Source organism: Rhineura floridana, chromosome 2 (genome assembly GCF_030035675.1).
Source record: "Rhineura floridana isolate rRhiFlo1 chromosome 2, rRhiFlo1.hap2, whole genome shotgun sequence".
NCBI classification, from domain to species: domain Eukaryota; kingdom Metazoa; phylum Chordata; class Lepidosauria; order Squamata; family Rhineuridae; genus Rhineura; species Rhineura floridana.
This window is the reverse complement of record NC_084481.1, coordinates 162,112,839-162,237,548: the sequence shown is the minus strand read 5'-3', so window position 1 is coordinate 162,237,548 and position 124,710 is coordinate 162,112,839. Positions and strand designations below refer to the sequence as shown.

The window sequence follows — 124,710 nt, the reverse complement described above, 5'->3', positions numbered from 1 at the left end:
AAGATGTCATAATGCTGTATACAAGTCTATAGTATTGCCACATAGACCACTGGACTGCGGCCTGCTGTACCTTTACGGAATATCAGGAATATATATCCATTTAAAGTAGCAAAGAGTCTTGTGACACTTTGAAGGTCAAAACATTTGCTATGGCATAAGCTTTCACAGACTGCCACAGGCTAGCATAACTACCCCTCTAGAGATTTCAATTGGGCTTTCCTGGGATATCTTGGAAGAGTTATATGAAGAAAGGAACAGGATGGGGCTACAGACTTCTACACATTACAGTCACTCTGTAAATGTCACGTCCCATAATTCATTGCAAGAAGTGATAGCAATTAAAGTGATGAAAAAAGGTACACATTGATAGCATAGAGAGGCTCATTTCAGAATTGTAAAAGGTATGAAGATCAACACACCCTCCTTAAATAAGAAGCCACAACAAAAATTAACTATAGTTTAGGGAAGAGGCTGAGGGGAGGACGACATATGTAACATGTACGCTAACAACTATAATCCCAGACAGGTCTTTTATTGATATAGGTGAATTTGTGCATATGGTAAATAGCTGCTAGTGCCATTCACTGATCAAGTCTGCCTCATTACCAAGGCCATTGCCTGAGGCTGTCCTCCAGGTGCCCCCACATTCTGGAGTATGGGTGGGCCTTTTCAATTGGGTCACCCCAATTCTGGAATACCCTCCCAAGGGGCATTTCCCTGGCACTGCTGTTGCTATAAGTTTGACACAAAGCAAAGACTTTTGCTGTCATGGCCCCCAGGTTTTAAAAATCTTTAATGTCACTCGCTGTAAAGCTTTTAGCTGACTTGTATATATTGATTGCAGAGTGTGATATTTTTCTAGTTACCTGTATGGTTTTTAAAAATCTTTTGATAGGTGCCCTGACAGCATGTGCTAAAATATAAATTTAATACATTAAAAGTAGTCCCTCATCTGTCAGTGCTCGCTAAGACACCCCCCTACCACATAAATAAAACTACAAGTATTTTTATTGTTTATACTCTGCATTTCAACCACGATTAGTTCCCAAAGTGTCTTACAAGGCAAACCACTCACAAGATAGGATGGCTGCTATGAGAACAGGTGTATGTCTGTATGGTAGGAAATAGGAGGAGGAGTGATGTAGCTCACTATTCCAGTTTCAGATTCTTCTTCCTTGTGTTTCCTGCTTGGCTAGACCTTTCTGTCCAGTCCTCTCCCTCTGCAGCTGATGAAACCACTTGGGCTAACACTGTATCAATGTTTAGTAAGATGTAATTTAAAAAATGTGAAAATCTTCAATATTGTTCTGCTGTGTTATGCTTCTTCCAGGTGTCTGATAGTAGCCACTATTAGACAAGATACTGGGCCAAAATCAGCCTGGTCATCTCATAGGCACCTGTATACTAAAGGAGGGACAGTAAAAACAGCATTCCACCATTATAATGCTGGGACATTGACCTTTGTAAAATCCATATCCTTTTTGGGGTACAACAATAGAACTGAACACATTATTCCAAGTGTGGCTGCACAACAGATTTGTAGAATGGCATTATGATATTGGTAGTTTTATTTTAATCTCTTCCCTAATGATCCCTAACATGAATTTGATTTATTTACAGCTGCCACACACTGAGTTGACCTTTTCATCAAGCTATCCACCACAACCCTGAAATCTCTTTCCTGCCCAGTCACTATCGGTTTGGACCCCATAAACATTTATGTGAAGTTAGGATGTTTTGCCCCAATGAATGTCACTTTACACTTGGCACACATTGAATCGCATTCGCCATTTATATGAAGGTCTGTATAGACCTGCCCAAGCACTCCCATTGGTATCTGGATGGCTACTATGAGAACAGGATGCTAGACTAGATGGACCTTTGATCTGATCCAGCAGGACTCTTCTTGTTCTCTAACATTTGTACCACAGAACCAGCAAACATGCTCCCCTGTAGTCTCCAATATTGTATTTTAGCCCCCATCATGTTCCTCTGCAGAGAACACTGATATTGCATGGACCAAAGCCTCAACATTCAATCAGAATGTTAAAATCATGTATCTTAACCAAATTCTACAGCTTAAGGCAAGCTATGTCAGACCACACTCTAAGCAATGTTCAGCAACTTAATTCAAGTGTTTGTGTTCTAATGCAGAGGGGAGAGCAAGAGGGTGCTGTGAGCCCCCACTTAAAATTTCCCTGCCTTTTCATGCAGTAATGAATTTGTAAGCATCTCAGGTGTAAAAACCAAGGATGTTTTGAACCTAGAATCTAGTCCAACATTTTAGGGTTCCAGTAAGCATTAATGTTTCTAAGATCACTCTTGACTTTTCAGGCATGTATGTGCACACACATAGGGAATCTCAGCTTGAGTAGTGTGTGAATTTGTTTAATTCTTGCCTTTCCCTCTCAGAAAAGACCTAGCAGGAGGTCTTTTCCTTATCTCTCTCAGTGAATAAAGTGGATACACAGGCTAGTTCCTGAACCCTCTGATTGAGGTCCCTCTAAACCTCAGTGTCAAAATACAAAATATTTCCTTTCACAGCTCGGTTCTCAGCCATCTAAATTCTCACCTGTGCCCATCCACTCCCCACCAAAATGGAAAGAACAATCTGTTTTAAGCTATCACAAAGAAGTATGGGTATGCAAAAGACTGGAAAATCCAAAACAGGGCTGTTTTAGACAGATTTGGGACTTATCAGAGCTGAAATGGGATCTCCCTGAAGCAGCCTGAACTTAAGTGGGGATGTCAACTGTTTTGGACTGCTTTGGTTATTCAGATGTTTTAAAAGCTGTCTCCAAAACTGGAAATATTTCTCCTCAAACTTGCCATAATAAGGAAAATGCCATGGTCTAAGAGGAAATGGTTTTAGCTGGATTGTGAAGCCACAGAGCTTTGGAGAAGGGACAATGGAGTAATATATCACCTTGCTATTGACTGTTTTGTGTTGTTTGCGAATTATGCTTTCTTGGAAAATGTTGGATATTCAAGTCATCTGCCTCTCTCACAAAGGCCCACACATCCACTCCCATCATATCAGCTTTGCAGTCAGGTCCTGTGACGTTTGATGCCAACTGAGCAGAACACAAGCCTGCACCTGATTGTTTTTTTCATTCATCATAATAAAATTATTATGAACCCCTTTTAGTTCTCTCCTCCCAATCAACTTTAAAAGGGGCTCAGTACAAAAAGCCCTGGACCAATTTGTCTGTAATTTGGCAAGTTTGTTACCTAGAGACACCTTTCTCATGTAGGGCATTTTCATATAAATTGCCCACAAAGCAAGTGGGGAAAAGGGTTTTTTTTAATCACCCCAAAATATAAAGGTTGCCCTTATAGGAAAATCACTGCAGCTATCCTTCTGAAATTTGGCAGGATTTGTCCCCTCAAAAAGGTCTACCCATGCCTGCATATGTCATCCAATTCTGCCAAAAAGTAAAAAAGTTAGATTGTTCCTTTTTGGGGGGGGGGGAATCCAAATGTCAAAGAACCCTTGCCTTATTTGTAATTTTGTAGATGTTATCCAATCAGGACTTAATGTACCAGCACATTTCATCCAATTCTGTTGAAAGCAAAAAAAGTTTCCCCATAAGTAAATTGGAAAGGCATAAAAAATATTTTTCTGAATTGAGATTCAGACCCCAGCCAAATCCGATAGCTTCTGAAGCATTTAATCTTCTCTTTTCCAAAGCAGATGTTTGTTGTTGATTCTGACTCCTACCAAGTAGGAATGCAGAGAAGACACACCAGATTTGACCTATCATTCCGGGCCTGCTTCCAAACTCCATGATCATGTGGAATAACACCCGCTAGTATTCTAACCTAAGGAGTGTTAGGTTCCACACCATTTTAAATGGCGGGCCAAGGATACCAAACATCAAGTTGTATGCATCCTATACCCTCTAAATCTTGCATTAATTCTTTTTTTGAAAGTCATCATATCTCCATTCTTTAACTTGTATGGAGGTGAGGGATTAGAGGGGACTTAAATGACTTTGAAAAAGATTAAAAGATAGTGAAGAAAAGATGCAGGCAGGCAGTACAACAGATCCCATGTTTGTATGTGCCATGTTGGCCATTTAAAATTGCTTATCCATACAAACTTTTGTTTTAGTACACAAAAGATCCTGAGTAACAGAGCAATCCAAACCTTCCTTATATTGGGGAAGTGTGGCATTTGTCTTTTGAGTAGAAATGTCCTTCTGTACAGCTCTGCTGGCTGATGTCAGCTCTACACTGCAGCAGCAGTGTCAGGGGGGGCTGGAAATTCCTGGGTCTTTGGCAGGGAAGGGAAGTCCTTAGCCAGCAGTCGGGTTGTAAATTTGCCAGGCCTATCCGAAGCGTACTTGCCGAGTCAGAAGTCCAGAAGCGAGGTCAGTGGAGGTCCGGGATCAATTGCCAAGGAGGTCAGTCAAAGAGATGCTGCAGGGAAACTAGGTCTACACAAAGCCATGCCTGACGTTGCAGTCAGCAATAAGCTGCAGCCAAGGTGTGCCTTATAAAGAGCAGGATGGACAGCAGGTGTGAGCCCTCAGCGTTTGGGCCTTAAGGAGACAGGCCTGCCTCTCTTCTGCCTGACCTTCTGCTGTCTACGTTCTGCAGGTGAGGGGGGAGTATCCTGTTCACTGTCTGTGTCTGGCTGCAGGGCCTCTGCTGTCCCTGGGGTGCTCTGCAGCTGAGGGGCAGAAGGAGCTGGATTCTCAGGAGGCTCCTCCGTGTCTCCTGCTGCTCATGGGTCTGCTGCTGTTACTCCCGAGTCGTCCTCATCTGAGGAGTCCTCTGACGGGGCCATGACAGCTGAGCTGGCTGCTGTACATGCAGAGGGGTGGCCCACTGGCAACTTCCTTGCCGCTGAGAGCAAGTGGTAAGTCCAGAAATGGGGCATCCTGGTGGGGGTGGGGCAAGTGAGCCTTGCATTTGCTGGATCTTGAGCTGGTCTCACACCTGTTGAGTGACAGCATCAAACCCAGTGCAGATCCAATCCTGCACCAGTTTGACAACTGAGTCCTATTGTTATTGTTCCCCACTTCTGCTGCAGCTGCAGAGAATGAACAGAGGTAGAGATGCAGTGGTGGCTACATTGTTCTCTAGAGCACTGGTGGCAGCGAGGACTTTTGATTGCACCTTAAGTTAAAATAAAACGGGAAGCCAGCAGCAGACTGCTAACGGTGAGTCTGGGGGGTTGCCAGGACAAGGACCTAGTGGCTTCCTTGACTGTTCAGTCTTCAGTAGGAGCAAACATTGTTGGATTTCGCTTTCCAAATTGATGGGCTTTCTGTTCTATGAATTTGATACAATGGCCATTATTCAGCTGCATGGTTTCAGGAAGGGAACAGGATCACATCAAAATACTTCTTGTATTCCAACAGACAGAAAACCCAAACAATTCACTTCAAAAGATTCTTTTTTAATTTAGAAATGCAGTTATATACATAGAACAATTGAAATTAAATTAAACTTTGTACAAATATTAAAATACTATCTTCACACCCACTGCAGTGTACAGGATATCAGAAAAAAAATATAAAATAAAGCAAAATAAAAATTGATTGACATCCTGCACAGCATTAATTATGGTATTTTTAAATCCCACATATATACGAGTACCATTCTGCAAATAATTTCATAGTGGTGCAACTCAGATTACAAACAAATAAAACCCACTGAAGGACAAACAAGACCCACTGAAGGCAACCAGGTTCTCCCTGTGTGTTTGCATCTCCAACTACCTGCAGCCTGCCCACTGGGTAACAACGTGTGCAACCATTTGTTCTGACAGGACATTTGGTCTGAACTGTGTGAGCTTCCATGTAAAAGCAAATGCAACAGTGATATTTCCAGTAGAAATGGACAACCATTCTCAGCAGAAGCCAGTATCTCAAAATATACATAAATACAGAAATGTTCATCATTGAACAGACATCTCCTCTGGTGCAAGCATTAAAATCTTAATAAAGTGACAGAGGTGGTCAACTCCAAAAGCAATTAAAAATCTAGAAAACAATCCTAGGACTGAGGCATAAAAAAAAGAGAGATTCATAGCATAACACCACCTAATATGAATCAAGCCAATGAAAGGTTTCTTACCAAAAAAAAGCATACTCCACCGTTGTGTCTATGTACACACTATGCTACTATAAAAATGGTAGTAGAGTGAAACAAAGGACTGATTCACATTTTAACATGGGAGTCGTAACTGCTGTGTGTACGTGTTGTAGATGAAGTGTATACTGTAAAGCAGGGTGGGAAACTCAGCCCCAGCCAGCATGGATAAAGATCAGGGATGACCACAGGTTTCCCCCTTCCAGGAATAAAGCGCGAAGGAAACGCACGTCACCAGCATGTTATCAGTGTTTACAGGCACTACACAGTGGTCACCACATAGACATGTAAAGTGTGAGTTATCTTAACTCATGGTCAATTTTCAATATTTCTGAACAATGTGTAAATGCTTTATTGGTGCACTGTATCTGGAAACTATGATAGGGTTGTAATATTATGTATCCAGTGGAAGAGATCTGTTTCAGAAAGACCGATTATCCTGTCTGAAAGCACAGTAGTAAGACTACAATCAGTGCCTTTTCCATAGACCAGCTTTTGCCAAACTGGTGCCCTCTAGATGTTTTGAACTACAACTCCCAGCAGATCCCAGCCAGCTGGGGTTGATGGGAGCTGCAGTCCAAAACATCTGGAGGGCACCAGGCTGGCAAAGGTTGGTACACTCTTTCTCACAAGGATTAAGTATAATATCACCATCAGTTATACATGTGCTTTTTCTCTAGTGCAGGTAACACAAGCATCTTTGATTTTGGAAATGCTGTTTCTATGCACCACAGTAGTTAACTATTGTGGTATTTACTCTTGTATTTGGTACACCTTACATGAGTATGGATCCTCATGGCAAAATTCCCTGGCAGCCACTATGATATCCCCAAAAAATATCTCACTAAGAAAGTAGTAAAGATTAAGCATAGACTGTACAGTGAAGCCTTTTTAATCTCCATTCGGAACTGGGCCACATGCCTAAAAATGCTGCAAAGAACTATCATACAAAAAGCTCCACTGTGGGAAATGGACCTAGAAAGGAGTTTAGCATAGGCAGCCTGCACCTGAGGGTCAAACTACCTTCAGTTCCCTTACATTCACTGTCCTATATATTTTTTCCAATCTTTAGGGTGCATTAAAACCTACTGTATTCATGTCATTAAAATGCATTAACTGTAAAAATGAAAAACAAAACAAACTTGTCCTCAAATGAACCTCTTCCTTCACCTCCTTGTTCTCACTTTATATGAAAGTAAGTTTCAAAGCTAAGGACTTGAGAGACCTGATAGTACAATCCTACACATATCTACTTAGAAGTAAGCCCCACTGGGTTCAGTGGGAATTACTCCGAGGTAAATGTTTATAGGATTGCAGCATAAAAGAGCAATGTAGTAATCTATTTGCTCCAATTTACATGGCCTCTCAAGTTTCAGATTTTCCTGCAAGGGGAGTGACACCATAGCAAGGACACCCAGGCTTCCTGCAAATGCCAGGCATTTGGGTCATCAGTGGTTACTGGGCATCGTCATACCTCAAAGAGATTCTCTTACCTCCTGCCCTCTCTGGAAGTACTTAAATGTTTTAGGAGACACTTGCTACACTGGTAATACACAAAAGAAAAACAGAATACGTAAGGGCAATTCTTTACCAAGAGGTAGCTTACCACTGTGCATCTAATCACCGAAGAAGTGCTGCATTTCAGTTAAACAAATGTAATCTTACTTTTAGCATAAGGTGTGTGGGAGAATAAAAGAAGCGCCATTGCTCAATAAGAGTATATACTGTATGCAGGAGGTCTCATGTTCAATTTCTCAGATTTTCATAAACACACCTGCATGTACTAGAGCTAGGAAACACCTCTGCCAGTTACAGCAGACACTTCTGAGCTCGCATATACTGAGTTAGGCAGCTTCATACGATCAACCAATATTCTAAATAAATAGAGGGTGACATGCATGGGAACCACTCATTAAACAAAAGGGTTACGTTCCAGCATTTAAAGGGCAAGGTCAGCCTGCACAATCAAATTCCAGAGAAGGCCTATATTTTTCAAAAGCAGGCAAACACAACCTTGATGGGTTTTATTCTTTCGAGGCACAAAGTGTGCCCTTGCAGCATCTGGCTTTCTGCATATAAGACTGGAAGAAGGTAGTTGAATTAGTTGAATTATTAGGCACCTGACAGCCACACAGTGTTGGGCCTGTGGTTGTTTCAACTGAATAACCTTTTTGACACATTTTTTAAAAACAGAAGACTGTCTTCATTTCCCCTCTAAGCATTAGAACAGATGCCCCAATCATTACACACAATAGCTATTGCTATTATTGCCTTCCATGAATTTGTATTTAAGAACTTGAGAATATAAAATCTTAAGAAAATAAAAGGAAGAAACCTTCATTCATAGCCTGAAGTGCATAATGTTTGTATTTCTATTCCTCAAAATTCTAGTTTTATTGAAGAGGAGAACTCCTCTGTTTGTTTCCCAAATGCACAAGACACAACCATAAAGTTCTATAGTGTCTCCTCATTTAGATTACACAGGTGATATAGCCATTCCAGAGTTAGGACTCAAGTTGAAATTAAGTGATTCTTCAAATACCTGCACAAAGCTAAAGTTGGTTAGCACTTTAAAAATAATAAAGCACAAAGATTTATGAACCATCCACAGGTGAATGAGGGACAGAAATTGTGTTATTACTTCATCCCATCTTTTTATATAAATAAAAAAGAGACCAGTTCTTTGGGCTAGGTGCCACCTAAAATTTCAGCACACTTCCATACTGTCCAAAACATTTAGCACTAGTACTGTTGCTGTGTCCCAAGGTGACAGACATAGCCACAGCTAAAATTTTCTGCATGAATTGTGCTTCCTAATTGCTGGTATAACCCCTGGGGTGATCAGTCCCCAAATATATCAGGCAGAGAAGTGTGTGTGTGTTCATGTATAAAGAACAGAGGAACCTGGTGCCCAGATCTTTTGAACTACAACTCCCATCAGCACCAGCCAACCCGGCTATCTGGGGTGGTGCTGATGGGAACTGTAGCCTTAAACATCTGAGGGCACCAGGTCAAAGGCTGATCTAGGCACTACATTAAAAAGAGCACCCTCTGAACTAGGCGAGAGCCTGTTCTATAACTGGGGGTCTCAAAGAAAGCCAGGATATCCCAAGGTTAGGGCCATATGTGTATTCAGGCATCAAAGCAATCCAAATTTCTGTGGCCTGTATACATTATTTAAAGCAGGAGACTGGCATCTATTGGCTTACTCTGTGAAATTTAGTCTGCTTCTGCCAATCAGGATGAGATATAAAGAGTTGTGCAGAACCCTGAAGTCCTGAGGCTTTATTGTCTCTTTTGCTCAGTTTTAAGCTGTTAATTTAAATTAAATTAGTTTGTGTTTGTGTGCTGTTTTATACAGTGTTGTACAGACAGACTGTTAAATGATGTTTTCTTATTGTCATTACAATTTTAGTTTTTATGTTCTTTTAATTGTTGTTGCTAGCTTGATATGTTGTAAGCTACTCTGATCACAATCTTGTGAAAAAGCAACATACAAATAGATAGATGATGAAAAGTTGAAAGATGATTTCACTCAGACACATCACCCACAGATCTGCAAGGCAATTTTCACAAAGTAGCTAAACAGGTACCTTACTGAGAATTAAAATTGCAACCTGTTATCTGAATGCTTAAGTCAGTACCAAATTGTGTGCTTTTGTATGGAATGCAATGCCTATCTGAAACCAGAGGACATGCGTAGTTGCCCAGGGAAACAAACACTGTCCTCCATTCAGATTTTGATGCTTGCAAGTCAGGGGAAAAGGCAAAGTGCTGACAGCTCCAGATTGCCACAGCTGCCCCCCTTCTGCCAATCAATGCATTGTTATGAGGCAGAAAACAGTGCTGACCTCTACCACTTCCATTTTTTAGAAATGCTTCCCTATATTAAAGCACGCTGTGCTTTTATGCGGACATGCCCTTCATGTTTTCCCATATTTTGATCACCCTGACTTTAAGACTGGGGCAAGTATGAGAACGGTAGGCTATCCTGCCTTTGTTGTAAGAAACTTTGGGAAAGGTTACAGAACTTTTCAATTTAGGCAGGCTCTATTCCAGATTAGCCTCAAAATTTGTACGTCCATAATGCCATCAAGAAACTGCATTGCTTTGACCACAGAGGGCTCAATAAACAAGAGCAAAAAGTATATTTATATCAGAGCTGCAGGAGGTAAGCAAACATATTCCCTGCATAGAAAGAAGCTTCCTAGTGGAAGCTGTGTGCAATTGGAGGTATGGGGAGGAAAAAGCAGGAGGGAGGGATCTTCAATGAGGATAAGACAGCAGCATGGCTCTTTCCTTTCCATTTTTTAAGGCAGACTATTACTGTAATTCATTCAAGGCAAATTGGGCATGCCAGTTTCAATAACCTAGACACTTGCTAATGGTGATCAATTTTCTAATGGCTAGTTTCTTCACAAGAGGAAGACAAAAGAAATGCAGGCTAAATACTAAAAGCCTTGGCATTGCTTTCACAAGGATGGGACCCAACAACAGCAACAAAAATAAAGTGGTGGTGCCATAATTGCTCTCTTATTAAAGTGGATCAAAGCAAAGGCATGACTGGGGTGATGAACCCTACTCAAGAAGCAGCACAATGCACACAGGCATCCTGACATCCTACAGCCATTCCAAAGTTAATGAGCTCAGCACATGGCAAGATAAAAGGCTTTGGATCAACAATGGTACAGCCATAGCTGACAGGCTGGCTCCTCTAGGAAGAGGGTAGTCATTCTCCATGTGCACTTGCCAATGCAAGTGCTTTTAAACTGGCCATGGACTAAGTGAATTGTTTAAAGCTGTTTGTCTCACGAGAATCCTAGACTTCAGCCCACACCAAGTTTAGAGAAATGTCATTGATGAACAAAAATGGAGGAAGAAAGATTTTTTTTTAAATGGAAGCTTGCAGAGGTACAGACACTTCATCCCACAAAGGGAAACAAACAAAAAAGCAAGTAACAGCCTAAGCTTGCCATTAAGGATTTTTTTTAAAAAAAGTCACAATTTCCTTTAACACAATCAACATTGCCTAATAAGTTCAAGTGCAGCTACATGTATATGATGTTGAAAACATTTGAGAGCTGCCGTATGTGTATGTCACTCCTACCAGACTCCCACCCCACTCCTCCTCACGGCACATCCACCGGAGTACTGACTTGCCTTCATAAGACAGTGAATAAATGGAAGGAAACTATCTGCACCCAGCAAAGCAAACTGTTTTTTGGCCCTGCTTTCTGAGCAGTAATCCAGAAGCTCGTAAGGCCCATGAGAAGCTGCAACAAGCCAGTGTGAGAAGGAGCAAGGCACAAGTAAATAGCAGCTGTCCAGAGACCACACTCAAACATCTTGCTGGGGAAGGGGAGAGGTAGGAGAAGCATAAGTCCATTAACATCACTGAAGCCCCCACCCTTAATGCAGATTGAATGGGAGGGGGGACGGCTGACACCCTGTACACCCCACTGATGCATCGAGGAGGTATCCTGGCAGCATCCTTTGGATCTTCAGCTAAAGGATGTATGTTTGGAGGTATTTGGGGCACAGTGCACAAGGATGGGGAAAGTCTGCACGGAGTTCATCATCCCACAGGAAGGAAAATGGAGAGAAAAGGCTAGACAAATGCAGCAAGCCTCATGCTTCTTTCAGCAATGGAATATCTGGGTTGGGAGAGAGGAATAGAAAAAAGACAAGTTAAACAAACCTTTCATGTTCACTTTTCATGTTCTAAATGCCACACATCACAGCCTTGATGTATATCTGGACTGTCCACAAAGCCCTTTCCATTTATCAAATTCTTTTTTGACCAAGTCAAGCTTCTATAAAAGTGAAACACTCTTTAAAACCTTCATCAGTCATGTTTTTGCAAGGACTTTCCCCTAGCAAAGCCCTAAAGTCTCTGACCTACTGAGGATTTTCTTGGGACAAGAGACTAACACAGATCCTTTTGTAGCCAGACTATGCAGTACTAAGCTGCTTTTTTCAGCGGGCTAGCAAACAATTGCAAAATAATCATACTACAAATTATCAACATTCCTCCCCATTCAAGATTCTGAACTTTTTGCCATCTACATTAAAATATGAACCCAAGTTCAACCGTTGGAACAAATTACCCACATTGACAACGCTTTACTAATTTGTTGCATTTTAGTCTGATTACAAGATAAGAACATATATTTGTTTTGACTTGTTTCAAATGAGGACTATTTTATTTGGGTCTCTTACAAAATTATTTAGTGGACACTAGGTTTAGAAGGTTAAGGACTATGACACACTTCTCTCTACTTATAAAGGGAAAACTAGAAGCTCTGGAATTTGTGGTACAATTGTGCCTTTGTCAGTTTTTATGACCACTGACTCCCCACCATTGTAGATCCATACTAGTAGTAACACCATTACTCAATCCATTAGTGGACTACCCTATTCCAGAATGTTGTTAGGGATTGTACATTGTGTGTGCATGTTGAAGAAGGGAACAAGGTCCTCGTACCTTTATCTGTACATGGCATTACTCCTTGTATATGTTCCACTGAAGGAATAAAAGACACTTTGGAAATATTAGGACGTATGAACTTTAAGAATTCCAACTAACAGAAGCAAGACTTATGTTTCAATTTCTTACCATCAGTGTACTCTTCTGAGGAAGCAAGTGACAGAAGGCTTTGTACATCACTGTTTTCCGAGTCTGGAGCTTCTTTATGCCCAGGTCTACTACAAGATGTGCCAGCTACCCACGAGGACGTGGTAGCCTGATGCACTAGAACAGCCTCTGAGTGTTGAGAGCTGCCAGCTTCACACAGTCCAGAGTGTCCAGGGACTTCATCCTCCCCAGTAAAGCAGTTATGACCCACTTGGTCTGGTGGCAGCTGCTGCATCTCCCTTGCTCCACTTTGCCCAGCTCCCTCCGAAAGGACAATCTGTACCCGTGAATCCGAAGGAGGTATGCAGTTCCCAGCACTGCCATAGACAGCTTCTTCATAGGATGGCAAAGCTACCTGAACTCCATCCACCACGATGGAAACTTGGTCCCCGGAAACACCTTGATCACGTCTGTGTTTAGATTTCAGAGAAATAATACACATTATGTTCTAGCTTAATGAAGCATACAAAAGCATTTTACACAGCACTGTATTGGCAGAGCTCCTAGATTCTGTGCTTCTCGAGATATTTTCCCAGTACAATTTATACTTGAAATCAGCCAGCACAATTGGACTTCAACACTTCTACTCACCATAGCAAGCAAAAGGCATCATTCCTGGCCTTGGAGCTTCAGGGATGGGCAGGGATTGTCCCAGCTATTGTGTGGAAATCTAATTCCCATCCCAATTCCAACTGTGGGAGTTAGGCTGGGTGGTTTAGAGAGGGTAAATGCTGGAGCCAGAAAGGGAAGGAAGTGGCTTCCTTGCCTGTCATGGCATCCAGAGCACCTCTGACGTGGGGTGGCCAGACTCCATGCCTCTCTTTCCATGTGGAAAAGGGAAATATAAACAAAATACTTACAGCTTTTCCTCCTAAGACTTCAAAGCACTTTACATCTCAACAATCCTTACAAGCATGTAAGGTAGGCAGTATTGCCCTTATACAGCTATGACATTAACTTTCTGGGCTGGTATCATAATATTGCTAGGCTTCTATGAACCAACCATTTCCCTCTAGGGGTAGAACAATGGTCTACCTCCTACCTACCAGCAAATCTTGGCAGGATAAACTGGGTCTCAAAACATAATTTTGCTATGTGATACTTTTCAACCAGAAATGCTTGGGACTGAACCCTACATCCAGGTTAAGAGACTGAGAATATTGTGATTAAGCACAGCTTGTGTCAGACTATGGCAGGAGTGAGAATTCTCAGAATTTCCAGACAACTGTCTGGGCTTCCTCCCACCACAAACCCACATCAAGGCTTGAGAATTGAGTAGGATTTCTAATGCTCAATTGAAGCAAGGACATCAGCTTCTGAGACACTGAAATTTGGTAGTTATCTCACGCTATGTCAGAATTACTAGGAAAAGCCCAAAATCTGGAGAACTAGAGAGAGCTCTTTACTTTGGGGAAATGGGCCTGAACTCTTCTGGAACCCAACAGTGAAAGCCCACTCGCTCCCTGCCCTTCATCACCTATAACTTGTTTTTTCCTTGCCCTACTGAGTCACATGGCTTGGCTTCAGCAACAGTTTACTCCCTTGTTCTGGCCAGCCAGGAAAAATGAGCACACATTGCCTCCTTCCTGCTCTGGTGGCTCCTATGCTTGCCCCCATAACTAAGTTCTTTTCCAGCACTTTCTAAGATAAAAATAGCCTAAGGGAGGGTACCCCAACCCAGTGCTCTCCCATTTTACTCCTGATGCATTTTGATGGGCAGTATTCAGCCGATCAGGACCAGGATTCAGCTTTTGGTTGCTTTGGAAACAGAGACCAAGACAGTGTGTAGGATGCCCCCAGCCAATCCAGTGGTAGAATTTCATGACTGACAGTTTGATTCACTTGAGTTACCACTGGAATGCAGGCAAGCAGAGCAAGCAGCAGTGACTTGCCACGTGGAGAGCTCACAGCTAGCTCTATAGCAGCCCTCTTGCCTTGGTTAGCCATTATTATAATTACTACTACTACTACCCTGGAAGTACTTCTTCCCACAATGCAGTTAAATTCCACAGTTAAACTATGGCATTTCCTACCACAAGATACAGTGATGGTCACCTCTAAGTACTGGCTTTAAAAGGGGATTAGACAAATTCATGAAGGATTAAGTCAATGACTACTAATCATGTCTATCTATTATCCTTCCCCCTCCCCTTTCTGTGGGGCTTGGGATTGTAGGCGGCAAAGGGGAAAGGGGGTTTGAACTTTGAATGTACTAATAGAAAAACCTCATGTCTACTTTGAAAAGAGGCTGCTGCCCTAGCAGAGGCAGTGGAGGGGGGCTGCCTTTGCCAATGCGACTGTGCTTGTGTCAATTGAAACAAGCAGAGGAGGAGAAAGCAGACTTTATTTTAAACTAAAATGTATACTGATGTCATACCTGTCTACACAGAAGCAAGTACCCCAATGTTTGGTGGGGCTTACTCCCAGAAAAATATGCACAGGGTTGGAGTCCCAAAGAGAAAATAAAAAAGCTTTTCTTTCCCTCTGCTGTTTTTCTTTTTTCCCTCTCCCTTACATCCTCCTTTAAAAAACAAAAAAGATGTATGTTGCTCATTCCCTGTGAAAAGACTGCAAGCTCTGCCATGTGCTTTCTTACTGGGGCATGAAGGGTTAATAGTGAGAGGGCTCCCAGGAACATCTATTGTACTGTCCATTTTAATTACAAAAAAAAAGGAACCATGTATGTATATCTATATCTAATGCTGAAAGAACTGTGGAGTCCCTGTAGTTTTTTGTTAAGCTTTGTTGCAAATTGGCTTTCAGTAGTAACAGGCCATTTTTCTCTGAGATTTAAGTGCAACTAGGTGGCCTGGTAGATATCAGCACAGCTCTGTGTTTGCTTTGAGTTAAGAAGTTCTTCCTGATGGGTTTATAAAAACACAGCTAACATCACCACTTTCCCTGCTTTTGCAAATGATTTGTTGAGTTTTACATCTGCGAAATGGGTATTCCTGGTTTCTGAGGCTTACTAGTTTGCCCCCCATCCCTGAAATGGGTGCTCTATTTCACAGCCACCACTGCAGAGAACAGCACACTTTAAACAATGCACATATGGCTGCTCCTTTTGGGTAGGGTCATTATCCAAGAGAGTAGAAAAGGAAAGAGGCAATGCGTCTAAAGGTCTATATGGTTTGAACGGAAGCTTCAGATCTGTTTACATGTAAAATTGGAAAATGTAAAAGTAGAGCAGCAGATAGGACAGGACTGCCACAGGAATTAGTCATGAAGAAACAAAGCCGGTCCTGTTACTGCAGGCCACATCACCCACATATATTGCAAAAAGAGCACCACAGATGTTTCTGGTGCTCTACTCAATGAATACATTTCTGTGTTGTGTGATTGCTGCCTTGAGTTCACTATTTTGTTTGAGTTCACTATCTTGCTAAGAGGCAGACTTCTTTTTCCCCACCACCAAATCTCTCACCAGTTCAGATATTGGGTGTAGAAAGGACAATTATGCCCCCTATACTGCATCTGAGAACCTTGCTGTTGGTTTAAATACATAAACTCTCAAAAGAACATGTTTTTCCTCCATCTCATTGCATAATACATTCTATGTGAAATAGCCAAAAGATTTGACCCAGAACCCACACATTAATGCCTGTATTACAGGAATAGCTAGTTTACTGCTGCCACATTTCCTTTCAAATAGCCGCTTCAGCAGAGACTGGGAAGCCTCTATACTAAGCCCTCTCTTATCCTTCTAAGAGAACACCAAAGGGCAGCTTCCACACAGCAAGTGCATCACCACCATCATTTGAGCATGAGCAGCCCTAACCTTAGAACTACGTAAGTGCAGACGTTTCCTGGCAGCTGCATGGCAATACCTACCCACAGCTCCAAGGGTGGGAGGAAGAGTAGGGGCCATTTGGTTATTGTGTTAGTGAGGCAGCTAGAGCACCTCAGCTGCACAGAGGTCAGGCCAGCAAGCTCCCCACCCTCCTTTTCCTGCAGGGAAAGGTGAGAAGGCTTTGTTGGCTGTGCAGTGGCCAAACCAGCAAGGGGAGGTGTAGAAGCCTGGCAACCACAGCTTTTAGCAGTCTATTGTGGACCCCTGCTAAAGTTCATCAGTAAAAGCCGTGTCTAAAGAATGCTTCCCCAAGAACTACCAAGGTTGAATACAGATGGAGAGACTGCAGTTGTTAGGACAACTTGCATAACTTGAAATCCATCAAGCCCAGTGCAGTCTTCACAGCCCTTATTTTGCAATTCCCTGGAGGCAATAAAAACAGGGGGCTCATCCAGCCCTTGTCAGCTGTTAGGTTGTATTACTGTTCAGCCTTAGTTGTTGCAGACCTGCTGCAGGAATGTAAATGTAAATACACTGCCTGCCAGAACTAAACTTATAGAAGAGATCCACAAGAGTGAAGAATAAGACCAAAAGGGGAAAAAAGATGAGAGCAGAAAAAGATGGCACCACTATAGGACAACAGAAGCAGCAAGAGAAATGGCAGATCTTTTCTAAGCATTTACATGCATAAAATCAGCCCTCCAGTTGAAGGTCATCCCCATAAACTCCCAAGAAGCTCACCTGCTGTGATGAAAGGACTTCAGCTTTGGCTGCAGCAAAACAAACAACACAACTAGAAGAAGGATGAGAGCTACAGAGCTTGCTGTGGAAGCCACTACAGACAGGGTGGGCACTCCCACACTTGGAGGAGAACCTTTATCTGTAATGCAAAATCAAAATATTTTTTTAAATAGCTTCTTAGGAAGTAGCTTTTTTCCATAACAAAATCAGACTCCTAATGAACTGGGCTGGGAAAGAAAGCAAACGTACAAGGATGCTCCTGTCTTCACATGGCCAGCTCTGTCCTCAAGTCAGTGCCATATGGAATTGTCCTGGAATGAGGCCTGTCCCAAATGCATTCAACCACACACAGGAACAGGACTTAATTTGGTTGTCAAGTGACACTCATTCCAACATGATTTCCAGACAACCTTCACCACATTGGCAACCAAGGCCCTTTTCCTGTGTTGAGCCTATTTGGTCACATGAATGCTAGCTAACCCTACAGTTAAGTACACGTGCACCTCTCCTCTGAATTGTATTTTATATTAAGGCACACAAGGAGTTTAATTTTTCTTGTTGTCTATGTCTGGGTGACTGAGTCACCATCTCATGCACTTGGAACGTATTGGTGAAATGTTTTGTGAAAGTTATAGCAGTCTCCAGGAATCCTGAAAACTGAGACTGCTGCATCTTATCTGATTAATGCATTTTTCCTCTTGCAGCTGGGGGAGGGGGGAGCATCAACCCTTCCCAAATCCACCTCAAGCATCTTTAAAATATGCATGAATTCCAGCACATCATCTAGATTGCAGGGAATTCCTCCTTTCCATAAAATTTTATTCAATTACACACACTCCTCTTTCCCTCTGCTCCCATGTCTCACGGTCAATTAAATGACAAACATATTCCTGCAGACTTCTTGGCTTTTTATCCTGGGAAAGGAATTCCTATCCAACTGGTAAAAACACAACTGTCAAGTTACTTTGGAAAAGTTCTTTTATTTTTGAGACAGGCAGGACTAGGCAGAGAACAGCTTGTGCTGCAGCAGGGTACAATCAAGCAGCATCAACATTTGCCCCCTCTCCCACAGTTTGGCCTTGCTTGCTGAGGTTGAATGGAGCTGAAATCCAACATCTGGAGGGCACCAAGTTGGGGAAGGCTCCTCTATATAGATATACGATCCACTTAAAAAAAACCATCAGGGGAAAACACTGAATTACACATGAAACTATTTTACCAACTGAAACCAATGCAATAGCTGTTCCTGGAACTCTGGGAAGTGTGTGTTAGTATGCACGTGGGTGTGTTTTGGGTAGGGAGGGAAACAGGATTTTTGGCAGATTTTCTGTATCTCACCAAATTAAACTTCAGGAAATACATAAATACAAATTTGTAGTGATAATGTGCCCTTAGATAAGATTAACCCAATGCATTTTCTGAGGTCTAGACAGATGCTGGTTTATACACCAGTAAGTGCAAAGTGCTGGATGATCACAACAAAATGAAAGTGAGAATATTCACAGGGAGGCATAACTAACCTTGGCTGAGCCTGCAGGTAATCTCCATTTCTGGATTCCACTTTCCATTCTTGCAGGTCAAATATTTGTAGTCTCCCTTCAGCAAATAGCCTTCCTCACATAAATACTCTATGACACTGTCAGATGTCAATGGATCTTTGCAGGGGGATGGATGGCATATGTATCCTCCATTCTCAGGTTCGGGTGGCGGTGGACAGACTGAAAAGGAGAGTAAAAACAGCAGTTATGATAACTGCACAAGGGAACAGAGAAAACAAACAGGATATAACAGAAGAGCCAACAGGAAATAAGCTGGATACCTTTTACCAGCTTATTTCTTATAAATGTTATTAAGAAATACCGCACAGAACTCTTCTGCATTGCAAAAGTTAGTAAAAAAACATTGCAAGGCAATTTGTGTACTCTTCCCCTCTTGGCCACGGGATACCTTTTACCAGCTTATTTCTTATAAATGTTATTAAGAAATATCGCACAGAACTCTTCTGCATTGCAAAAGTTAGTAAAAAAACATTGCAAGGCAATTTGTGTACTCTTCCCCTCTTGGCCACGGGAGGAGCATAAGTAATGGATGGTGGCCCACTAGCACTCTGCTGCTGCCACAGGCACCATTTTCTCCACATCTGCTGCTTCTCAGTTGGCAAGCTCAACAGCCAGGCAGCATCTCTTGAGGTCCTCCAGTTACTGACTCCTAATCTACAGTCACTGCTTCTGGTCGTCACTACAATAATCTCAACATTGCAATTCCACTGCTTTGTTCCAATTACTCTATTTCCATTTTCAAAGCACCGAGAAGACAGGGGAAAAAGAAATTGTTGACAGCTGTCACGAGGCCAGGAGGTGGTAGAGGTAGACCAACATGGCACAGAAAGAAAGGAGGGAGATTCAAGGCACAAAAAGGTCTTAGCCCATGTACTCATTTCACTGTCCAATAGTACAGGCCCCTAAGCTGCCAGTCAATTTAATGTGCATCATTCAAAATACAGGGCCGTTAAGGCAGCAGAAGTCTACTGTGCAAAATATAGGCATCACTTCATCTCTCTCTTCACTGAAGGCAACAGATTTCTATTAACAAATCAGCATAAAGCAGATTTTGGTGTTGGTCAAAAGAATCCAGGCTTTCCCCCAAGAAATGAAGCTTAGTATTTAGCCTCAAAAAGGCTAGCCTCAAATAATGATTTAGCCAAAGCCAACCAGCATGTTTCCAGTCTTATTAAAGATTTCAACACGTTGCAGCTGTTTTCATAGATACATGTACACAGACAGTAAAAAGTTATGTGGGGAGATTTTCAGTAGAAAATATGGCCAGTAGGGAAAGGGTTAAGCCAAGCCCACTTGGTTGCTGCTCTGAATTTTCATTTAGAAAAACATACCAGGGCTTTGTTGCATGCAGTGTTTGGTCTACCCCTCAGAGAGCTTCCCTGAATGGTACAACTATTTTTTTTGACAATAGCATAACGTATACCATAGCTGATCAAAGGTTTCCTTAGAGTCCAAACAGGATTTTATTTTATTGATACAGAGACAGAAACAAGAACAGTGATGGCAACAGTTCATAAAACTGGCTTAAACCTGGATGACCAGGTGATGACTGAGTGCCTTTGGTCAGCTTGAGGCAGGAGTGCCAGCTGCACCTGCTCTTGAGGTCAGATTTGGCCAAATTAACACATACCTTAATTACATGCAGGTTGGATTTTTGCAACTCATTCTACATTGGAAAGTGTATGGAAGATTCAGTTAATCCAGCATGCAAGGATGTTGGTGGGCGCATACTCTTGTGATCATGTTACACCAATATTGCAACAGCTGCACTGGTTACCAATCTGCCTCTGAGTACCATTGAAAGTATTGGTGATTATCAAAGCCTGAAATGGCTCAGGTCCAAGATAACTCGCCATATTGTCATATTTGAGTGAGAGGGGGAGAATCTCAGTAGCTGCACTTAGATTATGGAAGATCTTGCTTCATGAAATACAGGGGGGCAGTTACTAAAGCTTTGTGTATGTGGCAGATAATTTTTTTGCTTCGTTTAAATTGCTGATCTTATCTCCTTGGTTGATTGTTTCATATTGTTTTTATGGAATTTAAATTTATTTATTATTATATTAATTAAAATATTTCTATCCCACCCTTCTGCCCTACAATAAAGCACTCAGGGTTTTGTTGTTGTTACGTGCCTTCAAGTCAATTATGACTTATGGTGACCCTATGAATCAGCGACCTCCAAGAGCATCTGTCATGAACCACCCTGCTCAGATCTTGTAACTTCAGGTCTGTGGCTTCCTTTATGGAATCAATCCATCTCTTGTTTAGCCTTCCTCTTTTTCTACTCCCTGCTGTTTTCCCACCATTATTGTCTTTTCTAGTGACTCATGTCTTCTCATGATGTGTCCAAAGTATGATTACCTCAGTTTCATCATTTTAGCTTCTAGTGACAGTTCTGGTTTAATTTGTTCTAACAGCCAATTATTTGTCTTTTTCGCAGTCCATGGTAGTTGCAAAGCTCTCCTCCAACACCACATTTCAAATGAGTTGATTTTTCTCTTATCAGCTTTTTTCACTGTCCAACTTTCACATCCATATATAGAGATTGGAAATACCATGGTCTGAATGATCCTGACTTTAGTGTTCAGTGATACATCTTTGCATTTGAGGACCTTTTCTAGTTCTCTCATAGCTGCCCTCTCCAGTCCTAGCCTTCTTCTGATTTCTTGACTATTGTTTCCATTTCGGTTAATGACTGTGCCGAGGGATAATCCTCGACAAGTTCAATGTCCTCACTGTCAACTTTAAAGTTACATAAATCTTCTGTTGTCATTACTTTAGTCTTTTTGACGTTCAGCTGTAGTACTGCTTTTGTGCTTTCCTCTAACTTTCATCAGCATTCGCTTCAAATCATTACTGGTTTGTGCTAGTAGTATGGTATCTGCATATCTTAAATTACTGATATTTCTCCCTCCAATTTTCACACCTCCTTCATCTTGGTCTAATCTCGCTTTCTGTATGATATGTTCTGCGTACAGATTAAACAAATAGGGTGATAAAATACACCCCTGTCTCGCACCCTTTCTGATTGGGAACCAGTCGGTTTCTCCATATTCTGTCCTTACAGTAGCCTCTTGTGCAGAATATAGTTGTACATCAGGACAATCAGATGCTGCGGCTCCCCCATTTCTTTTAAAGCATTCCATAGTTTTTCATGATCTACACAGTCAAAGGCTTTGCTGTAATCTATAAAGCACAGGGTGATTTTCTCCTGAAATTCCTTGCTCTGTTCCATTATCCAACGTATGTTTGCGATATGATCTCTGGTGCCTCTTCCCTTTCTAAATCCAGCTTAGACATCTGGCATTTCTTGGTCCATATATGGTAAGAGCCTTTGTTGTAGAATCTTGAGCATTACTTTACTTACATGGGATATTAAGGCAATAGTTCGATAATTACTGCATTCCCTGGGATCCTCTTTCTTTGGAATTAGGATGTATATTGAACGCTTCCAGTCTGTGGGCCATTGTTTAGCTTTCCATAGTTCTTGATTTTTTTTGTCAAAATTTGGACAGATTCAGTCTCAGTAGCTTGTAGCAGCTCTATTGCTTTGCCATCTATTCCTGGTGATTTGTTTCTTCCAAGTATTTTAAGAGCAGCTTTTACCTCACATTCTAAAATTTCTGGTTCTTCATCATACGGTTCCTCCATGAATGAATCTGTCATCCTGGCATCTCTTTTATAGAGTTCTTCAGTGTATTGCTTCCATCTTCCTTTTATTTCATCTCGGTCAATCAGTGTGTTCCCCTGTTGAGTATTCAACATCTCTACTCTTGGTTTAAATTTCCCTTTCATTTCTCTAATCTTTTGGAACACGGCTCTTGTTCTTCCCTTTCTGTTGTCCTCTTCTATTTCTATACAATAACCATTGTAATAGTACTCTTTGTCTCTACGTACTAGTCACTGCATTGTTGCATTTAGGGTTTTGACTGTGTTTCTATCTCCTTTTGCTTTTGCTTTCCTTCTTTCTTTAACCATTTTAAGAATTTCTTCTGCAGTCATCCATTGAGGTCCTTCTTTTTAACTAGAGGTATTGTCTTTTTGCATTCTTCCCTGATAATGTTTCTGACTTCACTCCATAGTTCTTCTGGTTCTCTGTCAACTAAGTTGAAAGCCTCAACCCTGTTCCTTATTTGCTCTTTATATTCTTCTTGGAGGTTTTTTTAATTGTATTTTGGCATTATGATTGCTTTGTTGTTCTTCTCTAGTTTTACTCTGATTTTTGATATGACTATTTCATGATCTGTACCACAGTCTGCTCCTGGTCTTATTTTCGCAGAAAGTATGGAACTTTAATAACCACCAACTAAAAGTCTAATAACAACGTATTTATACTTACAATGGAACTATCACACTATTGATGACTTTTAGAAAACTTTTTTAGGACAGAACAACAAGCTTTAGATGCATCTGTGCAATAAAGATCACGAACACATTACCTATTATCAGTGTCAGGTATTTCACTCTTCAGAAGTGCAGATGTAAGCTTCTCATATCGTTTGTCTCAAAAGAAATCCAATCTCAAATAAATAAAAGTGGTATGTAGTCTTCTTTCTAGTTTTCCCTCACTATTACCCTTGTAAATGTGCCCATTAAAGTAACCTGGGACTGGAGTGGGGGCTAGAAAACAGATGGTGCAACTCCACGAGCCAGAGGGAGCCCCAGCTGACGAAGCGTCAAGGCCCCAGCTGACAAAGCGTCAAGGCAAGTTAAGCAGCAGAGTGAAAAGAGGGTAAGTAGCTCCCATTTATTCCATTATTTAATTGAATTAAAACAGCTCAGAGCAATAAGTAATAAGGGCAGCCTAAGGTCACCCTGAGCTAGGAGCCAAATCCTGAAAGAACCTATATCTTAGGAGACAGATCCTAGGACAAGGAAGCCTATAGAAAGCTAGTGTTCAACACCACCCTAGCAGGAAAGCTTCAGGGGACACTGTAAACAAGGCTAAATTCCAGTCGGAGAGAAGGGGAAAAAGGAAACTCCACCGATACATACAGGGAGAGAGTCAGCTCAGTCCTTGCTAAAAAGGGCAGCTTTAGCCTTCCTGAAACACAACCACAAGCTCTGTTTCCCTAGGTTAAAGAAAGGTCAGGCTGTTCTAGGTGGGAAAACAACAAACAAAAAAGACTTGCCTGCAAGTCGCAGCCCCTTGCTTAGATTAAAAGCAGCCAAAAGCTTAAACAGCCCCACCCCTCACTCAGGAAGGAAGCCTGCCTTCCTGCCTTCAAAGGAAGGAAGCCTGAGATAATACTAAAGAGTTAAGCCCCAGCTGATAGTTGAGCCATCAGCCTCAAGTAACATATCATTGGCTGGCAGCAGTAGCTGGGAGGAACCAGCCACACATATAAAGTCAGAGCACCCTAGCGAGGGAGCCTTCAGGGACGTTATAGCTGTGTCCCACTCCAACGATGATAGCTCTTCTGCTATCATGGAGAACGATGGTCTCGGGGAAGGAGAGCATCAAGCTGAGGAAGAGGGAAACGATCCCTTAGAAGGGACCCATTCCTTGGGGGATGAGCAGCTATCCTCTCGTGCCAAGGATATATCTCCAGGGGGTGGAGGGATCCTTGTAGTGGGTGATTCGATCATTAGGAACATAGATAGTGGGGTGTGTGATGGGCGTGTAGACTGCAAGGTGTTTTGCCTGCCTGGTGCGAAGGTTGCGTATATCGCCCGTTGTTTAGATAGTTTGGTAGACAGTGCTGGGGAGGAGTCAGTGGTCGTGGTGCACGTTGGCACCAACGACATGGGGAAATGCAGCCGTGAGGTCCTGGAAGCAAAATTTAGGTTGCTAGGTAGGATGCTGAAAGTAGGACCTCCAAGGTGGCTTTCTCTGAAATGCTACCGGTTCCACGCGCAGGACCAGCCAGACAGGCCCAGCTTTGCAGTCTCAATGCATGGATGAGACGATGGTGTCGGGTGGAAGGGTTTGGATTTGTTAGGCACTGGGGAACATTTTGGGACAAGCTGGGCCTGTACAAAAGGGACGGGCTCCACTTGAACCAGAATGGAACCAGACTGCTGATACTTAAAATTAAAAAGGTAGCAGAGCAGCTTTTAAACTGACTGAGGGGGGAAACCCGACAGCAGCTGAGAAAGGTCTGGATCAGAATAAACCTCCCCCCTGGGATAAAAACCAAAGAAATGATGAAATTTTAAAAGGGGTAGGCCTAGAAGTAGGCATTGTGAGAGCAGGAGCACAGGATATAAATTCAGAAGAGCAAAATTACCACAGGCCAAACCACAAGTGCCAAAGACACTTGAAGAGAGACACTGCTTACAAGTGCCTGTACGCTAATACTAGGAGCCTCCGAACCAAGATGGGAGAACTGGAGTGCTTGGTCTTAGAGGAGAGCATTGATATAGTGAGCATAATGGAGACCTGGTGGAATGGAGAAAACCAGTGGGATACGGTTATCCCTGGATATAAACTATATCGGAAGGACAGGGAAGGACGTATTGGTGGCAGAGTCGCTCTATATGTGAAAGAAGGCATTGAATCCAGCAAGCTCGAAACCCCAAAAGAGGCAGACTCCTCCACAGAATCGTTGTGGGTGGTGATACCATGACCCAGGAGGGACTTAATACCGGGAACGATCTATCGTCCCCCTGATCAAAATGCTCAGGGAGACCTTGAGATGAGATATGAAATTGAGGAAGCATCCAAACTAGGAAATGTGGTAGTAATGGGTGACTTCAACTACCACTGGCCACATATGTGTTCCAGTCATGACAAAGAAGCAAAGTTTCTAGATATTCTAAATGACTATTCCCTAGACCAGTTGGTCATGGAACAGACCAGACGGACGGCAACCCTGGACTTAATCCTCAGTGGGGACCGGGACCTGGTGCGAGATGTAAGTGTTGTTGAACAGATTGGGAGCAGTGACGACAGTGCTATTAAATTAAACATACATGTAAATAGGGCCAATTGCCAAGAAAATCCAACACGGTCACATTTGACTTCAAAAGAGGAAACTTCACAAAAATGAGGGGATTGGTAAAAAGAAAGCTGAAAAACAAAGTCCAGAGGGTCACATCACTCGAAAATGCTTGGAAGTTGTTTAAAAACCCTACATTAGAAGCTCAACTGGAGTGCATACCGCAGATCAGAAAAGGTACCGCCAGGGCCAAGAAGATGCCAGCATGGTTAACGAGCAAAGTCAAGGAAGCTCTTAGAGGCAAAAAGTCTGGGTAGGATCCTGTGGCTAGATAGACTAAAGAAAAAAGGAGCCCAAGAAGCGTGGGAGTTCATGAAGAACGTATTACAAAAAGCGCAATCGCAAACAATTCCAAAGAGGAAGAAAAATGGAAGACATCGGAAAAAGCCAATGTGGCTACACGGAAGACTGGTGGAGGAGGTAAAAGTAAAAAAGATCATGTATAAAGAATGGAAGGAAGGACGCATCACCAAGGAAGAGTACCAACGAGCGGCTCGGGCTTGCAGGAATAGCGTAAGGAAAGCTAAAACCCAGAATGAGCTGAGGCTGGCGAGGGAAGCGAGGAACAACAAAAAAGGGTTTTTCAGATATGTTCGAAGCAAGAGAAAGACCAAGGAAATGGTGGGACTGCTGCTCAATGAGGATGGCAAAATGTTGACAGATAACGAGGAAAAAGCAGAACTGCTCAACACCTATTTTGCCTCCGTTTTCTCCCAAAAAGGGAACAGTGTGCAACCTTGCATCGGTAGCAATCTCAGTAAGGGGTCGGGACTGCAGTTCGAGATTGATAAGGAGATAGTCAGGAAATACCTAGTTAACCTAAATGAGTTCAAATCACCAGGGCAAGAGTATTGAAGGAATTTGCGGATGTACTCTCGGAACCTCTTGCCATCATCTTTGAGAAATCCTGGAGAACGGGAGAGGTGCCGGAGGATTGGAGACGGGCAAACGTCGTCCCACTCTTTAAAAAGGGTAAAAAAGAAGATCCGGGGAATTACAGGCCGGTCAGTCTGATTTCAATACCGGGAAAGATATTAGAACGGATAATAAAAGAGTCCATTGGCAACTATCTAGATGACAATGCTGTGATTAGAAGGAGCCAGCATGGGTTTGTCAAGAAAAAATCCTGTCAAACTAATCTCATCTCTTTTTTTGATCGGGTCACTAGCTTAGTAGATGGCGGAAATGCTGTACATGTCATCTATCTAGATTTCAGCAAGGCGTTTGACAAAGTCCCCCACGACCTTTTGATTAGCAAACTCGTCAAATGCGGACTAGATGGAAATACTGTCAGGTGGATTCACAACTGGTTGGAAAACCGTACTCAAAGAGTGGTCGTCGGTGGCTCTGCTTCGGACTGGAAGGAGGTCTCAAGTGGAGTGCCACAGCGTTCTGTCCTGGGGCCGATACTCTTCAACATTTTTATCAATGACTTAGATGATGGGGTGGAGGGAAGCCTTATGAAGTTTGCGGATGATACGAAACTGGGAGGGATAGCTAACACAATGGAAGACAGGAATAAAATCCAAAGGGACCTGGATAGACTAGAAAATTGGTCTGAAATTAATAAAATGACATTCAATAAAGACAAATGCAGGATTCTGCATTTAGGCCACAAAAACAAAATGCACGGGTACAGGATGGGAAATACCTGGCTTAGCAGTAGTGCGTGTGAGAAGGACCTTGGAATTGTAGTGGATCACAAGTTGAGCATGACCCAGCAGTGTGATGCTGCGGCAAAAAAGGCAAATGCGGTTTTGGGCTGCATAAACAGAGCTATAGTTTCCAGGTCGAGGGAAGTAATAGTCCCACTATATTCTGCATTGGTCAGGCCTCATCTGGAATACTGCGTTCAGTTCTGGGCGCCTCATTTTAAGAAAGATATAGACAAGTTAGAGCGGGTTCAGAAGAGGGCGACGAGGATGATAGTCGGTATGGAGAACAAGACTTATGAGGAAAGGTTGAAGGAACTTGGCATGTTCAGTCTGGTGAAGAGAAGGCTGAGGGGTGATATGATTGCACTCTTTAAGTACCTGAAGGGCTGTCACATAGAGGAGGGTACAGATTTGTTCTCTGCTGCCCCAGAGGGTAGGACTAGGTCTAATGGTTTTAAGTTGCAGGAGTGTAGATTCAGATTGGATATTAGAAGGAACTTCTTGACAGTAAGGGCGGTTCGGCAATGGAACCGACTGCCTAGGGAGGTGGTGGGATCCCCTTCGCTGGATGTCTTCAAGCAGAGGCTGGACAGCTATCTGCGGGAGATGCTCTAGCTGTGGATTTCCTGCTGTGAGCAGGGAGTTGGACTCGATGGCCTACAAGGCCCCTTCCAACTCTATGATTCTATGATTCTATGTCTTCCTTCAGAAAATGGAAGTCTTGTCCGAATGAAGAAAATAAAAAAGAACACAAACTCTGGCAAAAGAAATGCAAGAAGACAATAAGGGATGCTAAAAAAGAATTTGAGGAGCACATTGCTAAGAACATAAAAACCAACAACAAAAAATTCTATAAATACATTCAAAGCAGGAGACCATCTAGGGAGGCGATTGGACCCTTGCATGATAAGGGAGTCAAAGGTGTACTAAAGAACGATAAGGAGATTGCAGAGAAGCTAAATGAATTTTTTGCATCTGTCTTCACAGTGGAAGATATAGGGCAGATCCCTGAACCTGAACTACCATTTGCAGGAAGGGATTCTGAGGAACTGAGACAAATAGTGGTAACGAGAGAGGAAGTTCTAGGCTTAATGGACAATATAAAAACTGACAAATCACCGGGCCCGGATGGCATCCACCCGAGAGTTCTCAAAGAACTCAAAGGTGAAATTGCTGATCTGCTAACTAAAATATGTAACTTAGGCACGGAGGAGGACCCGAGGGACGAGGACTGGAAAGTGGCAAATGTAACGCCAATATTCAAAAAGGGATCCAGAGGGGATCCCGGAAATTACAGGCCGGTTAGCTTAACTTCTGTCCCTGGAAAACTGGTAGAAAGTATGATTAAAGCTAGATTAACTAAGCACATAGAAGAACAAGCCTTGCTGAAGCAGAGCCAGCATGGCTTCTGCAAGGGAAAGTCCTGTCTCAGTAACCTATTAGAATTCTTTGAGAGTGTCAACAAGCATATAGATAGAGGTGATCCAGTGGACACAGTGTACTTAGACTTTCAAAAAGCATTTGACAAGGTACCTCACCAAAGACTTCTGAGGAAGCTTAGCAGTCATGGAATAAGAGGAGAGGTCCTCTTGTGGATAAGGAATTGGTTAAGAAGCAGAAAGCAGAGAGTAGGAATAAATGGACAGTTCTCCCAATGGAGGGCTGTAGAAAGTGGAGTCCCTCAAGGATCGGTATTGGGACCTGTACTTTTCAACTTGTTCATTAATGACCTAGAATTAGGAGTGAGCAGTGAAGTGGCCAAGTTTGCTGATGACACTAAATTGTTCAGGGTTGTTAAAACAAAAAGGGATTGCGAAGAGCTCCAAAAAGACCTCTCCAAACTGAGTGAATGGGCAGAAAAATGGCAAATGCAATTCAATATAAACAAGTGTAAAATTATGCATATTGGAGCAAAAAACCTTAATTTCACATATACGCTCATGGGGTCTGAACTGGCGGTGACCGACCAGGAGAGAGACCTCGGGGTTGTAGTGGACAGCACGATGAAAATGTTGACCCGGTGTGCGGCAGCTGTGAAAAAGGCAAATTCCATGCTAGCGATAATTAGGAAAGGTATTGAAAATAAAACAGCCGATATCATAATGCCGTTGTATAAATCTATGGTGCGGCCGCATTTGGAATACTGTGTACAGTTCTGGTCGCCTCATCTCAAAAAGGATATTCTAGAGTTGGAAAAGGTTCAGAGGAGGGCAACTGGAATGATCAAGGGGATGGAACGACTCCCTTATGAGGAAAGGTTGCAGCATTTGGGGCTTTTTAGTTTAGAGAAAAGGCGGGTCAGAGGAGACATGATAGAAGTGTATAAAATTATGCATGGCATTGAGAAAGTGGATAGAGAAAAGTTCTTCTCCCTCTCTCATAATACTAGAACTCGTGGACATTCAAAGAAGCTGAATGTTGGAAGATTCAGGACAGACAAAAGGAAGTACTTCTTTACTCAGCGCATAGTTAAACTATGGAATTTGCTCCCACAAGATGCAGTAATGGCCACCAGCTTGGATGGCTTTAAAAGAAGATTAGACAAATTCATGGAGGACGGGGCTATCAATGGCTACTAGTCGTGATGGCTGTGCTCTGCCACCCTAGTCAGAGGCAGCATGCTTCTGAAAACCAGTTGCCGGAAGCCTCAGGAGGGGAGAGTGTTCTTGCACTCGGGTCCTGCTTGCGGGCTTCCCCCAGGCACCTGGTTGGCCACTGTGAGAACAGGATGCTGGACTAGATGGGCCACTGGCCTGATCCAGCAGGCTCTTCTTATGTTTTTAAGACTGCAAGTTGTAAATTAGTGAGTTCTCATTTCATTTCCAACAACATATAAAATACTAGCTTGAGCTGAGGTTTAGCATAGGAATGCAAGATCAACAGCCCAAACCATGAACATGCTTACTTTTTCTTATATTCCTCCTCTTGCAATTAGTAGACATCTTCACTTTTCCTTAGGTATCACCAGCATGTTAGCAGATGGTTATTATGTCACAGAAGGAGTTTCTCCCCAAATTTGCCACAATAGTTAAGAGCTGATGAACCTCACACTATTTTGTAGAGAGCTATTCAAAAACCCATCTCTACATCTCACACACACTAAACACATAAACTATATATAAATGTACACATACATATGTATCACTGTCTCACACAAAGACAGTATAAGCATTTTAAAACAATTTTAGCGTACTTACTCCCATCCCATTTTTTTAAAAAAGACATGTATTTTAAGTAATTTTATTTTGAGCTTCTTTGAATTCACAGTACAAACAAACATACGTTTGCTGTTGCTGGTTTTCTTCATATTAAATCATTATTGGGAAATTACTGTTTCCTCGTCAAAGCTGCATTTTGAAAAGGAATCTACTTTTGTAAGCTAATGTTGACAAATGAGATCATGCTCAAGCAAAGTGATTTGCCTATGTAATCATAGCTGTACATTTATGTAATTAGACAAGCATTTATACAGTGTAAAATATGCCCAGTCATTTCAGATTTCCCAAAAGCTTTTTAATAAAAGATACCAAAAAGAGAAATAAAAACTAATCACAGTCTTATACCAATGCAGTCAACAGCTGGTGATTCACAAGCAGCACAGAGTTGAATTCTTAATTAACATGCAGCAACATTAGAAATACTGCATGCTCATTAACCCTCCACCATTAGCAGCAAACCAGGGAGGAAACCTGCCAGTACAGCTTTCTATTAAAAATACTGTCTTGTTGCATGTTCTAACTTTGCAGTTAAAACCACACTCATCAGTAGCTTCGAGATTTCAAGAAGCTAGATAATGTTGCATCAAATCTCTTCATGACCTTCATTTAAAATTTAATAGCTTAAAATTAGCCAATGATTATAGAATGTAGTAACTATATGTAAACCTCCTTGGGAGGACTGGAAAAACAGACATAGCCTGCTCCAAAACCACAAGTTGGTTCTGTATTAACAGAAAATCAGGTTGTTAACAGTATTACAGACCAGCAAAAGCAATACTTATGAGCCAGCTTTGGAGAATATTTGTTCCATATACAATCTGTTTGCTTATGTTGACAGATCTTCACAAACCTACATATCCCATAGCTTCTCATACATTTAACAGAGGAAATAGTGTGCTCTATTTTTAGGAGACTAAACATATCAACTCCATATTCTAATTTTCCCATTTTATTTCTAACCATAAAACAACTGCAACAGGGAAATTATACAGAAAAAAGCAACCAATTCCTGGAGTTAGCATAATTTGTTATAGTATTCCAGAAGTAAGCAAACGAAGGCTATTTATCATTAATCTGTCTTCCTTCAACAGGATGCAATAAAATGCAACGTTATACGTAGTCTAGTATATGTAGTATACTAGGTGCCTAATGGCTCTCCAAGTACATCTGTCACAATTAATACATTTGTGTCTACGTCTAGGACATCTAAAAGCTTCAGCACTGGAAGTCAAATTGTAGTTGAGAAGTCAGTAGCAGATATAATGAAGGCTTTAATTCCAAGAAGCTACACACTGGTATGGGCAGGAATGGTGCATTCAACTACAACTCAGAATTTTTCATGGCAGCAGCTCCCTGGTGAAGAGAGAAGCCATTCTGCTTTAAAATGTGTTTGCATCTTAGGGACAGCTGCTTTAAAAGCTTCAGAGAGTTCTATGGTTCATAGAACTAGATTAATATCCTGTTACCATATTAAAATACCAAGGATAGCACAACTGAAGAAGTTGGGTGTTAAAGAAAGAGGGCTCTGCACAGTTTTTCAGATATGAGAACCCCCAGTTAAATCCAATCTGAGTTATAATGAAAATACAAGTTTTTTGCTCTTATGTGACTCTTCAACATAGGCCTCTGGAGATGGTTCCTTACAACAAGGAAGAAGGTTCACTGTATCTGGTTCAGTAGAAAGAAATGCTCATGAGACACTTTCTGACACATTATGCATATCAAAAAGTTGTCACCCTAATCAAGAATTGGTGCTCAATCAAGGTAAGTATAATAATTTATAACTATGTTTTGCATTCCTCAGTTCATCCACTGAGGGATTCACTCAAATAAACCCTCTGCTTCTTCTGGTCCATGTACTACAAGGCTCCTTGTCTTTGTTTCCAGGAAGCATGAACCACAACAGGCTTGAATCAATCAGAAGCCCCATAACTGCAGAAAAAGGATGGCTGCCATTATACCTTTAGATCTCCACAAGCTTTGGCTATGTGCACAGTTCTGTCTGCACATGTAGATTTTATGGATTGCTGCCCACTTCATTACTGAAATCAAAAACAGTATCTGTGGGCAGTTCCATGTGTATTCAAAAACTGTCCAGTTCTCCACGGTATTTTCAACAAATGGCATATCGGTTTATAGACCTCTGTGTGGGACCCAGGAGAACCACTACTAATCTGAGTAGACAACACTGGGCTACAATGATGGGAAATGGTTTGAGTTGGTTTATGGCATTTTCATATGTTGAGTTAAATATCAAAATTTTAAAAGAAATGAATTTTTTCAAATAAATGCCAGAACTTAAAATGAGACCATCACTCTATCTAGGTTTCACCTATCATTCATTGAACTTCGCTATTATTTCAGGAAGGTCTTTTGTTCTACACAATCCATTTTCAACGTGTGTGTGTGTGTCCCACTGTTTCACTGGGAAACTCAGAGTTTACATAAAACCAAGGAACTAACTAATCTGAGAAATGCTTTGCTTTAATAATGCAAAAGCATCACATTATTTGGTCCCAACTCAAGAAACTGGGATGCACATATGTATACCCACAAAAACAGTTAGCTTTGACAGTTCTGGTTACTTGTTTGGGAGGACTGGAATACTGAACCTGGGTTATCCATCCCTACCTCACCTGCCCCACAACTGTAGCAAAGAAAAAACAGGGGTCTAGATTAAGTACCCCCATCCCCTCCAGATAACCAGTACTATTAAAACCAGTGGCACTGGTAAACTGCTGGGCACTGAACAAGATTGCAAACCAACATAATCAACTGTCCACATAGGCCTAAGTGTTGGCTGCAGAGATGAAACCACATGAATGGCATCTGCAGTACCCTTTGGAATAGTGTTCTTCAACTTTGAATCCTCAGATATTATTGGACTACTACTCCCATCATCCCCAGCCTATACTGGCTGTGGATGATGGGTATTGTAGTCCAAGAACATCTTGGGACCCAAGGTTGAAAAATACTGTGTTGGAATATACACCTTCTGTCAGCAAGAAAGGCCCAGGAAAAACCCCAGACAATTCAAGGAAAAAACCATTTTTATCCTAAGTTTTCTTGGTTTCCTCCCCGAACAAAAAAATTTTAAAAAAAAGAAAAACAAAAAATGTGGTTTGTTCTCCAATTTTTTAATATCCCCCCCCCGGACCTTCACATCTCTAGCCACCTCTCCCATGCACTCTCCCTTTACTAGATCAGAATGAAGATTCAGAACACATTCCTTTCACTAAAATACCAACAGGCCTTTAAGGTTAAAGAAAACAGAATAGCAGGCAATGTGCTGAATCAGTGTGAGGGAAAGAGGAACAACAGAAGCAAATGGAAGTGGACAGAAATTTCTTCAATAATTATTTGTGATGCTGGACAAAAACAATGCAGTAATCACTATGATTAAAAAACATTTTCAGAGGATTCAGTATTTTTCAAATTAGTTTATCTTGAACCAGAATATAGCACTCAGATGGGAACAAGTTTTTATATTTCACATTGGAACTGATTTATCAAACATGACAAATTAATTCCATTTTGATGCACATTTGTGCAGGTAAGATGCTTATTAGCTTGTACATATGTATATTTATTTATTAAATTTATATCCCATCTGTCCTCCCAGAAGGAGGGCAGCAAAGCTTAGTAGTTGTGTAAACAAATTATGTATATAAAATGCCAGACAAAATATGTTAATATGAAAAAGTTAAATGAACGTAATTGTGATTAATCAAATAGAGGTTTTTATTATATTAACAAAACGTTTCAGCTTCCGCCTTCATCAGCTGCCAACATACAAATGCTGTTACCAAGGTGGCAGTTATAGAGCTTTGAGGATGGAATGCTTAGAGGGGCTTCATTTGCCAAAGCTAAGTAGTGGTGGTACTGTCCTCCAGGTTCAGGCCATGTGGTGCCAATGTGTCCAGAGAGTAAATCCAAAAGTTCTCCCTTTTGGTCAATGCTGCTGGATCTGCTGGCATCTCTATCGCTGTAATGGAAAAATCTAGTAGACTGTGACCCTCAATGTTAAAATGCTTTGCAACTGGTTGCTCCACTTTTTTTGTCAAAATTGCCGACTTGTGGTTCCTGAAGCGCGTGCGTAGGTCAGCTGTGGTCTTTCCTATGTATTGGATATGACATCCTGGCCTTTTGCACTCGATGATGTAAACTATATTGCAGGACCTGCAGGTGATGTTCTGTTTGATGTAATATGTCCTGCCTGTCCTAGTGCTTGTACAAGTGGCTGTCTCCCTGAGGTACACACAGGTGATACAGCGTTTGGAGTGACAAGGATGAGACCCTGGATTGGTGATATGTGGCTTAAGCACAGCTCTCACCAACAGTCTGCGCAAATTAGGAGGTTGGCGAAATGCTATAACAGGAGGCCTGCTGATGGCTCTGGTAAGATGTTCAGAGTTTGCCAGCAATGGGTAGCTCTCCTTGATTGCTCGGTGGTAGTTAGGAGATGCTGGAAATCTACCACAAATGGAATCCGTTGCTCTCTGCTCTTTGACACCTCAGTATGATGAAGGAGGTTTTCTCTGGACAGAATGGAGGCTCGGTGGATGTTGCAACTGATAATATGTGGAGGATATCCTCTCAGAAGAAGGTGTTCTTTAAGTTCACTGATCCTTCTCTGGTATTTATCTTCAGTGTTGCAAATAAGTTTGATTCTCAGAGCTAAGCTATACACAAGGTTCTTCTTTATATGCCTAGGATGGCAGGATTTCCAGTTTAAATAGGTGTGGTTTAAATATCCCAGTTTAGGTTTAAATATCCCAGGGAATGCAGTAATTATCGAACCATTGCCTTAATATCCCATGCAAGTAAAGTAATGCTCAAGATTCGACAACAACGGCTTACCATATATGGAGTGAGAAATGCTGGATTTAGGAAAGGGAAGAGGCACCAGAGATCATATCGCAAACATAGGTTGGGTAATGGAACAGAGCAAGGAATTTCAGAAGAAAATCACCCTGTGCTTTATAGATTACAGCAAAGCCTTTGACTGTGTAGATTATGAAAAACTATGGAATGCTTTAAAAAAAATGGGGGTGGCACAGCATCTGATTATCCTGATGCGCAACCTATATTCTGCACAAGAGGCTACTGTAAGGATGGAATATGGAGAAACCGATTGGTTTCCAATCGGAAAGACGGGTGTATTTTATCACCCTATTTGTTTAATCTATACGCTGAACATATCACACGAAAAGCAGGATTGGACCAAGATGAAGGTGTGAAAATTGGAGGGAGAAATTTAAGATATGCGGATGATTCCATACTACTAGCAGAAACCAATAATGATTTGAAACAAATGCTGATGAAAGTTAAAGAGGAAAGCACAAAAGCAGTACTACAGCTGAACATCAAAAAGACTAAAGTAATGACAACAGAAGATTTATGTAACTTTAAAGTTGACAATGAGGACATTGAACTTGTTGAGGATTATCAATACCTCGGCACAGTCAACAGGCAGGGAGTTCCAAAGTGTAGGTGCTGCCACTAAATGAACAATTTTTTACAAGTGGAGAATGAGTATTATGTAGCACCTGTAACAAAGTCTGTTACCAAATTCTTCCAAGCTACACAGGAAGTGGACTAGATTGTGAAAGACCAACCCAAATTGTGTTTGCATTTTTACTAATTTGTAGGGCAGTACAATATCTCAGAGAGGAGGTCAGGTCTCCTGCTCCCCTGGTCCATTCACTATAGCTGCCCAATTTCCCTGCTTTTTGAAGTTTGATAGAAATATCTGTCGGTTATAGGTACGTTCTTAAACCGCAAGGGTTTTTTTGCCTAATAGTGAATACTTTTCTATATAACGGTGCTCTTAAGAGTATCAATTATTGTCATGAAATCAAAAGGTTTCTATGTGAACAGTTTAGTGTTTAGAAACTAGCTATTATGTCATTGTCTTGTCAATTTGATATAAAGGAAAAACCAACACAAAGGAAGATAACACTTATATTCTCTAGTACACTAACCTAATTGGCTAACTATCGGCCTCTCCAATGATCTTCTATATCAGATTATTCCAACAGTTATATCAATTATTGCTAAATTCCTTGGGCATTTTAAAAAAGGATAGTGATAGCTCCAATTGCAGACCCTTCAAATGTTAGGTTTGTGGTAACCTTCACTTTTAAAGCCTCTCCAAGTCTCACTTTTATTATCTGCTATGCATGTCAATCAGGGGTACAATAGCCACAAAGCAGCTTTTCAATTAGGAGGCAAACCGTCTACCTCTTAGATCCTGAGGGCTATGATAATTCCCCTTTTGAAATGCTAATGTCATTACAAGCATAGCACCAGAAGACAAGTGGCAGAGCCTGGATGACAAGTTGTGGCTGTGCCCTTATACAGATGGTTTAATCAGGGTCTTTTGTGAGTCATCTAACCTCCCACCCCCAACAGCCATCCCCCTCTGGGTAATGCAGAGCCTGTCAAGCAGCTGTGGTCAAGATAAATACGGTTTTGGTAACAAGTATGGGGAGCAGTGAAAAGGGTCTTTTAAGATGAAGAAAGTAAGTGTGCCAATAGTCTGCAGCATGAAGCTTCATTCTCAGCCATGCATACAACTTGCCTAAGGCTACCCTTACATTCACAGCTGATGCAACATTTGAACTGGAAGTTCAGCTCACACTCGAAGCCACTACATAATTGTTCTTCAGAAGTCTATTCTAAAACAAAGGCAGGACTTGGGAAGCATTTGAGCGTGCAACACCATGAAGGTGCTCACTGACACTTTCCTCAAAGTGAGGAACAGAAGAATATGGACTTTTTTGTTACAAGTCACGTCATGAAATATTACACTGGAGTGATTTCTGATATGCTTCAGTTTGCAAGCCTTTTTCCCTGAACAAACAACTAACAGGAAGCACATTTCCTAATTGATGAAATTGTTCAAATACACAGCAAGTTCCGGAGCTTTAGTTGACAACCTCAAAAACTGCCACCAGTAAACACTCTCATCAATCAACTCAGGTCTGCTGGAGGACAATATTTACACTGACATCAAGCAAAAACTGTTAATATGTTGCTGTTATTTTCAAAATGGTGTTGGAGATTGTGTTAAAAGAGGCTGAGCTACCGCCATAATACTATGTAAAAAGTTTGTCTTTATTAACAAGAAGCCATTTTCCTCCTACCTCCCATTTGTAGGGATTCTGAGAAATCTCTAAGAAGACCACACAAAGAGCTTCAAGCAGAGCCTTCAGTCAAGTGGAAACTAAGCTAGCATTTAAACAGGTAAAATAACACATTAATTGGCAGAGTACACTGCTGATCAAGCTACTGTATCCAGTGGATGAATATTCTAGTGTTCAAAAGTTGTTTCCATTCCACTACTTGTTCCTTGGCTGGACTTATGAGATGATCATCTTGCCAAAAGCAGAAGCAATAAACTGAAGATTCATATAAAGAACCCATTTTATCCAAGTTGACACTACAGCAATATTTGCTCTCTTCACACAAACTGCCACAGCAAGGGAGAGAAAAGGGCAAAGAGGGAGTAAACAACACTCAAAGAGTTAAGTAGAAACTGCTGAACATGGGTAATCTACCTACTGGTATTATTTCTAGCATTTTTGTGTGAAATTTTGTTAGAATTAACATCTTGTTTGGTTTCATAGATAACAAGTGTATGCCAGCGTGGGTGAATTCACACTTTACAGGTAGACAAGCTTCATCATCTTACGCCTGCTGGTGAATATAGGGGAAAATGTGGATATGCAGACATATATTTGAACACAGGCCAGTAAGTGTGGCAAGAATTCCCTACAATACAAAATATTTCCAGGAATTCATTTCATTCCCTGGGCACAGCATTCCCTAGGAAGCATGGTTGTGAACCATGGGGAAACTTGTCTTCCATGTGAAGTGTGAATCAGTGATGTGGTGCACTGGCAGGAATGTATGGATGTGGAAATTTCAAGTTCAAATTCCCACTTGCCTACAAAGAACACTGTGGCTTGGAGCATGCCATTATTACTCAGCCTCGCCCACCAGGGTTGTAAGGCTAATACATTGATCTTTGCTCCTTGGAAGGAATGAGAGTATACAAATACAGCAAAATGATGCCATGTCATCCCACACCAATGATGTCAATATAGACTGTTGCTCTTGAGCATCTCCTCCCCAATCCATACCCTTGCTCTATGCACTTTTGCCTAGAGATCCCAGTTGACTTTTTGCTAAGCTTCTTTCCTTCTGCAATCAGTAAGTTAGCTTCCCTTCTGTCTAAAAGTTGCCCAGAGCTCCAACCTACTGACTAAATCATAGGTCTGCAGGCCTGTAGAAGAGTATGCATTTGTACTGTCAGACTCTTCCACAAGAATAAAATAAAAAATCTGCCACACCAACACCTTTCACAGTTCTGGCCAAGATCATGTTTTTTATGGCTAATAATTTTGGGATAGTGTCCGGAGGAGAACAATTTGGGATATTCCAAGCCTTGTTGGATTTGAACATCTTTATAAATCTACATTATTATTAAACAAGTTTATAGACTGCTTCACAGCATACAGCCACTGAATCGGAGTACAAGATAAAAACAGAACATACACAAACAAGCTCTAAAATAATAAAATCAATTCAAACCCTAAATACAATAAAACCATCCATACAAACTCTGAAAACAAAACCGTTTCATCAGATATTGATAATTCTATAAATGAGTGGGAAACTCTTCCTAAACAAAAATGTCTTCAGTAAGCGACCAAACTTCATCACGCTAGGTGTCTGTCTGATTTTGGTTGGTAACTGATTCCAGAGAGTTGGGGCAGAAACAATACAATCTTGGTTTCTAGTACAGACTAAGCACATCTCTGGGGAATATGGTACTCTAGTATTGCCCCATCTGAGGAGCACACTTGCCAGGAAGGGATATAGAGGGTGAGGCAGTCCCTTAGACATCCTGGTCCCAACTTGTATAGGGTTTTAAATGCTAAAAACAAACCCTTGAACTGCACCCGGAAGCATTCAGCACCAACTGCACCTACCGGATAAACCCAAAGGAAGCTCCACATAGAGTGCACTGCAGTAATCCAGTCTTGAGGGTACCAAAGCCAAGATCACAGTGGCTAAGGTATCTCAGTCTAGGAATGACTGTAGCTGTCTTACCAACCAAAGCTGGTAAGAGGTACTCCTAGTCACTGAGGCCACCTGTGCCTTGAGTGACAAAGATGGATTCAGGAGCACTCCCAGACTATGTATCTGTTACTGAAGTGGGAGTCCAACGCAGTCCAGAACAGGCAACTGTCAATCTCCTGGAGGCAAGAACCACTCACCTACAGGGCTTCCATCCTGCCAGGGTTTAAACTCAGTTTACAGGCACTCATCCAGCCCACAACTGCAGCCAGACATGTTCTGTGCAGGTAATTCCTATAAGACACTAGTAAAATCATCCTATCTTCTTACAGAGTCAACTGTTTAAAATATGCAGAAAAACCAAATTCTTATTTTATCTATATAATATGTATATTACACCTGTATGACAATTTATATTATATTATTATAAGATCTGTATGACAATTTATACTGAAGTATTATCTAAGTGTATGCATTTTTAAATGCATTTTATCCTAAAATGGGCTTTTAAAATTCATTTTGGTACTTTTTTGAGCAGAGGACTGTATCACAAAATTAGGAGAAGTGCAAAATCTGAAGGATTGTGTCTCAATTCATGCATTAGTTGGGGAGGTACAAATTAGATTGCTTGCTTAAAAACGTGGACCAAACAAAATTCCCCTCCCATTCCTAATGCTCAGAACTATTTCAGACGTGGGATACAGGATTCTTCATTTTTGTGATTTCTGAACTGTTCAAATATTCAAAAACCCTTTTAAATGTAAATGGGCACCCATTTTTATGCAGAAACAGAAGCATATTCAGTGGCTTGCATTCTGAGTAATTAAAACATTGCCCATATTTTAAAATTATTGGATACCATCCATTGATTATGAACGTATAAACACCTTTGAGGAAGATATTTAAACCTAAATGTAGTCCCATGAACTGACCCCATCAGAACAAGGGAAAACCAAATGGTTATAACACAAAGGAAAGTGACTCCAACAAGAAACTTGAGAAGTAGAAGTGAGGGGTTCTTTCTAAAGCTCTGCTCTGCAGCCCTTTCTGCTGACTGCCTAAAAGTGGCAGTAGTGAGAAACCCTCCTTGGACCCAGATAACTTGAACAACTATAGACCTGTGGCGATCTACGTTGGGCTGCCCTTGAAGACAGTTCGGAAACTACAGTTAGTCCAGAATGCAGCGGCCAGATTGTTGACGCGGACAAGAAGGTCTGCTCATATTACACCCGTTCTGGCTTGTCTGCACTGGCTTCCTATTTGTTTCCGGGCTAAATTCAAAGTGCTGGTTTTGACCTATAAAGCCTTACACGGCATGGGACCGCAATACCTGGTGGAGCGCCTCTCCCAATATGAAACTACCTGTACACTGTGCTCAACATCTAAGGCCCTCCTCCGAGTACCATCCCATCGAGAAGCTCGGAGGGTGGTGACTAGAAATAGGGCCTTTTCGGTTGTGGCTCCCGAACTATGGAATGGTTTCTCCGATGAGGTGCGCCTGGCGCCGACGCTGCTATCTTTTCGGCGCCAGGTGAAAACCTTTTTATATTCCCAGGCATTTTAATGCATATTATTATATGTATTGTTGTATTTTGCTACTATTTGATTATTTTTGTTTACCTTTGTTGGTTTGATTCTATTGTTTTATTGTATTTATATATTCCTGATTGCTTTATTTTATGTACACCGCCCAGAAAGCCCTTGGGCTTAGGGCGGTATATAAATTAAATTAAATAAATAAATAAATAAATTCCACAGCAGACACTGGAACATGTCAACACTTGCAGCTACAAGAACACATCAGCATTCTAAATGAATATACCATTACAAGCACAAAAATCAGTCATTTGCTTGCCACATTAGTATAGGGTTCAACAAGAATAAAATTAGACAGCATCAACAGTTTAAGCCATTGCATTCTCTGTTGAATGGCTATAATACAGTGTCCCTTCTGCACCATAATGAGCAGTCAAAACTTCTAGAACACACAGTTCAATGCAACTTCAGGGACACCTCCTTAACTGCACCAGAGATATATAACAGGGCTGCTCAAGATAGCAATGGATGATGAACTCCTTCAAACTGAGCTTGGTGTGTATGTGCATCAGAATTCATCCATGCAAAGATCTGGGTCAGATCTTTAGTATGATTATAAGTATGCTGCCTTATGCCAGTTCAGACTATTTGTCCACATAGCACAGTACTGTCTACTCTGACCGAGAGCAGTTATTCAGGACCTTGGCAGAGGTCTTTGACTACTTGATCCTTTTAATGGGAGATCACCAGAAACTGAACCTAGGACCCTCTGCATACAAAGAATGTGCTGTACAACTGAGTCTTGTCCAATCGTGTGATCTATAAGATGGTTTGGTGTGGTGCAACATTATAAGCACTCACATGTGAGACAAGCTGGAAGCATAAGGTCATTGTTCATACAGTTATTCTTCCAAGATTTGTTTAATACCTGCTTGGCTCTTCTGCTCAAGGACCATCTATGATTATCTTTACTATTCAAAAAGGACACGTAAACACAAGCAGGGCTGCCAAGACACAGGTAAAAAGGGTCTGTTTCTCCTGGGCCCGGGGCTGCCAGGGACCCCAGATTCCTAACTTTCATTAAAAAAAGAGATCTGGGTCAAGAGACACCCACCAAAATGTCAATCACCCACACACTCTGCAACTTCTGTTAAATGAGCTAGTAGTTGGCTGCTCCAACCCCTGCCTTCTCAGGGTTTTAGTCAGGGGAAGTCAGAGTTGTGATTGAAGAGGCATCTGCTGACCTCTAGGAAACAGATAGAACCCCTTGCAAATCCTGAAAACAACTGCCTTTTCCTGCTTGTCTTTATAGCTTTCTAGCAGCCCACTTTTACATGCTTAGAATATATTTGTGTTTGTGTGTGTTGGCAAGTGTTTTCTTCCTTTTTCAACAAGCCTTTTAAGTTGAGACCTTATCCCAGTCAGTGTTGGAATTGCTTTTTATTATATATTTTTAACATGTTTTAAAAAACAGTATGTTTTTAACTTTTTTTTTCTTTTTTAAGATGTCTTCAAAGCTTTTTAAAAAAGCAGGTTAAAATATGTTAAATGAATACATCTTAAATAAAGACTCTGGATTCAAAATAACTGTTCATGTTTGTAATATTAGTATTCAAGCCTGGATTGCTGCAATGCACTCTGTGTGGGGCTCCCCTTGCACTTGAACCGGAAGCTGCAATTAGTGCAGAATGCTGCAGCCAGATTGCAGACAGGAATGAGAATCTGTCAGCGTATAACAACTCTGCTCAGAGGTCTGCACTGGTTACCAATTTGTTACTGGGCCAAGTTAAAGGTGTTACTACTGGTATATAAAGCCCCAAACAGCTTGGGACCAATTTACTTATGAGATCATTTTATCCCTTGTGTACCTACTCAGGCACTTCAGTCTGTGGAACAAGCTTTGTTACAGGTGCCACATAATACTCATTCGCCACTTGTAAAAAATTGTTCTTTTAGTAGCAGCACCTACTCTTTGGAACTCCCTGCCTATTGACATCAGGCATGTGTCTTTGCTTTATTCCTTTCGGCGCCTGCCTAAAATTTTTTTGTTTAGTCAAGCCTATCCAGACACACAGATTTTCATCTCTTTCATTTTGTTTAGTTAACAGCTGTTTGAATTGTTTTAAATATGTTTTAAATATTTGTTTTTAACTGTTTAATTTATAATTTTAATGTTTTTTGTAAACTGCTTAGAGGTCTTTATATTCAAGCAGTATATTTATTTATTAAATTTATATCCTGCCTTTCCTCCTAGGAGCCCAGGGTGTAAAACAAAAACACTAAAAATGCTCTAAAACATCTTAAAAACACAAGATTTTGAAACATATTAAAACAAAGCATCTTTAAAGGCATATTTTTTAAAAAAGCTTTAAAAACATCTAAAAAGTAATCCCAACATAGACACAGACTGGGATAAGGTCTCTACCTAAAAGACTCATTGAAAGAGGAAGGTCTTCCGTAAGTGCCAAAAAGATAAGAGATGGTGCCTGTCTAACATTTAAGAGGAGGGAATTCCAAAGGGTAGATGCCACAATACTAAAGGGACGCTTCCTGTGTTGTGCAGAATGGACCTCCTGATAAGATGGTATCTGCAGGAAGCCCACACCTGCAGAGCGCAGTAATCGACTGGGTATATAAGGGGTAAGATCAACTTTCAGGTATTCTGGTCCCAAGCTGTATAGGACTTTGTGCACCAAAATCAGAATCTTGAACTTGGTCCAGTAGCTAATGGGCAACCAGTGCAATTCTTTCTGCAGCAGGGTTAACAGGTTGGCAATACCCAGCCCCAGTGAGCAGTCACGCCACCACATATTACACCAACTGCAGCTTCTGGACCAACCTAAAAGGCAGTCCCACATAAAGTGCATTACAGTAGTCCAGCCTGGAGGTTACCAGTGCATGGACAACAGTGTCTTACCAGCCGAAGCTGATAAAAGACACTCCCATCCACTAAGGTCAGCTGGGCTTCTAACAACAAAGATGGATCCAGAAGCACCGCCAGACTACGAACCTGCTCTTTCAGAGGGAGTACAACCCCATCCAAAGCAGTCAATTGACCAATTATCCAAACTCGGAAACTACCAACCCACAGCGCCTCCGTCTTGCAAGGATTCTGACTCAGTTTATTGGCCCTCATCCAGCCCACCACTGAGTCCAGACACTGATCCAGGGCTTGCATGGCCTCTTGCAATTCAGATGTTACAGAGAAATACAGCTGGGTATAATCAGCACACTGCTGACACCTCACCCCAAATCTCCTGATGTCTGTTCCCAAGGGCTTCATATAGACATTAAACAGCATTGGGGACAAGTTGGCATCCTGTGGCACCCCACAGCACAACTGCCAGGGGGCTGAAAGACAATCACTCAATGCTATTCTCTGAAAACAACCCTGGAGGTAGGATCAGAACCACTGTAAAACAGTGCCTCCAATACCCATCTCACCAAGATGGCTCAGCAGGATACCAAGGTCAATAGTATCAAAAACTGCTAAGAGGTCAAGTAAGAATAACGGTGTCACATTCCCCTTGTCCTTCTCCAGATAAAGGTCATCCATCAGGGTGACCAAGGCCAATTCAGTCCATAACCAGGCCTCAACCCAGATTGGAAAGGGTCAGGATAATCTGTTTCATCCAAGAGTATTTGGACCACTGCACCACAACCTTCTCAATCACCTTCCCTAAAAAGGGGGTATTTGCAACTAGGCGAGACTTGTCATAAACCAATGGGTCCAAAGTGGGCTTTCTGAGAAGCAGTCAGATCACCACCTCTTTTGGGGTGGCTGGGACCACTCCCTCCTGCAAAGACGCGTTGACCACACCCTGGATCCACTTGGTCATACCTCCTTGGCAAGCTTTAATAAGCCAAGAAGGGCAAGGGTCGAGAGGACACGTTGCTGGCTGCATTGTCACAAGCACCTTGTCCAAGTCATCAGGTTGCATCAACTGAAACTGATCCCAAGAAGTTGCAGCAGCCACTGGACACCTTACTGGAGACTACAGTATATGTGGATGGGAGATCGAGATTGCTATGGAAGCGAGCAACTTTACCTGCAAAATGCCTTGCAAACAATTCACAGTGGGGCTCTGAAGGGTCTAAAACGCCATTTCCTGGTGTTGATGTCAACAGACCCCTGACAACATGAAAAGCTCCACTGGATGACTACTTGAGGATGTGATGGAGGCAGAGAAGTGGGCCTTCTTCGCTGCCCTCTCTGTCGCACAGTAGGCACAGTTATGTTTTACTCATGCCCAATCCCGCCTCACAGCATGTCTTTCACCACTTGTGCTCTAGTGCATACCACGCTCCACAATGCCAGAGCAAGGCAACATGTCTCATTGTTCCACAGCATGACAAAGTCTTCATTCAGGAATCCAGTGGATTCCATTAGTCTCCAGGGGTGGACCATCTTAATCTGTCCACCACCCCTCTAGGGGAGGATTGGAGCCGTAAGCCTAAACTTCACCAGGAATGGTCTGACCACAAAAATGGGGTGATATCCACCCCCCTATCTCCAAAACACCCCTTCCCCCATCTAGACCAAAACCCAAGTCAAGGGTATGCCCTGCCCTATGTGTTTGGCTGGTGACAACTTGAGACAACCCCATGGTTATCATGGAGGCCATTAAGTCCCAAGCCAGAACACTAGAGGCAGCCTCAGCAGAGACACTTAAAACACACAGGACTATCGTTCTGGGCTCCTCCAATATCATAGCCAAGATGGCCTCTGCCAACTCGGTCACAGAAGCTACTGGGCAGTAGGGTGGATGGTACATAAGAACATAAGAACATAAGAAGAGCCTGCTGGATCAGGCCAGTGGCCCATCTAGTCCAGCATCCTGTTCTCACAGTGGCCAACCAGGTGCCTGGGGGAAGCCCGCAAGCAGGACCCGAGTGCAAGAACACTCTCCCCTCCTGAGGCTTCCAGCAACTGGTTTTCAGAAGCATGCTGCCTCTGACTAGGGTGGCAGAGCACAGCCATCACAGCTAGTAGCCATTGATAGCCCTGTCCTCCATGAATTTGTCTAATCTTCTTTTAAAGCCATCCAAGCTGGTGGCCATTACTGCATCTTGTGGGGGGCCCTGGCCTCCTCGCCCTGCTGCCGAACTCACTCTGCTGCTTAACTCGCCTTGACGCTTCGTCAGCTGGGGCTCCCTCTAGCTCGTGGAGCAGTTTGAACATTAATGTACACCAGCAACAACCCTAGTTTAGTCTAGTGTAAACCAGGTGCAGGCCCTCATAGCCATCCCCAAGACAGAGTGGTTTCTTGGTGACAGAGATGGAAGTTCTGTAGACCACAACAACCCCTCCCCCCCCATCCTTGCAGCCTGTGCTGGTGTTGCACCGAGTATCCAAGTGGACAAAGCTGGGTCAGATCAACTCCTCCCAGCTCACCCACCCAGGTCTTGGTAATACACACCAAATCGGCACCCTCAACCATGATCAAATCATGGATGAGTGTGGTCTTCTTGTCTACCAATCTGGCGTTAAACAACGTTAAACAACGACACACATAGATCAGTGGGCACAGCAGATGAACAACCAGGAACACGTCCATGGGAAGTATAGATAGCCTTGCCCTTGTCTTCCATGGTAGCTCATCGCTTCCCCATGACTATGCCTCCCTCTACCCATATATATATTATACGTACATAAGCAGCAGTTCTGGCCAATAGATTGGGGGGAAGATGTAGGGGGCCCAATCTACATAGTGTGTACTTGACCCAGGAAATTCTGTTGGCATCCCTGCTTACAAGTTCCATTAAGAAATGAAGAATATACAGATTGCAAACCATATTCCAAAATCATATTCAAACAAATCTATTTCCCTTCTGCTTTAGGTCAATGGTCTTGATAAGCTTTCAAGTTCTAATCAGCACCTAATAAGTGGTGTGTTTAGCCAGAGGCGGATTCAATTAAGAGTGCTGATGTCACCAAGACATGGACCAGAGGGCTCTTTTGGCAATATTTGAAATCCTAAGCTTTGAACCCTGCTCCATATAATTTAGAACTATTATGTACAATTAAAGTTCATACTGCCATTAATTAGATAATTCCAAATGCTTCAGAATGTGTGTTCTATTACTTCATTTCTTATACAGATATCACTTGTGCAAATACTCTCAAACTAAAAATTTTCTTTCCTATAACGATACTTTTTATACTTCTATATAGTCACCTACTTGTCTGACCTAATATCTTTACCCATTTCAACCCCCAAAGTAAGGAATAACATGATGTAAGAGGCAAGCAGCCCATTTTTAAAATATGACACAGTAGGGCTGCTTCATGCAACATGCTCAGACACATTTCAAAACTATAGTGAAGAGCTCTAAGCAGGATCTTGAATGACTAATCTATATTCAGATGAGCAGTAATTACTGACTGATATTGAACAGCAATCATCTTGTTTACAGATATTTCAGCAACAAATTGAGAGTTTCAGGGATGAGACATTTCTGTCACTTATCCAATGAGTCAAGCATCTAATAGGTTTATGGTCAAAGAAGCTATGGTGAATTCAAATGTAAGGCTGCAAAATAAGGTTTCGCCAACAATTTATAAAATCAAGCCTCTCCCATTCTCTATCTAATAACACAGATTGTAATAGCTTAAAGTTCAGCTGTAATTTACTTGACATTCCCCACCTGGGGGGAGGCAGGAGCGAGAAGAGGGAAACAAATATTGCTCACATTTCATACCTGGATTGCAGTTATTGAGACTCTTCATTCCAGACTTCCGGGAAGGGTGACTTCGCTTGTGCCTGCTTTTGGGACGGGCTCCCGCCTCAAAAGAAGCTTATTCAGATATAAATCAGTCAGAACATTTTTTTTTTGACTGATGAAATTTCTCCCGGGCAGGGAGAAACGTAGAGATCAACCTCAAAAGCCTGTTTTTGTTGGGAGGACTGGATTTCATTAATTTATGAGATAAGGTCCAGCCAACAATGCCGGACGGACTTTCGAACAAGCTCTATCTGCTTAAGCGATACATTTATCTTTTCTTTAAAGAGAGAACGGACTAACAGGCAAGCACCCTTCTTTCTATTATTTTTTTTACTTGGTTTAAATTGTTGCAGCAAAAGGAGATTTGTCAGATTGATCGGCTTTGGACAGCTTCTGGGTGAGCTATAACTCTTCTCTGTTATCCACGAAATTAACAGCTTATCTCTGTTTCTGTCGCAAAAAGCTGTCCTGGAAGTGCATTCTAAAGATATACACAGAAGAGGGATTTCTATTCCTGATTTCTATTCCAAGGAATATTATATTGTCTGGGACTATTCTCTTTTTGGTCTATTTTATTTTGACGAATCTGCTTCTTCACGACGCCACTAACTGTTTTGATGCTGGGAACTAAATTTGTTTTGCATTCTTGAACATAGAGAGATAAGGCAGGTTGCTCTGTTTATACTGTGATGTCATCAAGCCTGGAATATTAACCCAATTGTTGCTGAAATAAGAAGTGGTTTTTCTTTATTTTTGTTTTGCTTTGTTTTTGTGGTTTTAAAAATGGCAATCAAGGAAGTGGCTGAGAATCTGGAAGTAATTATGTTTCAGAAAATAATGGATGAGATTGAGATAACGAAACAAACCCTGCGACAGGGTAGTAAGGAGCTGAAAATTGAACTGAGCAAAATGACGCAGGAGTTTAAAGAAATAGGGGATCCTGTGAGAGAGGAGAATGAGATCAGAGATGAGAAAAGAAAAAATAAAGGGAAGATACAAGCCCTGGAGATTGGAACAAATGTGGAATTGGAAAAAGATCTGGAGTTTATGGATTTTAGAAATAAAATCTACTGTTTGGAATTTAACGTTATCTCTGAAGAAATTAATGAAGATATTAGAGATAAAGTTATCAATGGCTTGGATAATCTTCTGGACTGGAATGATGTGATGGAGCTTGATATAGAGAAAATCTATGGAATTAACCGCAGCCATGTGACAATGGAAAAACTCTTAAGAGATGAGCCAGTGCATTTTGTAAAAAAGAAGAACACAGATATGACTTTACAACAGTATTTCAGCAACTTATTCAGAATGGATGGCAAGAAAATATTTGGGATAGAGGAAATTCCCATCAGACTCTTATTATATGACTATGGCTACAACAGCAAGATTATTATGGAATACTGATAATGGAAGATTGGACACTGAAATTACTGGACTTAACAGGACTATTGAAGATGGAAGATGGAACTAATAGGGATAATGGAATAATGGCTATTGAAATTATTGGACCTAACAGATTCTGATGAGATGGATTAATCGAAATATTTATTTGGACCATGGTTATGACAATAAGATTATTATAATTATTAACGAGATGGATTAATTGACATGTTTATTTGGAGAAAAATTGATAGATATATTTCTTAAAGAATTGAAACCTCTCTTTGACTTTTTGTGGAAAGAATAAAGTAATGTTTATGAGATTTGATGATTAATTAAGATAACTACTGGAGGAAAGTGATTTTATAATATGATTTAAGAGACAGGATTGTTATATATTGTAGACCTATAACTGATTTGATATGTGACAAATGGGAAGTCAACATTTTAATTTTTTTTGTTTAATCATTTTTGTTTTGTTTTGTTTTTTGTCTTTGAATGTTTTATGATTTTGTTTTCTATGTTTTATGAAAATTTGAATAAAAATTATTGTAAAAAAAAAAAAAGAGACTCTTCATTCCACATCCTCCCTCACATGCACATCTCCCTTTACACAGAGCCAGAAGCACAAGCCTGAAGCTCTTCTTTTGTCAACACCACATATTTAGCATTCTCCTAAGTTTTATTGCCCGCAGTGGACAGGAAGACTTGTATACTGCAGGGGTACACTCTGCCATGTCAGAGTTTTAGTTGCCTCTTGGAAATTGATGGTAGTCACCAGTTCTATCTAAAGTCTGCTCTGGGTTTTAATACTTCATTAAACTAGAAAGTATTAACATAAAACATTTCCTTTAAACATATAGGGTAAGCTGTCATTTAGACAACAGCAGCCGAAAGCAACTCTTTTAAACTCAGTGTAACTAATACCACACTCACAAGATTACACCCTTGTATCTGCATTACCCATCCAAACTAGCTACCTGTGCACCGTTCCACACTTCATGTGGAGGGATTAGAATATCCTACTATGCTTCCATCAAGACGCTTAAAGGATACGGAAGCTGCCTTAAGCCATTTTTGTGCCTTGAACCATCACAAAGGGGGCTATAAACCTAATGAAGTGAAGCAGAAAGAGCTTTACGTACATGAGTCCAATCCTTCCACCATGAGTGTACTGAAGATAACCAACAGAAAAAATATCCCATGACTGATCAAGGTAAGCAGCGATGTTGTGGTGCTCTTTGTCGATACCATTCCATGGCACATCTTTTAGACACCAATGTTTTTTATCTTTTTCCCCCTCCAATGTTTTAAGGATTTCTTGGCAGAGGTCAAGTCTACCTGAAAAACAAGAAAAAATAAACATAAGTTAATCATCTGAAGTGAAATCTCCAAATAAATACACTACTCGCTAAATTGAGTATTAGGTGTGAAATAAGATCCAAAAGTCTTTTGAAGAAAATCTAATCCAAAGACCAGGAGTACATAAATCAAGAAAACCTGTCTTGACTAGTATTCTGGCAGACTGTATATAAAAGCCAAGCACAACAAAAAAAAGTGTATGCTATGTGCACAAGATTTTTTTTTAAGATACAAATTACCCAGCAAACTGCCTCATCTGAAGATTTCACTCAAGAGACCTCAGGCAAACCAGTTTTACTAGACAGATGCATCTGTCTATAAAAAGGGAAGCTCACACAGAAATGACAGTCACACTAGACAGTTGTGATAAATAAACCCAAATCCTTCATTAGCCACCTGTAGGGAGAAAGAAATCACAAACCCCAAGAGAAAAAAAGTCAAAAGACATACACTACCTCAAAGGAACTGCCATACAAGAGGAAACCAGGCAGAAAAACAAGTTGGTGTGTGGAAACGTCAGACCTCTGAATTACAAAAGTGTGTGGCTATTTAAATTCAGGGAAGTGACATCACTCCTACCTATGGACTATTAAGAGTCAAGCCAATGGTGTATGTCACCTTCTATATTCAGAACTGAAGCCAAAAAATCCTGTCCTATGGCAAGGAGCTTCTGTGGGTTAATAATGTATTCAAATACAGACCAGAGCTGTTAAATCTATCATAACCACTCAGTCCCTAATCAATACAAAAACTTCCGGGAACTGGATTTCCAAAAATCTAAATAAAAAAGTTATAGCAATTGTCATAGATTAGGAGATATTTAGAAAATTTTGAGTATTTGGGCTTAAATGGAAATGATGAGGACAATTTCTATTTTACTGAAATTGCTGTTCTTTCAGTTCAGGCCTTTAATTTCAATCAAACATACAGAGGAAAACTCCCTCAGAACTACAGAGCTAATTGGAGTACATGCTACCTCAATGAAGATCTGGCCATACTCCCTCTGATTGCTAAGCAACACTTCCATCCATCTCCCTCTTGGCTAGCTGAGGTCAACACTAACAAAATTAACCCTTTAGTTACAAACTGAATGACTCCTGCTGTTGCACTTCCAACAAAAAAATTCAACACATCAGAACTTCGTTAAAAAAGATACTTCATGATAACAGCAAATATTTAATCTTTCAAAATACATAAGCAACACTTGGAACAGAATTCTGAACTTAATAACTGAAAACAATGAAAAAGCAGCTGGGAAGACAAACATCCCCTTAAAATAAGACTCTTTAGCCATAAGCTCTTCTTCTATAGCTCTTCTTGAATGATGCCAACCACAGACTAACAACAGAGTTGACCATCCAACCTCATGGGAAATGTAGTCAACCTTTACCGCTTAGTAAAAACCCCTCTGTTATTGCATATTAGGAAAGGGGGAGGGAATATTACACTACTTTTGTGTTAATACAGTTTATAAAAAACCCTGCTATGGATAAATTGGTTATCTGTATTTGTTCATTTACTCTGGGGTCAAAAAGAACCATATAGATAGAATTGTTATGACCATCTAAGTTTAAATCAGTGCCCATTCCAGGTTTATCTCCCTTTAATATAGATTTATCCATCAGGATTGGCATCAGCTATTGTCCAAGCTGGGGACCTGCTGGGGCCATGCACCAATGGGGGACGACGACCAGTGTCTCTACCATTATTCTTCCTACATATATTGGGCTCGGATGGAGAGAACTAAATGTGCAAATGCACAATGTCTTGGCTTGAAGCTTTTTGTTTTGCTTGATCGTATAACAAAAAAGAAACTGAATTTTAAAATTGTCACTTATGGATCTAACCTGTGAGAACTCACAGCCTATGAACAAAAATATCATAAAGCTATAAATACTCTTCCCCCAAGTTAACCAGTATTTGTATTGACTTTCCTTGTTAACTGATAAATTCAAGCAGTCACATGTAAAAAACTAATGCTGTAAATACTGAGCTATCAGGACAGTACTTTTGTCAAAAAATTTAGACCAAGTAAAACAGTACGAGCATTCATCTTCTCTAATAAAGGCTTATCAAATTCTTCAAGGAATATGCACTCAGATATGGAATAATACATCTAAATCTATGCTGTGTATTCATCTGGCGATGAAACCACACCTTTAAAGTTCAGTACCAGTGGTATCAACACCATTTGCCAATTAAATCAAAGTATCTGCTTGAGCTGAAGTACCCGATTCTCAATCCCATTCCAACTCACAGGGAATAACAGCGGGATATTGCTTTCCCCTACCTAGGCCAACAGTGGTCACTGTGGGGAATAAGCTGCTGAATTAGATGCGCCTTTGGTCTGATCCATCTGGGCTCTTCTTGTGTTCTTATAGTCACTATTACTGATTAAAAGTATGTGAGGCACTATACAGTACTTTCCAATACCTTTCCCACTAGAAGATTTGTGTTTATTTGTGCTCTGAATTAAGGAAGGGTTTTCACTGGTGTTTCACATCCTCTTGTGCTAGAAACCTCTCAGCAGAGTTCTTATGTGTTCCTGGCTAAGAATCTTCTCCATACTCCTTACTGTCTCACCTCAAGGCCTGCTCCAGCTGGACTATCACCTCCCTACTCCCCACCATAATTTATGGTCAACTGCCCTGTGAGGAGGATTCCAGGAGAGGGAGGAAGACAGGCAACAACCACCTCAGGGCCTACTATTGGTATACTTTTCCCTTGGCACCTTCACAGGGTGATTTACCTTAAACTGCCCTTGTGAAAGATTCCAGGAGAGAGGAGGGGCCTGCTCCAGCTAGACCTTCTCCTTCCCACACCCATGGAAAAAATGTAATTGAATGTTACTTGCAAGCTGCCTTGGTAGGACTTGCATCCTGAAAAGTGGGATACACTAGGGCCCCACTCACACGGCGGGTTACGTTCTGGACCCCCGCTGTAAAGCAAAAACTGCTGTAAAGCGGAACTCATTGAATAGAATGGTGTGCGATGCCCGAAAACCGCCGAAAAAGTGGAACAAGCGCCGTATGAGTGGGGCTTTAGTCTAATTGCATCTAATCGAGACTGCTGTATTAGTGAAGCGCTCTAAAGTGGGGCCCTCCGTGGCGCAGAGAGGTAAGCGGCGGTAACGCAGCTGAAGCTCTGCTCACGGACGGAGTTCGATTCCAACGGAAGGAGGAAGTCGAATCTCTGGTAAAAGAGGTCGAGGTCCACTCAGCCTTCCATCCATCCGTGGTCGGTAAAATGAGTACCCAGCATATGCTGGGGGGTAAAGAAAGCCCGGGGAAGGAACTGGCAATCCCACCCCATATAAACCGTCTGCCTAGTAAACGTCGCAAGACAGCACCCTAAGAGTCAGAAACAACTCGCACTGTAAGTGTGGGGACACCTTTAACTTTACTGTATACATAGTCATAACAAAACTGTAAGCATCTTCTTTTGCAGATCCCTCCCAAAGGTATTCCTTTTCCCACTGACTTCTCATGTGTTGTTCTCAGCAGCTCACATGGGCAGAACTCCCAGATTCCAAGCCAAAGAGCATGAGAAAGACACAGCATGCAGCAGAAACAGCATGAAGCAGACATGTTCTGGTGCTTTTAAGGACACAAGGCAAGGCAGACTATGCAGTCAGCCTGATTTGTTGCCTTCAGACTCTTTAAAAAGCATTCGGGAAAGCTTACTGTCCACTTTTAAATACATCTTTGTCACTGCAAGCCCAGGTAACTTCCATGGCATGAAGCACAGATTATCAACTTAGGTTGGTATGCCACCTTTACCGTTTCCTGAACAAGGATGGCTTGGCCACTGTGATTCATTAGCAACCACATATTTGAGACAGGAGGTTCACGATAACTCATGCACTTCATTTTAACTTGTCAGAATTCTTTACATAGGTATTTTTTAATATATTCTCTGTAACTTTTACAATCTACCTAATGCAAACAATAATTCAAAGGGCTAGAGCACATCATTTCCATGTCAGAAAAAGCATCATGTACTCAAACTCTCAAGGTAACTGAAATCTAGGGGGCAATTTTTCTTTGTCCAGAGCACCATGTACACATCACCTTGAAAGGATTTGTCCTAGGAGTTGCCAACATGGTGCCTTTGGATACAGTGGTATCCTTGAGGTCTGCCTGTGGCATCAATAAAGCCTCTGAGCCCTCCCAGTCACTGCCCCTTTGGTCATGAGGTGGTGAGGGTGGTTACCTTTTCCTTCCTGAAAAACTGCATAGAATTAAAGGAGGAAGGTGGAAGAGTTACACTCTCTCCGATTTCTTCTTTCAGCCCCAAATGCTTTTCAAGGCTCAGATTAATTCTACTGGTGGTGACTTTTACCAAGATCCCCTTGAAAAGCAAAGTGAGCCTGCATGCACATATTCTTTTTTTCTGTCAGGAGTGGGCTGATCTAGAGGAGAAGAGAGAGAAGTGATCAGAGTGTGTGGAGTCCATGTTACTTGCTCAAAAATCAAAATGTGCTCTAGGCCTAAAAAGGTTGGTGACCCCTGTCCTTAAAAGTAGTCAATAAATATTGTAGTAAAATACTAAACTTGGATTGTGCCAACTGTGTTAAATTACTTTTAATTAAAAAAGGAACTACTCTTAAGAGCAGAAACAACTCATCCCAAACAAGGTTACAAACAATAATCTTCCCATACTAAAATAGCCAAAGCCCTTTAAAAAAAAATCCTTTGTAAGTTAATGGGAGAAAGACTAGTTCAAAGTGTAGTCTGAAGAAATTCCATCTGCTTTTCTGAAGTTTATGTTCAACAGTTTTGATCAACTGAATTTAGTTCAAAGCTTTTTGAGAACACAGTTCTTTTAGAACATGCAATTAATTGTTAACCCTTTGAATTATATATGTAGATAATTTAAGAAATGTTTTTAAAAAATGTTTTTAGTGCTGTTTTGTTTTAATGCATTTTAAGATCTGTTTTTATGATGTTTTAAAGTGTTTTATCGCTTTGTTTGCCACCCTGGGCTCCTGCTGGGAGGAAGGGCAGGATACTAAATAAATAAATAAATAAGAAATGTCTTTGAAATAGCTGGATCTCTCCTCTCATAAGCTTACTCTATTTTTTAAAAAATCCTTGGTAAAGAGCTCCTACGGAAGACACCACCTCTGAGACTACTGGAAAGAGTTACAGAGGAAATTAAAAAAATGAAAGAACCAATGTAAAAGGATCTGAACTTGGGCCTAGAAGTAAAAGTTAAATATTCCAGCCTAGCCAGCATTCCTCATCCATCATGGGCACAAGTTCCTGGGGGCTGTAGCAAGGATGAATAGCTTAAGGATGGTAAAAGCCTTTGCACATTTATTTATTTATTTGCTTATTATATATATAATATCTAATGCTACTAGAAGCCAAGCAAGGACCAAATAATAGGCACAAGTTCCCAGAGGATGTTGGCATTGAAAAAATATTCTGCATTTGAATATGAAGGCAACAAAATCTGGCCATTAAGGTGAAAACATTTTGCCTCCTCCATCAGTATCCTAAAGATATTTGCTACCAAGGAAGGAAAGACAAAAAGAAAGGTGTTGACATACAACTTTACTTTGTGCCATTTGTAGGTAAAAAACATTCCTTCAACATGCCTTGGTGGACCTTTGTAAGGGCAAGATGGCTAAAAAAAGCTGGCCTTCCAATGATCGCTAAGCAACAACAGCCGAGTGGCAAGGGTTCTAGTCCCAGGACTTCCTGGATCTTTACATGGAGTGTCATTTTAATATTTATCACACAATACACAAAAGAAAGGCACAGTCTGAAGGCTGTTTTTATTGTTCTCTCCTTTATGTAGCCAGCAAGAGTTACTTTGAAACTGGTGCATTCATGAATGACAACTCCAGTCATTCCATCACTGTCTTTCAAAGCTGCAGGAGACCAACACATTCCTTTTTGTTTGCAAATACTGGTGCTTTTTACTCTCAAATGCATGTGAATGTGCCTCATTAAGCATCTATTGCTACTCAAGTTTTCCGTTACTCAATAACACATCTCATGGAATCATAGAACAGTTGAATTGGAAGGGGCCTATAAGGCCATCAAGTCCAACCCCCTGCTCAATGTAGGAATCCAAATTAAAGCACACCCAACCGGTGGCTGTCCAGCTGCCTCTTGAATGTCTTCAATGTTGGAGAGCCCACCACCTCCCTAGGTCATTGGTTCCGTTGTCATACTGCTCTGACAGGAAGTTCTCCCTGATGTTCAGTCAAAATCTGGCCTTCTGTAACTTGAGCCCATTATTCTGTGCCCTGCACTCTGGGATGATGGAGAAGAGATCCTGGCTCTCCTCTGTCTGACAACCTTTCAAGTACTTGAAGAGTGCTATCATATCTCCCCTCAGTCTTCTCTTGTCCAGGCTAAACATGCCCAGTTCTTTCAGGCTCTCCTTACAGGGTTTTGTTTCCAGTCCCCTGATCATCCTTGCTGCCCTCCTCTGAACCTGTTTCAATTGGTCTGCATCCTTCTTCAAGTACGGTGTCCAGAACTGGATGCAGTACTCAAGATGAGGCCTAACCAGTGCTGAATAGAGGGGAACTAGTACTTCACATGTTCTGAAAACTATATATCTGTTAATGCAGCCTAAAAGAGCATTTGTCTTTTTTGCAGCCACATCACGCTATTGGCTCACATTCAGCTTATGATCAGCAACAATTCCAAGATCCTTCTTCATGTAGTATTGCTGAGCCAAGTATCCCCCATCATTTAATTGTGCATTTGGCTTCTTTTACCTAGGTGTAGAACTTTGCACTTACTCCTGTTAAAGTTCATTCTGTTGTTTTCAGCCCAATGCTCCAGTCTATTAAGATCACTTTGAATTTTGTTTCTGTCTTTCAGGCTTTAAGCTATCCCTCCCAATTTTGTATCATCCACAAATCTGATAAGCATTCCCTGCACGTCTACATCCAAGTCATTAATAAAAATGTTGAAGAGCAGTGGGCACAGGACCAAGCCCTGTGGTACCCCGCTCGTTACATAGAATCACAAGAGTTGGAAGGGGCCTATAAGGCCATCGAGACCAACCCTCTGCTCAATGCAGGAATCTTCCCCTCAGTTTGAGAAGGAACCATTGATCATACTCTTGAGTATGATTCTGTAGCCAGCTGTGGATCCATCTGTTAGATGTTCCATCCAGCCCACATTTAGCCAACTTGCTAATCAGAGTATCATGGGGCACTTTGTGAAAAGCTTTGCTGAAATCAATATATTATGTCCACAGCATTCCCAGTTTCTTGATAGCAAATAACCTTGGTAGATGTACAATCATCATAACCATAAAGAGAAATCTACAGAAGCACCTTATGCATTCTGCTTTGCTGGGTAATGCTGGCCAAGGCTGTATTTTTTTTAAGAAAAGAAAGGGACTAGTCGAGTTAAAGTTAAGGCCCACAGACTTCCTACCTGCAGGCAATACAATTCTGCTGTATGGAGTCAAGGCAGGTCTAGGTTTGAAAAACCTGCAGGGAGCAATCTCAAGCTTCAAATGTTCAGCCACCAGCTGCATAAATCTAAGTAGCAGCTTAAAGGCAAATTCTACCTGGGCTGATTTCAAAGGCTAGGGTAGAACCCAGCTTTGATAATCAAGTCACAAGATAGGCTGTATTTAATTGCTTTAGACCTAAAGGGTTGATACTCCCATTCTCTCTCTCATTCTTCACCTCTCTCAACCCAAGGTGTTTGCAAAGTGTTCAGCAACTCCATTCCCCATAATTACTTACTACTTACTCTCACTCCTGCACAGCTTCTTTGTTTGCACTAATTCCCTTACGGAATGCATTCTACAAAAGGGAACTGCTTCCCAAAATCCAAGCACCTACCAGAAAGCACCCTTCTTTTGTAATGCTTCAAATCAGTTTCACTAGACATGAAGCTCTGGCCAAACATGTGCGCCCCAAGCGGTTTTTGTCACTCCTAAGCGAAGAGGAGCACAAGCCATAAAAGGAGAGGAAGAGGAGAGCAGCAGGAGACAAAGTTCAAAAGGTAAAAGCCCATCTTTAACAAGACCTCTAATCTACATTTGAAAGGAAAATGCAACAATTTTATGCTGGATTCCCCACCCTTCATCTGCTTAAAAGGATCACATTATACAGATTTTATAAAGCAAACCCCTGCAGACCATATTCTGTGGGAAATGTAATTGCCATGTCAGGGGGTGGAAGTTTTTTGAGTGAACACATGGATACTTAGGACAACAGCAGAAAGCTAGCTTGAAACAAACCTGAGTTTAGCTGTTAAAAGGAATGGGAAGGAACACACACAGAAAGTAGTAGTAGTAATAAAACTAAATAATGCCCCCCAACTTGGTCTTCTGTACAAAATATCAGGACACCTCCCCCCTCCCCCAAAGAAAACAATCCAAGCAAAAGTATGCAACCTAGGAAAAATCCTATCATCTTCATACATACTGAGCATCTGGGAAACTACCGAGTAAAACGCAGCAGCACATTCAATTGACACCCTTTGGAGGGGGCATTATGATACTTTAACTTTTGTTCTTTATTTACAGATTTTTTCCTTTTAATATAAAACACCATCTCCAAAAATGCACCAACTTAATCTCTACTGATTTCTACTGAAGAGACCAGAAGCACATGTTTAATTTTCCTAGGTGTCACTGGAGAGTTAAGCCTGTGCTTTAGACTATTCCTTTAGACTTTAGAAACAAATGGAACCTCAGAAGTGCTTTGACTCATTTTGGCCCTTTGTAGGCTAGTGACAGCTTCTATTTCCTTCCAAGTTTCTTTGGCAGGACTCATAATTGCCACAAACACTGCCATAGTTAACTGCAAAAATAAGGTACTGTATTTCATATAATTAAAAATAAATGCAAACACATGGATGTTTACTAGTTCTTTCAAACATGGACAGATATTCTTTGTTAAGCGCATCAGCAGTATTAGTTTCTTCAAGTTGTAATGTACCAAACTAGTACAAGAGAAGTTAAGCGGGAAGGGGAAACCATGAAGAATTTCTTGCAATGGCAAAGATAGGACTGCTTCCTAAGAGACAGCAAAAGCCTGGGTCCCACATTTCTACAACAGGTTGGCCACTCCTTTTCTGTAACATTTGAAGAGCATTCATGTGTCCTAGCATATAAAGGTGTGCAACTGTAGAAGCTCCCAGATTTATGATACCACATCATTTTCAAATGTTTAAAAGCTGTTCAAACACAGTCCACAGGTGACTGTCTCTTTCACTGTGCGTGAAGTGGCTTTTGGTATAATTAAAACAAGCTAGGTAGGTGAAGGGTTTTGTCACTAGGCCGCATTGTGACAAACACTTGTGTACATTTTGAGCAGTTAAAATATCTCCAAACCTACTCTTTACAAATGGCAGAATAACAACATTTTCAAAGATCGCACATAAGAATTTCTTCTGCAAAGCTGCTACCTTTTGTACCTTCATTAAAAAGTAAGCTTAAACTAACCACTTATTTTGAATACAGGAAAAAAACTCACCACAAATCCCAATTTAAATGTACTCCCTATATCTAGGGCCCTGTGATAGTTTCTTGATGAAATCCCCCTCTCCATGCCGCTATTTGCCCCCAAAGGTGCAGTTTCCTGCTAGCAGCACCTTCAAGGGTACAGCCAGGGAGTTAACGTTTTTCAAAACTGGCACAAGGGCCCCAATCAGGATCTGGAGCAAATTTTAGATTGTGGCCCCATGCTTGTTAACATGCACTTTGGCCCCACAGCAGATGTACAACAATCATTCCTGTACATCTAAGAGACATAAATGGCTATTTGCCTGGGCACTTGTGGAAAGTAAGAATTACCTCCAGACATTCCGGCAAAAAAACTTACAGGGAAGGGGATATGTTTCCCATACTTTCAGGCCAAAATGTCACACATGTGGTACTAATACAGATACATAAGGACAGGCAGGAGAGTCGCTTTTTGGACTTACTTGCTGGGCACTGTTATATTGAATGAATTAGTGGTATATAAATATTTTTATAAAATAATAAAGTTAAATTTGAGAGGCGTTTATCAAAACCGCCTTCTATTTTGAAACCCCTTTGAACTATATTTAATTGATTTTTATATTCTTCTTCCATCCAACTGGAAACCCAGAATGGGAGGAAGGGTGGGCTATAAATTTAATAAATAAAAAAGCCACCAACATAAATGAAATTAAAGCCATCATAAATCAATTTCACAAAACCATTTAAATTAAATTTGTAACATCATATAGTATCAGAAATGCAACCTTATAATATCATAGTCCTATCAGTACAACTATTGGGTTCCTGGCCACTTAATTCCCCAACATCTGGGTGAATAAGTAAGTCTTTAGATGGCTTCTGGAGGCCAGCAATAAAAGGGAACAATCATACTTCCCAAGGGAGAAGTTCCAAAGCCTGGGGGTCACCACTGAGAAGACCCCATTTTGTATAACCAGTTCCCAGATCCAAGAACCAACATGCCATAACTGGCCTTTATCCAGTCCATCACTGCCTCCAAATACCAGTCTACCACCTGCACCACCTCTCCTGATTCAGAGGGTATTGAGAGACACCTATATTATTTGCACAGTTTCTTTCAAGGAAGAAAACTGATTATCTATGACAAACTAAAGTTACTCGCTAAATTATTATTATTATTATTATTATTATTATTAATTGAATTTATATCCCACCTTTCCTCTTGAAGGAATGCAGGGTAGGTACTTTTAGGTGCTTGTTGCTAAGCTGGTTCTTAAAGTGGCACTATTTCATTCCTCTCCCAGATTTGAGGAGAATACAGTCACGAGAGACTATAGTCAGCATGGATTTTTAGCATTCCACAATGTTAAATTGAAAATACCCCCAATGCCATTCTGATGCTTCCCATAAGCTCCTTTCAAAACAAAACCTTACAAAACGTATAGTCCTGAACTCACAAATGCTTACTTAACAACCCTCTAAATTTTCATGGTGATACACAAAACAGAGAAAACAGAGAGTTCAAAGTGTAAAAAAAGAGGGGGGCAAACCCCAGACCCCTGTTGGACTTTTTTCTGTCAGAGTTCTCATAATCTGTTGAAATTCATTAAAAATCAGCCATACCCACAGAGTACCTGTAATCCTTTTACTGACCTTGCCCCATACTCTGACCTTCATCTCTGCAGTTTAAAAGTTAAAAAAATGCATGGCTGATTTTTAATTAATTTTAGAAATTTTGGCTTGAACTCAATGATAATGTCAGGCATGCTCAGTAAGAACCAACTATCAGTGTTCTAAAAGACAGACTCACAGCTGCTGGGCTTACCTAATCAGGGGGCCACACCCACACCAGACTTTGATTTCACATGAGACAGTCATGGCTTCCCCCAGAGAATCCTGGGAAGCATAGTTTCTGAAGTGTGCTGAAAGGAGATTCTTATTCCCCTGACAGAGCTCCATTGGCCAGAGTGATTTAACAGTCGGCCGCTCTGATTGAAACTCTGAGTGGAACAGGGCATCTCCTAGCAACTCTCAGCACCCTTCACTAACTACACTTCCCAGGATCCTATGGGAGAAGCCATGGCTGTCTAAAACGAAATAAAGGTCCTGTGTGGATGTGGCCAGGGACACCTTTGGTTTAAATTTGGGTGGGAGGCTACATGCACCTGCTGTAGAATAAAAAGCTGGGGAAAAGCCTGAAAAACAATGATACTGTTCACGTTTTTCTTTTGGAAAGAAAAGGGGCTTCCCCTCTGCCCAGTGCCCACCCACCCAATCTCCTCCCCCTCCCCTCCCTGCCCTCCTCCTCCCCCCTGGCCCCTCCCCCAGGTGAGTTTCACCTATCCTAAGCATGACTGCACAGGAGTAAATCCCACTGAACTCAAAAAGCATGCAAATGATCAAACCTGCCCTCCCCTCCTCCTATCCCCTCCCTCTCCCTCCCTTCACCCCTCCATTCCCCTCCCCCATCCCCTTCCAACCCCCTCCCTCCCCCTCCTCCTACCCCATGGTCAGTTTTACCTATCCTAGGACTATGACTTGGGAGACCAGGGTTCAAATCCTCACACAGCCATGAAGGTGACTGGGTGACCTTGGGCCAGTCACTGCCTCTCAGCCTCAGAGGAACGCAATGGTGAAACCACCTCTGAATACCGCTTACCATGAAAACCCTATTCATAGGGTCGCCATAAGTCGGAATTGACTTGAAGGCAGTCCATTTCATTTTCAAGCATGACTGCATGGGAGTAAATCCCACTGAACTCATTAAGTATGCAAATGATCAAACCTGCCATCACCTCCCTTTTGCCCCTTCCCTTCCCCTTCAAATCCCCTCCTTCCCCCTCCCACTCCTTCTGCTCCCCTCTCCCCCTTCTTCCTTCCCTCTACTCCCACATCCCCGTTCCTCTCCCATGGTCAGTTTTACCTATCCTAGCCATGACTGCACAGGAGTAAATCCCATTGGACTCAATAAGGCTGCAAATGATCAGACCTGCCTTTCCCCTCCTTCCCCTCTCCTCTCCCTTCCTCCTCCCTTCTTCCTCTCCTCCCCTGCCCTTTCCAGGCTTCCCTCCCCATGGTCAGTTTTACCTATCCTAAGCATGACCGCATGGGAGTAATTCTCACTGAACTCAATAAACATGCAAATGATCAAACCTAGCCTTCTCCTCCCCCTCCTCTACCCAACCCCTGTGGTCAGTTTCACCTATTCTAAGCATGATTGCAGGGGAGTAAATCCTACTGAACTCAATAAGCATGCAAATGATTGATCCATTCTCAGCAAACTTGGATAGCATCCTGTTTCTTACCTCCCAGACTAAAAAGGAGGCAAATTCACTAATAGGCAAAAAACCTTACAGTTTAAGAATGTACCTATAGCCCACAGATAATTCTATCAAACTTTAAAAAGCAGGGAAATTGGGCAGCTATAGTGAATGCACCAAGGGAGCAGGAGAGCTGACCTCATCTCCAAGATATTGTACTGCCCTACAAATTTGTAAAAATGCAAAGACAATTTGGGTTGGTCTTTCACAGTCCAATCCACTTCCTGTGGAGCTTGGAAGAATTTTTTTGTTGAACTGAAAACTGTAATTGGTGTAACCTAAATTTGTGAGTTTATTGTTCCCTTTGATTTGTAAGGTGGTTGTTGCCAAGTTACATCTGCCATAGTTACCTCCTGCTGCTAATATATTGTGTGCTTAACCTGAGGAATGATGATGTCTTTGGACAGTCCTTGCCTCTGAGCATATGGTGAGTGGTGGCAACACCTGCAGTCAGCCCAAATCACAGAAACAAGACATGTGCTGTGCTGATCTTGTTTTAGCAGGAAGGAAGCAACAATATTAAAACAGTTGATATAGTTTAGATAGTCACTTTAAATATGTTTGATTTACTTTGCAATTTTAGTGAAGTTTCCTATAGTAAATCATTCCCTTTTGCTTCTATTTCTGTGAATATGTGAACTACAGCAACACTTTGCAACACCAAAACAAAAATCTCCAAAAACAATTGTGGAATAATGGCACTGACTCTTCCGCAAGATAGTTTCCAATGAGCACGAGGAGTGTCTCAGTTTGCACAAGATAAAACAGTGAGAGGTGAAATATATTCTAGCAAAATTCTAGGTGTTCTCTATGTTTTTAATTGACCATGCCCACCTTGCCTTAAGTGGAGTAGTTTAAGCATAGCAGGCTGAAAACATGCATCTAGGGCAGGCCAAGTTTGATTTTCCAACAGCTAGAGTCATTGCTTAAGTAGCAACATATTGCAATCTGGCTGATTTTACATCAAACTGCAGTTTCAGATTCAACTGTTAATGCACCCAAAATAGAAATAGAGCATAACCTCCAGTTTGAAATAAAAAAGGCTATCTTCACCATCACATGACATCTACCAATAAAAAGGCTTTGAAATTAATAAAAATAAATTTGACATAGATTTCTACGATGAATAATGAGACAAATATAATTTTCTAGGTTAGATTCTCTGTGGAAACAGTAGTAACACAGAAAAGAAGCTAAGTAAGAACACCAACAAACTTACAAATATGTAATTCTCCATCTTTGGAGATGGCAGGTGGTATGACCACTCACCATATGCTCAGAGGCACGTGTTACCAAATTCTTCCAAGCTCCACAGGAAGTGGATTGGACTGTGAAAGACCAACCCAAATTGTGTTTGAATTTTTAAAAATTTGTAGGGCAGTACAATATCTCAGGTGAGAGCCAGTGTGGTGTAGTGGTTAAGATGCAGACTCCGACCTGGGACACCAGGGTTCGAATCCCCATATAGCCATGAAGCTCACTGGGTGAACTTGGGCCAGTCACTGCCTCTCAGCCTCAGAAGGAGGCAATGGTAAGCCCCCTCTGAATACCACTTACCATGAAAACCCTGTTCATTGGGTCGCCATAAGTTGGGATCGATTTGAAGGCAGTGTATTTCCATTTTCACAGTATCTCAGAAAGGAGATCAGGTCTCCTGCTCCCCTGGTGCATTCACTATAGCTGCCCAATTTCCTTGCTTTTTAAAGTTTGATAGAAATATCTGTTGGCTATAGGTACATTCTTAAACTGCGAGGTTTTTCGCCTATTAGTGAATTATCTTTTATTCCAAAGAAAAGCAATTTATATACTCTGCTGTTTGTCTCTTTCACACAGAAAAATTGTACTTAGGATTTCCCTATCATCAAGTATAGAATGACATGAAATTGATGTCTGGATTGTACAATCTTTTATATAATAATAGAAGTAAACTGCATCTGACTATTATTGTGTTCGTTTTTGTGCACATTCTGTAATTGGAGTTCTCAGTGAGGTGAAAATGGGGACCATGGCACTCTCAAACACCCCCAATAACACCTGCTAAGGCCCCTTTTTATTTTTAAATTGAAATTCTTTGGCTTTTGGGGGGGCTGTTTTGTTGGGGATATTGGGGGTATTGTCTGTTTTTTTCTGTTTTGTTTTGGTGTGTGTAGGTGGTTAGCCTATTGTTCTTTGGGAAGTCTCAACATCACCAACTTTTTTCCTGTGAAGTTAATATCTTGTGGTGCCTTCAACAATTTTAGCTTTTCTAATGGGTCCCCAGGCCAAAAAAAGGTTGAAGACCTCTGATCTATAACATGGTATTCTATGCTTGCTGAGTGCAGATTCTTTGATTGTTTATTCTCTGAACTTCCTGTATGGCTACTTCTTATATGCATTTTATTGTAACAACAGAGGCATGTCCAACAGTTGCTAGGCTTTTCACACAATTGCTTCTCAAAGCAATTGGTCAAAGGCAGCAGTCACTTTATAAACTAAAGTTCTACAGGCCAGGAAGAAGACACTGTGCACAGAAATAAAAGATGAACTTAGCAGAGATGCATCAAAACAAAAGAAGTTCACAACACTTTATTTCAGTGAGCTGGCATCCAACAGCAAACACACATTAGTACTCCGCATTAGCTTAGTAAGGAAACAGTTTTGGACAAGGATATGAAATATTATTCATAGTTGCTATAAGTCTCAAATAATTTTCAGCATCTGTTCAACCTTTGGGGCTCAGAACATTACCATTTTACTCCATTTGCTATTGTATTTACTTCTAGGAAGCGGTAAGCACACTTCTATATTAAAAACTGCAACCCCGTTAATTTTCTACATGCACGAATCTGCTCAGGGGGTAATTGCAGTTTTCCTCTACGTGGGAAGACATCAGCAACTTTTGAAGAATATTGTTTTGCCCTGCAAAAATGTCAGACTAAAACCAAGTATTTGAGATTGTAAGTATGCCCAAATGCAAGACATTGAATTTGCAAGCATCCAAAGATGTCTGGAGTACCCTTTGTTCACAACACTTAAATATTGTGTGAATGTAAGTAAGTGCATAATTGGCTCAAGGACATACCAGTTATTCAAGAAATCTACTATTTCAGAGAACAATGGTTCTTTTAGGCTCTGTGATTTTTTTCCTCAGTGTCAGTTATATGGGAGATGTTGTACCACATATCTGGATCTTTGCAAATATTTATCTAAAGCAGTGTACTGTATGTCAAGATTTTTCTTCTCAATTTAGAACAGGAGCACAAGATCAGCTCATCAGTACATACAAGACAGGCAGTGAGACTGGCAGAATGAAAAACCTCAATTTATTCTTAGATTCTTCTTCGTTTTCTCTCTGTGTCACTCTCTCTCACTCACACACACTCAGGCTCAAAAAGCAGTGAAAAGCAGTGTACAGAGGCTAGGTGCACTCATCACAAATGCTGAGCAAATTCAGCTTCGCATTAAATTGGCTCTGAACAGCAGCAGACAGCACACAAAAGAGAGGATATTCAGTTAAGATGATGACCGAGAAGCTAGGATCCAGTTACTGAATTCTTTGAAAAGAGAGACTTTATTTTCTACATGGTGAGCAGCTCCATTGCCCGTGAATTTTTGTATTATAAAATCTATACCAATAACTTGACACACAGCAACAATTGCTGCCTGAGTTACTGCTGACATCCCTCTGCAGACAGGACATGTAGGAACAAAAGAAGAGATCGGGCAGCAACAGCGAAAAGGACACAGAGTGAGAGAAACATCTGCTGGATTCACTAGAAATACCATATGGCCTGTGTCAGACACAGAGAGACTGCCTTAACTCATTTAGAGCAAATGTAATGTTTCTTTAGAAAGAAAGAAAAATCAGTTCCTTCCTCAACCCACAACCACCATATGATGTCATGATGTCTGAAAGTAGGCAAAGTAGCTACCAAAATATAAGCAATGCTGCTCAGAAGCAAGATTGTAGTATTTAAAAATATTTCTTTCTAACAAGACAGGCTCATTCTATTAGCTCCACGATGGGCAAACTAGTATGGGAATGACTGGCCAGACACATCCAGGAAGCCACTCTTCCGACCTCTGCGAAGTCTTTCAGCACTCAAAACAACAGTTCAGAGCAGGAATGTTACCAAACTTGGGCAGAATTTGAAACATCCAAGACTTCCCCCATTTTCTGAAATGAAGACATGCAGCCACAATTGTCATGTGACAAAGTAAGTTCTATGAGGATATAAGTTAGCCTACTCTTTGGGGAATAACAATAACCTACATCTGTGTTGGAATTGCTTTTTGAAATGTTTTTAAAGCTTTTAAAAAAAATGTTTTTAAAGATGTTTTGTTTTAACAAGTTTTTAGAGATGTTTTGTTTTAATATATTTTAAAGTCTTTATTAACAATGTTTTAGAGTGTTTGTTTGCTGCCCTGGATTCCTACTGGGAGGAAGAGTGGGAAATAAATTAATTAATTAAACAAACAAACAAACCACCATTTAAAGCACCTATCCTCAAAGGAAGCTTTGAGGGAGGGAGGCTTTTCTAAGGCACAAGCATACCCTGCTGCCCCACCACTCAAGTAATGTCCATCTTTGTGTATGCAATCTGGTTTTTCCTTAAGAAGTACTGTAGAGCAATGAGCTCCTCTCCCCTCCACCTGCACCTTGCCTTTCAACTTAGTATGACAGAAACTGTGAGCCTTAGTGCAGTTGTGCCAAGTGTATATAGCCTCTTTACAAGCTCCTAACTTGATGGGTTGATTGATGGCACAGGGGACCAATCAGTTTGTAGTTCATTGCCAACATTCCTTTGCGGTCCTTAAAGTATGCTAAGGGCCCATAAATCATCGGACCTGGCTTCATACATTCTCTTTTCACTACTAACTGTAACAAGTTTCTCTTTTCTTTTTTTCAGCCATCCATACAAATATTCAGTGCTGCTGTACTGAAACCTAATCGGCTGCATCACCAGCACAATCAGGTGTCATGCAGCTGTGCAGAATAAGCTGGAGACGACAAGAAATACAAAGCTATTTTTCCCTTTCAAATCAGACTGATTCCTAGAAGAATTCAGAGATCTGGGAGCTGTGCAGCCAAATCCAACAGCTTGAGTTTGCAGTTTTTTGCATCCAAAATCAGAACACCTTAATTTTTTTAAAGGAAAGTTGGATCACATACAGCTTGCTTGGGAAAAACAAGCGCTTACTAATGTAGGGTTACAGCAAACATGCAATTTTAAAAAAATGTATTAGGACTTTGATATGTTAGTCCTTTTACCATTTTACAGTGATTTGGATCCAACTAAGTTAGTTAAACTTAAGTTCAATAGAGTCCAATGGGAATCAATCAATGTAAGTAGCTGTCATGGCCCCGTCAGAGGACTCATCAGACAAGGATGACTCGGGAGTAACAGCAGCAGACCCAGAAGCAGCAGACCCAGAAGGAGAAATGGAGGAAACTCCTGAGAACCCAGCTCCTTCTCCCCTTCAACTGCAGAGCACCCCAGACACAGCTGAAGCCCTTCAGCCAGACGCAGACAGCGAACAGGATACTCCCCCCTCACCTGCAGAACGTAGACAACAGAAGGTCAGGCAGAAGAGAGGCAGGCCTGTCCACTTAAGGCCAAAACGCTGATGGCTCACACCTGCTGACAAACCTGCTCCTTAAAAGTCAAACCTTGGCTTCAGCTTGTTGCTGACTACAACGTCAGGCGTGACCACTGTGTGTCTTCCTATCCCCTGAACCTTGACTTGGACTGATCTCTCGGCAAACTAGACCCGGACCTTCACTGACGTCTCTTCTGGATTTCTGGCTTGGCACGTAAGCTTTGAACGGCCTCTGCCCTTATCTTGCTTCCTCCTTGCTAGCCTGGCAGATTTATAGCCAAGCTGCCGGCTGAGGACTTACGGCCTGGCAATTACCAAGGAATCTCCAGCCCTGCCTGCACCCCCACCGACACTGCTGTCTCAGTGAAGAGCTGACAGTAGCGACAAGTGTGCTTTGAGCTAAGTAATAGCAAAGCAGGGCTGTGGAGTCGGAGTTGTGGAGTCGGAAGCAATTTTGGGTGGAGTCGGAGTCAGTAGAAATGTAGTGACTCCGACTTCAAAATAAAATTAATATTTTAATATTAATATCAATATTTTAATGTTAATATTAAACACATTAATATACATTTGCCATTTATGAAGGAGTCGGAGTCAGACAGTAGAAAAATAGAGGAGTTGGAGTCGAAGGTTTGACATACCGACTCCACAGTCCTGTAGCAAGGTCTCTTCCTGTGTCTTTCTATATATTCCAGACAATCATACCTAATTAAATACACAAATATGCTCAATGGAAAGTGAAACAGAAAGCAAGAGTTCAATCTGGTGTAGACAGGCCAGTGCAAATATGTACCACTTTGAGTGACACAACAGTTACACCGTCCAGTCTTGTTCACACTACAGCACAACTACCACAGCATGTTCACAGGGCTTGCATCACTTTTGTAATCAACATTTAACAGGCTTTAATCACAAGCAGAACTACACATAAATTTATAGGAGTGCACCTGCAAGTTAGGATCACCGCATGATATTGCTGGATGGAATCCCTTCCGGCTGAAAGAGAGCCAAATATTGGAATGTTTGTTTGTGTAAAAAAAAAAATCACACAGAGCAGCAAACTAAAACCATCTTCTTGACAATACTAGTTTGAGTGCGATTATTCAAACGTTTTATCCTGCCCTCTCACATGCAGTCTGAAGTGGTGCCAGCCAGCAACACACACAATCACATGTGATGACCAGTATTATGTTTTGCCTCTTCCCATGACAGAAATGTTAACACTGGAATGCCACACATCTAATCAGGTGTCAGAAGCAAGTAGCTCTCCTGACAAACTTATGACTTGCCAGTTGCTATGGATTTATTTATTTATAGAATTTCTTACCTGAAAGTAATGAGAAGTGTCAGTGTCTTAAGCAGAAGCAGTTCACAGATCAACTGTTTTATCAACGTCAGACACTTGGGTACAGATTATGTAAAGATCACAAAATACTAGAAGGATATCTTTGACCTAATCATCGTTCTTCTCTTCTGAATATATACCCAGTTTTATACAGCCCGAGGTTACTTCCAAGATCAGAAAGGAAAACAAAACTGGAGGAAGTAAAAAAAGGATTACATCTTTTAATGGCAGAAGGCAGCTAATAAGGCTGGTGAATGTTTTATCAACATTTTATCAGCTTTCTTTTTAAGGGTTTCATAAACATCAGTGACATGCCACGTTTGCTTCCCTTTAATCAGTTTGATTTTCTTCTAAGCCCTTAATCTTGTTTCTCTGACCTCAACCCATAATTTCCAACTATACCTGTTGGACAGGCATCATGTTTCTAGACTACCCAAGTGAACTAGTCAAATATTGTTCTCTCTCATCTAGAGTCCCTAATTTGACTGTTCAAAATTCTCTTATTTATGCATACAGCAATTATGACTGTACAAATTTTCCCCAGTCATTCCCATGATGTAGTAAACCTCTGTCGTCCACCACGAGACCCCTCCTTACAACAGAAATCCCTGTCTTTTATACAAGGAAGATGTTACCGGCAATGGCAACCGAGTCAGAAATCCGCAAGGGACTATCAATTAAAACGTGGTTTCTTTTACCTCATGTCTCTAGGCCAATTCAAAGTGCTGATGTTGACTTATAAAATGCTGCACAGCCTAGAGGATCACCTCTTCCCATATATACCTGCTTGCTCTCTAAGATGGTCAATGAAGATCCTTCTTCAAGTGCTCCTCAAGTTCAGAGGATGGCTACAAGAGAGAGGGCTTTCCCTGGAGCTATGGAAAGTTCACCTAGTGCCAGCATTAATATATTACTGGCACCAGCCAAAGACTTTTGTTCACCTAGTCTTTTAAGGGTTTTTAACGTTATAATTTTGGTCTCTGTCCATGCGTTCAATGTGTGTTTTATGAGATTATCCGTATGCTTTTACTTCATCAAGTATATTTAGAGTTGCACTGTTGCTTCAGTTACTAGTTTTTAGTATTTGATTGTATTCTATGATTTAGTTGTTTTGTTTGCTCAGAGAATCCTATTATATAGAACTCATTAACAAAATATAGTTGTGGATACAGCACTTCCCTCCCAAGTTGACCTTCCAGATGGACAGGAGACTACCTCAGTAAGAAACAAAATACAAGACTGCAGAAACATAGCCAGTATTACTCTAACAGAAAGAATGCTGGGTTTGGACTTGATAGACATGGGTTCAAAATCCTGTTCAGCCATTAGATCAAGGTATCCTTGGGCAAGTCAGCCCAATCTACCTTAGAGCTGTCATGAAAACAGAAATGGGATAACTTCATGCGCAATTTCCTGAGTTTAAGAGGAAAGGCACGATACAAATGCAAATATTGCCTGGGTGCTTTCTATAGAGAAAACCTGTTGCCACTGCTCTCTCATCTTGCACGTTCTCTACAGAACAAATGTGAAATGTGAAACCCCACCTAGGTCTGCCACACATTAGAATCAAAAGAAAATGAAGTAACACTCATTGTGGCAACTGCAGAAAACACAGTTGAGAATCTGTAAAGCCCAAGTAACCAAAATCTCGTCAGCTTTTTATACTATTGACTATGGTATCCTCCTGGAGTAGCTCTGTGAGTCAGGTATATTGCCATATGGTGGTTCAGCTCCTACCTGCAGTGCCATTTCCAGAAAGTAGAACTGGAGACATTTGCTTGGCCCCCTGGTAATTACTTCACAATATAATGTTGTTCATGCTCTTTAACATCTATATGAAGCCATTAGGAGAGGTCACTTGGGGATTTGATGAAACTCAGCTTTATCTCTCTATTCCATCTGAATCAAGTGACGCAATTGGACCAATGTTTTGAAGTGGTAATGGAGTGGATGAGGGCCAGTAAACTGAAACTTAATTCTGACAAGACAGAAGCACTGACGATGCATGGTTCCCATGCCCACCCAGTTTGCAAACAGGCTGCTCAGGAGTGTTGCACCCCTCTTCAGAGGCAGTCCTCCCAGTAGGCCAAATAGACTGGTGTTGAGGGCCCCATGCTTGAAGGGGTCCTGCACCCTTGGAGTTTGACAGGGGGCAGTCACATTCAGGCTGGAAAAGGGGGGAGTCTTACACACTTTAAAAACGACCTATGGGTGGGGAAGCAATACACTCTGCAGCCCATTCCCCACCCAAAGCCACACAGTCCTCCCAAAAGAGACAAACATCCCTGGAGAAGCTCAGAAGTAGCTGCTTCCTGCTCAGGTGAGGTTCCATGGCAGCAGCAGCTGCTCTCTCATCTTGTCTAAAACTCATCCACAGTGAGCTGGAAGTACGGTCTCCATTGCTACTTTCCTCTCCTCCCAACTTGTGCCGGAGCTATGATTGATGCACCCCAGAGGCGGAGGCGCCGGCACTGCTGCGCTGAGCTGGTGAGTTGCCTTAAAGCTGCAGCATCACCCTCGCCTGTCCACTCTTGGGGGAGCGCAAACGTGAACCTGCAAACACACTAACACAGGATTCGTGTCATATCAGATATTCTGTTTATACCAGCTGTATTATACTGTCAGCTTTTAAAAAAATTCTATGCCAATAACAGATTTGGGATTCTCCCACTCTTGATCCACACATATACTTGCTAAGTATATGCCTTAATTTTTCTCTTCTCCAGATCATAACACAGTATTAAGGACACTAGGCAACCAGATCTAAAACCAGGAAGTCCACCACTAGTCTAATGCACATGCATCTAAACAAATATAATTTTAAGTGAACTAGACTCTTGCAGACCTAGAAATAACAGTCTTTGACAGTACCAGCATAAGAATTAGCTAATTAAGGGCAGTGAACACTGTATTCAGAAACAAACAGAGGGGACAGAACTAAGGAAAATAGTAATGTCATTCTGAAAATGTCATTAATTGCAGCTGGAATTAATACTAAAGGGCCAGAGATAAATAGACCAATGATGTAAAGCTCAACAGACTGACCTCTATGGATCATTAAATTGTTAGAGAGTAGCCTTTATGTTCTAGAAGACGAGAGGCATTCATTTCTTACAGTCATGTCCACCCAATGACCAGATGTTTAAGAGAAGAGTACACATAAACCAAGCCCGCTTAGAGAAAAATACTAGAGCTTTTGAGAAGGCCAACTTGACACCACTCAGATAACTGCTGTCTAGAAAAAAGTAGCACAGCAACATGAATATGGCATGCCTTGTTAATTGAGCTGGACAACTAAGCTGGCAAATAAGTATTGTGCCCTGTACCCAAACGATCTAGATTTTCCACTGGAAGGAAGAAGGGAGAAAAGGGAATCTATGACAAAGATCAGCACTTGTCAAGGAAGCTCTAAGTAGTCTCAAGTGTCCATTACGCTGTAATCAAATACCAGAGGAGCATGAGGATCACTGATCAGTACCTAAAAGACACTTCTGTTTTCTGCAGATCCTGATATGTTGAGGCCACTGCTTTGAAAGGACTGTCCAAAGACATCATCATTCCTCAGGTTAAGCACACAATATATTAGCAGCAGGAGGTAACTATGGCAGATGTAACTTGGCAACAACCACCTTACAAATCAAAGGGAACAATAAACTCACAAATTTAGGTTACACCAATTACAGTTTTCAGTTCAACAAAAAAATTCTTCCAAGCTACACAGGAAGTGGATTGGACTGTGAAAGACCAACCCAAATTGTGTTTGCATTGTGACAAATTTGTAAGGCAGTACAATATCTCAGAGAGGAGGTCAGGTGTCCTGCTCCCCTGGTGCATTCACTATAGCTGCCCAATTTCCCTGCTTTTTAAAGTTTGATAAAAATATCTGTGGGCTATAGGTACGTACTTAAACAGCAAGGTTTTTTGCCTATTAGTGAATTTCCCTGCTTTTTAATCTGAGAGGTAAGAAATGGGATGCTGTCCAAGTTTGCTGAGTATGGATTGATCATTTGCATGCTTATTGAGTTCAGTGGGATTTACTCCCCTGCAATCACACTTAGGATATAGGGTTGCCAGGTTCAGGGCCTGAGACTGATCCTGTATCTTTAGGAGAAGAGAAAGTCAGCCAAGTGCAGGTGATCTTGCAGTATTGTAATGGGAAAAACCACAAGGTGGAATTCTCCCTTCCCCCTGCCCAACTTTTAAAGATACAGAAGACCTCTTGCTTGCCAGGCCCAGCCTCCAAGAGGTCTTCTGTATCTTTAAAAGTTGTGCAGGGGGAAGGGAGAATTCCACCTTGTGGTTTTTTCCATTACAGTGTTGCAAGAACACCTGCACTTGGCTGACATTCTCTTCTCCTAAAGATGCAGGATCAGTCTCAGGCCCTGAACCTGGCAACCCCAGTGGGAGGCTACATGTGCCTTCTGTAGAATAAAAAGGTGGGTGAAACGCTGAAAAGCAATGACACTGTTCAGAAGGTTTTCCTTTTGGAAAGGAAAGGGGCTTCCCTTCTGCCCAGTGCCCACCCACCCAATCTCCCCCCTCCCTGCTCCTCCCCCAGGTCAGTGTTGGACTACAATCTGGGAGACCATGGTTCGAATCGCCACACAACCATGAAGCTCACTGGGTGACCTTGGGACAGTCACTGCCTCTTAGCCTCAGAGAAAGGCAATAGTAAAACCACATCTGAATACCATTTACCATGAAAACCCTATTCAAAGGGTCGCCATAAATCCGGTTGACTTGAAGGCAGTCCATTCCCATTTTCAAACATGATTGCACAGAAATAAATCCCATTGAACTCAAAAAGTATGCAAATGACAAAACCCAGCCTCCCTCCTCCTCCCTCCTATCCCCTCCCTCTGGCCCCTCCCCTCCCCCTCCCCTTCTTCCCCCTCTCCTTCCTCCTCCCCATCGTCAGTTTTACCTATCTTAAGCATGATTGCACGGAAGTAAATACCAATGAACTCTTTAAGCATGCAAATGATCAAACCTGCCCTTCCCCTTCCTTTGCCCCCCTCCAATATGCTCCTTCCCCCTCCTTCTCTCCCTCCCTCCCTCTCTCCCTCCCTCATGGTCAGTTTTACCTATCCTAATCATGACTGCATAGAAGTAACTCCGATTGAACTCAATAATCATGCAAATGATCAGACCTGCCTTTTCCCTCCTTCCCCTTTCCTCTCCCTTCCTCCTCCCCTGCCCACTTCAGCCCTCCGTCCCTCCCCCCATCAGTTTTACCTATCCTAAGCATGATTGCACGGGAGTAAATCCCACTGAACTCAATAAACATGCAAATGATCACATCTGTCCTTCTCCCCTCCCCCTCCTGCCTGCTCCCATCCCAATCCTCCCCTCTACCTTTCCATCCCTCCCCCTTCTCCTCCCTTCCCCATCCTCTGTGGTCAGTTTCACCTATCCTAATAGGATTGCCAGTTTCAGGGCCTGGCAGCTCTTTTTGCTGATGAACAAGCAAACACATACACAGTCTCACCAGGCACACCCTACTCAGCACCAAACTAAATACTTGCATGCCGTAATGTGCATCACTCCCCTCTCCTCAAAATACAAATTTGGGAAGATGCAATTAGAACATATTATCCCAATCAACAACAAAAAGGTTAAACATCCATTCAAGACAGCCCGCTCCCCCAATTTACAAATTTCAACATGTCTCTGGAAGTCCACAAGGAGGGTGTTAGCAATTTAAAGCATAAAATAGCCAGCAGAGAAAGAGTTAATCTCTTCCCCCACCTCCACTAGCCCCTTCCTTACATTAATTTAAAAAGCACAACTCAAAAACAAAAGTAATGTTGCAAAGAAGGAGGGGGTTACAGTTATCTAATTTGGCCCTACATTTTTATCAAGCTGGTAGTCTGTTCAATACAGAACAGTTTCAATGCACAGAAGCCACTTCAAACAAATCAAAATACTGAAGTGTGAAAGCGTACTACTTTAAGCAGCCTGTATTAAAATATTGCCTTGAATCTAAAACAACCCTTGCCATTTCTTATCCATAGGCTGCATCAGCAGTTTTCTCTTAAAGCTGCTTATAGTGCCAAGAAAAACAGCCTACACGTTTTTAAAAGTAATAGAATTTGCCCTAAAATAAAGCATGGCATTTTCTGATTTAAGCAGATGCAGCTACAGAAGAATGACAACTAGCACACAACTGAATGTGACTTTAGAATGTATAAGAGAGATCAATTAACTATAGTAATCTGAAAGTTTATGTATGATCTCCCCACACATGCCTCAAAAAACACTTTCAGATTACCCTTTCTACTTGAAGAATCCAGGTTCACCATGATTGTTTTCACCATTGAAGAGAAGGTATAATAGCTTATGAAGTCAATGCCTTAAGATTTCAGGTAGAGAACCAAAGCATGTAGTCTTTCTTCCCACATCTCTCCAACTTTGTGTTTCTTATTTAAGCTTACCTCATAATTATATACAGAAAAGCCAAGTAGGAAAAGAACAGTTTCCAATTATAAAAAACATAATGTAAATGTACTACCTTCAAGTCGATTCCGACTTATGGCGACCCTATGAATAGGGTTTTCATGAGGCTGAGAGGCAGTGACTGGCCCAACGTCACACAGTGAGCTTCATGGCTATGTGGGGATTTGAACCCTGGTCTCCTGTAGTCCAACACCTTAACCACTACATCACACTGGCTCTCTCATAAAAACATACAATAACATTAAGAAGCTTACATTTAAACAACTGAATTCTAGGGCATTAATTTGTTTGTACCAGTATTCTGCATAATTCATCCCTATACCTAGAATATTCTTCTTTTCTGTGATCAAGAACAATACCTACATGAAAGGAAGTCTTGTCCTGATTTTTTATTCAATGCCTGTTGATTATCTGAGGTGAAGGCTGCAAAATATAGTCTATAATTAATTAATATTAAATGCAATGGTCTTCCATGATTTGCAACAGAATAATAAACATAAGAACATAAGAACATAAGAAGACCCTGCTGGATCAGGCCAGTGGCCCATCTAGTCCAGCATCCTGTTCTCACAGTGGCCAACCAGGTGCCTGGGGGAAGCCCGCAAGCAGGACCCAAGTGCAAGAACACTCTCCCCTCCTAAGGCTTCCAGCAACTGGTTTTCAGAAGCATGCTGCCTCTGACTAGGGTGGCAGAGCACAGCCATCATGGCTAGTAGCCATTGATAGCCCTGTCCTCCATGAATTTGCCTAATCTTCTTTTGAAGCCATCCAAGCTGGTGGCCATTACTGCATCTTGTGGGAGCAAATGCCATAGTTTAACTATGCGCTGAGTAAAGAAGTACTTCCTTTTGTCTGTCCTGAATCTTCCAACATTCAGCTTCTTTGAATGTCCACGAGTTCTAGTATTATGAGAGAGGGAGAAGAACTTTTCTCTATCCACTTTCTCAATGCCATGCATAATTTTATACACTTCTATCATGTCTCCTCTGACCCGCCTTTTCTCTAAACTAAAAAGCCCCAAATGCTGCAACCTTTCCTCGTAAGGGAGTCGCTCCATCCCCTTGATCATTCTGGTTGCCCTCTTCTGAACCTTTTCCAACTCTATAATATCCTTTTTGAGATGAGGCGACCAGAACTGTACACAGTATTCCAAATGCGGCCGCACCATAGATTTATACAACGGCATTATGATATCGGCTGTTTTATTTTCAATACCTTTCCTAATTATTGCTAGCATGGAATTTGCCTTTTTCACAGCTGCCGCACACTGGGTCAACATTTTCATCGTGCTGTCCACTACAACCCCGAGGTCTCTCTCCTGGTCGGTCACCGCCAGTTCAGACCCCATGAGCGTATATGTGAAATGAAGATTTTTTGCTCCAATATGCATAATTTTACACTTGTTTATATTGAATTGCATTTGCCATTTTTCCGCCCATTCACTCAGTTTGGAGAGGTCTTTTTGGAGCTCTTCGCAATCCCTTTTTGTTTTAACAACCCTGAACAATTTAGTGTCGTCAGCAAACTTGGCCACTTCACTGCTCACTCCTAATTCTAGGTCATTAATGAACAAGTTGAAAAGTACAGGTCCCAATACCGATCCTTGAGGGACTCCACTTTCTACAGCCCTCCATTGGGAGAACTGTCCGTTTATTCCTACTCTCTGCTTTCTGCTTCTTAACCAATTCCTTATCCACAAGAGGACCTCTCCTCTTATTCCATGACTGCTAAGCTTCCTCAGAAGCCTTTGGTGAGGTACCTTGTCAAACGCTTTTTGAAAGTCTAAGTACACTATGTCCACTGGATCACCTCTATCTATATGCTTGTTGACACTCTCAAAGAATTCGAATAGGTTACTGAGACAGGACTTTCCCTTGCAGAAGCCATGCTGGCTCTGCTTCAGCAAGGCTTGTTCTTCTATGTGCTTGGTTAATCTAGCTTTAATAATACTTTCTACCAGTTTTCCAGGGACAGAAGTTAAGCTAACTGGCCTGTAATTTCCGGGATCCCCTCTGGATCCCTTTTTGAAGATTGGCGTTACATCTGCCACTTTCCAGTCCTCAGGCACGGAGGAGGACCCAAGGGACAAGTTACATATTTTAGTTAGCAGATCAGCAATTTCACATTTGAGTTCTTTGAGAACTCTCGGGTGGATGCCATCTGGGCCCGGTGATTTGTCAGTTTTTATATTGTCCATTAAGCTTAGAACTTCCTCTCTCGTTACCACTATTTGTCTCAGTTCCTCAGAATCCCTTCCTGCAAATGTTAGTTCAGGTTCAGGGATCTGCCCTATATCTTCCACTGTGAAGACAGACGCAAAGAATTCATTTAGCTTCTCTGCAATCTCCTGATCGTTCTTTAGTGCACCTTTGACTCCCTTATCACCCAAGGGTCCAATCGTCTCCCTAGATGGTCTCCTGCTTTGAATGTATTTATAGAATTTTTTGTTGTTGGTTTTTATGTTCTTAGCAACGTGCTCCTCAAATTCTTTTTTAGCATCCCTTATTGTCTTCTTGCATTTCTTTTGCCAGAGTTTGTGTTCTTTTTTATTTTCTTCATTCGGACAAGACTTCCATTTTTTGAAGGAAGACTTTTTGCCTCTAAGAGCTTCCTTGACTTTGCTCGTTAACCATGCTGGCATCTTCTTGGCCCTGGCGGTACCTTTTCTGATCTGCGGTATGCACTCCAGTTGAGCTTCTAATATAGTGTTTTTAAACAACTTCCAAGCATTTTCGAGTGATGTGGCCCTCTGGACTTTGTTTTTCAGCTTTCTTTTTACCAATCCCCTCATTTTTGTGAAGTTTCCTCTTTTGAAGTCAAATGTGACCGTGTTGGATTTTTTTGGCAATTGGCCCTTTACATGTATGTTTAATTTAATAGCACTGTGGTCACTGCTCCCAATCGGTTCAACAACACTTACATCTCGCACCAGGTCCCGGTCCCCACTGAGGATTAAGTCCAGGGTTGCTGTCCCTCTGGTCGGTTCCATGACCAACTGGTCTAGGGAATAGTCATTTAGAATATCTAGAAACTTTGCTTCTTTGTCATGACTGGAACACATATGCAGCCAGGAATGAGGAAGATGTCAGCCAAGGGCAAGATGAAAATAAATGTGAGTTAGCATGCTCTTTTTAGCATAACCCTTGAGTTCCCACCTCCTCACCATAAGCCAGATTTGTTAGCTGGACCATATTAGGAAACCTTTCTAGGGTATGGAAACTCACTTACATACATAACAAAGGAAGAAAAGCTCCACAAAATTATTCAGGAACAAGGAACCAAATGCACATTCTGAATCTGAACCATCTTCACACACTCGGTAAACAAAAATATTGCTCACTCACTCCATTCAATTCTTTGCTCACGCATCATTATACAGTAATACCTAAGTTAACAAACTAGATGCATTCCTGGGCATTACTTCTTTAACACAAACTTTGGTACCAGAGGTAAGAATAACACTGAAAGAATAGGGATAGGTTCCTACACCCACTCATAGATGGTGGGGGCAGCTGAAAAAGGGGCTTTAGAGGGTACCTACTTGGCACCCACCCACCCTCCTTCTCCTCCTCTGAATTGTATTGGATCCTTCCCTCCCCACCCCTGGGAGAAAGCAAGAGGTCTCTTCAATGCAAAGCAAACACACAGGCTAGTCAGTTCTACCTTAAAGCAAAGGTACAGGCTTGAAAGTTTATCCATAGCAAAACCAAGACACAGGCTTGTCAGTTTCACCTCAAAAAAAGCCTTCCTTAAAATAACCCTTCCTGGAGGATTCTTTACCGGAGGTATCACTGTATTGTGATCAAACAGAAGCAGTCTACCTTCATTCTACACCAGTCTCTCACTGTTGTGCTTCATTGATTGGGAAAAAAAACTTCCATGACCCTGTTTCACAAAGGCAAGAGCAGATTTTAGCTGAACTAGTTTGCTGGATTTTAAATGCAGCTATTAACATAATATCTCAGGGCCAATTGATATGTGAGCACTATTAACACAGACAACAAATGGGATAATCACCTATTCCCTCTGCTTTCAAACTGCTGACTCATGAGTTATCTGTAGTCATATCCATATTCCTTTTTAAACTCCTTCTAGCACATGAATAATCCACAAATTACATGTGTATGTCAGCAGCTCATATACTAAGTAGCAGCAGGATATCAGGCACACATTAATTCCTATATCCACCATTTATACCACTAAAACAGGTCTCTGTTTACCACATCATCTGACACAACTAAGAACCAGACCATGGTAATTTGTCAATTTTGTGGGTAATCAAAAAGGCCTCAAGCCACAGCACTCCTTTAGGCTTCCATCAAGTATGCTCCTACATACTCAACATCCTGCATCAAGTATTCAAGGTCACTTCACACTTTATAAGAAAAGTGGGTGCTCATCTATATATGTGCAATTGTGTGCAGTGTTCCCCATAATACATGAGACAAACTCATCCTCCCCCACCCCACAAATACTGTACAAACTTACTCCATATCAAAAGATATTCACTGGATATGGACATATACTTGTTAATACTCAAAAGTGTGAAAAAGCTATCAGAATAGCAACAGTTAAAGAGAATCTCAGGCTTCCTTTGAGATATCTCCTCTAGCTGCTCAGGTTTGTCTTCTTTCATCCATTTTGAGCAGCACACATATAAGAATATAAAAACATAAGAAGAGCCTGCTGGATCAGGCCAATGTAGTCCAGCTTCCTGTTCTTACACTGGCAACCAATTGCCCATGAGAAGCCTGCAAGAGCACTCTCCCATCCTGCGGTTTCCAGCAACTGGTATTCAGAAGCATACCATCTCCAACTATGGAGGCAAAGCACAGCCATCATGGCTAGTAGCCATTGATAGCCTTATCCTCCATGAATTTCTCTAATCCTCTTCTAAAGCCATCCAAGTTGGTGGCTATCACTGCCTCTTGTGGGAACAAATTCCATAGGTTTACTATGCACTGGGGGGGAAAGGACTTTCTTAATTATTTATTTGTATACTGCCCCGTGGTTTACAACAATTAAAAACATTAAAACAAATACACAAATTTAAAAGCACATTTTTAAAAGCAATTTAAAAACACATGCTAAAATGCCTGGAAGAATAGGAAAGTCTTGACCTGGCACCGAGAAGATAACAGTGTTGGTGCCAGGCACACCTCATCCAACAAATCATTCCATAATTTGGGAGCCACCACTGAGAAGCCCCTCTCCCTTGTTGCCAGACTCCCAGCTTCCCAGACTCCCAGCTTCCCTCCGAGTAGACACCCGGAGGAGGGCCTTGCATATTCAGCATAGTGTATGGGTGGGTTCGTGTCAGGAGAGGCGTTCCATCAGGTATTGTGGTCCTAAGCTGTGTAAGGCTTTATAGGTTAAAAACCAGCACCTTGAATCAAGCTCGGAAACATACAGGCAGCCAATACAAGCTAGCCAGAATCAGTTTTATATGTTCCAACTGTCTGGTCCCTGTTACCAATCTGGCTGCTGCATTTTGCACAAGCTGCAGTTTCCAAACTGTCTTCAAAGGCAGCCCCATGTAGAGTGCATTGCAGTAATCTAATTTGGAGGTTGCCAGAGGATGGACAACTGAAGCCAGGTTATCCCTGTCCAGATAGGGGTGTAGCTGGGCCACCAACTGAAGTTGGTAAAAGGCACTCCGTGCCATGGAGGCTACCTGAGCCTCAAGTGACAGAGATGGTTCTAGGAGAACCCCCAAGCTACGAACCTGCTCCTTCAGGGGGAGTGCACCCCCATCCAGGACAGGTTGAACATCCACCATCCGGTCAGAAGAACCACCCACTAGCAGCATCTCAATCTTTTCTGGATTGAGCCTCAGTTTATTAGCCCTCATCCAGTCCATTGTCGCAGCCAGGCACTGGTTCAGCGCACTGACAGCCTCACCTGAAGATGAAAAGAAGAAATAGAACTGCTTGTCATCAGCATGCTGATGGCAACGCACTCCAAATCTCTGGATGACCGTACCCAATGGTTTCATGTAGATGTTGAACAGCATGGGGGACAGAACTGACCCCTGCGGAACCCTATACTGGAGAATCCAGGGTGGCAAGCAATGTTCCCTAAGTAGGAGCAGAACCACTGCCATGCAGTCCCTCCCACTCCCAACTCAGCCAGTCTTCCCAGAAGGATACCATGGTCGATGGTATTGAAAGCCACTGAGAGATAAAGGAGAATCAACAGAGTCACACTCCCCCGTTTCTCTCTCGACAGAGGTCATCATACAGGGCAACCAAGGCTGTTTCTGTGCCAAAACCAGGCCTGAAACCCAACTGAAATGGATCCAGATAATCCATCTCATCCAAGAGTGTCTGGAGCTGGCCTGCCACCACTCGTTCAAGGACCTTGCCCAGGAATGGAACATTTGCTACCGGCCTATAGTTATTAAGATTTTCTGGGTCTAGGGAGGGTCTCTTCAGGAGTGGTCTCACTACCACCTCTTTCAGGCAGCCAGGGACCACCCCTTCTCGCAGAGAGGCATTAATCACTTCCCTGGCCCAGCCGGCTGTTCCATCCCTGCTAGCTTTTATTAGCCAAGAAGGGCAAGGATCCAGCACAGAAGTGGTTGCACGAACCTGTCCAATCACCTTGTCAACGTCTTCAACCTGTACTAACTGAAACTCATCCAAGAAGTCGGGACAAGGCTGTGCTCTGGATACCCCGCTTGATTCACCTGCTATAACACTGGAGTGTAAGTCCTGGCAGATGCTAAAGATTTTATCCTGGAAGTGCCTAGCAAATTCATTACAGCGGGCCTCAGATGGTTCTACCATGTCCTTAGGGCTAGCGTGTAATAGCCCCCAGACAATTCTGAAGAGCTCTGCTGGGCGGCAGATTGATGATTTGATAGTGGCAGCAAAAAATTGTTTTTTTGCTGCACTCACTGCCCCTAAATACAGCTTACCATAGGCACTTACCAGTGTGTAATTGCATCCACCAGGTTTTCGTCTCCATCTGCACTCAAGCCGTCTCCTATATTGTTTCATTGCTCTCAGCTCTGGGGTATACCATGGAGCCGTACAAGCTCTACACAGGAGAGGGTGCTCAGGAGCAATCATGTCAACCGCCTGGGTCATTTCTGTCTTCCACAGTTCAACCAGGATTTCGACAGGAGCGCCAGCCCTATGAGCCAGAAAACTCCCCAGAGCCCTTTGGAAACCATCTGGATCCATTAGTCTCTTGGGGCGGACCAACTTAATAGGTCCCCCACCCTTACAGAGGGGAAAAACCACTGTAAGTCTAAACTTCAACAAGCAGTGATCTGTCCATGACAGAGGGACTGATGTAAGGCCCCCCACATTCAGGTCACCATCTCCATGTCCAGTTGCAAAAACCAAGTCTAGAATATGACCTGCTACATGAGTTGGGCCACTGGCATATTGAGACAGTCCCATGGTTGTCATGGAGACCATGAAATCCTGAGCTGCCCTGGATAAGATGGCCTCGGCATGGATGTTGACATCCCCCAGAACCAACAGTCTGGGGGATCTCAACAATACACACGAGACCACCTCCGTCAGCTTAGCTAGGGAGTCTGTTGGGCAGCGGGGTGGGCGGTACACCAATAAAATCCCCAGTCTGTCCCGCTGACCCAACACAAGGTGCAAACACTCCAGACCAGTCTTCACATGGACAGGGTGCTTGCAGAGGGAGATGAAGCTCCTATAGTTCCTTTCTTTTGTCCTGAACCTTCCAACATTCAACTTCATTGGATGTCCACAAGTTCTAGTGTTATGAGAGAGGAAGAAAAGCTTTTCTCTATCCACTTTCTCCATACCATGCATAATACTATACACTTCTATCATGTCACCTTTTACTCGCCTTTCTTCTAAACTAAAAAGTCCCAAATGCTACAACCTGTCCTCCTAGGGGAGTCGAGTCGCTCCATCCCCTTGATCATTTTGGTTGCCCTTTTCTGAACCTTTTCCAGTTCTACAATATCCTTTTTGAGGTGAGGCAACCAGAACTATACACAGTATTCCAAATGTGGCTGCACAGTAGATTTGTATAACAGCATTATAATAATGGCAGTTTTATTTTCAATACCTTTCTTAAAGATCCCTAGCATGGAATTTGCCTGTTTCACAGCTACGGCACACTTGGTCAACACCTGCATCGAGCTATCCACTACAACTCCAAGGTCTCATTCCTGGGCAGTCATCACCAGTTCAGACCCCATCATGAGCGTATATGAGAAATTAAGATTTTTTGCTCCAGCATGCATAACTTTAAATTGAATTGCATTTGCCACTTTATCGCCCAGTTTGGAGAGGTCATTTTGCAGCTGGTTGCAATCCCTTTTTGTTTTAACAACCCTGAACAATTTAATATTATCAGCAAACCTGGCCACCTCACTGCTCACCCCTAACTCTAGATCATTTATGAACCAGTTAAAAAGCACAGGCGTCAAGACTTTACTTTCTACAGCCCTCCATTGGGAAAACTGTCAATTTATTCCTACTCTCTACATCCTGCTATTTAACCAATTGCTGATCCACAAAAGAACCTCTCCTCTTATTCCATGACTGCTAAGCTTACTCAGGAGTCTTTTGTAAGGTACCTTGTCAAAAGCTTTTTGAAAGTCCAAATACACTATGTTCACTGGACTACCTCTATCAAAATGCCTGTTGACTTGCTCAAAGAACTCTAATAGGTTAGAAAGACAGGACTTACCCCCGCAGAAGCCATGCTGGTTCTGCTTCAGCAAGGCTCACTTTTCTATATGCTTGGTTATTTTATCTTTAACATTCCTTTCTACCAGTTTTCCTGGGACAGATGTTAAGCTAATTGGCCTGTAATTTCCAGGATCCCCCCTGGATCCCTTTTTTTATCTGATATAAATCAAATAAATAAATAAAATAAAGATTGCTGTTACATTGGCCACTTTCTAGTCCTCGGGTATGGAAGTGGATGTAAGGGACAAATTGCATATTTTTGTTAGAAAATCTCATATTTGCATTCTTTGAGAACTCTTAAGTGGATGCCATCTGGACCCAGCAACTTGTCCGTTTTTATTTTGTCTATTAAGCCTCGAACTTCATCTCTCATCACCACTATTAGCCTCCGTTCCTCAGACTCTCTTCCTGCAAAGGTTAATTCAGGCACAGGGATCTGGCTTATATCCTCCACTGTGAAGACAGATGCAAATAATTCATTTAGCTTCTCTGCAATCTCCTTATCCCGTTTTAGCACACCTTTGACTCCCTTGTCATCCACAGAAACACATACATCTGGAACCTCATGTAGGGAAGAAACTACTTGGGATGCTATTTGGAACCAAGAAACAGCAAGTAGAAAGAGGAACAAATATCCCTTTCCCTGTCACTTTTCTTTCTAATGAAGCTGCTTTTCAGTATCAAGGCTCTGTTACATGCATCTGTGTAGGAAGATCCAAATAAATTTGCTTTAGGTAGGTAACTTGAAAACCAAAAGCTTGTTAATTAATATTTTCCTCATTACACTTTTTGCCTGGAGGTTTCTCTGTTCTCACTGATCTTTGTCATTCAATCACAGGAACTTTTAAATCCATTCTGTTGTGTCCAGTGTCCAAAGAACTACCTTGAACTTGCCAGAAAAATTAAGCCTGCTGAAGAGTTCAAAAAGATTAAGATCTGAACAGTCGCACTGCTGTTCATCACAGCCAGGAAAAAGCAAGAGGGAAGTTACCTTTATTTTGTTCTATTGCCCTACACACATTCTTTGTGGTTACGTGCTGCAGCATGCAAGAGGCACCATAGTTTCAGAGTTCCATGTCTAGTTAGTCTTTTGATCTTATAATAATTTGCACTGAGCTGTCTTTAAGTATTCTAAGCAAAAGCCCCACTGATCTTCAGCAGCCAGTTGCGTAATTCTTTTACGTCTCGTTTACTGTTTCTCAGATCCAGTGCAGTGCCAGAAGTGCAAGTTTGGACGCTGTAAACACAGATTCCAAATTCTTAAGCCATGAAGCTCATTAAGTGTTCTCAGGCAAGTTAGGATTGTAGCGAAGCTAGGGAGCTTTAAAACTTAGCACACTATATTATTCTACTTTTTAACACATTTGTAACACCATGCAATACTAATGTTGCCTTAAAGTAGTGGCATTGTGTCTTGCTATGACAGGCAATCCTAAAGCAACAGGTTTTGTCCTTACTCACCCAAACTATCATCCATATTGAGTAGCATTCTCTTGTTTTTGCCTAAAGTACAGTAAGGCCCCGCTTCCCGATGCTCCACTTCCCAGCGTTCCACTAATGCGGCGGCTTTCATTTTCAATTTTAAAGCCGATTTTGCGGCATTTTGAGTCATTTTCACGCGACGCACCCCATTAAAGTCAATGGGGTTCTGCTTTACGGTGGGGGAACGGAACCCTCCGTATAAGCGGGGCCCTACTGTACTAAGAAGTGGTGTTACATTATTGCTCGAAACTTGCATTTTGAAATATAGGTGGCATTTTACAACTAGCACTGCCAAGGGCTCCAGGAGCATACCAGGAGCATTTCAAAAGTTCACAAAATGCCACAAGCTAGACTGGTGGTAGTGGTGTTGGGTGGAGTTCTTTTTACTTATTACTTGTCACACTGCTGATGAGAGTCAAACTTTGCTGACATTTGTGCAGCATTAACAATTCAAATTTCAAAATAAAGCAAAGTTAGTGCTAGAGAAATACATCACTATAACAGCAATGCATCACTATAACAGAAACTCATCTGGGTTCTCCATCAAAAATGAACAATGTATGTTTTTTATTATACTAAGAACAGATCACTGAGTATTTTGACTTGTAAAGTGATACTAAATTTTGCTTGAGGATGTTTCTATCCAAATTTCAGTTCCTGGGTCATGAGTAGAGATTGAAGAAATAGGATCATAATTCCTAAATATGATTCTCCAAAACTGAATTGGCATTAGAAAATTAGGATAAAACATCCAAAGCATACAATATCTGTAAGCATACATTAACTCCTATTTAAAAACTTGTACTACCCCGATTAATATAGTTTTGAAAAGAAGATCTTCTATGTATTAAAATAGCCTAGAGCCTGCAGTGTGCCATCCATCAGTTATTCAAGCAACAGAGCAGAATGTTAAACAACTGGATTTGCATGCTCATATATTTGTAAAAACTGATTTCCCTTCCTCTTGAGCTTCATCAGCTACTGAAGGATGTTGTTGCTATGTGCCTTCAAGTCAATTCCAACTTGTGGCGACCGTATGAATCAGCGACCTCCAATAGCATCTGTCATGGACCACTCTGTTCAGATCTTGTAAGTTCAGGTCTGTGGCTTCCCTGGAATCAATCCATCTCATTTGGTCTTCTTTTTCTACTCTTTTTCCCAGCATTAATGTCTTCTCTAGTGAATCATGTCTTCTCATTATGTGTCCAAAGTATGATAACCTCAGTTTCTAGTGATAGTTCTGGTTTAATTTGTTCTAACACCCAATTATTTGTCTTTTCCACAGTCCATGGTATGCGCAAAGCTCTCCTCCAGCACCACATTTCAAATGAGTGGATTTTACTCTTATCTGCTTTTTTCACTGTCCAGCTTTCACATCCATACATAGAGATTGGGAATACCATGGTCTGAATGATCCTGACTTTAGTGTTCAGTGATACATCTTTGCATTTGAGGACCTTTTCTACTTCTCTCACAGCTGCCCTCCCCAGTCCTACCTTTCCTCTTTAACTTTCATCGACATTCGTTTCAAATCATTACTGGTTTCTACTAGCAGTATGGTATCATCTGTGCATCTTAAATTATTGATATTTCTCCCTCCAGTTTTCACACCTCCTTCATCTTGGTCCAATCCCACTTTCCGTATGATATGTTCTGCATACAGATTAAACAAGTAGGGTGATAAAATACACCTGTCTCACACTTTTTCTGATTGGGAACCAATCGGTTTCTCCATATTCTTTCCTTACAGTAGCCTCTTGTCCAGAGTATAGGTTGCGTATTGGAACAATAAAATGCTGTGGCACCCGCATTTCTTTTAAAGCATTCCATAGTTTTTCATGATCTATACAGTCAAAGGCTTTGCTGTAATCTATAAAGCACAGGGTGATTTTCTTCTGAAATTCCTTGCTCCATTCCATTACCCAAAGTATATTTGCAATATGATCTCTGGTGCCTCTTCCCTTTCTAAATCCAGCTTAGACATCTGGCATTTCTCACTCCGTATATGGCAAGAGCCTTTGTTGTAGAATCTTGAGCATTACTTTACTTGCATGGGATATTAAGGCAATAGTTCGATAATTACTGCATCCCCTGGGATCCCCTTTCTTTGGAATTAGGATGTATATTGAACGCTTCCAGTCTGTTGGCCATTGTTTAGTTTTCCATATTTGTTGACAACTTTTTTTGTCAAAATTTGGACAGATTGTCTCAGTAGCTTGTAGCAACTCTACAGTAGGGCCCCACTCATACGGCAGGTTAGGTTCCAGATCCCCACTGAAAAGCAGATCAGCTGTAGCGCAGCGGTCTGGAACCTAACCCGCTGATCACGCCGGAGGAGAAGATCAGCTGTAGTGCCATCAGCTGAATTGCAGGAGTTTGATCGCCCCGAGGAGGAGATCAGCTGTAGCGTGCTACAGCTAATCTTCCCCTCCTCCAGTGTGATCAGCTGGAGTGCAGGAGTCTGATCACACTAGAAGAAGAGATCAGCAGTAGCACGCTACAGCTGATCTTCCACACTCCAGCTGATCGTGCCAGAGGAGGGGGAGTCTGATCACCTTGAGGAGGAGAAGATCAGCTGTAGCACGCTACAGCTTATCTTCCCCTCCTCTGGCGCGATCAGCTCAAGGGCAGGAATCTGATAGCACTAGAAGAGGAGATCAGCTGTAGCGCTCTACAGCTGATCTTCCCCTCCTGCAGCAAGATCAGCTGGAGAGCGGGGAGCTCCAGCCGCCCCTCGTGCTGGCGCCGTATTAACGGAATGCCAAAAAGCGGGGCACCGAGAAGCAGGGCCCTACTGTATTGCTATGCCATCTGTTCCTGATGATTTGATTCTTCCAAGTATTTTAAGAGCTGCTTTCACCTCACATTCTAAAATGTCTGGTTCTTCATCATACGGTTCCTCCTTGAATGAATCTGTCATCCTTGCATCTCTTTTAAAGAGTACTTCAGTTATTGCTTCCATCTGCCTTTTATTTCATCTCGGTCAGTCAGTGTGTTCCCCTGTTGATTATTGAACATCCCTACTCTTGGTTTAAATTTCCCTTTCATTTCTCCAATCTTTCGGAATAGGGCTTTTGTTCTTCCCTTTTTGTTGTCCTCTTCTATTTCTATACAATAACCATTGTAATAGTTCTCTTTGTCCCTACTATCTATCTATCTATCTATCTATCTATCTATCTATCTATCTATCTATCTATCTATCTATCTATCTATCGCACTTGTATACTGCCCCATAGCCAAAGCTCTCTGGGTGGTTTACAGCAATCAAAAACATTAAAACAAATATACAATTTAAAACACATATTTTAAAAACAATTTAAAACACAATTTTAAAATTTAAAACAATATAAAAACAATTTAAAACACATGCTAAAATGCCTGGGAGAAGAGGAAAGTCTTGACCTTGCGCCAAGAAGATAACAGTGTAGGCGCCAGGCGCACCTCGTCAATAACATCATTCCATAATTTGGGGACCACCACTGAGAAGGCCCTCTTCCTTGTTGCCACCCTCCGAGCTTCCCTTGGAGTAGACACCCGGACGTAGTGTACGGGTGGGTTCGTATTGGGAGAGGCGTTCCATCAGGTATTGTGGTCCCAAGCCGTGTAAGGCTTTATAGGTCAAAACCAGCACCTTGAATTGAGCTCGGAAACATACTAGTCACTGTATTGTTGCATTTAGAGTTCTGACCATGTTTCTATCTCCTTTTGCTTTCCTTCTCTCTTTAACCATTTTAAGAGTTTCTTCTGCAGTCATCCATTGAGGTCTTTCTTTTAAACTAGAGGTACTGTCTTTTTGCATTCTTCCCTGATAATGTTTCTGACTTCACTCCATAGTTCTTCTGGTTCTCTGTCAACTAAGTTGAAAGCCTCAACCCTGTTCCTTATTTGATCTTTATATTCTTCTTGGAGGTTTTTTGAATTGTACTTTGGCATTATGATTGGTTTGTTCTTCTTCTTTAGCTTTACTCTGATTTTCGATATGACCAGTTCATGATCTGTACTGCAGTCTGCTCCTGGTCTTGTTTTCGCAGAAAGTATGGAATTTTTTCATCTTCTGCTAGCAATTACAGAATCAATTTGATTCCTATATTGACCACTGGGTGATGTCCACGTGTACAGTCGTCTTTTTGGTTGCTTAAAAAATGTGTTTGTGAGAAACAAAGTATTGGCTTCACAGAATTCAATTAATCTTTCTCCTGCTTCATTTCTATTTCCTAGGCCCCATTTCCCCACAATTCCTAGTTCTTCTCTGTTCCCTACTTTCGCATTCCAGTCCCCCATGATTATCAGCACATCTTGTTTTGGTGTGTGATCAATTTCTTCCTGTACTTCTGCGTAAAATCTCTCTAATTCCTCTTCTGCATTTGCCGTTGGAGCGTAGACTTGGATGACGGTTATGTTAATAGATTTCCCATTAAATCTCAGTGATATAACTTGCTCAGACCTTGCATTATAGCATAATAAAGCAAAAAATAGGAACATTAAAATAGTGTAACATTCACAAGAATACAACTACATTCTACTTTGGGCATGTGAAGTAGATTTAAAGGCAAGTATGCTGGTTTCCAAGGCTGCCAATTCCTCACACGCATTTTTAAAAAGTGATACAAGATAAATGATCCTTTCTTCATTGAAGGTGGATCTCAACATGTACATCTGTTTTTAGAGTATGTCCTCCCTCTGTTCCAACCTTTCATGTTTGTGAGCCACAAAGGTTCAAAAGTGGTATTAAAACAGGTATTGCATTTTATATTCTGGGTACCAGTCAGTTTTGTCACTGGTCTCCAGCTCTTCATTTGTGAATGCTTAACTGACTCAGTTCAAACACGGAAAGCCAAGCTCTCATCAGCCCTTTTCCAGTAAAAACAGGACGAGTACCATAAAAAACTTCAATGCAGTTTGGCACAAAGAATTACAAGTAAAACTTGGTAAACAATATCACGACATTACAGGAAGACATTTTTGATTATCAACCCTTAAGTTAATTTTGAGCTATATTTATTCTGTAAGAATATCCTGTTTGCAAACTTCACTGCAGAACAAGTACTGTTAACAGTTTCCTGTTTTCACTCCCTCTTTGTGCTGCAATCAACACTGAAAGTTAAATGCTGCCCTTCTATTTCCCAATATGAATTCACTTCCAGATGAATTAGGCTCTCAGTATAGTTCCTAAGTTAGAACTATAGTTCCTAAAACTATATTCTAGGCATATGTTCCAGAGGATTTATGCACAGATCTTCCACAGTCTTCTTTTATTATACATAGTAGCAGTGACAGCTTCCTCCCTCTTTCCCCACTCAAAAGAGAACAGGAGTGGGGAAAACTGAAGTTAGCAAAAGAATACACAGTCAGGTAGCCAGACTGTTGATGTCACCACTAGATAGCAAATTAAATTGTCTGGACTTCAAAAGGGCAGTGCCTTCCGTGTAAAGAAAAGCAGCTTTATGTCAGAAGAAAATATACATGGCTAATCAAATAATCAGTCCCATGTTTACCACTTCTTTGAGAACTCTTACCCATTACAATAAATGCACCTTAATGAAATGGTAATTAATGTAAATCATTAAACCAATTCCAGAAGCATGCGAGCCCCACCATAATTTTTTTCAGATGTCAGTCCTTATCTCAATACATGAGAGTTCAGTTTCATAAGACCTGCACTTCCTATAGTTTCTGTGTAGCTAAATGTATAAGGCCCATACTTCCTATAGCTTCTGTACTTCTATAACACTATCAGGGCTCAACAACGGGAAGTGAAAAAGTTGATGCTGTTCCTTAAATGTTAGGTGCATGTGATCTTTTCAGCCCTAAATCTAAGAAACAAGAGTATTAACACTCATAAATGTTCTGATATCACTACAGAATACAAGGGATATTCAGCATAACTGGAAAGTATGGACCAAAAGCATAACCAACCCTCCCTTACTTTAACTTCCTTATATCTAAACTAGTTCACAGCAGTCCTAGACCTGCTAACAAATTATGAAACATTTTATCAGTTTTCTCTCATGTTTCACAGGTATTAAAGCTCTTCAACAACAGGTGTCCAAGCAGCCTTGACAGCGCACTTTAAATAAAGGGGTCTAAAATTTTGGTCTGATCACTTCTGCGTGCAAGTCATCTTAATCTTTGCTTATGTTAGGTTTAAACATAGACTACTTCTACACTAGAAGTACTTGAAAAAGGTAAGGGGGAGGGAAACAATTTTTCTTCAGTTTACTCAATACTGTCTAGATTAGATGCCAAAGCCTTGAGAAATTTTAACATCAAAGTCATTCGATGGATAGAACAGGAACAGCACAAGGAAGCAGCTGCAGTGATCCATGCTCTGTAACCTCTTGTTTGGATTACTGCAACACATTATACACGGGGCAACCTTTCAAAACAGTCCAGAAATCTCAGTTGGTCCAAAATAGAGTAGGAGGTTTGTTAACTGGGACTGGAGACCATGACCATATTACTTTGTTTTTTGCACTAGTTTTAGGCCCAATTAAAAGTGTTAGTACAGTAATACCTCGCATTAACGTATTCAATGGGACCAGAGCGAGTACGTAAACCGAAAATGTCCTTAAAGTGAAGCACTACTTTTTAAAACTTTTTTTACCTCTCCTTCATGCGGAGCCTCAAAGCCCCACGCTAGCTGCGCTGCTGCGCCTCTCAGCTGATCGTGAGTGTCCGTAAGTGTGAAGTAAGCATACGTAAATAGGGGCATGGTGGAGTATGGAGTATGTCCGTAAAAGCGAGTGTACGTTAAGTGAAGGTCCGTATAGCGGGGTATTCCTGTATTAAACTTTTAAAGCCCTAAATGGCTTGGGGACAGATTATCTGAATGAAATTCCCCTCCCACATACACCTGAAGCATTAATATCCAAACTCCGACAACCTTCTTTGGATGTTTTGCCCAATGAGGCCCACCAAATGAGGTCCAGGTAGCTACTTAACAGAGACCTTTCAGTGGTGGTGTCCTGGCTATACAATGTCTTGCCCAGAAAGGCTCACTGGCACCTACTGTAAATCGCCCAGAGAGCTTCAGCTATGGGGCAGTATATAAGTACAATAAATAAATAAATACACTGCAATCCTTTTGGCATCAGGTGGCCTTTTACAATTAGCCAGCAGAGAACAAAATGTTGATATTATACAAAGTTGAGAAATAAAATTGGACCATTTATGACAAAGCTAGTATTACAAAATCTCCATGGCCATTTGACCTAGACTAGTAGCCTGCATCTCTTCATGCTTCAAGATTCGTGTGACAGTTTGGTTTTTATAAATAAAAAATGGAATATATTTTATATAATCCATGGAATGGGCAGGCTAAAAAGGGGCAAGTGTAAACATAAAATCTAATCTGAATATTAGCACAGTAGTATTTATTTATATTGTACATGTTTACCACACTAGATACCCTGCAGTCTAGTCATCCTCAAAATGCCACAGGAGACCATTGTTATGCTCATGTTATAAATGAGCAACTGAGGGCCAAACTGAGAGTTGGTGTAGTGGTTAGAGCAGTGGTTCCCAACCTGGGGGCCGGGACCCCCAGGGGGGCCGCAAAGTAATCCAGAGGGGGCCGTGAACAGTAAAGAAATGAATTTTTTTTAAAAAGTCTTCACTCCCTCGACACTGCTTTCCACTGCCGCTGCAGATGACACCTCCCCCTTGCTCCAAACGAGAGGGGAGGCCTTTTGCTGAAGCGCCAGAGCGTCTTTCAGGCGCACTAAGGGCAGGCATCTGCCTATAAAGTACATGGCAGATGCCAAAGGAGGCTGAGGGTGGGGCTACCAGGAAGAAGAGGGGATTACTATCACTGATTCCCATCTCCTTGCACTGCCGCTACAGACAACACCCTTACTTAGAATGAGAGGAGAGGGGTTTTTGTGAAGTAAAAAGAAGCAAGCCTGCAAAGAAAGGCTGCTTTCCCCCCTCCTTCCTGGCAGCCAGCCTGCCTTCCTGGGGGGAGGGGGTCACAAAAAAATTTCAGCTTATAAAGGGGGTCCCGTGCTCATAAAGGTTGGGAACCACTGGGTTAGAGTATAGGACTGGGACCTGGAAGACAAGGGTTCAAATCCCCACTCAGCCATGAAGCTTGCTGGGTGACCCTGGGCCAGTCACAGTCTCTAAGCCTAATCTACCTCACAGGGTTGTTGTGAGGATAAAATGGAGAGAAACCATGTATGTCACCTTGAGCTACTTGGTGGAAAGGTAGAGTATAAATGTAATAATAAAATCAACTAGATATGTTGGCTCTGTATTTGTGCTCTTAAGTGCAGGTTTTTTAAAATACAAAGTTCCCCCATGATCCATACCACAGCTGAAGGGCTGGGAGTTAAAGCCCCACAGAACAATCTCAAACTTGATCAGACCCCCTGAGCTGTCCATTTGTGTCTTAAAAAGCCTGCACTTAACGGCACAGTTACAGAGTCAGTGACTCAGTTTGGCACTAAGACTGAGTTACTCGTTCAAGGCCATTCAGCAATTAGATCCCAGACACAAACCTAACTATGTTTTATGAATATTTTAGTTTTGTGTTTGCTTTAATCATTGACATAATTATGTTGTTTATCTTTTGTTGGACATTGCCCTGGGCTATGTTGAAGAACGATAATTCATAAATACGAAGAAAAAGAACTTAGGAGTGAGTTCCCCCCACCCACAAGAGTGTACCTTCAACAGAGTTGCATTTTAAAAATTTATTTCTGGGCCTTCTAGCTTACATAACCTCAAATTAAAAATGAAACCAAAACATATCCACAACAGCCCACAGTTATTTATGTAAAGAAATTTGTTTTCAGAAACCTCAGTACTATGCAAAGGATTCTGGGATATATTTTTGGGTACCATTTATGAGAGGCACGGGCCAGAACGTGACACAGAACAAACCCAACATTCTCTTCAACCGCTCATTATGTATGAAGAACAGCAATACTAGGCAGCTGTCTTCCAATCTTCTCTGATATTTCTGACCTCACTGAGAAACCCCTGATAAGATTCTAAGGAAGCTCAAAGTTCCCCAAAAGACAGTGTAAATAAAACATCTGCATTAATGTTATTCTTCTCCTTGCAGACAGGCATGTGGACTGAGCAGGCTCCAGCTGCTAGAGAAGCCAATTATGGAGCTGCTGCCTTCTACTTGCTGCTCCCTGCAAGAGAAAGAGCCAGGCCAGTTACCTGCATGGCACTGTGTGCAGTTCAATCCAATACATACTAAGTTTGTAAGTAAATCAAACTACATTCATTAGGACAGTGAGCTCTTTCGGATGTTATATCTGTGGAGTGGGACCTAGGATACTGTGAATCAAGTCAAGTAAGGAGCCCTAATCACATGGAAGTAGTACATGATGTGGCTTCTTCCCACATCAGCACTATTTTCCCCAGAAAATGTGGCAACACAGGTGCGTAAAAGAGCAGAGTCCATGAGGTCTAGACTTCTGACATTACCCAAGTACGAAGGAAAGAAGCTGTACTGTTTTCAGCAGCTCCCATATAGCTAAGCCAATACAAGAAAGTGTCCCAAGCATGTCTGCAAATGTTTCTCTCTTGCCCCTCACAAGCATAGGTTCTAGCCAAGAATTTAGATACTACTACATACAAATATTCACACGATCTTAAGCGTGTGTCTCAGTGTTCTCCCTTCCTGGCTACTGTCATTTGGAAAAAACTGCTCATGTTAATAATTTCTCAGCCAGCAGAGGTAAAAAAATGTAAGTGAAAGTTTAGATTATGAAGCTACCAAAATGCACAGAAATTATATATATATATAACTATTTGGGCTGATAACAGAATGAAATTTAACAGGGATAAGTGCAAAGTTCTACACCTACGAAAAAGAAACCAAATCCACAGTTATAAGATGGGGGACACTTGGCTCAGCAATACTGAGGATCTTGGAATTGTTGTTGATCACAAGCTGAATATGAGCCAACAGTGCGATGTGTTTGCAAAAAAGAAAAATGTTATTTTAGGCTTCATTAGCAGTATAGTTTCCAAATCATGTGAAGTACTAGTTCCTCTCTATCTGGCACTGGTTAGGCCTCATCCTGTTGTGGACACTGCACTTTAAAAAGGATGCAGACAAACTGGCACAGGTTCAGTGGAAGGCAACAAGGATGATCAGGGGACTGGAGACAAAGCCCTATGAGGAGAGACTGAAAGAACTGGGCATGTTTTGCCTTGAGAAGTAAAGGCTGATGGCAGGTATGATACCACTCTTCAAGTACTTGAAAGGTTGTCACTCAGAGGGGGGCCAGGATCTCTTCTCGATCATCCTTGAGCGCATGGAATAATGGGCTCAAGTTACAGGAAGCCAAACTGCAGCTAAACATCAGGAAAAACTTCCTAACTGTTAGAGCAGTATGGCAATGGAACCAATTGCCTGGGGAAGAGGTGGGCTGTCCAACACTGGAGGCATTCAAGAGGCAGCTGCACAGTCAGCTGTTGAGTGACTCAGTCAGTGACCTTATAGGCCCCTTGCAACTCTGCTACTCACTCTCACACTCACACTCACACACACACACAGAGAGAGAGAGAGAGAGAAATACATACACGTATGAACACTGCAAAGCCATTAGATAAGTTTATCAATAACAATGAAAATAAATTTCATCTCCAATTCTGTTTATTAGGTAAAGGTAAAAAGGATTTAAGAAATTTTAATTGGTGGCAATTCTTGAATTTCACCAGCAGACACAGCTTGAAAGAGAACTGTGTTTTGTACAAGTTGGGAAGATGAAGTACAGAAGGGAAAAACAAATGATGCAGTCTTAGCCCTAGTTAGCAGGTATAAGTTGCCCAATATATTGCCTATAAATTACTGTTCTGTCTTTTCTTGGTGGATACAACAGAGCAAAGATGGATCTAGTATTCTCTGTCCTATCTGAATAATTTCTTTAGCCTCTCCATGCATTTCCATTTCTCTCCTTCCCTAGTTCTGGAACAGTCAAGTATATTTTATTATTGAAGGAGACAAAGTGCCATTCTCCTTCAGGACCCAAGCAGCAAGCTTTAGCTACTATAATTCAAGACGACATTCAACAACCTTGTGCACACAGAGTTTAGAAAAGTCTAGGTGCTGGAAGCTTGCCTTAGAAAACAGTATTCTCCTTTGTTAAAACACATTTTCACTGTTATTTAAGAACAGAAACCTTTCCAGTATAAACTCACTCTAAAAATAAAAAACGCCCTGCACATCTGCAATGACAGAAAAGATCTTGCCAAGTGAAGCCTTATTACCCAATAACATTTACAGGAACATAAAGAAAGCACCCCCAAAATTGGCAGCATTACAAAGTTACAAAGTGTCAAACATCATCAAGGTATTTCAACATCTTTGCTTCCTTCCCAGTTAAGGCCAACACTAGATGCAAGATTACAATAAATTACTAAGTATTCAAAAAACCCCAAACAAGTATATTCTAAGAACAGAAGCAGGCCAAATTAGTGCATTAAATGACTCCTCAGCAGGAACCCACAATTTGGTCCATCGTGCTCTCTAGTGAGACGGACACTAGCAGCTACTATCCTTCCAACCTGTCAGATGGGACATGGATCTTCTCTGTAGTTGCACTGTACTTTGGGACCACATGAAGTGCCTCAGAAATGCAGAACGTCTTCAAGGAAGATCCCCACCCCCTTCTCTAGCCCCAAGATGGAGAAGATAGTTAAGGTTGAAGGGCAGATTGGAGGAATGGCTCCCTTACTCCTTTCCCTTGTCCTACACTATGAACCAGGGAGGGGACCCAGGGGGTTATACTGTATAGCACCCAAGGAACATACTAGCAGCCTCAAAATGTTTTTGGTTGGTTATGGCTAGCAAATCTGATTTTCCAAATTTATAGACCACTGCTCAGGCAATATTAAATCTTAAACTATACTCAACTCACTGAGTCATTTTGAAGAATCTGGAGACTTAACATATCTCCAAAAACAATTTCAGTCCCTTGATTCGCTCACCACTATGAAAACCCTCTTCATAGGGTCGCCATAAGTCAGAATTGACTTGAAGGCAGTCCATTTCCATTTTTTTGATAAAGTGGTAACTCTTGCTTTCAGATCTATTAGGAAAATGTTACTCCAAGTTAACAAATATGTCATAGTATACCAGTACTGAAAAGCAATATTTAGTAAACAAAAAGCTAAGCACTGGGAATAAACAGATTCAGCTGCTTGTTTTATATGTATAATAGAAGAGTTTGCAACATTCTGAAAAACCAATGGAAAAAACACCTAACGTGGATAGGTATACACACACACACATGTACCCAAGAAGCAAAGAATGTAAACTCTAGGATGCAACTTATCAGCATATGGCAACAATTCAAAACAGCTAGAAACTCATCAAATTTTATTGCTTAATAGCAGGGTTTGCTTCATATGTGTCCAAATATCTAATATAAGTTAAACAGACAGAGGCCTTGTATGAAAATTCACCTCCACCTAACTAATAACCAGGATAGTATCACAAACAAATGACATACTATTACTTAGAACAAAACCATCACCACTTATAATTAAATATTCAGAAGGAAGTGTCACTACTTTCATCATAAAGGTGATTCTGCACATAAGTTTTCTAAGAAAGGAGACTATAGGAGAAGACTGGGCTTCTCTCAACAGCAGGCTGTGGGTTTTTTTCTAATTTAAGTTTATTAGAGAATACAACATAGCAGCAAACAGGTGGATGGTAGGACCAAACAAGATCAGCACGATTATGTACGATTAGCAATTCTTACCTAAAGTTTCACAGAAGAGGAGCACATTACAGGAAAGTGATGCATCCACCCTCTCTTAATCTGATAATGCATTTTATTCTTTTGCATTTCCACAACCGCTCTCATTACACTTCACCACTTATTTTAAAACCAAGACAAGTATGTAACCATAGTATTGCACCTTCAAAAGCCCAAGTTTTGTAAAATAACATGACTTTCAAAAGAGTAGTTTTTATAATAAAAAAATCTCTTCTCTCTTTCTCTCTCTTCCCTGAAGTAGTTGCATACAGCCACAACTTTCCTCAGGAAATTCAGCATTCCTAGGTCAGCACTCAAGCAAGGTACAGATTGAGACACAAAGAAACCGCACATTACCAGAGCCTAACAAAGTCATTTCACCACCCACTCCCTAGAAGGCTTCACAATGGTATAAATAAGTACTGTGTTCTGTTAAGTCATCTAGCTCCAAGATCTATTTAGCTACTGCCCCCAGTGCAGTCACAGCACCGACACATCTGCATTTGAGAATACATATTCTCCATTGATCTTCAGCTAGTGGTTCGGGACATGGCTTGGTCTAAGATGGGTTGCAACAGCAGTACTATCTATACTATACAAACATATGGGGGGTGTTTGATTGGTTCCCAAATGAACGTTTGGGTAGTGGGTCCCAGGTCTGAGAACACGGAAGACGACTGTAATTAGCCCATCCTCCAGGAAGTGCTGGAGATCCGGCGTCTCTATAGCAGCTTTGTTCAGACAAGTTTCCAAATTTCTCAAGTGACGGGATTTCTCTCCTCCTCCCGTCCCTTTGGGAATCTAATCCCCTGAAAGAAGGGGGCGGGCGGCGAAGAGAGCTGCGATCAGTTTCCATCCACAGATGCACCACACAAACCAGGGGTCAAGTATTTCACCCTTCACCCCTTTACCTCAAATCCACCCTTTATCATTCCAAACCAACATCGTCTGTATTTTTCTCTTTAATCTCCAGAAGCCCCGCTCTCCCCAGGCTCTGCAGAGCAGATGTGCGTGCCTGGAAAGAGAAACACCGAGTAACTCTGACAGTCCCCCGCCGGTTAATGCGACTAGCAGTCAGTCACCCTCATCTCTTCCAAGCTTGGCTGACAAAGAGCCATGGGGGGGGGGGAGAAAGAAGGATGCGCCCTCCGCCACCCCCCACCCCAAACCCTTTCCCCCCTCCTCCTGTTTCAACCCATTCTCCCGGCAGTTACTCACCCGGCAGCACGGCGGGTGATGAGAAAGCGGCCGGCTCCACAAATCCCCTCCGTCACTCCAAGGCACCAGGAGGCTGGGCTGCTGCAAGGCCCGCGTGCCCTTGTCTGTCTGGTGCTGGGAACGGCGGGGGAGGGGAAGAGAGCCGTCTCCTCTTGGCGCAGGGCTCGGCCAATGCAACATTCACGGCCTCAAAATATAAAACTAATCCTAACACAAAAGTAGCAGCGAGGCAACGGGGCGTCCCGCCTCTGCACCGGCGCCTCGCGGGGCCGATGAGCGCGAGGACACTTTTTTCCTCTCGTTCGTTCTTCCTCCAACTCTCCGGCTTCTGTTTCCTTCTTCGCCGCCACAGGCAACAGCCCCTTCGACGTTGCTCCGCCTGCGCTCTAGCGCGAGCTCGCCTCACGCTCCGGGCCTGGCGAGTAGGAGGGGGGAAAGGGGCGGCCCTAAATGAGGGTTTAAAGGGACAGCCAGAGCTGAACAGGGCAGGGCAGCTGGAGAACTAAAGAGAGACCGCCGGCTGTGGAAAGAAGGCACCGATTGCTCGGGTCGAGGCGTCTGATGAGAGAACCACAAGGAAGGGGAGGAGCCTCACCAACCGGCCCTACTGCAAGGACTCAGTCAGCGCTTTTCCGCACGTGGACTGCCGTCTTCCCTCTTTCCTCCTCCGGCCTCGACAACTAAGGGAGGAGGAGCAATTTCCTCCTCCTCCTGGGCTGGCATTGTAGAATACAGATATACAAGCAGAATAACATGTAGCTCCATTTTCTGGCCAATTGTGATATTCTCAATTTTGCATCTTTTTTCTTTTGGACATATTTCTCTGTTCATATTACGCCTTGAGTGCGGGAGACCTTTCTCTCTCCGTTTTATTTCTGTCCCTCTTTTAACTTTAAATGGGATAGCATTGCCAAATTATAAGAGCTTCTGAACACGAACTCGGATGTGGTGAGGGGATGATGGCATTGTCCCCCAATGATAACTCTGCTCCCTCCCAATGAAGTTTTTCTTCAGTCCCCAAACTTCTAACACTGCAGTAAGTTAAAACTTCAGTTGAGATTTTAGAAATACAGTTTAGGCATCCAAAGAAAGGGGCAGGGCAAAGTTACCAAGGGAATGTGAACAGAGCAAATGTAAGCTAAAGGTATGAGTGAAGTAAACACAAATCTTGATAGATGGGAAGCAGTTGGCAAACTTAAGGGTTTGCAGTTGGAGGAAGGAAAGGTGGGAAGGACAGTATTGTGATGCACTGCAGAGCCTCTCCCCCTCCCCTTTAGTGCTCAGCCAACCTCTGTAGCTGGTGGGTGTTATTAGTGCACCTAGTGGGAGTGCCTTGGTTTTTGGGCCTAGATTGTGCAGCAGCCTAGCCTAATCTAGGGCAGGACCTGAGAAGAAGCAGAGAAGTGAGTGACCTGGCTCTCCAAGGCCCAGGCAGCCTAATGAGACCTTACTAACTTAGCCCAGGCAATCAGCAGCTGGAATATTTGTTGTGTGTGCATGTCTGAGGAGCATTTCTTCCCTAGTTTGTTTAAAAAATTGAAAAATACATCCTTTCAATACTTTGAAGCTGGTTCCATTTTAAAATGGTTTTGAAGTAGAATGTGGCTAGAGCCTTAGTTGCAACAGTTTTAGATCTCCACCCAGCTGTGCAAATTATCATTATAAATACTTCACCTTGTTTAACTTTTCTCATGCAAGCTTGTGTACAAAGTAGGGTGTGTGAGGTTTGCTGGTAGAGCCATCAGAAGCAGTGTTAGCTGGCTGGCTCAGGGCCTTTCTGTAGAACAGAGATTGTGTGCTTGTACAGTTGATTCTAGCGCCTGTAGTTCAGAGAGACATATAGTTCCTATGTAACATGCTGTCAATCATTTCCTTATGAAAAGTGGTGTTTATAGGTATTGATTTAATTTTTAAAGTGAATCTTCCCTTAATTGCTTTCCTGGCATGGCAAAGAAGACCAGGGTAGTTAGTTCCTGGGAAGCAGCTGCCTCAGGAGAAGAGAACTCGCAGTTTATGAGCTTACTAAAACATCTTACTTTGTACAAGGAAGCCTTTCCACGAATGTATGCTGCAGGAGTCACCTTTGGTCTACAGCTGTGTGTGAAAATTCATTTATGTAGCTCAGTGGTATAGCATATGCTTTGCACGCAGAAAGTCCCAGGTTCAATTGCTCAATCCCATGCATCTACAGACAGGGCAGGGAGAGAATCTGGCCTGAAAAGTTGGAGACTGTTGGCAGTGTGGACAATAATGAACTAGATGGACCAATGGTATGAGGCAGTTTCCTCTGTCCCAGGCACTGTTATGACACTGGCTCCATGTTGGAAACACTTTCACCTGCTGCATAACTGTCTGCTGTTTTATTTATGTATTTATTTATTAAATTTATATCCCACCCTTCCTCCCAGAAGGAGCCCAGAGCGGCAAAGGTTATGAACCTTGCAAAAGTACAGGAACCTGCCTGGAGCAAGCAGGTCAACAATACCACAGAGAAGCATCCAGGAGACCTTTGGTCACTCCTCTCCATCATAGGATGGGCCTCCTTTACCGGTGGGAGAGTGGCCTGTGGAGAGCAAGGGGAAGCCCAGCTAGAGAGTAATGAGCAATAGTAAGCAGCTGGAGCACATAGTCCCAAGACTTTGATACACAGTAGGCATTTGCAAGGAGGCTAGAGAGAAGCAGTAGTGCTGCCACCTGGGTGTTCTGCTGGTACTTATGTGACAGCTTCCTCACCTCCACTGCAGTGGGAAAAGGAGAGAATGCAGTGACTGTGAATATATTTCCCCTCTGCAGGTTGCAGTGAAACAATGTGCAGTAGCTTATTGTTTTGTTCCATTAATCCTGGCTGTGATCCTGCAAGGCAAATGTGCTCACAAGTGTTTGGCAATGGTTATGATAGTGTCCTTTGCCAATAGTGTGCATCCCCTGTTCCTCTTGGTTGAGGGCAAGAGTGTTGCAGCAATACAGTTCAGACAAGACATGTATTCACACACATCAAAAGGAGGAGGGAGATATTAGGAATGTGGCTTGTTAGACCAGGCTGTTTGGGCTCAGTACTCTTGTGTGTAAAATGCTTTCCCCCCCCCCTTTCTAGGTACCTTCTAGGTACTAAAGTTTCATCTTGTGAATTCTAAGTGTGCACATTGGCACAAAGGTATAACTACATGCCCTATCACCTGAGATGTGGTCTCCCTGTGTAGGGTTTATAGTCTAGTAGTAGTGTGCTATGATTGGGTGTTACGTTACACCATATCCTATGCTCTGGCATGGCAGTTGTTAACTCAGGGATGCCTCTTTTTTTTTTTTTTTAAATCCCTCCTATTGAACCAGGTCTCAGCTGGTGTAAAGTTATGCTGTAAACAAAAGCATGGCCATGGATTTAAGGGATATAGGATATCCTTCATAAACTCTTTCAATACACCCCTAAGTGTTCTTTTCCTCTACGTTCTACTGATTCCACCCAGTGCTGCTTTTTTTTTTTTTTTGTAAAATATGAAGCACCAGTACTCATTTCCTTTTTTTTTTTTTTTTTTTTTTTTTCAATAATTTTTATTCAGATTTTCATAAAACATACAAAACAAAATCATAAAACATTCAAAGACAAAAAACAAAATCAAAAATAGTTAAACAAAAAGAAAAAAAGAAAAAAAAAACAAAAATAAAAAATAAAGAGTAAAATATTGACTTCCCATTTGTCAAAGATCAAATCAGTTATAAGTCTATAATATATAACAATCCTGTCTCTTAAGTCATATTATAAAATCACTTTCCTCCAGTAGTTATCTTACTTAATCATCAAATCTCATAAACATTACTTTATTCTTTCCACAAAAAGTCAAAGAGAGGTTTCAATTCTTTAAGAAATATATCTATCAATTTTTTTTTTCCAGATAAGCATATCGATTAATCCATCTCATTACTAATTATGATAATCTTATTGTCATAACCATAGTCAAAATAAACATTTCAATTAATCCATCACATCAGAATCTGTTAGGTTCAATAATTTCAGTAGCCATTGTTCTATTATCTCTATTAGTTCCATTTTCCATCTTCCATCTTCAGTAGTCTTGTTAAGTCCAGTAATTTCAATATCCAATCTTCCATTATCAGTATTCCATAATAATCTTGCTGTCAAAGCCATAGTCATATAGTAAGAGTCTGATGGGAATTACCTCTATCCCAAATATTTTCTTGCCATCCATTCTGAATAGGTTGCTGAAATACTGCTGTAAAATCATATCTCTGTTCTTTTTTTCAAAATACACTGGGTCATCTCTTAAAAGTTTTTCCATTGTCACATGGCTGCAGTTAATTCCATAGATTTTCTCTATATTGGGCTCCATCACATCATTCCAGTCCAGAAGATTATCCATGCCATTGATAACTTTATCTCTAGAATCTTCATTCATTTCTTCAGAGATAACATTGAGTTCCAAACAATAGATTTTATTTCTAAAGTCCATAGACTCCAAATCTTGTTCCTGTTCCACGTTGGTTCCAATCTCCGGGATCTCCTCTCTCACAGGGACCCCTATTCCAGTCTCCAGGGTCTCCTCTCTCACAGGGACCCCTGTTCCAATCTCCGGGGTCTCCTCTCTCACAGGGACCCCTTCCAGGGTCACCTCTCTCACAGGGACCCTTATATCTTTAATCTCCTGCTTCATTTTACTCAATTCAATTTTCATTATCTCAATCTCATCCATTATTTTCTGAAACATAGTTATTTCCAGATTTTCAGCCACTTTCTTAATTGCCATTTTAAAAGAAAAATATAGGAAAACCACTTCTTATTTCAGCAACAATTGGGTTAATACTCCAAACTTGGTGACATCACAGTATAAACAGAGCAGACAGCCTTATCTCTCCAATAGTTAAGTAAACAAAATGCAGTTCCCAGGATCGAAACAATTAATGGCAATCGTCAAGAAACAGATTCGTCAAAATAAAATAGACCAAAAAGAGAGTAGTCTCAAAACAGTATAATATTTTTCAAAAATAAAAATCTGGAATAGAAATCCCTCTTCTGTGTATATCTTTAGAATGCAAATCCAGGACAGCTTTTTGCAACAAAAACAGAGATAAGCTATTAATTAGTGCGTAGCAGAGAGAAGTTATGGCTCCCCAGTGAGATGTCAAAAACTGATCAATCTGGCAAATCTCTTTTAAACAGCAACAATTTAAGTCAAGTAAAAGAAAAATATAGAAAGAAGGGTGCTTGCCTGTTAGTGCGTTCTCTCTTAGAAGATAAGATGAACGTTCGCTTTAACAGATAGAGCTTGCTGTTGAAAATCCGTCCCACCTTCGTCGGCTGGACCTCGTCCCATAAATTAATGAGATCTGGTCGTCCCAACAAAAATAGGCTTTGAGGTTAATCTCTTCGTTTCTCCCTACCCGGGAGAAGTTTAATCAGTCAAAAAAAAAAAGAAAAAACTGACTGATATATCTGAATAAGCTTCTTTTGAGGCAGGAGCCCGTCTCAAAAGCAGGCACAGGCTAAGTCACCCTTCCCGGAAGTCCTACCAGTACTCATTTCCTGATAAAAGCGCTGTGAGTGCCGGCATAAAATGGCTTCCATGGACAGCAAAAATGAGGTGCTGGTACTCCATAACGGTGAGTACTATCACACACAAAAAGCATTGATTCCATCTCATGGTATCTTCACAGGTGGAACAGACTCCAAGATTCTGGGGAGTTCTACTGGTGTTATCTTTTGTGCCAGCATTGTATATTGAGATTTGCCAGCATGATGGAGCTCTTCCAAATCTTAGAGGCCCTCAGTTGGCAGATCTTGAGAATGGGATTGTACTGTAGAACTCTTATTTTGAAAACCTAAAGGACATACTTTTCAGAGTCTGGTGATGCTGAAATGGTGAATCACACAAGCATTCTGGGAGCAATACCCGTCTTTGGTAGAAGAGTGACAATGCATCATAGGATGTTACAGAAATCAGGATGTGGAAATGTAGACACTATAGTTCCCTTATAATAATTTTGAAAACTAACTCTGAAAGAGAGGCTAATTATGACCGTACTTTATTCCTTATTTTAAAATTTCTTATCTGTCAATTCAATAAAGAACATGACTACATGAAGCTTATAATCAAAGACACACATTGTTGTGCCAGTTCCTGTGTGTCTCCACCTCTTTTCTGAAAACATGGGCACATGACACTAGTCACACTCCACCCCTTTTTACCCTAAATCCTGGTGTGATCAGGTCGAGTGTGTGCGTTTTAAAAATTCAGCTTCAGACAGATTTCGCAACTGATGGGCAAATCAACCTGTTGCCCCTCCAGTTGTGACCAAGGAAACGCTTTGCTGTAGGCGACTAGTGTACCCACAGCCTTAGTCAACCAGTAATCAGCTTTCTTCCCTAACCACAAGAACAAAACAAGTCTATTTTTAAATGCTTAATAACCAAACACCAAGAAGATACAAGAATTTCCTACCTACATAGACTGGCTTATCTCTCTGTATCATTTGCTTGCTATTTAGTGAATGGGGAAGTCACACCAAGAGAACAGCGTTATACATTTGCAAAGCCACATATGCTTACGTATGCAGCATAAGTAAGACTCTTTTTCTATATCCTTTTTGGTGCAAACAGTCAGAACTTGATTTTGTCTCTCCTCAAATATAGCTTTTAATGAGCCAAGAATAACAGTTCAAAAAGGAACCAATTCTGAATAAATGGAAAATAACAGTAAGGAAAAGCAATTCTTAGTACAAAGGAAACATATGACATCACATGCCAAATATATCCTAGAAAGCCATTAACAGTTCAAGTCCTGTTGCATTTGTCTCTTAATTTCTGGTACACTGTACACTAAGGAAGATGGGAAGCTTCCTTATGAAAGTCAGACCATTGAGCCGTCTAGCTCAGTCTTGTCTACACTGATTGGCAGCAGTTCTCCAGGATGTCAGGCAGGGGTCTTTCCCAGATTGACCTGGAGATGCTAGAGACTGTACTTATTGCTTGTAAACCATGTGCTTTACTACTCAGTAAATTTCCAGTATGACCATATGTGATCTCATATTGAAATTCATCTCTTGACTATCTTTTGTAACTGAGAAAATATGTTCTCCAGTTCCCATCTTCATTTTGCTTAAAAGAATAACATCCTATTAATTACTGTGCTGATAGTAATCTTGGTGCCTAGCCCTATTCCAGCAGAGATAAAAGATAGCTCATAGGGCGAACAAACGTGAGCTGGACCTCAGCAGTGGAGCAGCAAGAAGTCAGACCATCCACTGGGCATATTACAAAAAGCTGCTCTCAGAAATACTCACCCATTCATTAGGTTGAAAGAAGACTGTTTATTTTAAAAGCATTTGTAGTAGTTATAATAGAGCAATAAGTGCTCTGGAAGAATAACCAGATGTGGCCTGAAATGTGAGGGGGACTGCAGTCCCTCCCTAAATGGCATCTCTGATGAGATTCCATTTATAACTTAGCTGTATGAGACAAGCAGGAAGGGATGGGTGGAATACTGGAGACAGATGACCAGCCATCTCAGTGGCATTGCACAAATGTTCATGTTAAAAATCCCAAGTTCTGTTCCTGGAATCTCATCTAAAGGATTCTGCGTATCAGAAAAAACTGTTGCAGTATACCTCTTAGAGATAAGATCTCACACCCCAGCACAGTGGTGTGCTGGTAAATGTTTAACAACCGGATCTCTGGGGAAAAGAAATCCAAGCTGGATTTAGAAAGGGAAGAGGCACCAGAGATCATATTGCAAGCATACGCTGGATAATGGAATGGACTAAGGTATTTCAGAAGAAAATCACCCTGTGCTTTATAGATTATAGCAAAGTTTTTGATTGTGTAGATCACAAAAAACTATGGAATGGTTTTAAAAGATATGGGGGTACCACAGTATCTGATTGTTCTGATGCACAACCTATACTCTGGACAAGAGGCTAGTGTAAGGACAGACCACTCCTGAAGAAACCTTCCCTGGACCCAGATAATTTGAACAACTATAGACCGGTAGCGAATGTTCCATTCCTGGGCAAGGTCTTAGAACGGGTGGTCGCCAGCCAGCTCCAGGTGCTCTTGGATGAAACCGATTATCTAGATCCATTTCAATCCGGTTTTAGGCCCGGTTTTGGCACTGAAACAGCCTTGGTCGCCCTGTATGATGACCTATGTCGGGAGAGGGACAGAGGGAGTGTTACTCTGTTGATTCTCCTTGATCTCTCAGCTGCTTTTGATACCATCGACCATGGTATCCTTCTGGGGAGACTCATGGAGTTGGGAGTTGGAGGTACTGCTTGGCAGTGGTTCCGCTCCTACTTGGTGGATTGTCTCCAGAGGGTAGGGCTTGGGCAACATTGTTCGACACCCTGGACTCTCCATTGTGGAGTCCCGCAGGGATCGGTTTTGTCCCCTATGCTTTTTAACATCTACATAAAGCCGCTGGGTGCGGTCATCAGGAGCTCTGGAGTGTGTTGTCATCAGTATGCTGATGACACGCAACTCTATTTCTCCTTTTCATCTTCTTCAGGTGAGGCTGTTAATGTGCTGAACCGTTGCCTGGCCGCGATAATGGACTGGATTAGAGCTAATAAACTGAAGCTCAATCCTGACAAGACTGAGACGCTGTTGGTGAGCGCCTTCTCTGACCAGATGGTGGATGTTCAACCTGTTCTAGATGGGGTTACACTCCCCCTGAAGGAACAGGTTCGTAGCTTGGGGGTTCTTTTCGATCCATTCCTGTCTCTCGAGGTGCAGGTGGCCTCGGTGGCACGGAATGCGGTCTACCACCTTCGGTTGGTAGCCCAGCTACGTCCCTATCTGGAAAGCGATGACCTCGCTTCAGTTGTGCATGCTCTGGTAACCTCTAGACTGGATTACTGCAATGCGCTGTATGTAGGGCTGCCTTTGAAGACAGTTCGGAAACTACAGCTAGTGCAAAACGCAGCTGCTAGACTGCTGACGAGGACTAGGCGGTCTGCACATATAACACCTGTTCTGGCTCGTTTGCACTGGCTACCTATTTGTTTCCGGGCCAAATTCAAAGTGCTAGTTTTGACTTATAAAGCCTTACACGGCACGGGACCACAATACCTAGCGGAACGCCTCTCCTGATATGAACCTACCCGTTCACTACGTTCAACATCTAAGGCCCTCCTCCGAGCTCCGACTCACAGAGAAGCTCGGAGGGTAGTAACAAGATCCAGGGCCTTTTCAGTGGTTGCCCCCGATTTATGGAACAGTCTCTTAGATGAGGTGCGCCTGGCGCCTACACTTTTATCTTTTCAGCGCCAGGTTAAAACCTTTTTATTCTCCCAGGCATTTTAATCTATTTGTGTTTTTAATCTATATCAGGTTGTTTACTTGTTTAATAATGTATATTTTGCTGTTCTTGTGATTTTATTGTATTTATCCATGTTGTGCACCGCCCTGAGAGCCCTTGGGCTGTGGGCGGTATATAAATCGAATAAAATAAATAAATAAATAAATAAATAATATGGAGAAACCAATTGGTTCCCCATTGGAAAGGGTGTGAGACAGGGGTGTATTTTATCATCCTATTTGTTTAATCTATATGCAGAACACATTATATATAAAACTGGGATTGGCCCAAGATGAAGGAGGTGTGAAAATTGAGGGGAAAATATCAGTAATTTAAGATATGTAGATGATACCATACTCTTAGCAGAAACCAGTAATGATCTGAAACAAATGCTGATGAAAGTTAAAGAGGAAAGCACAAAAGCAGGACTACAGATGAACGTCAATAAGACTAAAGTAATGAAGATTTATGTAACTTCAAAGTTGACAATGAGGACATTGAACTTGTCAAGGATTACCAATACCTTGGCACAGTCATTAACTAAAATAGAGACAATAGTCAAGAAATCAGAAGAAGGCTAGGACTGGGAGGGCAGCCATGAGAGAACTAGAAAAGGTCCTCAAATGCAAAGATGTATCAACTGAACACTAAAGTCAGGATCATTCAGACCATGGTATTCCCAATCTCTGTGTGGATGTAAAAGTTGGACAGTGAAAAAAGAAGATAAGAGAAAAAAACTCATTTGAAATGTGGTGTTGGAGGAGAGCTTTGCGCATACCATGGACTGTGAAAAAGACAAATAATTGGGTGTTAGAACAAATTAAACCAGAACTGTGACTAGAAGCTAAAATGATGAAACTGAGGTTTTCATACTTTGGACGCATAATGAGAAGACATGATTCACTAGAAAAGACAATAATGTTGGGAAAAACAGAAGGGAGTAGAAGAAGAGGAAGGCCAAGCAAGAGATGGATTGATTCCATAAAGGAAGCCACAGACCTGAACTTACAAGATCTGAACAGGGTGGTTTATAACAGATGCTATTGGAGGTCACTGATTCATAGGGTCGCCATTAGTAATAATCGACTTGAAGGCGCATAACAACAACAAATTTCTGAACTCTCATACCAAACGGTGGTTGCCTTAGAACCACTCTGCAGTCTTCCTCAATGTTTTTTAGCCATACGAGGAGCCTAAAATTAGAGCATTACATTAGAAAATTGACCATGATGTGAATCACTCAAAACTAAAAGATAAGAGCAAAAAAGAAAAGAAATAAATGATTGCAAGATAACAACAAATTAAATTTGCCCTTTCTTTTTAATCATTGACATTACGCAAGTGCCTTCGTTATATTCTTTTTGGCGCCTACTTCAAACTTTTTTGTTTAGGTAAGCCTATCCAGATGCATAGATGCTGATGTTTGTGGGTTTTTTTGTCTGTTGCTGTTTTTAATCAATTTAAAAATGTTTTTAAGTGTTTTAACTGTTTTATCGATACTTTTAATGTGTTTTGTAAAACTCTTAGAGGTTTCTTACAATCCAGCAGTATATAAATTTTTAATTAATAAATAAATATATTCATCAGGATGGAAGTTTTCAATAACTATCAGGGTTTAATTACACAGATATAAAATAACAGAACACAAAGAGAAATTTGTTAGTCTCAAAAATTGAGGTATGCTTGACATATATGACCTGGAGACTTGATTTTTTAAAAAAATGAATAATAATTCTGGCACTAGCATAGGATATTGTCATTACTTCTTTCAGTTCTACATTTCCCTGTCTCTAGCAACTCAGTCCAATAAGAGGAAATGCACATGCAAATGCATGCTACATGCACGTTTTCCATCAATCATAAAGTCCAATAATGAAGCAGTCAGGCTATGCTTGGTTCCACTTATCATCCATTTGGGGGGGGGGAGGAAGGGAAAGACTAAATCTAGACTTCCATTATGTCCTCTTCTCTGAACACTATTTAACATAATAGCTTGTATCCAATGTATTGAGTCATGGTTCCATCAGTGCAAATATTTTTGCTTGAGCGATAGGATAGGACGTCCCCCCTCTCCTTCCCCCATGCACCCTCTAAATTTGTTGTAGGGGTTTCCCCAACCCTCCAAAACACATTTGAGAAAGAGGGATATGCAGAGGGTTGAGGCGGGAGTCTTGTTGTGCAAATGGAAATCTTTGCATTGACAAGATGTGCTAACTGAATACCACCCAATCTGATGGCTTCTGAAATGGGCTTCTAAGCCAAGGGAAACACACCCATTTCATCCTATAAGTACTGGAATTATTTTTCTTGTACTGTTTCTAGGGAAGGGGTAGCCAATATGGTGCCTTCCAGGTGGTGTAGACTACATCTCCCATAATCCCTGACAATTGGCCATGGTGGTTGGGGCTCATGGGAGTTTTAGTCCAAAACAGTGAAAAGGCACCGTGTTGGCTAGCCCTGTTGACAGACCCTAGGCAGGGGGACTGTCAAAATTACTGTTTTCAAACAATTGCCAGCGTCAATTAAATAGTTAGAAACCAGAACCATTAGTTCTAGAAACCTGCCCTTTTTAAAAAAAAATACTCTCAGTTTATCAAGATTATTTTAACAGCAGCTAGATTTTGCTCTCTAGTTCTGGCAATATTCCACAATCCCAGCACAATTGCAAACCATGCCCATTTCCATTGCATGATTGGCCCAGAATGGTTAAAAAAAGAGTCCTGTATAGCACAACATGACAAAGTACATGAAAAGAATTGCTGCCATCTCAGAATGAATAATGCTAATCACTATAATTATATTTCTTAAAACTACACTGAGCTGTGTCATATGCAGCCCTACCTCAAGAAAGGCAGAAAACAAATCTGGTGTTGGGGTAGGTCAGCAATGATTACAGGAATTGCTTGTTTCATTATTTCCCAGTTTTCTTGTGCTGTTGACAGAAACAGAGCGGGGCGTTGGACAGGGAGGCAAAAGAGCAGGGGTGGGGGGGCAGTAGGACAAGTGCGAAGTTCACCCCTGCAAGCCGGAAAGGGTAACACACACACATTATCATCACTTACCTCCACAGCTCTTTACTTCCATTCCGCAGCTGCCTTCTCCAGCTGGTAGCATTTTTTCCCTCTCTCTCCACTTCCTTCCTCGTGCCTCCTAACACAGAGCACAAGGAAAGAGCGACGCTGCCCAGCAACAGATTGTGGAAGTTACTTTTTTGAACTACAACTCCCATCAGCCCCAACCAGCATGGCCACTGGATTGGGCCGATGGGAGTTGCAGTTCAAACAAGTAACTTTTCCAAGCTCTGCCCAGAAGCCTATGCTTCTGGTACATGTCTTTCGTCCACCAATCAGAGGAGCAGAAGACTTCCCCGGCTCCCTCTGTTAACAACCGGCTCGCAAAATTCTCGAAACTTTAACAATTGGCTCTCGCAAGCCTGTGTGAGCCGGCTCCAGCACACCACTGCCCCAGCAGCTAAGCAAACTATGGGTTGCTTATATTAACCAGAATATGTGAGATTATCCATAAAGAACAATGAGTTTCCACTAAAGGGCAAAACAAAAGACTTCCCTTGTAGTTTCCTACCAATGACCTCCAATATAATGGCTTTGAAGCTCCAAAACTATTTCCAGTACGTCTGGATCTTGTCATGTCAACAAGCAATATTAACAACACCAGCTTTACATATTTATTATTTTATGTATTTATTCATTTATATCCCACCCTTCCTCCAAAAAGCTCAAAGTAGCATACATGGTTCTCCCCCTTGCAATTTTATCCTCATAATATCTCAGCAAAAGCAGCCACCCCAGTTCCTTTCGTTAGAGTATTGGTAACGTAGCTTGCACAACATTCTGTGCACTGTGTGTGTGGTTTACCAGAGACAAAGCAAGCTTTTACCTTGCTTTGAATCACTGAGGCTCTAGTTCTAGCTAACTAAGCTGGAGGCACAATGGCCAAGCTTGATCATTGCCCCCAAGCTAGAGGAGAGAGACAAAGGGAAGACATCTGCTCTCCCTTGGCTGGTCTGAGAGAAAGAGGAAGGAGGAAGATGGAACGGAGGTCAGTTCCCAGAAAGTATTAGTTTACAACAGAAGGAAGAGGAACAAGGACAAGGACAGGCAGCCTAGCCAGATGGAGGACCCTCTGTCTCCCTTCAGGTATGCAAAGACAACCAAACAGGAGTTGTTCTTGCTACACTTCCAACACTTTCTGCTAAGTGAATCTCAACCCTTTCCATGGCTGGCCCAAGATACTGTGCTGCCTGAAGCAAAACAAGATGGTGCCCCTCCCTCCCCAATTCCACATAGATGATTCCACGTAATTCCATGTACTAGACTCGCAGTTGATTCTCGTTTCTACACTGGTAATGGGACAGCAGCTTCTACTGCAGCAAATTAGTTTAGTAAGTACAGAGCAGACCACATGGCACAGATTACCCTGTCCTCCAACACCTCATCGCTACTTCCTGACTTTCAGCATCCACCACCTGGCCACATCACTAAAAGATATACCTAAAATATTTTCTCATCCCTTATATACCAATAAATCACAGTGCTTGCAGGCGAGGGCCTCCTGCAGATATCATCTTACCAGGAGGTCTGTTCCACATAACATAGGAATCAGGCCTGGCGTGGCCGCATCTCCCCTTTGGGATTCCCTCTTGTTACATATGGTTCTGTCTCTGTTGTCTTTTCAGCACCTACTGAATACCATCTTCTTTAACCAAACTTTTTAAGTGGAAAACTTTATCCCAAGCTGCATCTTTATTGGAACTATTTCAACTGTTTTTATACATGGAATTGTTTTTAAATGTTTGCATTGTTTTCATATATGGAACTGTTTTTACACTTCTTTTATGGTTGTTTTATTAGTTTTATGATTGTATATTTTATTGTTAATCCCTTCTCAGGACTTTGTAGTGAAGGATGGGTGAGAAATATAAATAAATAAATAAATAAATCCATCTATCTAATGGTAGGGCTGGCCCTGTTCCTACCCCAGCAACAGAGCTTCACTTTCCAGGTAGATCAGTTTTGGCAAGGAGCAGGGGGATCTCAGATGGTACTGTTCTTGTGAGTGTGCAAACTTTCAAGAACAGCAGGTACACACAAAGTGCAAGTCTGGTTCACATTCTTCAGGCAAAGGTAAGAGGACATCTCCCATTTGTCTTCCTGACAGGCATTTTGCTAGTCCCTTAATTATAATCTCACTCTGTACATAATTCAGCAGCCGGTTAGAAACAAGCCATTTCCTGCATTTTACAAGACACACACACACACACACACACACAGAGAGAGAGAGAGAGAGAGAGAGAGAATGTAGGCGCCCTTCATATAAGCTATGGGAAACTGACAGGAAATATTTTGCTGGTATATCCGTACCTGACTGAAGCATAAATAGGGATGAAAAAGTAAACAAGACTAGTGGAACATACAGAAAGCTTGCATGTTTTTTGTCCAAGGACATGACTTCATTCTCGTTGTGAACAACATATTACCTATTCAAAATGCTCCCTGTGTAAACAGCATCTATACAGAGGCAGGAAACAGTTGCAGTTGAAACAATTTCCACTAAGACAGGAAGGTAAAAGGTGGACCTAGATACAGTGAAACAGCTGCGCAAGATTTCCCCTGCTGTTTGTAGATAGTATATGCTTTAGTCTGATTTGTGTCATCTTTTTTGCAACAGGAAGCAAAAATGTAGAGGAGGGCAGGACAGGAGGGGGTCTCAACCACCAGGTTTGCAGGAAAAATTGAGGTGTCAAAACCGCCTTCTGCCTTGCATCCAAAACCACTAAAGGCTGATGGCTGAGTATGCATGCTCTCCTGATGCTGCCAGGAAACCATGGCAGCATAGAGATGCACAGGCCCTCAGCTAGCTGACACTGGTAAGTAGGCTGAAGGGAAGCAATGAAGCAGACTGCCACTCACTTCCCTCCAGCCTGGGGTCTACAGGGGAAGAAAAGAACCGGATTTGGAAAATGCACACCCTCACCCAGATTTCCAGCCCAAAGCCAATAGTCTTCAATGTTTTCAAACTTGGAACCAAACTTTAATACAAATATGGATGGGGGGGATTTCTTAGGGGTGTTTTTTTATCATAAATCAATACAGTATGGTGGTAGTGCTGCTGTTGTGACCCATCTTAGATCAGGCCACAACCCAGTAGTAGATTCCAATCCACCAGTTGAAGACCAATGTTTGAAGCTATAAAACGGGGCTGTTATTTTGGATTTTAAATGACCATACAGACAGGGTGGGGAAATTGGCCTTGGGGGACATGCTTGAAGATCTCCATTCTCCAAGCTCAGTTTTTCCTACAATGATCATTTAAGCTGTGATGACAGCTGTCCCTTCTCAGTCTGAAGGAATAGCTGCGCTGTCTGTATTGAGGAGGTGCCTGGAAGCTCCTCTCTGCGATCTGTAGCAAGGTCACATTGCAGGACCCAAGATCAGGTTGCCAGACCTGGCCTCCAAGAGGTCTTCTGTATCTTTAAAAGTAGCGCAGGGGGAAGGGAGAATTCCACCTTGTGGTTTTTCCCATTACAATGTTCCAAGAACACCTGCACTTGGCTGACTTCTTTTCTCCTAAAGATACAGGATCAGTTTCAGGCCCTGAACCTGGCAACCCTAGTTAGAAACCATGGCAGCTCACAACAAGAAATAAATCCATTTAAAACCCAATAACCATAAAATAATAATAATAATAATAATTATCTTTATTTATACACTGCCCTTTTTCCAAACTGGAACTCAAGGTGGCTTCCAGATAAAAAGTACACATAATTCAGAACGAACAAAAATCTGCATTAAAATATAATTAAACTATTGAAATATTAAAACCATTTAACAACATTTAAAATACTGCAAACTCAGTTTAAATAGCCATGCAGATAAAACAATGACAGTACAGCACCCACTTCAAGCCCTGTCCTTAAGACCTTCAGGTCCCAAAGCCTGTAGGAAGAGAAAAGTCTTTACCTGCTGATGGAAGGACTGCACAGAGGAGGCCATTCTTACCTCCCTAGGAAGGGAGTTCCACAACCTAGGGGCCGCCACTGAAAAGGCCCTATCTCGTTTCCCCACCAGTCTAGCTTGTGAAGGTGTTGGGACTGAGAGAAGGGCCTCTCCTGAAGATCTCAGGGCCCGGGCAGGTTCGTATATGGAGATACAGTGTGAAAGATAGCCTGGACCTAAGCTGTATAGAGCTTTATAGGTCATAATAATAATAATAATAATAAATTTTATTTCTAGGCCGCCTATCTGGCCGCACAAGCGGCCACTCTAGGCGGCGTACAAGATCAAGTAAAATACAACATACAAACTATAAAAACCCAAGAACTACAATATAAAACGAAAACGAACCCACCCATAGCTAAAACCAATAAAATTAGGCTACCCCAGGGATCTTGTAGGCCTGCCTGAATAGCCAGGTTTTCAAGGCTTGGCGAAAACTTGGCAGGGAGGGGGCATGGCGAAGATCATAAGGGAGAGTGTTCCAGAGGGTGGGGGCCACGATTGAAAATGCCCTCTCTCTGGTCCGCACCAGTCTAGCTATTTTGACTGGTGGGACCGAGAGAAGGTCTTGAGTGGCTGATCTAGTCAGGCGGCATATTTGTTGATGCTGGAGGCGTTCCTTCAGATAAGCTGGGCCGAGACCATATAGGGCTTTAAAGGTTAGTACCAACATCTTGAATTGGGCCTGGTAAACAACTGGTAACCAGTGTAGATCTTGTAACACCGGAGTGATGTGATCGCGGCGACGGCTGTTCGTAATCAAACGTGCCGCCGCATTCTGTACCAGCTGCAGTTTCCGGACCATTTTCAAGGGTAACCCAACGTAGAGCGCATTACAGTAGTCTAAGCGAGAGGAGACCAGGGCATGTACTACCCGTGGGAGAAGATGGACAGGCAGATAGGGTCGCAGCCTCTGTATTAGATGTAATTGAAACCAAGCTGCCCGGCTCACTGCCAAAACCTGAGCCTCCATGGACAGCTGGGAATCAAGGATGACCCCGAGGCTGCGGACCTGGTCCTTCAGGGGCAATTTTACCGCATTGAGCACCAGGTCTAAAGCTCCTAATCTTTTCCTGTCTCCCACGAGCAGTACCTCGGTCTTGTCAGGGTTTAGCTTCAGCCTATTTCCTCCCATCCATTCACTTACTGACTCCAGGCACTTGGAAATGGTCTCCACAGCCAACTCTGGCGAGGACTTAAACAAGAGATAGAGCTGGGTGTCATCCGCATATTGGTGGCACCGCAGCCCAAATCTCCTGATGATGGCTCCCAGCGGCTTTACATAGATGTTGAATAGCATGGGGGCAAGGATAGAACCCTGTGGCACACCACAATTGAGAGGCCAAGGGTCCGAGACCTTATCCCCCAATGCCACCTGTTGATGTCTGTCTGAGAGATAGGAACGGAACCACCGTAGAACAGTGCCCCCTATTCCCATTCTCTCCAGATGATCTAAAAGGATACCATGGTAGACGGTATCGAAAGCCAATGAGAGATCCAGGAGGACGAGGAATGCATGTTCTCCTTTATCCAACGCCCTCCTTAAATCATCCACCATTGCGACCAAAGCTGTTTCAGTTCCATGACCAGTCCTGAAGCCAGACTGGAATGGATCCAAATAATCTGCTTCATCCAAGTGTGTCTTTAACTGTTCGGCCACCACTCGCTCGATGACCTTGCCCAAGAATGGAAGATTAGAAACTGGGCGAAAGTTGTTTAAATCTTGGGGATCCAAGGAGGACTTTTTCAGAATGGGCTTTATTACTGCCTCCTTGAGGGCTAATGGCACCACACCTTCTTCTAAAGAGGCATTCACGACTGCCTTGATCCCTTCACTGAGTTTCTCTTTACAGCCCAAAATGAGCCATGTAGGGCAAGGATCAAACAAGCAAGTGGTTGGCTTCACAGTAGAGAGCACCTTGTCCACTTCCTCAGAGGGAAGAGGCTGAAACCGATCCCACCAGACCGGAATGCAACTGGCCAACTCTGGCACACTTCCTGTATCCACGGCATACGGAATCGCACTCTTTAGGCGCTCAATTTTATCAGCAAAGTGTTTAGCAAATATGTCACAGGAGGCTTTAGAAGGTTCCATGGGTTCCTGCACAACTGGACCGACCAGGCTTCGGACCACTTGGAACAACCTCCTGGGACAACACTCTGCGGATGCAATAGAGGCAGCAAAGAATTCCCTCTTTGCTGCCTTCGTTGCCACTTGGTAGGCTGCAATTGCTGCTCTAACCAGTGTCCGATCGTCTTCAGAGTGCGATTTCCGCCACCGGCGCTCTAGTCGTCTCACCTCCTGTCTCAGACCCTGCAACTGTGGAGTATACCAGGGCGCAGTCTGAGTTCTATTCAGGGGGAGAGGACGTTTCGGAGCCACCCGGTCAATTGCCCCGGTGATCTCCCTATTCCACTCCATCACCAGGGTTTCGAACGGGCGACCTTCAGACAACTCCAAATTCCCCAGTGCATTCAGGAATCCCTTAGGCTCCATCAGGCGCCTGGGATGGACCATTCTAATAGGTCCCTGTCCCCTGCGGAGGGTGTGCGGCAATGAGAGATCTATATTTACCAGATAGTGATCTGACCATGACACGGGGTTAACAACAACAGCCCCTATTTTCAGAGCACTTCCATCCCCTCCCAAGACAAACACAAGGTCAAGAGCATGACCGGCTACATGGGTGGGCTCATAACCAGCACTTTGAATTTTGTCCGGAAACAGACTGGCAGCCAGTGGAGCAGTTGTAACGAGGAAGTTGTATGATCCCTGTAACCAGCCCCAGTTAGCATTCTGGCTGCAGCTCGTTGCACCAGCTGAAGTTTCCGAACAGTCTTCAAAGGCAGCCCCACATAGAGTGTGTTACAGTAATCTGAATGGGATGTAACTAAGGCATGTGTCACCGTGGCCAGATCAGGTGAGTCCAGGAACGGGCACAGTTGGCACACTAGTCTTAACTGTGCCAAAGCACTCCTGGCCACCGCAGAAACCTGGGCCTCCAAGTTTAAGGCTGAGTCCAGGAGCACACCCAAACTGCGAACCTGCATCTTCAGGGGGAGTGTAACCCCATCCAGCACCGGCTGAATCCCTATTCCCTGATCCACCTTATGACTGACCAGGAGCACCTCTGTCTTGTCTGGATTGAGCTTCAATTTGTTCACCCTCATCCAATCCACCACAGATGTCAGACACTGGTTTAGAACCGAGATAGCGTCCTTCGAGTTAGGTGGAAAGGAGAAATACAGTTGGGTGTCATCTGCATACTGATTGCAAATAAATATAAAATAGTGCAAAACAGCATAAAGTGGCATGATTCTGAATTTTGGTTTGGGTGAGTAATGTTCCTTATAATTTGAGGTTGCAGTCGTGTGCATGCTTCCCTGTTTGAGTAAGCCCCACTGAATACATTGGGACTCGCTTTTGAGTAAACATGCATAGGATTGCAGTATAAATATCTTTACAGTTTGTGTAAATAATAAACATCTTTGACAGTCATATTTATATAAATATTTCTTCATACTATCTCACGGTAAGTATATGATTTTACACTGTGGTTGTACATTATTATTTCCTCTACATTTTAAGTGTGCCCTTTTTCCCTGAGGTGGTCATGGTCCCCCTCTGTTGTTTTCACTCTGAGGGGCAGATTGGGCTGAGAGATGGGTCATGGTCACCAAGTAAACTGTGTAGCTGATTTCCATTTTAAAAATTAATGATTTATATGCAGGCAAAGTTTATGAAGTAATGCAGATCCACATAACACATGTGAAGTACATCCAACTCGCATTTAAAATACATGACTTCCCCCAAATAATCCTGGGAAGTGTAGTTTCCCCCTCACAGTCATACTTCCCACCAGCCTTAACAAACTACATTTCCCATGATTCTGTGGTGGGATTCATGTGCTTCAAATGTGTGAGGAATGGTGCGGATCTGGCTGCCCTAGGTATGCTGTGCATTCATTAGTGAATTGAAAAGAACAATTTTAAAAGATACTTTTTTAAACAAGAGAAGGGCTGTAGCTCAGTGGGAGGGTACATGCTTTGCATGCAAAAGTCCAAAATCCAATGTCTCGGAAAGACTATTGCCTGAAATCCTGGGGAGCCAATGCTAGTCCATGCCATCAGTACTGAGCCACAAGGCACCAAATGGCCTGGGTCTGTATAAGGCAGATTCCTTTGTTCCTAAAAGAGGGAAGAGACCTAAGAGCCACAGTGACTCAGAAATTTATTTATATATTTTATTTACAACATTTATATACCGCTTTATTGTAAAAACCCTCAAAGCAGTTTGTTCCTAAAACTGGTGCAGGAATCCTGGCTGAAATTTAGGCCTTGCATATTGGAGGAACTGATATGTACTGACAATGTATGAGTGTGTATGTGTATTTATTTATTTATTTATTTATTTATTTATATTACATTTATACCCCGCCTTTCTTTCCATGAGAGAAACCCAAGGCAGCTTACATATGGTTCCCAGGCAGTCTCCCATCTGGGCACTGACCAGACCTGACCCTGCTTAGTTTCAGCAGGGAGCTGGCCTCATGTGCCTTCAGACCATAGCCTGGGACCTGTGTATATATATTGTCCATCTTCAGTGTCTATGAGGCGTCATGGTCTTCCCCTTACTGAACAGCCTTAGAACACTTTTGCGGATCTCTTTTGTCTTCACTCCATAAACAATGGGGTTCATCATGCCAATATGTTTCCGGGCTAGATTCAAAGTGTTGGTATTAACCTATAAAGCCTTATACGGCGCGGGACCACGATACCTGTTGGAACGCCTCTCCCGATACGAACCGGCCCGTACACTACGCTCTACTACGAAGGCCCTCCTCCTGGTTCCGACTCATAGAGAAGCCCGGAGGGTGGTGACAAGATCTAGGGCCTTCTCAGTGGTGGCCCCCGAACTGTGGAACAGTCTCCCCGAGGAGGTGTGCTTGGCGCCGACGTTGCTTTCCTTTAGGCGCCAAGTTAAAACCTTCCTCTTTTCCGAGGCATTTTAATTTAAGTTAACTTAATTTTTAAATGTTGTTGTAATCGATTTCAGATTGTTCTTATTTTTATATGTTTTTGCTGTATTATATTGTGTGATTTTATTGTATCTTGTGTTCACCGCCCAGAGAGCTATAGCTAGTCGGGCGGTATAAAAGTCTAATAAATAATAATAAATAATAATAATAATAACAATGAAATTATTGGCAAAAACAGTTAAAGACAGGTATTTAAAAACATTTAAAACAATAAAACCAACAATGAGTTAAAAACAGATTTAAAAAACATAGTAGCTTCTATATGCCTGGGTAGGTTTGCTTAAGCAAAAATGTTTTTAGCAGATGCTGAAAAGAGTACAATGAAGGTGCCTGCCTAATGTCAATAGGCAGGGAGTTCCAAAGCATAGGTGCTGCCACACTAAAGGATTGATTTCTTACAAGAGCAGAACAAGTACTATGTGGACCCCGTAACATGGAAAGCACACCTTGAACTTGGCCTGGTAGCAAATCAGCAACCAGTACAGATGTCAGAGCAGAGATATTATGTGCTCACAGGATCTCTCTCATGTCAGCAATAGTGCCACAGCATTCTGCACTAACAGCAGCCCCCAGGTCAGGTTGTGCTGCATGGGGATTTCTGTGACCTTGGCTGATTGGCTGCCAGATTTTTTTAGTTTTGGTTAGGAACCCTGACTAGTTGTGAGATGCTGAGTTTTCTGCTTTACTTGTAGGAAACTTGTTGTGGTTGGTATGGTATTGCATTTAGGAAATCATCACTGTCTTTTGTTTTTGTTTTTCTCTTTGCATTTCATTTACCTCTGACCTCACTTCCTTACATCCATAGAAGCAACAACAGTGTTTCCATATGCTCGGCTCAATCCCCTTAAACCCACTGATGATGCACCTTGTTGTTTGCATGGTGGTTTGTTTCTTGCCCAATAGTGGTAAAAGAGAATTCACATACTGGGAAGTGTGGCTTCAATTGCTGCTGTTCCCAATCTACTGCCTGTGAATGTAGACCAAAACGTGTGTTTTCTCTCTGTCAGTTATTACTCACTGGAATTGGGTTGGCTGTCAAAGTGAGTTTATAGCAGCCCACAGGGTAGGCAGGATGGGGTAGAGCATCTTCTTTACTCATTTCTCAAACCTCTCTCTGCAGTGAAGGGCCAAGTCTGTAAAGATGTTTGGAGCAGCGACATTAAAAGGCAAGCATTCCAGGCAAGGGATTGCCAATCCTGCTTTGATATGGATATCTTTGCAGAGGATCCCTAGTCAAGCCTTACCAACAGCACAATCCTAACAATATCTACTCAGAAATAAGTCCTGTTGAGTTCTATGGGGCTTAGCCCCTTGGTAAGCGTGTTTAGAATTGCAGCCAACTTTACCCCTGAGTGCTCCCATCTTACATCTGCACAACACTAGGCTCCTTTTTTGCTACAATGGCTTTCTGGTAACTGGCCTGGCCTGAGGGCACTTAAACCCTTCTTGCCAGAAGCAAGTAAGCTAGATTAAATGTTCCCTACCCAGGCTCCCTAAGCAGGTGAGAAGGAATGATCTCATCACTTCAACTGGACCTGGGAATCCCCTCTTTTAGCTAAGATTTCTATTTTCATTTCCAATCCGAGATTATTTTTGTTTGAGTAGTATGCTCCAAGATGAGAGCCAGTGTGGTGTAGTGGTTAGAGTGTTGGACTACAACCTGAAAGATCAGGGTTCGAATCCCCACACAGCCATGAAGCTCGCTGGGTGACCTTGGGCCAGTCACTGCCTCTCAGCCTCAGAGGAAGGCAATGATAAATCACCTCTGAATACCACTTACCATGAAAACTCTATTCATAGGGTTGCCATAAGTCGGAATCAACTTGAAGGCAGTACATTTACATTTTAGTATGCTCCATGCAACTGTGGTTGATGCTTAATGACATCACTAGGGCCTGCCCCCATGATATCACTGGGGCCCATCCCTGACATCTCAGGGTTTGGGATGCTTCTGACCTGGTAACCCTATGTATGTATGTATAAATAAATAAATAAACATTAGTATTTAACTCTAAGCCTGTGATTAATGCATTTATTGCACCCCTCTGCTATTTTTTAATTGTACTGTTCAATAAAATGCATTTGTTTAGTTTTATCAAATTTGTTGTGGTGCTGCTATGCTTATTTTGAGAAACAAATTGTTTGAGAGTTGGTTGATTAAAAAATTAATAATAAACTTAAGTTATCTTATCTGTCAGTGCCCTCTAGTGATGAAAAATATTTAAATCCACTATCTGTAGATTTGAAATTCCCCATTGGAAATTCTGCCTGGGCCCAGCTGTGAAATCTTATCTGGACCTGACTCAGTATAAAATCTGCACTTCTGCATCCAGAATTAGACACTCTGCACAAATGCAAGATG

General features: G+C 41.9%; 1 protein-coding gene across 4 annotated transcripts; it reads right to left on the bottom strand.

The window, feature by feature from the left end:
* Positions 1-5,386: 5,386 nt before the first annotated feature.
* Positions 5,387-101,644, bottom strand: SUSD6 (sushi domain containing 6). 4 transcript variants are annotated; one of them, XM_061611147.1, is made up of 8 exons: positions 100,989-101,644; positions 100,682-100,785; positions 54,950-55,148; positions 50,521-50,716; positions 18,788-18,985; positions 17,268-17,406; positions 12,719-13,146; positions 5,387-11,756 (listed from the first exon to the last, which is right to left on the bottom strand). In XM_061611147.1, exons 4-8 carry the CDS (start codon positions 50,639-50,641, stop codon positions 11,731-11,733), a joined length of 912 nt encoding a protein of 303 aa, XP_061467131.1. In that variant the 5' UTR covers positions 50,642-50,716; positions 54,950-55,148; positions 100,682-100,785; positions 100,989-101,644; the 3' UTR covers positions 5,387-11,730. The 4 variants fall into 4 exon arrangements, with proteins under 4 accessions (XP_061467131.1, XP_061467132.1, XP_061467129.1 ...); XM_061611148.1 differs by lacking the exon at positions 54,950-55,148; XM_061611145.1 differs by lacking the exon at positions 100,682-100,785.
* Positions 101,645-124,710: the final 23,066 nt, after the last annotated feature.

What these genes read in the sequence shown, in the direction of transcription:
- SUSD6 (XM_061611147.1), bottom strand. Translation starts at nt 50,641, where the DNA reads ATGTGCCATGGAATGGTATCGACAAAGAGCACCACAACATCGCTGCTT. An exon ending in AAGTCCTTTCATCACAGCAG is followed by an intron (nt 13,147 to 17,267) that starts GTGAGCTTCTTG and finishes ATCTAAACACAG; the next exon opens with ACGTGATCAAGGTGTTTCCG. An exon ending in CTCAGAAGAGTACACTGATG is followed by an intron (nt 11,757 to 12,718) that starts GTAAGAAATTGA and finishes CTCCCAACCCAG; the next exon opens with ATATTCCATTGCTGAAAGAA.